General features: G+C 42.9%; 3 protein-coding genes and 3 non-coding genes across 9 annotated transcripts; 4 read left to right on the forward strand and 2 right to left on the reverse strand.

Annotated features, from left to right (window-relative positions):
- Window positions 1–7,993: 7,993 nt before the first annotated feature.
- LOC132508387 (protein ILRUN-like) lies at window positions 7,994–23,829 on the reverse strand. The gene is given in 5 exon segments (XM_060128561.1): window positions 7,994–8,357; window positions 8,359–9,138; window positions 21,707–21,937; window positions 22,177–22,323; window positions 23,651–23,829. Coding segments are annotated over 5 exon segments (1,533 nt in total). The 3' UTR covers window positions 7,994–8,161.
- Window positions 22,369–22,459, forward strand: TRNAY-GUA (transfer RNA tyrosine (anticodon GUA)). The gene is given in 2 exon segments: window positions 22,369–22,405; window positions 22,424–22,459. It is a non-coding gene; the product is annotated as a tRNA-Tyr (tRNA).
- TRNAY-GUA (transfer RNA tyrosine (anticodon GUA)) lies at window positions 22,977–23,065 on the forward strand. Its single transcript is given in 2 exon segments — window positions 22,977–23,013; window positions 23,030–23,065. It is a non-coding gene; the product is annotated as a tRNA-Tyr (tRNA).
- Window positions 23,207–23,279, forward strand: TRNAA-AGC (transfer RNA alanine (anticodon AGC)). Its single transcript has one exon. It is a non-coding gene; the product is annotated as a tRNA-Ala (tRNA).
- Window positions 23,830–32,273: 8,444 nt separating the features above from the next.
- Window positions 32,274–75,271, forward strand: TRIM55 (tripartite motif containing 55). 4 transcript variants are annotated; one of them, XM_060127930.1, is made up of 11 exons: window positions 32,274–32,588; window positions 33,084–33,256; window positions 39,862–40,027; window positions 42,005–42,100; window positions 53,248–53,481; window positions 53,832–53,854; window positions 53,958–54,082; window positions 55,319–55,527; window positions 56,842–57,129; window positions 58,465–58,552; window positions 74,235–75,271. In XM_060127930.1, exons 1-11 carry the CDS (start codon window positions 32,421–32,423, stop codon window positions 74,243–74,245), a joined length of 1,581 nt encoding a protein of 526 aa, XP_059983913.1. In that variant the 5' UTR covers window positions 32,274–32,420; the 3' UTR covers window positions 74,246–75,271. The 4 variants fall into 4 exon arrangements, with proteins under 4 accessions (XP_059983913.1, XP_059983910.1, XP_059983912.1 ...); XM_060127927.1 differs by lacking the exon at window positions 74,235–75,271 and adding an exon at window positions 60,622–60,683; XM_060127929.1 differs by lacking the exon at window positions 58,465–58,552.
- Window positions 75,272–76,662: 1,391 nt separating this feature from the next.
- On the reverse strand, window positions 76,663–77,244 carry CRH (corticotropin releasing hormone). Its single transcript, XM_060128408.1, has one exon. It carries the CDS (start codon window positions 77,242–77,244, stop codon window positions 76,663–76,665), a length of 582 nt encoding a protein of 193 aa, XP_059984391.1.
- Between the last annotated feature and the right edge of the window lie 66,935 nt (window positions 77,245–144,179).

Below are 144,179 nucleotides of genomic sequence, written 5' to 3' on the forward strand. Positions count from 1 at the left end.
GCATCTTAGCAAAGAAGCATTGAGGAAAGAAAGGACATGCTGACTGTGATCCTCAGCAATGGCTGCATGGCTCCGGTTCATGCAGGGTTAAATAAGCTGCCACTTCAGTGGCTCACTACCTAATCCTGGTCTCCAGGCTATCAGAGAAGGCGATTTCGTATAAGGTTTCATAGGTCAACCATTTATTTATCATTTTGCTGTCTTACATCAGAACATAAAAATATACATGCATTTTTATTTACCACAATACACACATTTTATTTCTTTGAGCATAAGTGACATTCTATTTCTACATTTCAAATGGTATGTAGACTAAAACACATTTGACATGGCCTGGTCTGGAAACACACTTACCTGGCAATGCACTGGCTGATCTTCTGACCTACAGAAAGGGTTCCAATTAAGGCTACCTGATCTCTGTGACAGGCACAATAATGGTCCCCCAAGATGTGCACATCCTAATTCTCAGGCCTTTCATGGCAAAACAGATTTTATGGATGTGATTATTAACGACCTTAAGATAGGGAGATTATCCTGGATTATCCAAGTGGGCCCTATCTAATCACTCTGGTCCTTACAAATGGAGAGCCTTTCCTGACTATGGAGAGAGACAGGTGACGACAGAAGAATGGTAAGAGAGATACAATTGACAATCAGAGAATGACTAGAGATATGCTTTACAGATGGAAGAGGAAAAGGGCCATAAGCCAAGGTGTGCAGGCAGCCTCCGACAGCTGGAAAACTCAAGGAAATGGATTCTCCTCTAGAGCCTCCAGAAGGAAATACAGCCTAGCAAAACATTGATTTCAGCCCACTGACACCCATGTCAAACTTCTGACCTCCAGAGCTGTACGAGTTCAACACTGAATCAGTGCTCCTCACTTGTTTCTTCCTTGTCGTTTTGACTCCATATTCTATATTCCTCTTTTGGTTCACTCCCTCATCCTGTCTCTTTAATTTTACCTTCTGCTTTGTCCCTTCCCTTCCGTTTCTCAACACTCCATCTCCTTCCCTGTCCTCCTCTCCCACTTCCACCTTTCTTACATTTGACCTTCATTTCCCTGTTTTAGTCTCCAAATCTCTCTGCTCACCATTGTCAACCCTCCGCTTTCACATTTACTGGAATTTTTAGATAAACTGAACTTTTGGCAATCTACCCCAACTGGTGTAGGGTGCAGAAGGGAGAGACAGGAAATAGCCTGGGTAACAGGATATTAGTAAAGGAATGTCTTCCCTCCTTCAACTTCAAGCACGAATAATCATAATGCTAATAGGCAAAGGGAGAGCAAAAGTATTTTTCATTCAGTTCTCTGAGTATATTGACAAATAGAAATAATTTTAGAGACCAAATTATTTGAATGAATGGCAAGTAATTTATTAGACATTAATTTTGGTTTGTCCTTAGTACTGTAGGAATCTCACTCGAAGGAATGAGTGCTCTCCTGATTTTTTTTTTTTTTTTTTTTTGCGGTACACGGGCCTCTCACCGTTGTGGCCTCTCCCGCTGCGGAGCACAGGCTCCGGACGCGCAGGCTCAGCGGCCATGGCTCATGGGCCCAGCCGCTCCGCGGCATGTGGGATCTTCCCGGACCGGGGCACGAACCCGTGTCCCCTGCATCGACAGGCGGACTCCCAACCACCGCACCACCAGGGAAGCCCTCCTGATTTATCTTTAAAAGGTCACTCCCTTGCTGCCCTAGCCTCAGAGGTTAAAAACAAAGGTAGTCAGACACATGGAAAACAACCACCTATGTATGCTTTTGTTTGGGCTGTTGGAAAGGTGCGTGCTGGGAACTCCCTGGTGGTCCAGTGGTTAGGACTCCACGCTCTTATGCCCAGGCTCAATCCCTGGTCGAGGAACTAAGACCCCACAAGCCATGCGGCACGGCCAGAAAAAAAAGAAAGAAAAAAAAGATGTGTGCTGAAATTTTAGGAAGAGACGTACCCCCATCATGAGGGGCCTCTAGACTAAAAACAGGTTGGAGAGTTCGGGGGCGCAGTTCCCAGAGTAGCCCAGACTTGTGTCCCCACAGAGGAGAGGCTCTGGTGAGACAGCACTTGGATGCCTCGGTGACAAAATTAAGTCAGGACTTTGTAGACATTAAGATTCTTGGGCCCACATCTGGCCCCTCAAAGTAACCACACAGGGTTGGACACTGAGACCTCAGGAGCAACCAGGGGACAAAGACATAAACCCTTGCAGACCCCTTATAATCTGAAGAAGGGGAAGGACTCTCAACACCCGGCTGAAGTGAAATTTCTTGCTATCCTGTTAAACTGCAGCTCTAAGCCAAAGTTTAATTTAGAACACACCATCAAGAGACTTCCCCCAGATCTTTTCCCAAATGTCATTCTTTGCAGGCTTTCTAGACCACCCTGCCTAGGGCTGTTAACACCCTCCACCTCACGCTTCCTATTTTCCTTCTCTGCTTTTTCTCCTTAGTACCTTTTTATCTTTCTCCCACACCACAGGGCCTAAGATTTTTGTCTGTTTTGTGCCCTGAATTCCTATTGCTTAAAAGAGTGCCTGACACATGGTAGACAGTTGGGGCATATTTGTTAAATGAGTAAATGTTTAACCTGTGTCATAGAATAAAGAAATTCCTACCTGCTAGAAATGCAGAAGCTGCTAGAATCCTTAGTTTTTAGGGAGGCTTAGCATATTAATAGCAAAATTAATTAATTTAATTAATAGAAAAATTAATACGTTAGCTTGGCACCCAATCAAACCTCTGGCTCAGTTTCAGAGTGATCTTTTTTTTAAATTTCATCAGCCAGCCAGCCCTTACTCCTCACTGATAAGAAGGCGAATGTCCATTTCCAGGCAACAGTCCTTCTCCAAGCAGAGAAAGACCTTTATTCAAGAAACACAAGTCCTCCTCTCCAAAACCCCTCTTCTTCCAGCCTTCAGCCCTCCTAAGCACCTAAGTAACAGTCATCTTCATATTATTCCTGAGCAGTTCTAGACCAAAAAGGGCCAGAAATTTAGATTCAGTCACGTATAACCAGTTTCTGTAAAACAAAGCCATTTCCAAATTGTAGGTGGCTCAAGCTAGCAGTGATTTCCGGAACTACATCTTAGAGTCAGCATTTAATATGTGCTTTGCACAGTGCTAAAAATGAAGAGACTAATAAATACCTGTTGATTAATTCTCACAACATATACCATTTCTGAGAAAAGTCTTGCTCCAAAAGGGGACTTAAACATGCTCAGTGCCAAAATGTGATACAATTTTCTGGAATTTTCATGCTATTCCAGGGCTGTCCCCAAGAAGCAAAACTAAATTCCCAGAATCATATCAGCAGTTACAGGACAGCGGTTAACACATTCTGCTCACAGCTGGGCTGCCAACGGAGCTTTCTCATAGCTGAAAATCTGATTATCAGCTTCTCCAACGCCTGAGAACCCCCAGGCACATCCCTGTTCCCAGGGCCAGGAAGAAGCATCTTACCTGGGAGGGTGTTTTCTTCTTACTTCTGAGTAATCTGCTCTGGTACCCAAATATCTCCACTCCTGAGATGTCCAAATTCATCTCCAGATTCATCTCCTTTCATCTACGACACCCTTTCTTTTCTGGTGAAGAATAATTGGGGGAAATTTTTTAGTACAGATATTCACTTTGGGAATGAAATTCCAAAATTTTCTCTAATTTTTTTAGAATGATCTATTTGGGCATGTATACACACTATTTACTAAACAGAATTATTATAATTGCAAAAAGCAATATTTTAAAGCTAACCTAGATTAGCTTTATGAAAGTAAAAAATGAAAGCCACCAAGCAATGAAAAGTATTGCCTATATACTGATTAACTTATTAGCATAACAATTTTCTATAAAATGCCTTCATTTCAAAAGTTTATTGTATTTAGCATGGAATTTATTTTTTTAACTCCATATATAGCATACTAGGAAATTTAATTTTCAGCTACCAAAACCTGAAAGATACATGTTATTCCGAATAAGAGGGTAAAGCTTTAATAGATTTTAAAATGATTCACTTCCCTGCTTATCTCCTGCTTTTCTTAGTTCTCTCTCTTACCTCTTCTCAGCACATCCCATCCCCCAAGCTAAAGGATTTGAAAGGTGGAGGAAAGTGTTGGGTTTTAGGATCACAGGTGCATTTGTATTTGAAAAAACATGATTCATTTTTTCATAAATTAAAAATCTGTTGCACGAACAATAATAACCAACAGTCCCCGTGCTCAGGACCTGACACTGTCCTAAGAGCCTTATATTAGCTTTATATATTTAATATTTACATATTCACTTAATGCTCACAACAACCTGTGGGACAAGTACTATCAGCATTATTATTCCCCAGTTTTCAGACAGTCTAAAACAGAAAGGTGAAGTAACTTGGCCATGATCACCCAGTTAGTGAGGGGTAGAGCAGGCTGGTCCTCAAGTCCATGATGTTAACAGCTGCACTATATTACCTCTCCACAATGATCTTATACTTCCAACTACATTTGTCCTTGAAAACGAACCTTCTACGCCTCCCTGCCCAGATCCTTCCCAGGGTTCTTTTATTTTCAAAAGAACTGTCACTCCTGTCACTCCTTTTATTATCTACCTTTCTCTTCAACTGCCCTTTGCTGCTCAAGAAGATTCCTCTAGGGAGTGGCCCTTACTTAATTCCCAGTGACTTCCTCAAGTAAATCCTCGAAGACTCAAAATCCTCAAATTCCTCAAGAGCAAATTCCTGAAGGCTTCCTCTGTGCCCTCCTCCTTCCCCTGCTACCTGCAGCACCTGCTTCCTTGGGAAGCCCGTGTGCCTTTCGTAGGGCTACCTGCCACTTCTCTTGCCTGACCAATAACTGCAACGTTAATCAAGTGAGTGAGAAGTTGGATTTTTTTTTTTCTTCAGGGTTTTTTTTAGTCTGTGTTAATCATACAAATATTCATGTATACAGTCAGGAGAAACTGCCTCATCTTTGTCGCCTCCCAGGCACCAGGAGGCCCCACCGCAAACAGCCAGCCAGCTTGCTCGCTGCCACACCACTGTCCAGAAGGAGAGGGCAGCAGCTCCAGCATTCACCCAAGGAGACAGAGAAAAGGCGAGGCAGGGTGGGGCGGGCAGTCAGCTTGCAGTGCTGGGCCCTGGCAATGCCACCACCCTTTCCCACTGGGGCTCACAGTGAATCTGGGGAGGGGTTTATCCTTATGCCCACTTCCCACCTGGGCCACCCTTGGGCCACACCAGCTGTCTTGGTGAGGTTCTCTCCTGGCTGAAAGTGCCTTTGATGGACGTTCGGTAACAGCCAGTCCTTGCTGGGGGAAGAGAAGGCTGTTTCTTGTAGAAAAATGCCCCCAATTCAACTGTCCCCATGGCAAAAAAAGAAAAGCAGGCACGCGTGCACACATGCACACCTCACTCCGTGCAAACAGACAGGTTCCTCCCAAGCCTGAGCCCCTCTGCCTCCCCTGCTGGCCTCAGGTCCTTAAGGATGCTGCCTGCCTCACCTCGCGGGTGCCAGACACTGGTGGTCCTGCCCAGAGGCAGCCTGCCACTTGGTAAGGAGTCCAAGAGGAACAGACTACTGGGGCTGAGAGGGTAGCCTCTGCTGGCCCACTAGGCAGTGGAAAAGAGGGGCTCTGAGGACTTGCTCAGAGCCCACACTAGCGAGAAGAGGCAGGACGAATGGTACTAAGGGCCGCCAGGCCCTGGGAGGACCATGGACTCCTTCCGCCCCTACTCCGCGGCTGGCGCTCACTCTGGCCTCTGCAAGGAGCGCACCGCTCCAAAGATGTGCACAGAAAGGGTTTGTTCTTGGGAGAGAAGCCAACGTGCTTGGGACAATTACCTTGCCAGGTGAGACTGCCTAAAAGCAAGGGGAGGAGCAGAATCCTTGTGGCAGGCCCAGACCCACTGACGGGGACCCGTGAAGCCACTGCTGCATAACGGCGGGCAGCCCCCCTGGAAAAAGGGGAAGGGGCACCTAGTGTGGGGGAGATGAGGAAGCCCGGAGACCAACGGGTGTAAAGCCTCCCATGATCCTGCAGGGGCAGCTGGAGATGTGATGCTTTGAGGACTATCCAGTGAGCAGAATTGTTGGGCATGTGTGGGCTCCAGGGTGGCGGTGTCCCCGGAGGTTGGCAGCAACAGTGGCACCAGTCTGGGCCCAATAGGGCCCTCAAACAAAAAGCCATCGTGAGCCCCTGGCTTGGACCTGTGGTGACCTGGGCACCTGGCAGGGACTCCCCTCTGCTCTGCTGGGAATGGGGTGCTCTGTGTGTGCACAGAAAGTAGGTTCTCCAGTGTGAGCTCTAGTCCGGCCCCAGCCCCAGCGGCACTGCCCTTTCAGCAGGCAGGCTCCACCCTCCCCCGGGGCTTCTCCAGTGGACCAATGTTTACGCCCCCTTTTATTTGGGGTGAGGTGGGGAGGCAAAGGGAGAATTTCATACAAGCTTTTCTCTCACAGTCAAGCTTGAAAAACATAACCGTCTCAGAAGTGGACGAGGAGGAACAAACAACAGGCGTTTTGGGAACTCAGACACCCAGACAGAGCCAGACAGACTCTCAGCCACACCCAGGCCACATGCCCCCTGCGGCCAATCAGTGAGCTGGACTCCCTGCTGTCTCACAGCCGGGGGGGATGGGGGTGTGGCAACAGGCAGGTGACCCAGCAATGGCACCCTAGATCCGTATGCCCGGCTACCAAACGAACCAAGACTCGAGGGAAGGACGGGGGGTGAAGAGAAGAGGGACTTTGCATACTCCTGTATCTTTGGCACACAGCTGTTCTGGCCTGGTTTGAGCTTCCTGTGGAGATATCCACATCTCAACCTGCTCGGAACGCGCGGGATGCCAGTGGGGCCACCTGTCCCAGGGAGCAGCCAGCCAACCAACCTGTGCTCTGGCTGGGCTGTGCCTTGCCCGCCACCTCCCAATAGCTAAGCATCCTGCCCAGGGAGGGGGTCCTTTCATTCCCAGCAAAATGTGGTCTCCAAGATCACGCAGTCAGTAAGTGTGGCCCTTCCCCACGGCAAATTCCCCATCTGGGGCTCCAGTTTCATACCTTAACAGCTCAGCCTCCACTAACAGGCTGCGAAAACACCACAAAGGACAACTGGAGGGAAACGCCGGGAAGGGAGTTGTGTGACAACAGAGAAGCAGGGGACACCTTCACATTCGCCGGCTGCACACTCGCTGGTGAGCTGCACCAACACCCGTGTGTGTGTGCACGCAGCACGCACATATACACAGCACAGAGGCACCGTTCCCAGAGTGGATGGGGAGCCGCTGTGTACCAAGAACCCGAAAGAGCAGTAAGCGGGATGGCGTTTCTCTCCGCCAAGAGAAACGTGGAAGGAAAGCAATTTGAATTGTCACGAGTGTGTGCAGGAGGTCACCTCTCGGCCTCACAAACTCCCCCGTCACCTGAGATCTGTCCTCCTGGCTTCCTCTGCTGGCCACACAGGGAAGTTTGGTCTTCAAGAGGTTCTGATGCTAACAAGACACAGGGTTGACAAATACAAACGTCAAAGGTGTAAATCAACAGAAGATTAAAGAGAAAAGAAGAGGAAGAGTGTGGTGACCCACAGGCGGATGCCATTAAAAACAAGTGGGGTCAGAGTCCTGTGGAATCAGGTGGCACGGCCGGCGCCCTCCTATAGCACCCACCCACAGAGCCCCCACGCAGCCCGTGCCAGCTTTGAACCTGAATTGCTTCCAGAGCAAGCGGCTCTTCTATACACAGAATGTTACCCCTTATCTAAGAAAATAAAAGTGGGGAAAGAGGGGAAAACATTAACATGTGCTCAAAACTACAAGCTGTCTGTAGGCAAAATAATTTTTGTTTAAAAGATGGCTTTTTTCCCCTCATTCTAAACATTTTTTTCCTTCCCGAGCGCCCTAATGACTTGTTAGACTGACGCCTAATAAAACCCAAAGTGGCTGCGAGGATTTCTTCTTGGTAGCCTTACCACCACTCCCACCACTCAGCATTCTCACACACACACGCACGCACGCACGCACGCGCGCGCGCGCGCTGAGTTCACTCATAACTAGTCTTTCTGATTCTTCTTCTTCTTCCAGGATGGGGGTCAGAGCCACAGGTCCCTGCGATGTGGTCTGCAATCCAGAGGAACCCCTTGCCCTCCCCTCCCAGAGTCAAGCCTTGTGTCTTTCGTTAATTTTTCTTCTTGGTGACACCCGTTTAAGACTGACTGAAGGGGTAAGGCCCGCGGAGCCCCTTACTGTAAGTCACGACTGATAAGTTGTTTGCGTGACTGCTGGGGGACAGATTTACAGAGTTCTGGGGGAGTCTAGTCTCATCTTGCTCGGTTTGGTCAGGCGCGGGAGTCCGTGTGTTTTTGCTGATCGAGTCGAACCCGGAACCCCCAGGGTCTTTTGTTTTCATCTGACTGTCGGTTCTTTTGGGGAGAGGCAAACAGGGTGAAGTTTCCTTCTACCTTGCGATGTGGCTGTGTGTGGAACTCCGTTTCAAAAGATGACAGCTGCTGTGCTACTCCTAGAAGTCCACCCGCCTCCACACTGAGAATGACCCAGATGACATCTCCATAGTAGAGTCCTGTAGCAGTGCACATCCGCCACTGTCCCTGATCCATTCCTGCTCTGCTGGGGCTGCACATCTGGACGCTGACATCTGCAATCTCCTGGGGGTTTAGCAATCTCACCAACACCATGTTCACATGTCCAAGTTGGTCTCCCCTGACATATTTAAGACAAACCCCTGGAGGCCAGGCCTCTGCCCCAGAATTTTGGATCCGCCGCGTTTTTATATATTGAGCATAAGGGGATATCGACTCCCGTTCTCCTATGGTGACATCTTCAACAAAGGACACAGACGGCACACTGATGTTTGGGCTTTCAAAGTCATAATAGGCGCCAATTGCTCCTTGTAGGTTCCAGCTGGTCATGTCCAGGAGGAAGGCGCAGCCGGCCGGGTTGAGCTGGAAGCCGAGCAACCGCTGGAACTCAGAGACGAGCACGTCCTTGTCGGCGGTGCCCAGGCAGCTGAACTTCTGCACCAGCCCAGGGTCCGGGCCCACGTCCATGCCGTCCGTGGCTGGCGCCGGACACTCGCTTCCCCGCCTCCTCACAACTGGGCCGCTACCGCGCCGCCGAGCCCGGGGACCGCGAGGGGGGCCGCTGCTAGCTGTCGCCGCGACCCTGCTCCTCCGGGTTAGGCTCCAGGCCTCTCACCGCCCGCAGGGATAAACTCACTCAGTCACGGGCTCACTCTCGCGCTGCCCGCGCCCCCCAGCGCCGACACCCCGCCGCGCCACCTCTCACTTCTCCCCTGCCTCCGCCTCAAGGTGGATTTTTTTTTTAATTTAAAAAGTGATTCTAGAGTAGTCGGTATTGGTAAACAGCTGTGACTTTTAAATTCTGATAAAGTTCCTGCCACAATTTTCTAGGATGTGTAGATAGTGTTAAGAAAACTTAATATGTTTTTTAATAACAAACAAACATATGTATGGTGCTTCCTATGTGCCAGGCCCTATTCTTAGTGTAGCGCTTAAAACAGATTGACTCATTTAATCCTCACAGCAGCCCTATGAGGTAGGTACTATCATTTCCCATTTCACAGATGGGAAAGTTGGAGACATTAACTCATGCCATTAATAACAGAAGAACCAGCATTTGGACTCAGGTAGTCTAGCTCTCCCATCTATCTGCGTAATTACTACACCACGCTGGTGCCCTAAGACATATGTGAATTCTGTAAAGTCAGAAACAATACTTATTTAATGTCAAAACAGAGTTTACCCTCAGTATATTCTAACTTGTCCCCTCCCCACTAAAAGTGAATACAAAGGTCTGTAAATCCAAGTTAATATAGCCTGTTCCATTATTCTGATTCCATAAGATTGGAATGAGAACCTTTGCTATTATATATAAAAATAAGGCATTTCAATACCACTCATACAATGAGATGTACAATCTTTTCATGACTTCAAATGTTATCTATTCATAATAAAAGTGAAATTATACTCAATTTCTCCATTGTACAAAATAAGGTACAAATTGTGAAATTTCTATTAGTAAAAATATACCGTTACTTATGTCAGACTATTAAATTAGCAATCCTTTATTATTTCTTCATAGTACAAAGGAAATACAACTTAGCAAACTTTAACTTTTTCTAAAGGAATTTTATCTGCAACCATTTAAAATAAATGTGTGTGTGTGTGTGTATACGTATATATACTGTAGCAATTTATTTTGCTTTTCTCCTACGTCAATTTTCCACTGTCAGAAGCACAGTACCCTCCACACTCTGGATCTACCTGTGCTTTATTTCTCCCTCTGGTACTCACCACTGTTGAACCTACTCTATATGTTATTTACGGTCAATTTATTGTCTGCCCCTGAAGAATGTGTGCTCCATCAGAGGAGGGATTTGTCTGTTTTGTTTACTGCTACGTCTCCAGCACTACAACAATGCCTAACACGTAGTAGAGAGTAAATAAAAGGCTGTTAAAGGAATATGAATCTCTGAAGAAAATCTCCCTGCAACAGCCTCCCCCTCCCTCCCCCACCCCCCAAATCATACCTTTGGGGAAGACACTGTGTGAACAAGATGAGAGCTCTACTTTCCCTGAGTGTGAAAGACTGCAAGGGAGTTTGCAGAGGCTTATGGAGCCCTGGGAAGTGGATGGGTCAGTCTTGCTGTCTCCCTGTAGTACAAATGGCTCCTGTTAACCTGCTTAATGGAGGTGGGGAGCTGGGGGTTAGTCTCATTAAGAGCTTTCGAGGTAGTGATTCGGCATATAATTCAGGATTTAGTGTGACTTAATAATATAGTCAATTCTCACGATCACAGATTCCACATTTGCAAATTTGCCTACCTGCTAATATTTATTTGTAACCCCAAAATCAATACTCAGGGTGCTTTCGTGGTCATTCACAGAGATATACAGAACAGCAAAACATGCCAGTTGCCCAGAGTGCCTGCTCCCAGCTGAGACCGACAAGACGACGTTCTTTTCGTTTCAGCTTTCTTACTGTAAACAAGTGCCACTTTGTTTTGCACTTTTGTGCTTTTTGTTGGTAATTTCACTATTTAAAATGTTTAAAAGCACAGTGCTGCCTAGTGTTCCTAAGTGCAAGAAATTACGATGTGCCTCATGGAAAAAATCTGTATGTTAGATAAGCTTCTTTCAGATATGAGTAACAGTGCTGCTGGGCATGAGTTCCATGTTACTGGATCAGTAGTATGCATTAAATAAGGTGTCCTTACAGAAACATGCATAAAACAAGGTCGTGTACTGATCACTTAATGATGAAAACGTTGTGAACAGAGGCTTAAGGGAACTTAACCCTGTATTTCCCCCAGAAGCAATGGTTCCGTATTCGCTAAATCACTGTTTGCGGTGACTTCTATAGAACCTAACTAGCAGGCATAACAAGAATCAACTGTAGCTCCCCTGGAGTTCTCCAGCATGGTTCCCTTTCTGACTTTGGAAACATCACCTCTGTGCTTTCTCACAAATAACCTTCCCGGACACAGTAAATATTTACAGAAAGCCATGGATGAGGAATCAGCAAACCTGAATTCATCCCTCCTCCCCCAATTTGGAGGGTCAGTCTGAGGAAATTACTTAACCTTTCTTGGTAGAGCCTTGTGATCTGCAAAAGGTCTCCTTAACTGAAAGGAAGAGCGTGAAAGCCCTCTCATGTTGATGTGTGTAAGGTATTCTTCCAAGCTGAACAACGGCTTTTTCCTTCAGATCTCAGGGCATCTTGGCAGCATTTTCATGGAGCTCCATTGTTAACAAATTTCAGGAACTTGATCTTTAGGTTCAAGAGATGAAAAGACAGTCCCCTTGAATAAACCAACACTTTCCTACTCCCAGAATCCTGGTCATCACTGAACCTTGCCTGACATCAGAAACTGTCTTTCAACCTCCCTTCTCCCAGGGAGCAGTCCAGCATCCAGTCCTTCTAACTCAAGTGTCCAATTGGCGACAAGTAGTGCCAAGCAAGGAGTCCTGGCTAGTGACTCAGGAGATCTGAACTCTCATCTGCCGTTGTTCAACTTTGTTACTGAAGGTAAGCCATTTCACATCTTTGGGCATCAGCTCCTTCATTTAAAAGCAACTGTTACAAGCCTCGTAGATAGCCTCATCCACCAGAGGGCAGACAGCAGAAGCAAGAAGAACTACAATCCTGCAGCCTGTGGAACAAAAACCACATTCACAGAAAGACAGACAAGATGAAAAGGCAGAGGGATATGTACCAGATGAAGGAACAATATAAAACCCCAGAAAAACAACTAAATGAAGTGGAGACAGGCAACCTTCCAGAAAAAGAATTCAGAATAATGATAGTGAAGATGATCCAGGACCTCGGAATAAGAATGGAGGCAAAGACCAAAAAGATGCAAGAAATGTTTAACAAAGACCTAGAAGAATTAAAGAACAAGCAATTAGAAGAATCAAAGAACAAACAAAGAGAGATGAACAATACAATAATTGAAATGAAAAATATACTAGAAGGAATCAATAGCAGAATAACTGAGGCAGAAGAACAGATAAGTGACCTGGAAGACCAAATGGTGGAATTCACTGCCACGGAACTGAATAAAGAATGAAAAGAAATGAAGACAGCCTAAGAGACCTCTGGGACAACATTAAACAAAACAACATTCACATTATAGGGGTCCCAGAAGGAGAGGAGAGAGAGAAATGACCCAAGAAAATATGTGAAGAGATTATAGTCGAAAACTTCCCTAACATGGGAAAGGAAATAGCCACCCAAGTCCAGGAAGTTCAGAGAGTCCCAGGCAGGATAAACCCAAGGAGAAACACGCCAAGACACGTAGTAATCAAACTGACAAATATTAAAGACAAAGAAAAATTATTGAAAGCAACAAGGGAAAAATGACAAATAACATACAAGGGAACTCCCATAAGATTAACAGCTGACTTCTCAGCAGAAACTCTACAAGCCAGAAGGGAGTGGGACGATATATTTAAAGTGATGAAGGGGAAGACCCTACAACCAAGATTACTCTACCTGGCAAGGATCTCATTCACATTCAACAGAGAAATCAAAAGCTTTACAGACAAGCAAGATCTAAGAGAATTCAGCACCACCAAACCAGCTCTACAACAAATGCTAAAGGAACTTCTCTAAGTGGGAAACACAAGAGAAAAAAAGGACCTACAAAAACAAACCCGTAAAAATTAAGAAAATGGTAATAGGAACTTACATATCGATAATTACCTTAAACGTGAATGGATTAAATGCTACAACCAAAAGACACAGGCTCGCTGAATGGATACAAAAACAAGACCCATATATATGCTGTCTACAAGAGACCCACTTCAGACCTAGGGACACATACAGACTGAAAGTGAGGGGATGGAAAAAGATATTCCATGCAAATGGAAATCAAAAGAAAGCTGGAGTAGCAATACTCATGTCAGGTAAAATAGACATTAAAATAATGAATGTTACAAGAAACAAGGAAGGATACTACATAATGATCAAGGGATCAATCCAAGAAGAAGAGAAAACAATTATAAATATATATGCACCAAACATAAGAGCACTTCAATACATAAAGCAACTGCTAACAGCTAGCTACAAAAGAGGAAATAAACAGTAACACAATAACAGTGAGGGAGTTTAACACCTCACTTACACCAATGGACAGATCATCCAGAGAGAAAATTAGTAAGGAAACACAAGCTTTAAATGACACAATAGACCAGATAGATTTAATTGATATTTATAGGACATTCCATCCAAAAACAGCATATTACACTTTCTTCTCAAGTGTACACGGAACATTCTCCAGGATAGATCACATCTTGGGTCACAAATCAAGCCTTGGTAAATTTAAGAAAACTGAAATCAAATCAAGCATCTTTTCTGACCACATCTTTTCTATGAGATTAGAAATCAATTATGGGGGAAAAAACGTAAAACACACAAACACATGGAGGCTAAACAATACGTTACTAAATAACGAAGAGATCACTGAAAAAATCAAAGAGGAAATCAAAAAACACCTACAGACAAACTACAATGAAAACATGACGATCCAAAACCTATGGGATGCAGGAAAAGCAGTCCTAAGAGGGAAGTTTATAGCAATACAAGCCTACCTCAAGAAACAAGAAAAATCTGAAATGGACCATCTACCTTACACCTAAAGGAACTAGAGAAAGAAGAAGAAACAAAACCCAAAGTTAGTAGAAGGAAAGAAATCATAAAGATCAGAGCAGAAATAAATGAAATAGAAACAAAGAAAACAATAGCAAAGATCAATAAAACTAAAAGCTGGTTCTTTGAGAAGATAAACAAAACTGATAAACCTTTAGCCAGACTCATCAAGAAAAAGAGGGAGAGGACTCAAATCAATAAAATGAGAAATGAAAAAGGAGAAGTTACAACAGACACTGCAGAAATACAAAGCATCCTAAGAGACTACTACAAGCAACTCTATGCCAATAAAATGGACAACCTGGAAGAAATGGACAAATTCTTAGAAAGGTATAACCTTCCAAGACTGAACCAGGAAGAAATATGAACAGACCAATCACAAGCACTGAAATTGAAACTGTGATTAAAAACCTTCCAACAAACAAACGTCGAGGACCAGATGGCTTCACAGGTGAATTCTATCAAACATTTAGAGAACAGCTAACACTCATCCTTTTCAAACTCTTCCAAAAATTGCAGAAGGAACACTCACAAACTCATTCTATGAGGCCACCATCACCCTGACACCAAAACCAAAGATACTACAAAAAATGAATATTACAGACCAATATCACTGATGAATATAGATACAAATATCCTCAACAAAATATGGCAAACAGAATTCAACAACACAGTAAAAGGATTATATACCATGATCAAGTGGGATTTATTCCAGGGATGCAAGGATTCTTCAATATATGCAAATCAATCAATGTGATACACCATTTTAACAAATTGAAGAATAAAAACCATATGATCATCTCAATAGATGCAGAAAAACCTTTTGCCAAAATTCAACACCCATTTATGATAAAAACGCTCCAGAAAGTGGGCACAGAGGGAACCTACTGCAACATAATAAAGGCCATATAGGACAAACACAATGGTGAAAAACTGAAAGCATTTCCTCTAAGATCAGGAACAAGACAAGGATGTCCACTCTCGTCACTATTATTCAACATAGTTTTGGAAGTCCTAGCCATGGCAATTAGAGAAGAAAAAGAAATAAAAGGAATACAAATTGGAAAAGAAGTAAAACTGTCACTGTTTCCAGATGACATTATACTATACATAAAGAATCCTAAAGATGCCACCAGAAAACTACTAGAGCTAATCAGTGAATCTGGTAAAGTTGCAGGATACAAAATTAATGCACAGAAATCTCTTGCATTCCTATACACTTACAACGGAAGATCAGAAGGAGAAATTTGGGAAACAAAGCCATTACCATTGCAACAAAAAGAATAAAATACCTAAGAATAAACCTACCTCAGGAGGTAAAAGACCTGTACTCAGAAAACTATAAGACAGGCTTCCCTGGTGACATAGTGGTTAAGTCCACCTGCCAATGCAGGGGACACAGGTTCGAGCCCTGGTCCGGGAGGATGCCGCGGAGCAACTAGGCCCGTGCACCACAGCTACTGAAGCCCGTGTACCTAGAGCCGTGTGCCTAGAGCCGTGCTCCGCAACAAGAAAGGCCACCATGATGAAAAGCCCGTGCACCACAGCGAAGAGTGGCCACTGCTCGCTGCAACTGGAGAGGGCCCATGCGCAGCAACAAAGACCCAACGCAGCCAAAATAAATAAATAAAATTTTTAAAAAACCTGTAAGACACTGATGAAAGAAATCAAAGATGACACAAACAGATGGAGAGATATACCATGTTCTTGGATTGGAAGCATCAATATTGTGAAAATGACTATACTACCCAAAGCAAACTAAAGATTGAATGCAATCTCTATAAAATTACCATAGCATTTTTTACAGAACTAAAACAAAAAATCTTATAATTTGTATGGAGACACAAAAGACCCCAAATAGCAAAAGCAATCTTGAGAAAGAAAAACAGAGCTGGAGGAATCAGACTCCCTGACTTCAGACTATACTACAAAGCCTCAGTAATCAAGACAATATGGTACGGGCACAAAAACAGAAATATAGATCAATGGAACAGGATAGAAAGCCCGGAGATAAACCCACACACCTATGGTCAACTAATCTATGACAAAAGAGGCAAGGATATACAATGGAGAAAAGACAGTCTCTTCAATAAGTGGTGCTGGGAAAACTGGACAGCTACATGTAAAAGAATGAAATCAGAACACTCCCTAACACCATACACAAAAATGAACTCAAAATGGATTAAAGACCTAAATGTAAGACGAGACACTATAAAACTCTTAGAGGAAAACATAAGAAGAACGCTCTTTGACATAAATCACAGCAAGATCTTTCTTGACCCATCTCCTAGAGTAATGGGAAAAAAAAATAAACAAATGGGACCTAATGAAACTTAAAAGCTTTTGTACAGCAAAGGAAACTATAAACAAGAAGAAAAGACAACCCTCAGAATGGGAGAAAATATTTGCAAATGAGTCAACAGACAAAGGATTAATCTCCAAAATATATAAACAGCTCATGCAGCTCAATATTAAAAAAACAACAACCCAATTCAAAAATGGGCAGAAGACCTAAATAGACATTTCTCCAAAGAAGACATACAGATGGCCAAGAAGCACATGAAAAGCTGCTCAACATCACTAATCATTAGAGAAATGCAAATCAAAACTACAATGAGGTATCACCTTGCACCAGTTAGAATGGGCACATAAGAAAATCTACAAACAACAAATGCTGGAGAGGGTGTGGAGAAAAGGGACCCCTCTTGCACTATTGGTGGGAATGTAAATTGATACAGCCACTATGGAGAACAGTAAGGAGGTTCCTTAAAAATCTAAAAATAGAATTATCATATGACCCAGCAATCCCACTACCGGGCATATACCCTGAGAAAACCATAATTCAAAAAGACACATGCACCCCAGTGTTCACTGCAGCACTATTTACAATAGCCAGGTCATGCAAGCAACCTAAATGCCCATTGACAGATGAATGGATAAAGAAGATGTGGTACATATATACAATGGAATATTACTCAGCCATAAGAAGGAACGAAACTGGGTCATTTGTAGAGACGTGGATGGATCTAGAGACTGTCATACAGAGTGAAGTAAGTCAGAAATAGAAAAACAAATATTGTATATTAACGCATGTATGTGGAACCTAGGAAAATGGTACAGATGAACCGGTTTGCACGGCAGAAACAGAGACACAGATGTAGAGAACAAACGTATGGACACCAAGGGGGGAAAGTGGGGCAAGTGTTGGGGGTGGTGGTGGTGGGATGAATTGGGAGAGTGGGATTGACATGTATTCACTAATATGTATAAAATAGATAACCAATAACAACTTGCTGTATAAAAAATAATAAAATAACTTCAAAAATTCAAAAAAAAGAATGCAAAAACACTCTATTGCTAATAACGAGAATGCCAAGCATTTACAAACACTACCAAATAAACAAATAAATAAATGCAACTGTTATTAAATGCTGTATTAGATGACAACTATGGGACTGTCTGCCCCACACGTGTTTGCATGTGGTCAAACAAACATGGAAACCATACCAATGGATGCAGAAAAGAAAGCAAACTTCTCTTTCCTCACCGTGCCTGTATTCGTTCGCTAGGGTTACCATAACAAAATACCACAGACTGGGTGGCTTACACAACAGTTTGTTTTCTCACCGTTGTGGAGGCAAGAGGTCCAGGATAAAGATGTTAGCAGGCTTGGTTTCTTCTGAGGCCTCTCTCCCGGGCTTGCAGGTGCGTGCCTTCTTGCCGTGTGTTCACGTGGTTGTCTGTGTGTCTGGTGTCTCTCCCTCTCCCTATATCCTCATCTTATAAGGACACTAGTCAAAGTGGATGAGGACCCACGCTAACAACCCCATTTTAATTGTCTCTTTAAAGGCCCTATCTCCAAGTATAGTCACATTCTGAAAGTTCGAGGTTCAATATAAGTGGGGGGGCATACGTTAGCCCACAACACAGGTCATCAATTTCTCAAAATCATGCCAGTTTTCAGTTTGCCGTATATTTGGACCATGAGTCTTTTATGAAGCTCTATGTACTTTTTTAGAAATTCCCAGTTTTGGTTTGCTGAGAAAATCAATATGCCTTTATCACATCCCTAAGCTCTTCCTGGTCCTTCGTCACGTTCACTATGAAAGAATCCATTTTCTTCTTCAAAGATCATCTTCCTTGAGCCCTCTGACCTCTTCTGTTTTTTCCTAATTCGTCCTGATTGCTTTCTTGGCTTGTTGCATCACTGTTAATCTGGGATTTACGTTGAGTTCCTGAGTTGGTCCCTTTCTTCTTTTTAAATCCTGGGTACTCCTCTTTCTTGGATTTTTGTTTTGATGAAGTACATCTGTGGCAGACATAGAGTATTTGCTCCTAGACTGCCGTTCCAGAAAGGACTCACTGCCCAGCTGCAAGAAGGATGGTTAACTGAGAGCCTCCTGGCGTTAACTTCTTCAGGACTCACCTCAGTTTCCTGGCCAAGGTTGTCAGCTTCTGACAAGGAGGCTGTATAAGGGCCTAGCCATTTCTGCCCCACTCAGGACTCCACTAAAGGGAAATCTGCTCTGCAGCTACAAAGGGGGCTGGCAGAGACTTTGTCAGGTCTGCGTCACTGTCTGATGGCTACCCCCACCCAATACTGTGTCTTCCCCTTTTCTGTTCACGGATGTTACCGTCCAGTAAACTTTTGTACTCTAATTCTGTGTCAGCTTCTGCTTCCTGGAGAAACCAATCATTATAAGAACCTCAAGTAATATTTTTTTTTTAAATTTGTTTCACAAAGGAATCACGGGATTTAAACTTTGAGACTTTGTGTGAATTATCTATTTGTCCTCATATGGATTGCTACTTTGATTGGTTATACAATTGTAGGTTCAAAATTATTTCCCCACAGAACTTTGAAGGCCTTGCTCTATTGTATTCTAGCATCCAGTATTTCTGATAAGAAATCTGATCATAATCTGATTCTAATTCCTTTGTAGCTAGCCTGTTTTTTTTTTTTGTTTTTTCCCCATCTATGAAAGCTTTGGGGGTTTCATCTTTATCCTCAATGCTTTAAAATTCCACTAGGCTGTGTCCAGACACAGCTGTTTTTCATTCATCCTACTTGGATGGCCCTTTCAATAACTAATGTCTTTCTTACATTCCTTTCCTTACATTGTCTCTGTTTTCCCTTTCTGGAACTCTGACTAGATAGCCATTGTGTCTTCTGGGTCTATCCGCCATGCTTTTAGGTGTATATTTTCTGCTCTCTCTATTCTGGTGTCCTGGGAGATATTTTCCATTCTATCTTCTATAACTCGAAATTTGATCTTTTGCCATAATCAGTGTTATTTTTCACCTTAGCAATCACTCTTAGTTTTCAAGAAGTCAACTTTTCTCTCCTTGCTCCTTTTAATACCACCTTGTTCTGGTGTCCCTGAGAACATCAATTAGCATTTTAAAAAGTGGTTTTGTATTATTCCTTGCATCATCTGTTTCCTCCTGGATCAGTTATTTTGTTTGTTCATCTTGGACTTTAAGTTGTTTTTGTTTCCTCTCAAATGTCTAGTAGACATATGTTCATATTCATGAATCAAGGACTACGTTGATTGGGGTTTGTAAAATGCCTGGGTCCTGGGGATAAGCAGGGTTTTTCATTTCTATGGTGCTGGCCCAAGATGCTCCAAACTGCCAACTTAATTGCCAGTGGGGTGGGGCAGCCTTTCTTTCTCTCCAGGTCTCTTATTATTAGGCTCTACTCTGCCTCTCTCCCCAGCCCTATACTCACCCCATAGGCTCTCCCCAGGCAAATCTACTCTGCTTAAGCAGTTCTCCAGGTAGCTCCAGCTGGGGCAAAGGCTGCAGCAGCTGCACATTGTTGTGGGCCTCCGACCTCTGAGCTGCTGCCTCTGTGCCTGAAGCCTCTTCGGAGCTCCATAGGGAAAATGGTTGTTTCTGCAAGCTTCTAGAACGTGTATTCTGAGCTGTGATTTTCTCCATTTTGGGCCATGTATCTATTCAATCTCACTTGCTTTCCACAATCCCAGAAATTATTTTAAAGCTCAGGTTTGCTGATTGTACCTACTTCGTTTTCCATGTGGCAGGAGACTTTTTCTTCTTGTATATCTTTATTATCTTTCACTGGCATCCTAGGAAAGAGGGATGCAATCATATGTGTCCAACCCTTCTCACCGTATGCTCACATGACTGGAAGAGAGGAGGCATCTCTCTGAGGCCTCTTTCATAAGGGCACTAATCCCATTCATGAGGGCTGTGACATCACGACTTAATCACTTCCCATAGGCTCCACCTCCTAATACCATCAGTTGGGCATTAGGTTTTCAACATATAAATTTGGGGCCAGGCGGAGGGACTAAATATTCAATCTTCGGCAAGAGACTAAGGGATAAAGGTCAGGAATTTTCAGGGTAGTGGGGATGGAGGGGTGCAGCACCATGTTTCCAACTGTGTGCACTAGAGAAGCAGAGAGAGAAGCTGAGAGGCGCTGAGGAAAACCACAAGGAGGCTTAGTTACCACTCCTCCATGGTTTCCGCGGGACACTCCTGTATCACCGTAATATATGCCACTTGCTTACATTAGCTCTGTGTGGATTTCTATCACAAGTAAGAGGGCCAGAAATCAAGAAACGTCTTGGCCCTCCTGGAACGCGTCACTCTTATCTGGCTGGCTGTTTTGGAAGAGGGTGCATCAGGAAGGGGTTACACCAAGGGGCCAGGATTCCGCCACAGTGCAGTGATGGCCACGACAGTGACCTCCGCAGATAATAAACGCCTGACTTGCCACCCTATAAAATAAGACAGTGCGAACAAAATGAAGGCCCTTTCCTCTTAGCCTAATTTACAAGGTTCTTTCCATAAACTTCGGGGGAGGGGTGCGACACATCTCCCCCGCCTCTCACAGAAATAGTATTTTTTTTAACTCTCGGAGACACTATATAACTTTAAAGAGCTACCGGCTTGTTACGTGCGAAAAATGGCAAAATGAAACAAAAATAAAGCTCACCATTTCGTTCAAATAGCCTGTGCTTGCCCCAACCTCTAAATTTTTAACTCCTTTTAACCATGTTTGTGTGGCCTTAAGGAAGCCGCTTTCCCACTTAATGACTAGCCCTTTTCCCTAACCTCGCATTTTCTCTTCCTTAACTCATCCTCACATTATATTAAAACTTTTACTTTGGGGAGCTGTTACCTTACTTGGGGAGACTTAAGAACTAATTCTAAACCCCTCTCCACAAATAAGATCAATAACTTCAAAATAAAAACTCAGTTTGCTCAAACCAACATTATGCCCTCTTGGTTGAAAGGCCCTTGAGGGCAGAACCCAAATCATTAGACGGTTTTTCTGCTCTGCTGACAACCAAGAAGGGGTTTGTTAAATGAAATGTAAAATGGGAGCGGGAGAACCTTGTAAATAACTTTGCTCCCTCTGCATTGTCGGGCATGGCTGGCGTGGTTTAGTAACTGGGTGACTGCAACGTCTTCAAATACCTTCCAAGACCTGACGAGCTGAGCCGCGGTAGACGCAGCGCCGCGACATTAACCAGCTTTGTCCTGGGAACTGCGGGCTTGACCTTGGCGCTCCCTCCCCACTTCCTACCTGGAGCCCGCGGGAACCGCCCCTCCTTTCCTCGGCTCTGCCCCGCGCCGTCCTCCTCGCCCGGCTACCGGCGTCCCGTTATTAGTGTTCGCGAACCTCTCAACATCTCGAAAGTTCGACAGGCGGCATCGGAAACCAAGCCTGGTGGCTCTCCGCCCTCGAGGTGTGGTAAACTCTCGGCATTTGTGCTTGGGAGAACCCCAAAGTAGTAAAAGTCTCTGATTTTGAAAACTAAGGGGACAAAAACGCCAAGACTGGAAGGAATCGTACCTACGGTCCTCTGATTCGTAGTCGGACGCATCACCCTGCACCACGGACCCCTCACACGAGGGGTGAGGAGACATAAAGGTTACAGAATAGGGAAACCACACCCGACAGTAACTCCCCTAACACCGAGAGTAAAGAAAAAGTGCGACAGACACGCGGAGGAGTCTTGAGTCTTGACACGAAAGTTCGGTACTCACTCCTACCGCAGCCGGGCTCCGCGAGCCACCGCCGGGTAGTCTTTCTGCGCACGCGTAAAACAACATTCGGGCACGTACTCCCTTCGCGCCCCACTCCCTCCATTACGCATGCTCAGTTTCATCTCTGGGTAAGGGTTGAGCGCGCTCTGGTTCCTAGGTATTGAATCTCAGGGGGCGGGGGCAGGGGTTCTGCACGTCCCTTCGATAGCTCAGCTGGTAGAGCGGAGGACTGTAGTTAATACCCTTAAGAGGCATCCTTAGGTCGCTGGTTCGACTCCGGCTCGAAGGAGACAAGGACGTTTTTGTCGAGCTTCCTATGATTTACGGTCCTTTCTGCATAAGGATTTCTCTGATAATACATTACTTTCCAAACAACAGGTCCAAACCCGTAGCTTCCTCGGTGTGAATCTTTTGCGAATCCCGGAAACGGGGACATGCGGTCCGAGTTCTGAGCGAGCGGGGCACTGAGTCTGCGCTCAGCGGGGAGGCTGCCGGGTCACGGCCTTCGCTTGTTTCTAAAGCGTCTTTGGCGTTTCCCGAACCCCTGAGTGCCGACACGGCTAAGCCGCGTCCCGGGCCAACGGCCGGCTCCCCGGGGCCAGGCCCCTGACCTAGTCCTCAGAGCCCATGCAAGGTCGGCGATGCGAACGCTCGGGGCGGCTGCCGTGAGGAGCTGGGAGGTCCGCAAGGAGGATCTCGTGCCCAAGGAACCTGGGAATCACGAAGGCAACGCGGTAGAAAGCACACGAAGCCTAGAAAAAGGACTAAAAGTTATGAAGATGGGTTGAGAACCTATCCCCTCACTCCCTTCGATAGCTCAGCTGGTAGAGCGGAGGACTGTAGATTGGTGTGCATAGCCATCCTTAGGTCGCTGGTTCGATTCCGGCTCGAAGGAGAGAGGCTTTTTTTTGTTGTTGTTGTTACTTTGGCCTTAACCATGAAACAGGGACAAGAATGTGGTCAAGAATATTTATCTTCGCTTCTAAACGCTCTGTTCTCTCTCTAGAGGAAGAGATAAGCAGCCGTGGCCAGCGGTGGGGGATTAGCTCAAATGGTAGAGCGCTCGCTTAGCATGCGAGAGGTAGCGGGATCGATGCCCGCATCCTCCAGTTTTTCTCCTGATCTCCAGTGGTCCTTTTTCTTTTGATTCTCATTCAACTAGAACAAGAGTTGAAAGTAGTTGGGCGAGCTTGAGGTTACCGCTATTAAAACTTCCCAGACGAGGGTACTTGAGGGGATAATTTTTCTAATTTTAAAATTTTAGACCCATTTACTTTGTGAAGTTCACGAAATTAGTTTTCTCTCCAAAAATGGAGACAGATTGCAACCACGTCTGTCGGCACTCTGAGTCTTTTGTGATTTGTGATTGATGGCTGCACTTACAGGGACCCATCTGAGTCTAAACTGCGCATAATTAAAGGGACCTGACAGAAAAACAAAAAACAGAACTTGGAAAAGGACGCTGCTACTTTAAACTTACGTTGAGCTGAGGAGGCGGGGACTATTCTGGTCCATCTCATCTGCATACAGTGGGGTGCCTGGCTCCTGGCCGATCCAAGACGGATATGATAAAGCAAGGCGGGTACCTGAGGACAGGTGAGGAAGTGGAAAAGACCCTGGACCCAGAGGCTTCTTGTTGGAGGAGGATTCTAACGCCATTTTCCTCCTGGGAAGTAACTTTGGAGAGTTCATTAGAGACCACCACAGAGAGGGAATCAACTGGAGAAAAGTTCTAGCTCGGGCTGCTCTTGAGTGTGTTCTGTTTAGTTAAAAGACGTGACAAAAGCAAACACAAATCCCACACTCATTGAAAAATTCAATTTAGCAGAACACACACAAAGTCTTTTCTGGTAATGAAGTCTCTCTATCCTAATTTTCTAGAATATAGCCATGAAAAAGCTGTTGAAACGATATTGCAGTTGTCAACACAAAATATAAACCTAGACAAAGGCAGAGATAACACCTTTTATGAGGATTACAGTTGAGAAGTGAAAATACTTTTCTCTTATTTCGTTTTAGGATTCTAGACAACCTGTATATTTTTGTTACCAATGTGTACAACCTGTTGTTTTTTATTGGCGTGTCTTTCATTTTCTAGGGCAGCTTCTATTTTAAATTCTTTTCAATAAAGTCTCTTTATTGAATGTATAATGATTCACTTAAAATACATCTTTTTTTCGTAAAAACAAATTTACAAAGTAGGAAAAAGAATCCTTTTATCAGATGATATGTCCCAATTTCTGGTTGGGATGATGGGTGTTCTAGCTGGCGGGCTGGAGGAGCTGGCAGTGAAACTATAATAACTACAAGAGCAAGAAACGGGTAATAAGTAAAGGAATTGTTAGCAACTGCACCCCAAATCCAGGTGGAGAACACATGTTTGGGACAAGTGAGCTGGGCAAGAACTCAAACAATATCTCAGGATCAGCAACTCAGGTGTGGAATGGAATTCATATAAGAAGTCTATAGATATAAGCTGAGAGGCACTGTTGCCTAATGGTTAGTCATGTGGGCTGCAAAACCTGATATAGACTTTCTTGTCTTTACCATTCCCTATCTGGGTGGCCTTGGGCAAGTTGCTTGACATCTTGGTACTTCAGTTTCCTCATCTGTAAAATAGGGATGATAATAATGGTACCTACTTTTAATGTAAAGCCCTTCTTACAGTGCCTGGCACATAGTAAACACACAATGAACATTAGCTGTTATCAGTGTATGTTATTAGCACACCATAGAGGGAAGGCCTGGAGGGAATATTCTAGAGTTTATACGAGTGTTTATATAAATATATATGAAAGTGCAGGAAAGAGGTGCTTGGATCTCCTCTGCAGGGAAAGTAGAACAATTCTAAAAATACAAAATGATGGTTAAGTGAATTATGGTATGACCATGTAATAGTATAGCCTTTGAAATTTTATTTATTAAGAACTTCTACTGACTTGGGAAATGTTAATAATTGAATATTAAGTGAATAAAGTAGGCACAGAGCAATATAAACAATAACAATATAAACAAGCATGAATTACCTGTAGGAAACACTGAAGAATGCATTAAAATGTTAATACTAGTGACCTTTGGCTAGTAGGATTACTGTGATTTCTTCTTCCTTAAAATTTAAAAATATTTTTAAGTTCTGCAATAACCATTTATTACTTTAATTGAAAATATAGATGAATTCTAAAAAATTAAAAGCTAACATTTATTCAGCACCTCTGACAAGCCAAGCACAGTTCTAGTTACTTCACATGTGTTAACTCATTTATTTCTCTCATAAAGAAAACATCAGGCCCAGATGCCTGCAGTGGTTATTTTACCAAACATTTAAGGAAGAAATCACACCAATTGTACACAAACTTCCAGAAAATTGAAGAGGAGGGAGTATTGTCTAACTTATTCCATGAAGCCCTCATTATCTTGATCCCAAAACTAAGCAAAGACATTACAAGAAAACTACAGACCAATATCCTTCATGAACATAGATGCAAAATTTTTCAACAAAATTTTAGCCAGTTAAATCCAACAATATATAAAAAGGAAAATACATCATGACCAAATGGGTCTTTTCCAAGAATTCAAGATTAGTTCAACATTCAAAATTCAAGACAATTCGTCAGTACTAAAGTACAGTACTAAAGAAAAAAAAGTACAGTACTAAAGTACAGTACTAAAGAAGAAAAACTACACGATCATTTCAGTAGATGCAGAAAAAGCATTTGACAAAATTCAACATCCAGTCCTGATTTTTCAAACTGTCAGCAAACTTGGAAGGTAGGGAGAAGGGAACTTCCCCAACCTGATAAAGGGCATCAATGAAAAACACACAGCTAACAGTAAACTTAGTAATATGAATGCTTTCCTCTTAAGATCAGGAAAGAAGCAAGGAAGACCATTCTGGGGTCTCTAGCCAGTGCAATATGGCAAGAAAAATGAAGTAAAAGACTTCCAGATTGAAAGGGAAGAAATAAAACTATCTCATTATTTAAAATACTGATTATATGTTGAAATGATAATAGTTTATACGGTTTGGGGTTAAATAAAATATATTAATAAAATTAATTTCATTGGTTTCTGTTTTTTAATGTGGCTACTAGAAATTGTAAGTCTTATATATGGCTCATATTTGTTACTCACATCTTATTTCTATTGTACAGTTAGGTCAGAGAGGTAGGTAGGGGACAAATCATGCCAGGCCTTAGGGATCACAGTGAGGATTAATGTCTTTATCCCTAGGGGTAATATGACCATTAATGGGATTTAAATAGAGTGTGACACATGAGAAGCAGATCGCAGAAGGCAAGAGTAAATTCAGAGACATCAGTTAGTAGGCTGGGGTGGAGGGGAGGTAAGACTAGATTGTGTGCATTGAGGGTGGAGCTAAGTGTCCTTGATCTTGGAGCCAAGGTAAGGAGTTCAGACATGGCCATTGGGAAGGCCTTACACTAAAGTATTTGCTACTTTTAGGGATTGTCACTGTTTATTTCTGGCATGTGAACTATGCCAAGAAATGTTCAGAGGAAAGTACAATATGTTAGTTTTCTAACATTTCCTTAGAAATATGTATGATGAAGTAAAATTTATAAACAACAGATTTGGAGAAGGATTAATTATCAAGAAGTAAAAAAGCTTTCAGCCAGAAGTTTGCAAACTATCTAATGAAAGAAATGCCACTTAGCTTCTGTTAAGTACTTTTTAAGTTAGTTAATTTCATTTTTAGTTTAGCTTTTGTAAAATGTTTCTTTTCACTAAAAAATTTAAAATCACATATTCAAGCTGCCTATTGCCAGAAAAACAGCTAAACTGAAAAGATTGACAATGTAAACCGAAGGAAAATGTTAAGCATTTTGTAGATGTCAAGAGTTCTTGGTGTAAGAAGACGGACGGATGGATGGACGGATGAATGGATCAATATTGCAGGGAAAAACTAACAACCTCATTGTCTTAGTTTAAGAGGACCTGGTCTGTGAACTATTAAGCATTGGCTTTTGTTTTGGCATGGGATTAAAGTGATTTTCAGGAGACTTAACTCGTGCTGGAGTTGACCTGAAAGTCTGAGTCCACTCATGACCTAGTGTTCCAGTCTAACTAAACCTTCTTCTCCAGCAACCCCTACTGTCTGCCTCCATAACCACACAGTCTGGTGTTTCTCTCCTTGTTTTAACGATTTTGTTAAACGCCAACTTTCTCACTTCTGGTGGGTAAAAGAAGGAAGAATTCTCCTTCCTCTACCTTAGAGAATGAGCTGAAATCAAGATCAGCCTTCCAGGTCCTCTTGTTTTCTCTTCCTCCAGGGCTGCACTCTGCCTCACTGCTTTGCTTCAAACTATATCTATTTTTTACTTCCCTTTAGCTCCACTTTCCATCTGTTTTGTTTGATGAATGGCTAGCTAGCTCCTGGAGCTAAGCCTAGATTATTTTCAAGTACCTGGATTTGCAATTATGTATGTTAAACAGACAAAAAGAACATGGGTAAATGAAATGCTGAGGACATTCTGGAATCCTTGGGAAGTATACTTATTCTGACACTGATTCTCTGGGAACTTTCTAATGCCTCCTATTCCCCAGAGTGCTCTGTCTTGTTTTGCAAGTTGGAATCTAGAGTTGATGTTGCTTTTCTAACTATTCTGGGGTTAGAGGAGTTTCATATCACCCTAACCAAAAAGTACAAAACCCACCAAAAGAGAGGAACCCAGTTCCTGCCAGAGAATCCTTCATATACATTTCAATTTTCCCCAAAGGAAAATTTTCCCCAAAGGAAAATTTTGGGGAATTTTCCCCAAAGGAAAATCCCCCCCCAAAGGCTTTTTAATATCTTATGTTCTAGGACTTGTGTCCAATATGGTGACCTCCAGCCCCATATGGTTATTTAAACATATGTTTAAATTGAATAAAATTAAAAATTCACAGACTTCCCTGGTGGTACAGTGGTTGGGAATCTGCCTGCCAATGCAGTGGACAGATTCGAGCCCCGGTCCAGGAAGACCCCACTTGCTGCAGAGCGGCTGAGCCTGTGCGCCATAACTGCTGAGCCTGCGCTCTGGAGCCCGTGAGCCGCAACTGCTGAGCTCACGTGCCACAGCTACTGAAGCCTGCGCACCTGGAGCCCATGCTCTGCAACAGGAGGGGCCACCGCAATGAGAAACCCGTGTACCGCAACGAAGAGTAGCCCCCACTCGCTGCAACCAGAGAGAGCCCACGTACAGCAATGAAGACCCAATGCTGCCATAAATAACTAAATAATGAAAAAAAATTTTCAGTTCCTGAGTTGCACTATACACATTTCAAGTACTCAATAGCTACCTGTGGCTAGAGGTTGGCCAGCACAGATGTAGAACATTCACATCATTGCAGAAAATTCTAATGGACAATGTGCTGTAGAGTATGGGGTGGGGTAGCTTAGTGGATGAGCCAAAAGGTATCATTCTGCGCAACTCCTTAACTTCCCTGAGCCACAGTTGGCTCAATGGAGATAATAATATCTACTCTAGAGAGCTATCCTAAGAAATGATTGGTACTCTGCAAATATTTATTACGTTTGTTGTGGTGGTGTAGTACTAAAGTAAGGGATTTTAGAACCTCATTTTCTCCCTCCCTGAGATTAAAAACACACTGAGATCTACATTTCGCTGGACCCTGAAGTCTGGGTTCATTTGGCCTGGTAGCTAGAGGTTGAAAAAGGTCAAGAGTCTTCTCTTTCTGTTGTCACCCCTCAGTGTCAAGTCCACCGTGGGCGTAAACTCAGGTTCTTAGGGACCCATCTTGCTTCCTTTGACTTATCTGGGCGATGTGGGAAACTTCTGGAGGAGGTGAGAGCCATGGTGGTTTTGCTTCAGCTTCTCAATGTGTCTAAACACACCCGTACCACAGTGTGGTAGGACTCAAGAATGGGGGGAAATCGGTGCTTCAAACTAGGGCAACTTCCTGTGTAATTACCCCGATTGGTTTCAACCCCCTGTGCTAGGGTGCGGGTAGGAGAGGGGAGGAAGTCATGCACCACCCCTAGAGAGTCCAGGGTACCTTCGGGAGACTAAGCTGGTTTTCGCATCTCTGTGGAGGCCCAGGTCCACTGCAGATTCCAGAGCCTTGAAGCTGACTTCAATTCTGATTCATTTCCAGAATTTCTGCCATCTCTCAGACTCTGAATGATTTGGGAGCAGACTAAAATTTTCTGGTTCCTCCCTAGGAACCAGAGTGCTACCCCCGTGTCCCACTCCCAACTCACATGCCCACCCCATAGATGGCTGGTCTCTGAGAGCGGGGGGAGCAGGAATGGAGGAAAGATGATGAAGAAGGGAAGGTGGTTCTTATCCATCAACCTGGCTCTTCTTCCTGTGGGCTTCTTGCTAGTTTCCTCTGTAGCTTCCAGGGGCAGTTCTAAGACAAAATGAAAGGCAGAGAGCAAGAAGGAGCAGAGAATAAAAGGAGAGGGTAGGGTTCAACTCTCCATCAAATAATTCAACTGGGGATTCTCAATGTTCATGCAGTTTCAGAGTGTTTTCTTCTACAAATACTGCTAAGTTAGGTTATGAAGCCCACTCACAGATAAAAGAACTGAAAGCCAACTAGGTGAGGTCACTTTCCCAGGATCACCAGGTGAAGTGGACATGGGAGCTGGACCTCCTGACTCCCTGTGCAGCCTCTCACTGCATCATCTTGGTTGCTCTGGCTCAGGCACCTGAGTCACCCCTGAGGATTCTACCCTCATAGCCACCAGAGTCCATTTCCTCCTTTCCTTCCCCACTGCCATTCGTCACCCAGGGCCAGGGCGTCATGACCTCTCACCTAGGCAACACCTCCCATCTGGTCTTTAGCCAGGTCACCTTCACACTGACCTATCCCAACCAGCACTGAGATTAATTTCACCAATGCACAGCTCTCAGGGAAACGTCCCTGTGAGACACTCTCAACGACTTCCTGTTGCCTAGTTTATTAAGTGGTAAAAACTCTTCAGCCCAGTATTCATGGGCTGCCAACGTGCCAGAAGCATGCTCTGCACTCCAGCCCAAAGCACCACACGCTCTGAGCGTTCCCGGCACTCCTGTCTGCTTCCATGCCTTCTCTTGGAAGCCCCACCTGCGCCCCACTGCCCACAGGACGACATGCCCATTGGTGTCTAGGTTCCTCAGTGGATCAGTGCAAATGCCACCCCACCCATGAAGCCCTCCTGATTCCTCCAACTCTGGAATTCTCTGTATTTTTTTTTTTTTTTTTGGCCGTGCCGCACGGAATGGGGATCTTAGTTTCCTGACCAGGGATCAAACCCGCATTCACTGGAAGCACAGAGTCTTAACCACTGGACCACAAGGGAAGTCCCTGAAGTTCTTTATCCCATTTTGTTTTGTCCTGTGGTTCTGTATATGCGTGTCTTATCTCTACTATTTATTAGACTGAGCTCCTTGAGGACAACAGCCTGTATCTTGTTCGTCTTTCAAGACACATGATAAACACTCAACAAATATTTTTTGAAAGAATGAATTCCTCTTAAAAGGATAGGCTTGGCTATAGTGTATAGTATTAGTTTAAGTGCTTTTCCTTAGGTTGCAAGGTCTTTTACAGTAGAAACTTCATCTTTCTTAGAAAACAGCTCTCTTATTTTGCTCAGACCTCCATAGCCCATGTACAATAAACACAGTTAACTGTCTAGGCTAGGTGAACTGAATTAACTCAGTAAAACAATGTCACCAATTCCCTTCTTCACTGTAGCTGCTAAACAGACATTGAAAGGAATAACAAAATTCTCCAAAGATCCCTGAAATGTTTATGAATACGTATAACTTATTATTAGTTAATAGAGCTTATTAGATTCTCAATAAACTCTCAGTGCACACAGCACTAAGGGCACACATAACCAGTCACAACGATCTACTCCTTACTGGTAATTAAGTGCACCCTGGGGCTGTGTTAACAAAATGTGTCCATTGTATGGGGTGTTTTAAATCAAGGAGAAATAAAGCTGCAAATTCATCACATAAAAAAATAGACATGTGTTTCTTATTTCATTTTTGATCTGATTTTAAATCTTCAAATAAAACACATAGATGAAACAGTTGTTTCACAAAATCCTGGCCAATATCTGAATTGAATTGATGACTCAAGAGCAGACCAAGAATTCTCAGAAATGACCGGGGAAACTGTCATTTAAAAAATCAACTTGGGAAATACAGACAAATGCAGAGGGGCGCAGATATTTCAGACCAGATAAAACCCAGGTGTGGAAGCAGGATTCCATTTTCACTTCCACTGAAAATGGCACTGATATTTGTCCCCCACTATATGGCAAAATAAAATAATGGGTCTGCCACCCCACGCGCCAGTTACTACCTCATTACTGATTGTTGGCGCAAACTAAAATTTTTAAAGATTGTCAAATTTTCTGTGTGTTTCTAGGTGTGTGTAGGGGTGGTGATGTATATGATGAAGGAGGATTAGGAAAAAGAGAGAGAAAAGAGCATACTAGAGCTTTATTACACAACTTTTTTAAAAAAAAATTGGATCAACTGGTGTTTGGAGTTTTTAAAAATTTTGTGGATACTTTTATGGTGAAAAGATTTGAAATCAGTTTTTAAGTTGAAATTTTTCCCATTTCACAACCCTCACAAAGATGAAATATTTAACACTAAGCAAGTCTTTTTAGTTGATTACCCTTGTGAAGCCAGGATAATGATATGCCAAGCAGACATGCTTCGTTTGTTTTCATCTAGGATAGTATGATCATGCTACTTTTGGTGACTTGCTTCCTAAATTCTCAAGACAGAAATGGCATTCGTTATACAGTGAGACTCTTGGACTATGTTCTCCCTGGTCCTGGAGAAGCCCATCACCAAGCCCTTGCTGATTGCTCACAGGGGGCACAGCTCAGCGACTGGGCACCAACATTTGCATTTGTTGTTGACAACTGTCAGCTTCACCTCCCTCTCCTCACAACCCCGTCTAAATGGGGTTTGTAATCCTCCTTCCCACCCACTCTCTTCACTCCCTGGGGTGGAAATGTTGGCCCCTGTTCTCTGTCACCTGTCAGAATCCATCCTCCTGTCACTGGCTTATACGGACAAGTCTGTCTGCTGTCATGTGACCCTCGGCTGCTAAAAACAGCTCCAGCCCCACTCTGAACCTGGGCCTGAAACAATGTCCTCCACGGAAAGAAACGTAAAGGACACTTGATCACACAATCTTTGGAATTATTTCCAGGAATCACTTGCAGAAACCATTCGAAGCACCCTTTCCCTGGCAGAGCACACAGGGACGGCCAGGAGATGAGCGCATCTTTGAATTGCAAGTCTTTTTCCAAAGAGCAGCAGACCATGGATAACTTGGAGAAGCAACTCCTCTGTCCCATCTGTTTAGAGATGTTCACGAAACCCGTGGTCATTCTCCCCTGCCAGCATAACCTGTGTAGGAGATGTGCCAGTGACATTTTCCAGGTAGGTCTGTTGCAATGGAGGGGGTGGAAAAGACTCCCTCTTCTCCGAATCAAGCACTTAACTTTGAGGTAATTTCTTTAGAAAGCTGTATAAGGTTGCATTTGTTAAAAAAAAAAAAAAAAGTTTTTAAAGTGATTTGCTTTGTACTTTGCTGTCAGCCTCCTTCTTACTCTCAAATCTAATTTTGTTTCAATACCAAGAATCATACTTGTTTAAAAAAAACTGCATCTGTCTCAAAATTGTAAATGAATTTACTGCCCAAGACATTAATGTTGGAGTTTCTGGCTGGAACTTTTGGTTATGGAAATGCTGGGCGGAGAAGCACCTCATGCTGAAGATGGTACATGCTTGCCGATGATGCCCTAAGGGACGGTCTCACAGCAAGCTGAAAGCAGGAGTTGATGTTGTTCCTAGTGTAACAGAGAGTGAAGGGAAGCCTCTGAAAAGCTACCTGTGGCGTTGCTCAATTCCTCTTTTCTTGCTTGGCGAGAACAGGCCTCTAACCCGTACTTGCCCACAAGAGGAGGTAGCACTGTGGCCTCGGGGGGCCGATTCCGTTGCCCATCCTGCAGACACGAAGTGGTTTTGGACAGACATGGGATCTACGGGCTTCAGAGGAACCTGCTGGTGGAAAATATCATTGACATCTACAAGCAGGAGTCCACCAGGTAGGGTTCTCCTGTGTGTCAGACACATCTGAAGCTTGTCTTCATTATTTGTTTGTTTGTTTCAGTGGGTCGCCATACTGAATGCTTGTTTACCAATCAGGGGCTAATTGTTTTATAGGAAAATGTTTTTCCAAGTCAGTCCTTCCCAATGGGAGTGAGAGTTGCTCTTGGGAGGAGAGAAGGAAGCTGGGGCCCATGCTTTTGTATCAATTTCAGAATGAAGTAACTCATTAACACTAATCCAGTCCAGATGGTGATATTGAAAGAGGCATAATGCTGCCCTACCCCCAGTCTTGTATTACATCCCTTGTAGACGGTTCTGCACTACACAGCTTCTTTATAGCTCCAGATTCTACACAGCAGAAAAACTAGAGTGCAAAACTCTACAGAAAATGAACAGAAATGGCATCTCCCCACGTCGGCCTGTTCTTAGTTCAGACAGTCTCATGTAAACATTATCTAGAGGATAATAATAAAAACAAAATCCTCTGACATAGTTAGTCATGGTAGTGACTCTGGGAAGTAGCAAAGCAAGGTAGACTCCTGGGATTTGGCAACTTAGAGTTTAGAGACAGGGGAGGAAAAAAAAGGATGGAGCTCAGGTTATGTTTCCCTATTCTCTAGGTTATTCTTCCTGAATACTGTTGGCATGCACCTGCTGATTGACACGCAGCATATACATAGTCGTTTTTTAGTTTTTTGAAAAGGGCTTCTTATTCATCGAATCACACTGGCTACAGAGTTCCTTTCCTAGAGACAACACAGGGGGAGTTCATTCCTAGAAGTGCTGGTGTCGAGGAGCCCTTTTTCAACTGTACACAAGGCAGTCAAGTCCATAGCGCTTGACAGCAATACTGAGACCATCTAGAAATGATCTCGCTGTGCTTCCTAGTAGGAGACATGGATTCACGGGACATCTGCAGGGCTCGAAGAGCCTTGTGCTCTTAGAAGGAAAGCTGTTCTATAAATCGAACATATAATTATTACAATTGCTATGGCTATTCATTTCTGCTTAAGATTCAAAACTAAATTAGATAGGGCCAGGATATAGATGGCACTGGGAAGAAGAGTTGCTGATGACATATTGCAGAGATACAGAGTGGGCCATTTCCCTCGCTTCCAAAATCTCTTGAGAAGAAGGAAAGTACCGCTGCTGTAATTAAGATCTGATCTCATTTTATTTCATTATTTTAAGATGCAAATAGATACACTGTCTCTTAAAAAAGTTAACCAGCCGATTAATAACCAACTAATTACTAAGGCTGTTTATATAACAACTGATTCAGTGCCTGCGACAGTGCCTCGCACAGAGCAGTTGCCCCGTAAGTACCAGATGTTTAAGCAACACCATAAATCTTCTTACACGTTCTATTTATTGCCATAATTTTCTGTTTTGCTACTTGCCACAGTGAGAGCTTGAATGATGTGAAATAATAACAATAATTGTTATGTAATCCCGAGAAGAGGAGATGTTAAAATCTGTAGCGTAACACTACATGACACATCCTGGCTTTAAAGTCTATGCAATGCATCCGCCACAGCTAGTGCCTAGGTGAACAGATTCAAAGCAATGAACCAATCTCTAACAATGAAGCTCACAGCTGAGTAGCCTACTGGTGTTTTTGTGATGATCAAATTCTTCTTATGCTGCTGTTTCTCGAACCTGAGACTTGCCTTTGGGACATTTTTAATTGGTAGCAAAACCACAGATTGTACAGAGAGCTCGGGCACATGTTTGGACATAAACCCAGTTGTTCCCTGAGGGCTGGCAGATTTACCAGTCCAGAATCCTAAGCCTCAGGGTATGTGAGGTGACTCTGGAATAACTTTGAAATACAGAGTGAGATGAACCCTGGCCCACATTAAGGTGGAAGCAGAAAGGGCAGGGGCTGGTCAACTCTGGCCTCCCGCAGAATGGCTAGAGATTGTAGGTCTCAGTAAAACCTGGCCTTCTTATCTAGAATTCTGCCTGGTGCTGAGCTAGCCAGAGTTTGCAGTGGGGGGGGGGGCGATGCGAGAAGGAACTAATTTCACTAATATTAATAATGAACATAACGGGACTTCCCTGGTGGTCCAGCGGCTAGGGCTCCGCGCTTCCACTGCAGGGGTCACGGGTTCAATCTCTGGTCGGGGAGCTAAGATTCCACATGTCCCACGGCCAAAAAAAGAACATAATAATTAACTTTAAAATACAGCAAGTCAAACCAATATGTGTTGAATATGCGTCAGCCACTGTTCAGGGTGTTACACACATGAATCATGTGTAAGTCTTTAATTCTCACGAGTATTTTAAATATTTTATTCAAAGTAATTCCTATGCATATGCATAATTTTAAACATTCCAATCGCACTACAAGGCCTCGAAAGAGAGCTGCATTCCCTGCCCTACTCCCTCTTTGCCCCCAAGTCTCACTCCCCAGAGTCAGCCACGTTTAATTCTTTCAGCTGTTCTTCTGCCACTTATCACCCAGTGATGTGTGTATGCTACTAGCAGGCTCCTATTCTTTGGTTTTTCAGTTTTAGACATTATCTATTGCCTTCACTGTAGACAATTAGGGCTGAGCCCCCACGCGGTTGGCTTTACCTTCTACTTTTCTTTTACTCTCCCCTGGGTTGAAGCCCTTGTTTCCTGGATCCTTTGTCGTCCTCTTTGTTGGTTTACTCTACTGTTTTTGTGGAGCACATCCTCAAGTAATCCCCTAAAGTGTGCAGAAAGTCCTCCTCTTTCCAGTTCCCCCCCCCCACCAGCCCTGCACTCCTGGGTGCCTGGCCTCTGCAGTCCCAGGGCCTTGGCAGGGGGAGCCTGTAAAGCTTGAGCAGCTTGTCCTGTGCGCCTTTACCCTGCAGGCTCCCAGCAGAACCAAGATGCATTTCAAACAGGTCACGTCCCTTCGTCCAGCTGTTCCCAGTTTCCAACATTTGGTTGCATCTCTCCTCTGCTGTTATCTTGCTCATTTTTTGTCCTTATTGATTTATACCTTTTTATTCCCTTACTCTCATTTTAGTGGGATTTCAGCAGGAAACAAATAAATAAATGCGTTCATTTTGTCATATTTAATTAGAAGACTCCTAGTCCAATTTTCAGATATGAGTAAAAGCTGAGCCTGAAAGAGTTGAAGGAATTCGCCTAAGGCCATACGGCCACCACTTGGAGAAACTGAGTTGGGATTAAACTTTGAGATCAGTTTGACTGTAAAAGTACTGCCTGAATATGGAAGCAACCTAAGTGTCCATTGAAAGATGAATGGATAAAGAAGATGTGGCACATATATACAATGGAATATTGCTCAGCCATAAAAAGAAACAAAATTGAGTTATTTGGAGTGAGGTGGATGGACCTAGAGTCTGTCATACAGAGTGAAGTAAGTCAGAAAGAGAAAAACAAATACCGTATGCTAACACATATATATGGAATCTAAAAAAAAAAAAAAGGCTCTGAAGAACCTAGGGGCAGGACAGGAATAAAGATGCAGACGTAGAGAATGGACTTGAGGACACGGGGAGGGGGAAGGGTAAGCTGGGACGAAGTGAGAGAGTGGCACTGATATATATACACTACCAAATGTAAAATAGATAGCTAGTGGGAAGCAGCCGCATAGCACAGGGAGATCAGCTCAGTGCTTTGTGACCACCTAGAGGGGGGGGATAGGGAGGGTGGGAGGGAGGGAGACACAAGAGGGAGGGGATATGGGGATATGTGTATACGTATAGCTGATTCACTTTGTTATACAGCAGCAACTAACACAACAATGTAAAGCAATGAGACTCCAATAAAGATGTTTAAAAAAACCCAAAGTACTGCCTGAAATGCATCATCAGCACCAGATGCCCATCCTTCAGGAAACTTGAAGATGGTCCCCGAAACCCCAGAGAGCAGAGGGAACAGGCTACAGACTCCCTGAGACTAGCCTGCACGGAACGCCTGGGGGCCACAGCCAGCATTTGGTACTGAGACCCGAACCACAACTGAGAGCTCGGACACCCTCACCTCATGAAGTTGCCTTTGCGTCTTTATTCTACATGCCACATTTGTCCCAAGTGTGTTATGTGGTGTAAGGTGTCTGAAGGTTTTCATTCTACACCCATTTGTAAGTGGGGGATGCCTCTCGGCCTGTGTTGCCACCTGAACAACAACAACCTAATAAGGAATATTGCAGGCAGTCCTTGGTCTGTATTGCATCATGAAAAAGTAATCACAATCAAGAACTAAATGAAGAGCCCATGGCTGTTTCCACATTTTTCAGTATTGCATCCCCTGCAAATATCTGAGCTCTACAATATCGTCCCTGGTCAGAGCTGCTAACATCAGAGCAGCACGTGGGATGCAGGCTAACCTCGGGAAATGCCTGGGGGAGAGGGGCTGCAGTAGCATCAGCTGTGCCATCTCCCAGTTAATGTGCTCTGGACACTTACTTGACATGTATTACGAGGTGGAGGTACAGGGGAGGGAAGGTTTTAGAGGTAGAGAAGCCTTTGAATCACCACTCCTAGTCTCTAGATAACCGCTGGAGGCCTTTGTCATTTATAAGTGGAGTCTTCAGGATGTTGTCTGGTCTTTTCCTTTGCCACTCAGGAGAGCCAAGTGACTAAGCTTTCCCCATAGTTCACACGCCTTCTCCAGATGAGCGATTTTATGTTAGAGCACAGGGAACACTGTCCATGAATCTGGCAAATTCCCTTTTACTTCTCATTCATTCAACAAATATGTACTGAGCACCTACTCTGTGCAAGGCACTGTTCTTGGCACTGGGAACCCAGCAAAAAAGGAGACAGACCATGGCCCCTGCCCTCATAGAGCTCACATTCCAGTGGAGGAAATAGACCATAATATATATAATGGAATATTATTCAGCCATACAAAAGAATGAAATATTGCCATTTGCAGCAACATGGATGGACCTAGAGAATATTATACTTAGTGAAGTAAGTCAGACAGAGAAAGACAAATATTATATGATATCACTTATATGTGGAATCTAAAATATAATACAAATGAATCTATATACAAAACGTAAAAAGACTCACAACAGACATAGAAAAATTTATGGTTACTAAAGGGGAAAGGGAAGGGGGAGAGGGATAAACTAGGAGTATGGGATTAAACAAACTACTATATTAAAAAAATAGATAAGCTACAAGGATTTCCTGCATAGAGCAGGGAATTATATTCAATATCTTGTAAAAACCTATAATGGAAAATAATCTGGAAATATATATATGTATAACTGAATCACTTTGCTGTACACCTGAAACTAACACAATATTGTAAATCAACTATACTTCAATAAAATAAAAATTCAGTTCCAAATCTGAGATGCTTCTAAATAATCATATGTTTGGGAAAATGAGGAAAGATTTTGGATTTGTATTTAAATTTTCCAAACAATTCTGAAAACTATTAACAGCCTCAGTCTTTGAATAGAACATATCAAAATTCCAGATTTCGTATAAGTAGGCTAAAACCACCCTTCCCCCCATGATCTCCAGAGGGAGCCTATAGCATCACAAGGTGACATAATTTTGATCTTGACGTATTCTAACACCTAAACCACGATGATGGTTAGGGAAATATACCAGGCCCTACCACGTGACGTGAACCTGGGCTCTCCAGGTGATTTCGCAGCTAAGAGGTTATCCTCAGGCAACAATAATTTGTCACTACCTCTCTCATGCTTCTTCATCGCTTAGCCATGGTGGTACCCCTGAAGTGCAAATCTCAAACCCAATGCTCCATTATGACCTGGGCAGCTTTGAGAAGTTTTGGTTGGTTTGGTTTGGGAAAACTGAAACTTGCGGATTATCTGTGAGATTTGGACTTCCGGGGTACCACCATGTCCCAGAACAACATTTTGCACTTTTCTTATTGCCTAAAGTATTCAGTGTAATTGCTTACACTCACTGAACACATACTACCCACTCTTAACCACTGCTGAGTCCGCAGGAAGTCACGTACATTTAATTTTCTGGGCTAATGGCAGGAGGAGACCCAAACAAATCCAAAAAGCACTTACACACAACTACTTCCAACCAGCGCCGAGATGGATAATCAGAGATTTGGGCTCCCCCAGCCCACCTCCACGCTCACTCCTTTTGCCGGGGCCAGAGGCTGCAGCGGTGGGGCAAATGGGCCTCCCCAAAGCTGGTGCAAACTTGACATTTTGTTTATCGGCAACCTGCCCCTCTTTACCCGTAATTGTAAAGTCTCTCTTGAGAGACTTGTGAGCATGTAGAGATGGTGCTGAAGCAGCTCCTAAGGAAAGAATCCGGCGCTCGGCTTTCAGGAATTGCACTAGCCCGTTTTTAAACCTTGAAATCGGCCAATGGGGGGAATATTCATACCAGAGAAATTGGCAAATGCTACAGGTCACAGTCTCCATGTCCTTACCCCCAGCCTGGTTGGAAATTTGTCAGGACACTGCTGATAAACCCGTAGAGAATTTGGAGGGCTCTGAGCGCGTGAAAGGGGCTCTGGAAGTCTGCTGGGGTAGGGTTGCTGGGGGTACAGGGTCTTGCCGGGTAGGATGCAATGCTGATCACCCCGTTGGGCCACCCGGCTCAGCTCTGCCGCAACCGGAGCTAACACTTATCCACGTATCTCCTCCCAGACCAGAAAAGAAGTCCGACCAGCCCCTGTGTGAGGAGCACGAAGATGAGCGCATCAACATCTACTGTCTGAACTGCGAAGTGCCCACCTGCTCTCTGTGCAAGGTCTTCGGGGCGCACAAGGACTGCCAGGTGGCTCCCCTCACTCACGTGTTCCAGAGGCAGAAGGTAACAGAGGCCTTTCCGCCCCTCCTCCGAAGCCCCTTCCAAGTGCCTGCGTCACTGACTCGCTGCCCCCCAAGGAGAGATGCCCAATGCACAGGGCCACAGGGCCCTGAGGCTGGGAGGGCACGGAGCATAGAGCCGGAAGGGATGCTGCGCACCCTCCACGTGCTTAATGCCCTGCAGGCTGGTGGGAAAGGTGGGGGAGGGAAGAGATGCAGACAGTCAGGAAGGGGTCCGGAGGGGAACGGTCGCTGTGTCTGCGCCCGTTGGAGGTTGTTGAAGATGTGCATTGTTATGGGACTCGGTCCGAGCTCAAGCTGCTCAAACGTTATTTGAGGTTCAGACTATAGGTAATAAAAGGATAACTTTTTACTCCACTCAGAACATTTTCCTTCATTCACCAACCAAAGATTCCTTTGGCCTTCCTCAAGGCCTTTTCTCGCGCACTCCTAGTTGGTAGAATTACAATGAATGACATTGCGTTACACGTTCCCTTGGCCTGGCCCTCCAGCCTGGGTTAAACTGGCCTCCTAGCCTTTCAACCTAGGCCAGCACTGACGGCACCATCCATGCCCTCACCCCAGGGCCTCAGACCCCTCATTCTGACCAAATACAGGGTGTCCCAGCTTATCACTCACCTGCCAATCCGGTTTCACCCACAGGCAAGTAGAAGCTTATCCATTTGATGTACATAAACTGTGGGGTTGTGTGCTCAGAGAGCTGCAACCAAGTCTTGGCATCTAGAATTTGAGAAGCTCCACATCTCAGCTTCTTTCTGTAAGAAGCAGAGGTTCCACATTTGGTCAGTGTTTTACACCAAATACAGTACAGAGTTGGAATTAAATTTGGAAACCAAACTTTGGGCAACACCAGTCGCAACCAGTGAGTACTAATTGCTAAAGAAGCAGGATTTAGCAAGATATCCATAACATTTATTTATTTTTCAATCCACTTAAGACTTATCCCCCGTTTCCCTTTTACCTGCCCCCCCCCCAAGTCATACGTGTTAGAACTGAATGGTACCTGTGTCACACCATTCCCCTCAGAGCCCTGAGGCCCATGCGGGATGGACAGAGGCAGGCTGGCAGAGCTTCCATCCCGCTCCGGTTTGGCCAAAGCAAACTTTTTACCTATTGGGATTATTTATTAGCTTCCATTTGAAGAAAGGGTTCTGCAGCTTTAAAATGTTTTACAACCACTCTTCTGGTCCAGTCTTCTCACTTTATATGTGAGACCAGGAAGGTCCAAATTGATTACATGTTTTGCCCAACATCATAGAGAAGTTGAAGGCCGAGTTGGACCAAGCACGTAGGTTTCCTGAGTCCCATTCATTCAGTGTTTCTTGTGCTCCAGAGGCCAGCCTCGCAAGGGGGTAAGTAAGAACAACGGAATCGCTTCGGGGTCCAAAGAGTCCTGAGAGGAATTTCAAGTTGAAATTTTTTTCCTGGAAACAGTTGAACGTTACAGTTTTAAGTTTGTAATGACTTAGTCTAGAATATGAGTATTTGTTTGCATCTAGCATGTAGAGGATGCGTAATAGGTATACGTTGAATAAATGAATATTTCTCTAGTAAAACTGATCCTGAGCTGCACTAGACAAATAATTCATTTTGGGCCCCTGATGTCACATTTTGGTCTTCATTCAATAAACAATGCTTAGAATTCTTTACCCTGAATGTGCTATTCTCTATGGCCTATAATTCGGTGTTCTTAATGTTTTTAGCAGGGTCACAGTCTCTGTTAAGAATTTGATGAAAACTATGAAACTTCTTCCCAGACAAATGCATTTATACACACATCCATTCAGAATTTTATTTACAAGATCAGGAGGTTCTCAGGCCTCCCAGCCTCACTGTTCCTCCTTTGGGGGTTCCATGGACCCTAAATTAAGAACCCATGAGGACACTACTAAGATGAACTCACAGTCAGTGCTGACTAGAAAGCCCCTAAAATCTTGCACCCCTCTTTTCTCTCCATTAGTCTGAGCTCAGCGACGGCATTGCTGTCCTTGTGGGAAGCAATGATCGGGTCCAGGGAGTGATCAGCCAGCTGGAGGACACCTGCAAAACGATCGAGGTGAGTCAGGTGGCCTCAAGGGAGTGTAAACCGTGCCTGAACGCCTGGGGTTTTGTGGCTTCCTCAACGCCACCCTAGAAATCCCCATTCCAACATTTCAGTCTTTCCATATAGGATGACCTCCGTCCTGATGTGTCTCTAAAATATTTACCTCCTGGCACAGAAAAGAGAAGTGACCACATGAGGCAACAAGGCAGATCTTACCACATTTATCAAGGTGGTCGTTACAGGTGTTCTTTCTCGGGCAACCCGTTTTGAAAGATTAGCTACAAGAAAAATCAGTTTCCAGTAGTGACAATGAGTGTTTTCCACCATCATAGCACAGTTTCTTTGTGGAAATCTAAACGGTCTTAAGAAATGCTAGTTGGTGCTTTAGAAAGTCATGTGCAGATTCGAGCTGCATATCTAAGCTCTAACAGTGGAGTTGCTGCCTGCCTGCAGGGAGAGAGGGGGTCAGTATCTGGGAGCTCACTGAGGCCAGAGTCCCAGCTCCTTCATCTCCGCTGGCCCTCTGTCTGGCCCAGTGCCCAGCACATAATAAACACTCAATTAAAAACTTGATGAACAAATGGCTCACACTTAGGTTTGGCATGTCAGAAATATTGGGAATCCACTTTTTCTCAAGATCAAATATAAACTGTATAAATGCTGAAGCCAAAGGGGTTTTGCCACGTGGCAGATGTCTTTCCAAGAATTGAAGGTCCACAGGTTAGTTCAGCCCTGCTGCATGGGGGCAGGTGCAAGCCACCTGGGTTTGAGTCCAGGTCTTTGGCTGTTTAACCTGGAGCAGTTTATTACTACTCCCTGCTCTAAGCTTTGGGGTTGTGCTTTAGTTGGACCTCAGAAGCCTGTACTGCTCAGTTAATGGCATGTTGTCTTTATTGCTGTGGACACGGCCCCTCTTGTTATCTATTTATGTCCTTTTATCCCCATTTCCCACTCCTTTTCTCTGTAAATAACTACTCTAACATGTTTAGTGTTCCATTTACCTGTATTCCTACAAAACGTGTGTTGTTTTATATGCATGTCTTTTAATTTTATAGATGGTATTTTGTTGTTCTTCTCATTCTGCTTCTTACTTTTTTTAAACTAAACGTTATGTTTTAAGATCCATTCACAAGTACATTCATTCCTTCAGTTTTCTCCTGGAAAAACAGGGCAAAGTACCCGTTTTATAGAGTTAACCGTGAGAAGTTAAGTAAGCATAAACACAGTGCTTAGCCTAGCGCCTGGCATATGGTGAGTGCCTGATAAATGCTCTAATCTTACCATTTTATCGCTTGAAAGGCAAATTCTATCAAAAGCCAAAGGCCAGTTCCTAGATGATGACTTCAAGATGTTGGCCAAAATCATCTCCTTTTAGATTCACACATCATTAAAGTCAGTCTCCTCCCTTCCCCATACTCACATTCCTGAAAAGATTCATGATGGATCTGGAATCCATTTATAGAAGGACAGTTTTCTCTTGAAGAGATCGAAGAGATTCTGAAATGGACAATATAAACTTTTTTTCTTTTTACGTATTCACAGTAAAGGCCAAATACAACTTAATCATTAGGCCATGAATCAGCACTCAGTGTGGTACCACACTGAGTCTCGAGTGTATAAATAGGAATGTGTTGCTTGTGGACAAGTGAGGTCATCTCTATGCTGGTCTCTGCTCGCACCTTCATCAGAGTCCTCTGTCAGGGGAACAGGCTTTCTGTCGCAAAGGGCTCTGCTCCATTTAGGCAGCACCGGAGGACACAGAGGGCGAGGAGAGACTTGACAACAGGTTTTCTTCCTGGAGGCCTGTCAGGGGCACAGTGGGAAGCAGCTGTTTGTTCTTTCATTGAGAACAAGACAAGAAGGAACAGGTTTGAAGTTAAGCCCGCAGAAGGGATTAACTGTAGATATCAGAAAGAACTTCCTGAGAGTGAAGGTCAGGATTACAACCCCTATTGTTACTGATAAAAACATTGGTCCAATGTACACACTTTTACGAGTATTTTCACAGTTCCCCAGAGGAAGCTGTGTAATTTTCCCCCAGGAGGCTTCAAGATGAGTCAGCAAATTGTCAGGAGGAGTCCATCCCCTTTACGCATTTCATTCACCCCTGGGATTTTAACTTAAGGAAATAAGATGAAGATGTGGTATATAAACAGGACAGAATGTCTGTATTCATAGGGGGAAAACATGCCAAAAACCAAAAGTGTAAGAGCAGGGAATAGTGGGATGACAGGTGATTTTCAAGGCCTTCCTTATATATGCCTGTATTTCACATTTTTCTAAAGGAAGCCTGAGATTTGTAAAATAACCAATAAAAGAAAGGATACATGAATGAATAGGGCTCAGATAAGCACAGTTCTTTCAGATCAGTTTAAGTGGCTCACCTGGAAACATAGGGATTGGCTCAGAGCCCCCCCCCCCAGGTCTCTGATTTTATGATTCCTACTTGATGCAAACACCCTCCATTTGAAGAGGCCCTGAGGACAGAGACACAGCTATAAATGGCCCCATCGTGCACCTGGAATCGCTTATGTGGCCTCCCTCAGAGCCAGGGTCCTATCAGCAGGCCAAGCACCAGGGCAGGGCAGTGAAGCGCACTGAGGTCTACCTTGCCAAGCAGGTGAATTCTGTACCAGGGGTCAGGGTCACAGAGCTCCTGTGTCTCCTGTCCTGCCTGGGGTGGTTGTTTCCCTTTGTGGCTCTGCTCATCACCTGCCTGGAAACATTTTCCGAGAAGCCATCGGCGGCTCCCAGCCAGGGGGTGGGGAGCTGTTTTTGAAGAATTCTCTTTTCTGATTGGTGAAGAGCTCCATAGGGACAGGAAATGGAGCAGCCCCTGGGGTGGGCACTATCCTTCCCTAATTACATGGCCTCCCACTCGGGGCCCTGACACCTGCCCTTGCAAATGTCTAATTTTGTCCCTAATCATGTAATGTCTTGCAGGGCTGGCCTGGGCAGGCAGCCGGCCCGGGATCAGCCCTGGAGAGCCGCTGAGCTTGGGATAAATCACGCTGGGGACTCCTTGTGATCCTTTAAACACAATGTGTGCAGTTGATGTGAGTTTGCATTGATGATGAGAGTGGCTTTGAGACGGATCGCAGTCACAAAAGGGAATTTGAACTGAGCTGGGGAGGAGTGGCATTCCCGCTTTGCTGTGGGCCGATGGGGGATGGAGGAACCTGCAGTCTTCTTAGCCCTCCTGACCGAGGTGGCTCAGCCTGAAACGTTCTCAGAGTTTGTGATTGGAGGGCCTTCTGGGCTGTTCCAGACGAGCCCAGCAAGATCTAAAGCTACACTTGCCTCTCCAGGCCTGGAGCTGTTCTGGGATGGGTTGGGACAGAGTAGGGGGACTGCTGGTCGGGGGTGGAGAATTGCACTGCCTCGGGAGCTCTCTGCTTCCAGAAAAACGTGCTTGACTTTCATTCCTCATCCCTAGAAAACGTAACCTCCCTCTTGTAGTCTTTCCAAATGGCGCTTATCCTAGGTCACTGGAAACCCAAGAGAGAAGGCTAATCACACTAGCCGTCCCGAGGCAGATCGGCCTAGAAATAATGTTGTTCTGCGTGTACGTCCGTCTAGGGGAAACAGCTGAAGCTGAATCATAACTATTTGATCTTGAGCATTTCCAGTATTTGAAAAACGGCACCTTTAATAAAACCCTCCAATGATTTTGCAATGACAACAAATCCATTATATTTCCAAATCAATGATTTTAACCAAACAGCTTTGAGACATTGTCCATGCAGTTACAAATATGAAGTATGACTAGAGTAAGAATCATTCTAAAAAGCATGCCAGAATTATGACATATGCTTCAGAGTTTGAATTTCGGCTCTGCCACTTAATGATATGACCTTGGTCAAGTTACTTCCTCTCCCCGTCCCTCAACTCCCTCAGTGGTACAGGGGGGTTAATAAACCTTCACAGTGCTGCGGTGATGACTAAGAGGCACATGCTGGGGGCTCTGTAAGTGTCACCTTGTGTTGCTGTCACTCTCAGCTTGGAAAGAGTACACGTAATCTAATGATGCTAATAATTGTTTGAACCACTGGAGCATCTGGAGCATCTTTTAAATGGTGTCGGAATAAGACCTCAAGGTCTTGGTCAATTATGATGGCCGGGTGAAGCAACTTCCTGCAGTGGGAAAGATCGAAAATGAGTAGAAGCAGATATTAGCTCTATTCTTTGAGGCTTTGTGATAACTCGAGATACTGGCAACAAAGGGAGGCTGAGCCCCTTCCAGGAAACATGCTGATTATCCAACAGCAGACGGGAGTGAATGAAACAGCTGCTCGGCTTGCCTTGGTCTGGTCTCATGCTTTCGCTGCACCATGGGGCTCAAGTCAGCGCAGGCTCACCTGACCCTCAGCCTTCAGAGGATTTCTCAAGGATATTCTAAATGATCTGGACTAGTCCAGAGAACCCCTAATACCAAGAAACCCAGGAATAAGAATTGAAATGCCATAAGTTATAACACAGTTATTCTTCTAACACGAAGTGGGTGGTAATGCAACTTGGTGGAAAAGAGCATAAGTTTGGGAGTCCTGAGACCCATGGCCATTGAATAGAGTTCTTCCACTAAGCCCTGCGCAGAGACACTGAGTGGATGGGGGAGGGGCTGAACTCTAGTCTATGTGCCTTGAGGGATGATATTTTTCTAATTTGTCTGCCCCTTTTCTAGGGCAGCCTGTCAGAGACCTGGGTTCTCACCCTAGTCTGCGCTCATGGGGCTTCTGTCATGTGCTCGTGATTGGAATTGGGCTTTACCAATGAAGGGCTGGACTTGAATTCCTCAGGAGAATCTTCCTACCTTAATATAGTTCTTTCTTTAATATTATTAATCTACTGTCTGATTTTGGGGGGGGGAGAGGGGTGTTGAGGGGAAAGGGAAGGAAACCCTGTTTGGTTTAATGAAGGGAATTTTGAAGTACCATATGTCAAATGAAGCTGAGTGGGCCCTTCCAGACCCAGAGCTGCTGTTTTGAACAAGGGTGTCTCAAAAGTTGAGGAATGTGGTGTAGATATGAATGGGCCGAGTAGAGCCACAGTTGCTCACTGACAAGTGATGGGACTCAGAGCTTATCTTCAGCTCTATTTTGGTCACAGAGCTATGCTCCTTACATGGTAAGAGCAGTGGTCACAATTGTCTTAGGTTTCCTGTGGTGGCCTTGGCACATTCCAAACCTGGGACTGACATTGCTGGGCTAGGATGTGTAATTCACATCTCAGTGCTGTGATGACCATTCTGAAACTTGCCATGGGTGGAAAAAGGCATTTTACATATATAAAGAGGCACTTTATAGTCTAAAGGCTCCAAATAACTCCACATTTACCTGAAGTTGTAGAGCCTTGAAACTGGAGAGTGGGAAGGGACCTTAGCAATCATCCAATCCCATCCCTTCTTGTACACATTAAAAAAAAAACTGTCCTGAGTTAAATGTCTTCCCTGAAGTTGCCTAGCTATTTTTTGCTGTTTTCTTTTGAGTGTTGAAAGAAGAAGAGGTTTGGAGTATCCACTTAAATACCTATATCTTGGGAAAAGAACAAAGTAGGAACTTGTGAGTGAGGGCTGACTATTCCTAAATACAATTCATATATCATTCATTCATCCAATCGTTCAAACATATATGCAGAATATGCCATATTCTGCACATGTAATGCTGGGAAATAGATAAAGATGAGATAAACAGAAAATGTTCCTTCCCTTAAGAAGGTTTTATTCCAGTAGAGGAGTTAGACAATAAGGCAAACAAATAACAAGATTGTTTTCAAAGAGTAATAAGTGCCTGGGGAAAGGGTGAACCACTGAAAATCTAATGATAAAACCTCATAACGGTGCTTTGCTTGGCAGGCTATCTACTCTTTAGTATATGATCATCTATTGCTGATTTTTTTCCATGAAAACTTCTCTTTGCAGTCATGTATCTTATTTTTTCTTATTGCCACTAAAATATAAGGATGGCTAAAAATTAGAATCTGTCAATTTTAACATTTCTATAAAGGCAACATCTAAACAATGTTTTTAAGGTAAATATTGAAGGTTATCTACTCACTTCTAAGGAAACAACCAAATGACTACTCAATGTTTTTCTTTTCATCCAGATATTATGGCATTGGTTAGAAACAAATATTCTACCTGTCATCATTTTACCATTTCAATGTGGGCAAACTAGTCTTCCTTTTATAAAATCACCCCTTTTTGGTATATTGCCTCCATACTGGGTTCTCCCTAGAGATGGGATGGATTTTATTTCCATTAAAGTATTACAGACAAGTTTAATTTGTTCTTCTACATAAATAAATATAAACATAACTGTCTTGGCAGCCCCAGGAGGAAGGTCATGTTGCAGTCAGAGGCTCTGCATCACAGTATAGTTGGAGGCCAACACGACTGCATTTATGATGGAAGTTACTTCAATTGCTAAACACACTCATGCAGAAACACGTGTGCACATACACACACACACACATCCAACACCACGTCCCACATAGAGGGGACATAGGAACTACAGGCATCAAAAGGAATAAAATGGACAATGTTTGAAAAAATAAACTTGAAAGTTCAGAATGTATAGATGTTGATTCAATTAGTATACAGAGAAATGGGGGGAGGTACACAGCCTGGAACTGGGCTTAAAGATACATGCCTTTTTACTCAAATAAATGAAAGGTATGATAAAAGCAAGGAGAAATCTTTGAGGTGAGGAAGTTTTTGTGCAGAAGAGATAAACATGGTTGCTATCATGCTTTTGCAGGCAACAATCATCCTTTAAAGTGTACTCTCTGAAGAGGTTTTGATGATGCAGAGGTCCACGTTTTTGCCATTCCATTTTTATGTTGCTAGAAAGACTCTGTTAAAAGCATTTCAGGTCCACACTTACAAAGGCACAGTAGGTACTGATATCAGAGTAATCAGTCACTGTCAGTAGCAAGTTGGCCTCTGAGAGTGTGTTTTTTTGTTTTTGTTTTTTTCTTATAGCATATACACCTGTTCCCTAATTACCTCAGAGGACAAGTTGATAAACTGAGCTGTTTGAAATTCACTGACTTTCACCGCAATTCTGAAGGTCTCCTAGCCTAGAAAGATTGAAGGGTGACCGTGTTAGTATCTTGTGTATTGCTTCTACCTCAAAGAGTATGCGTGAAAAATAGAAGAATTTCAATTTCATGGAGTATTTCTATTTTTTCATTCTAATCTGACATTAGGTTAACCTGAACATCTTAAGTGAATTTCTAAAAGTTTGAAAGTACCAAAGTACCAATTTCATAATTCCAGAAAAGGAGCATGCATTTTTCCTCTTTTAGAAACAGAGTTGTCCAACTCTTACATATTTTGCATAGAATTATATTAAAGGCAAGTTCAGCAAGAGAAAAAACACAAGTGTTTTTTTCTGTTAGAAATTAGAAAATACGATCATTTTTCTACCATCCCCCTGAACACTGGGAAAGTATGGCCAGCTCTGAGATCTTATAATGCCTGATACACAGTAAGCACTTAGTGAATTTTGCTGAAAGAATTATAATGAATATATTTCTGAAACAATTTGAGGATTCTTGCCTTTAAAAGCCTACTTTCAGCATGGTAGATTTGTTAAAAGGTATATATTCAGTACATAAGCAGGTCACACATTTTTTTTTTCCAAGTTACTTTAGAGTATATCACAACTGTGTGGTGGGAGTGGCAACGACCCAGGAGTTCAGAGACCTTGGCTGTATACCAGGCACCAACAGTAAATGGCTTGAGAAAGTGACTTAACGCTGCCGAGTTTCAGTCTCCACACAGGTGAAATGGTTAGTTTGGAGGTTACTTCTGGTAGTCCGTGCAGCTTGAAAATTCTACAGTTGAATGGCTCAAATTAAGGAAAATTGAATCTAAATTTAACAAACACTGACATAGTACCTACTATGTGCCAGGTAATATTATAAGTGCTTTACACACCATGTAGTCATGTAATAATAATTAAGCATATACTACGCATGGGGTAGTATTTCCTACACTGTAAAGTATAAGCAAATGACAGTTGCTATTAAAAGGACAGTAATTTTATTAAACTTCAATATAGTACAAATCATTAAAAAAGAGTAGAAATAAAATAATACTTGGAATTCAAAATAATATAAGAATAAAGTAGTTTTCCTGTTTAAACCACTAAGTAAATTTTAGATGGCTGAAATAAGTGATCTAATTTTTATTTGACTTAAGAGAATACACTAGCTGTGACACTTGACTTCACATCGCTCTCACTGCAAATCATTGGCTTTCATAGGCTTGAATGGTCACACATATTAAATCATATAGAAGAAAACTTTTATGAAACAAAGATATTCTACCAATAATACATCTTAATATAGTATTCATTATAAATGTTTCAAGTGCACAATTTGTTTTAGAAAAATAAGCTAGAAACCAGTGTATGATCACAGAAAACAGCAGAGTTTCTGGACATCAAAGGCATATTTGAGAAATGCGGTGGGCACATGGTTGCCTGTAAGCTTAGAACAGTAAGTACTACAATGGAAGAAGTTTTGATTGGGAAGATACTAACAGGCTACAGTTCCTAGGCCTCATAATGGTCCAAATCTCAAGCTAAATGGCTAAAAAATGGATGGAAATTTGGCAAGTCCAGCAATTTCCATGTCTGGACATGCTGCGTGGGCCCTTGTCCTATTACTTTGACAACTGCCGAGACCACAAGCATTTTCATCACCTCCCTGTACTTCCTCTGCTCTTACTCATCCTTTATGGCCAAACTCGGGCACCACTTCCTCTAAGAAGTGTTTTCTGAGGCAACCCCTCCCTGCTCCCCTCAAATGGTCCCCGCCCACACAGAGGGTTGATTAAGGCCCCACCTCTATGCTTCTATAAAACCTGGTATGAATCTCTAACATAGTTTGATTTTTCAGGCTACTAGGTCGTATTACTATTACTACTGGCCCATAGTCTTTCCCATTAAGTAAACTGTGAGCTCCTTGAGAACAAGAACTATGTTTAATTCATTGTTGGATCACCAGAGCCCTGGATAGTGGTTGACACAAATGTCCCACTTAAGAACTGTTTGTTAAATGAATGAAAGGATGGGTGGATGACAGCAATAGCTATTATTCACTAATAAAATAATTTGAACCATTGGCTCTCCTTTGTGCATTATAATTATAATTGGTTGGAAACTGTGATGAGAATTGACTGCGTCCAAAGGAGGCAATAGGGTGAGGGATGTATTTCTTGCACATTTGAGGAGTATCTTCATAATCAACAATTTGGTTTGGGTCATCCTCCCCTGCTTACTCTGAGAATAGTAGATAAATTGTGGGAAGATAAAACATCATTAAAAAAAATCTATTCAATGGAGATTTACTGACCATCTACTATCCAAAGTGGTATGTGTCCTAGGCAGACCCAGATTCTATCCTCAAGGAGACCATAGTTTAGATATTTAAGAAAGGAAGAAAGTGACACATGACATCAAAGACACCAATGTTTACTAAAATGAAAAAACATGTAATAAGGGTCATACAAAGGTCAGAGATGTCAGGGCTTCCCTGGAGGCGCAGTGGTTGAGAGTCCACCTGCCGATGCAGGGAACGCGGGTTCATGCCCCGATCCGGGAAGATCCCGCATGCCGCGGAGCGGCTGGGCCCGTGAGCCATGGCCGCTGGGCCTGCGCGTCCGGAGCCTGTGCTCCGCAATGGGAGAGGCCACAGCAGTGAGAGGCCCGCGTACCACAAAAAACAAACAAACAAACAAACAAACAAACAGGTCGGAGATGTCAGAGATAAATGGCTGCATTCACAAGAAGCCCCTACCAGGCAGGAGACCTAGGTTGGATCATTATGGCTCAAAACCTGCTCTAAGTTGTAAAGGTCTTGGACCCAGAGATGGTCGGGTCCAAGGAAACTGGCCTACACACACACACACACCAAGCTTACTGGAACTTGGAAAACCAAAAGGCCAATGACAAGGCCAACTGGAAAGTTAATTAGGGCTTAAACATGGATTCAGAGTAAAGGGAGCTGGATGGAATGGGAGATGCTTCAGCCACACAATGCAAGTGCAGAAGCCTGACCTCACATGCAAACCTTCTCTCCAGGAATCAAAGACTAGGTCCAGTATTCCCCTCTCTTGGACAGTACTGGATACATAGAGGACCTGGTGGCTACAGGTATATGCCATACATAGTAACCATTATAGGATTTCAGAGGATTAAAAGATGACATTCAGTCATCGAGATTCTTTATGGAAGAAGCGGTATGTCAACAGTGTCTTTTAAGATTGCTTAGAGTTTGCAACTGTGAATTGGGGAAGAACATTCTAAACGGAGGGGAGAGCACGAGCAAAGAAAGCGAGTGGTTCATTTTTTGCCGGACACAGGATATGTGATGGAGGATAGTAGAATATTATGAAGGAAAGGTGGAAACAGGTCATGGACAGGCTTGAAAGCTAGTTATGAAGTTAAATGTGATTCTTTGAGCAGTGGGGAGTCATAGTAAAGAAGAAGCACTGTACGCCAGGAAAACGAATTTGGCTACAGTGTGTGAGCTGACTTGAAGGAGGGAACCCCAGATACAGAGGCCATTGGGAAGCTCCAGAATCGACATCCTTCAGCTCCAGGACTGAAACTAGGACAACAGCAATGTAGATGGAGCAGAGAGAGTCTGAAGGGTACTAATCAGGAAGTACCACGGTTTTTTCCAAATACATACATATACTCATTCCAAAGAAAATATATAATTTAAAACCAAATCTGTCCTAATTTCTGTGAAATTCTCCACTTATAAAGAACAGAAGACTGAAAAATCATCAGGGAATTCCCTGGTGGTTCAGTGATTAGGACTCGGCGCTTTCACTGCCGTGGCCCGGGTTCAATCCCTGGTTGGGGAACTAAGATCCCACAAACCATGTGATGCAGCCCAAAAAACAAAAAATCATCCATCTATTTAGCCAATTTGATTGATTTGGGATGGTCTAAGTATCAAATATGATAAAAATGGGATTTTCAACACATCAACACAGTGGGTATGTATACCTAAGGGACAGGCTAAGGGAAAAGAAAAAAATATCCTATGCAAGTAAATTTTCTTTTCTCCTGAAATGTCCAGGTGATTTCTCCAGATAGACACTCTTTTGAACACTTTCTAACATTAGCTAACCCAACTAACAGGAATGCTGCAGAAAACAGAAACAGGAACTTTGTGAGAAGTTTGATTACCTGTATGGCATCTTGGAGGAGAGGAAGAACGAAATGACCCAAGTCATCACCCGAACCCAAGAGGAGAAGCTGGAACATGTCCGTGCTCTCATCAAAAAGTACTCTGACCATTTGGAGAACGTGTCAAAGTTGGTTGAGTCAGGAATACAGTTCATGGATGAGCCGGAAATGGCAGTGTTTCTGCAGGTAAGTACCCCTTTGGCCCCTGAGGAAACAAACCAAGACGGTGGGGAGATGATCCTGAAAAGCTGTCATCACATTTTCGCTATTTTCTGTACATCTCATTTTGATCTATCTTCTCAACCAAAATATATGTGCTTATATCTCCATCTGTTTAAACTATTTCATAAGCATATATTTAAGGGACCATGGCATTGCTTAAATATGAAAGGGTTCTGGTATAAAACAGCAGTTCTTTACAGCACTTAGAAACTAAGCTATGAGATGTTCAGAGTCAGCAAAGGAAAGAATTAAATCTCAACACCGTCTTTGATGAAATGAATTTAAGTAGGCTTGTCTTTCGTTTGCTTCCACAGAATGCCAAAACCCTGTTACAAAAGTAAGTAGTTTTCATTTCATGAAAAAAAGTATACTTTTCATTTTTACCCAAGGCTATCAAACTTTACACAGTGACAGAAAGTGGCAACTTGTCTTTGTTGCAGAATTTCTGAAGCATCGAAGGCATTTCAGATGGAGAAAATAGAACATGGTTATGAGAACATGAACCACTTTGCAGTCAACCTCAGTAGAGAAGAAAAAGTAATACGCGAAATTGATTTTTACAGAGGTTTGTTATTCTTGTGACCATTTGGCCAAAACTGCAGGTGTGTGAAAGCGTCAGATGTGTTCAGTGGGAGGAAAGGGGGATGCAGGATCATCTCCTCAATGGATGTCGACAACTTTACAAGGATCATAATCCAGTGTGAAGCTCGATTTCATGACAGAATCATATAGTTTGTTGACGGTGTTTATTTAGCTTTGCATATCACAGTGCTTATTATAATTCTGGTATTAGGTATTTAACTCTGGGTTGTCAAATATTTAATAATCGATGGTGATGGTAATATCTCAACTTCAACCCTGCACAAGGTGCGAGCCATAATGATAATAATGTGAAGTGTCATCAGGTGCAAGGTTAAGGATGAGATATAAATAAAACATAGTAGACACTTGGATTAGACATTGTAGCACTTTCAGTTAAACTCTAGAGGGCAAGGAAAGCAATGGGTCATAGAGTAAGTCACACCTGGAAATAAAACTGAGGCTATGTGATCAGATGCACTCGATGAGTTCTAAACACATCCCTATCATTTGGCCTAGAAATGCCACGCTTGGAAATTGATCCTGATGAAAGAGTTGAAAAGAGGAGCCCATTTAGATGATGAGATTCCTTGGCTCGACCACTATAATGCCATAAACTTGTATCAGTGCCCACAGATAGAACTTTAGAAGCAAATCTTCAGGATGAATCTTTTAAAAAAAATCCTTAATATCGTCTCTCATTAATATCGCCTGAGGAAATACTAAGATCAGTTGGTTAAGAAAAGAGTCGTGGCGTTAACTGTGGCAAAAGTCAGCATTCACTGAACAAAGAATGTGATAAATTAAACAGGGCCGGTGTTTTCTGACATAGGGAAGAGAGTTGTGTTTCCATTTAATTTGACAGAGATAAATAAGTGACGGTCCCAGCCCTCCGGGAGTTTGCGAATGTGACAGAGCATGATAAAAATGGGGACAGCCTCCGGGGTCAGGTGGATGGTGCACGGTGGTGAGGACAGGGCTCTGTACTGGCGAGGGGAACAAGGAGGATGGTGATGACTGGAACCTTTCTCACATTTATCCACATTTAATTAGAAGCGCGAGCCCCCGCCCCCGTCCGTGGCGTACTCGGGCTACAGTTAAGTGTCTGATGGACAGGATTTCCCCAGCCCTGACCTTAATCTGAGCTAAAAATAGCGGTCAGTAGTGTTTTTCGTGGCCGCAGTGGTAATCATAACGATATGAAAATGCATTGCCTTACCAGAAGATGAAGAAGAAGAAGGAGAAGAAGGGGAGGGAGAGGGAGAAGAGGTAGTAGAAGTGGAAGAGGCGGAAAATGTTCGAACAGAGTCATCAGGAGGAGATGAAACCCCAGAGAAAGGTCTGGAGTCCCGTCCGCCCACCTCAGAGCTCCAGGCTGCCCCAGAGCCTCCCCCAGCCCTGCCACCCGCTGCGGATGCCCCGGTGACACAGGTAACTGTTCCTGAGCTCCTTCTTACAGGCCACGCATGCGTGCTTCCTTGCTGAACAGCCTGAACAATTTATTCTACCGCAAGGAAAGGAAACTCTATGCCAGACACTAGTATGTGGAAGACAAAAGATTTCAGGGCAGTCGCAGTGTCAGGGAGAAAGTCCTCTAGGTGATTCAGCAGGTTCTCTGGTTGGCAAGACTTAGTTTCACATGATTTTCTCACCAATGACACCCTCAAATCTGAGACACTCTTTGGAAATTGTGTGTGTGTGTGTAACATGGTAGTTCACAGAGAGCTGATATCATGAGGATTGAGTACAGATGTAGGATATAGGTTGAGAAATAAAAATGGTTATACTTTCGGAACTTTGAATTTTCCGTAGGTAATAAAGGAACTAAACAGAGAACCCGTGCTAGTGTATGTCCCTGTTGCTTACCCTGAAACAGAACTATAGCTTTTGTTCCATGAGCAAATAGATGAAGCTTAGTTTTCTGTGTATTTGTCATTTGATGAGATTATGTGTTGACAGAATTGTTTTTAAAAATTTCTTAGGAAATTAGCTCATCCCAGATACTGTACTTGATTGACTGACGTTATGATTCTAAGATGTCACTGTTTGGTGTTCAAGCCTCTGTACTGACTGCATGACACCTTTAGCAGACAGATCCCAACCTGTTGAGTTTGTAGACAATGAAGATGCATTAAAAAGAAAAACAAGTCCTGGTTTCAAAGTGGATCGGAATTATCTATAGCAATAAAACCTCAGAGAGGGAACTCAGAGATGGAATTATATCCTATGCTCTCTGTCTCCATAGGAAACTGGGCTAAAATACTATTTATAGTTCCTAGAATCTTGAAATTCTGGGTATACCAATTGCACTGAAATCGAAAGTGGTATGGTAACTAAATGAGAGTTGGGTTTGATCAATTTTTGGTTTTAGAAAAGAGGTTTTGGGGGCCCACATATAACATAAAAATAAATGAATGCCTGTCAATAATTTGCCCTTTCTCCCATATCTGATATTCTATCAGCAACCTTTGTTTTAGGCTTCTGCTCTCTGCCTGCCCAGGCCACCATCTATATTGAAAGACAAGCCCAGAAAAGAAGAGGGGGCACGTGCAGATGCCGAGACAGAGGGCCGCTAGCTGCATTCTTGCCTTTAGTGCTTGCGGAGGGTGGGGTGAGCTGAAACCTGCACTAGATCGGGCACTGCACAGAGACCCATGAGTTTTCAAACCGCAAGGGAACTAAAATCAACTGCCTTCTTCTTCTTCTTCTTTTTTTTTTACTTTTGAATGTATCTGTCCTATGAAGGGGGAGGTTGTACCCACTGGCTCTCAGCAGACCACAGAGTCTGAAACTCCAGTCCCTGCAGCAACGGACACTGCGGATCCCTTGTTTTACCCTAGTTGGTATAAAGGCCAAACGCGGAAAACCACCACAAACGCACCTTCCACCCCAGGGAGCGAAGGTCTGGGGCACGTAGGGCCTTCAGGTTCTGAGGATCCGAATGTGCGGAAGGCAGAAGGGGCAGAAGCCGCAGCCAGTGAGAGGGCAGCAGTGAGTGGTAAGGAAACTAGCTCACCTGCGGCTACTTCTCAGGTTAGTGTCGATGCTCTGGTGTCTGAATGCTCCCCCCCGTGCCGCCCCGGGGTCCAGCCGGGATGACAGCAAGAAGGAAGGGCTTCCAAAGGGGCAGAGGGAACCCAGGGACTTGGGAAAAACAGAAACAACTCATCCCCCGCCCCCCCCCACCGCGTGTTGGCTTGTTTCTCTAAGCTTTACATGAAACACAAGAAACACAAATTTGACTTCACTCTGCTCATGCGTGGCGACCTCACACCTGGCTTCCCAGGGGAGGGATGCAAGCGAGCCCGGCCCTTAGGCCTGCAGGTGAAAGTGGCTCGTCTGCAGTGACTGGCTGGTGTCCCTAGCTCCCCTCTGCAAAGGCCACTTGACCTTGCTCGGCCTTTTCTGCATCCTCCTTGAGCTTCCAAAGACTAATCACCTGCTTTTGTGTCGTTCCCAACAACCCCCAAGGAACACGTTTCAATCGAGTTCTGTGTCCATTCTGGAAAAAATAACCTGATTCACGGGTTCTGGGAGTGTACCAGTGACAGCTGGGCAGTTGGTCTTGGCTTAATTAAACTGGGGCTTCCTAAGCATGTGCTCCTGGGAGAAGAAAAGCACAGGTTTTCTTCCTTTGGAATTTTTTAAAGGGTCATTAAATACCTCTTGTTTTCTTTTTATAATGCAAGTTTGAAGTCCACGTCTTCTCCCTAACGCTGGGTTAGATGTTTGCATGGCTCAAAGATTCCATAGAAGAAATCTTGCACAGTTTCTTCACACAGAAGAATGTTCATGGTTACTCCACACCCATGAGTATTCTTACGTGACGTGTGCGTGTGAGTGTTGCCCAGACACGGGGCTGGCAGAGAAATATGCTCGCGTTCTGTGCTCCTGGGTCATCAGGTGATTACGAACAACAAATAGCATTTTTTTCAGAAATCATAAAATTAGTCTCTTGACTATCTGCTCAAGTGAACCTCGATTTCCATGAGGTAACAATTGGAAATGATTTTTGGAAAATTCACAGATGAACATGCTTTTGTGCCATGTATTCATTTTCACAGATGAAAAATGACAAAACTAAACGTTTGGTGTAAGGAAACCTTTTGTGGTTGTTTTTAGGTTTAAAAAAATGGAATAGAAACTTTTCTAGAAAATTGATGGGAACTTTATTTCTAGAAAGTTTATGGGATTCCTTACATATTTAGTGGAAGTTGAGTCAGGAGGAGCTGTTTTCTGAAAACAGTAATACGATAATAACCCGAAACAGGAGAACGCCCCAAATGAAAATGAAAAATCTATCTAAATGATGTTGAAAAATATTATTTGTGATAATATCAGTGAAGCTGTCTTCTTGTTCTCTCGCAGGAGTTAGCAATCTGCCTAGCACTCTTGGCTTTTCTTGTACTTCACTACATCTGGCGTCAGATTCAGTGCTTGATTTTTACTCTAATGGGTAGGAAATATTTTCTTTTCCCTTGACTAACATCTCGCGTAGCTCTTCCATACGTGTTCCTCTTCCGTAGGCCCAGGGATGGATTTCTCCCCGACTCTGAGGCTCAGCCACCTAGAAAGAACCAAGTTCTTAGACAGCACTCATGGCCCTGAGGCACCTCCCTGAGGAGAGTCACTCCATCATCTAATCCTGCATGGAGGGGGATCCCGACTCAGAACAGAGACTCCGTGGGCAATTATTCAGTAATCCAGTGGGAGGGGACCCTCCAGAATAGCCATTAGGGGAGGCCAGTTTCAAAAGATGTCCGTAACGCTGTGAGGACTCACTGCTCTCCAGGTAGATCGAGGACCAGCAAAGGCCTGATTCAGGAATACGCAGGGTTTCCATCGATTATGTAGCAGCATTTCCTCTGCCTCACCAGACAGGTGCCCAGGAGGTGGCCAGGTAACTGCATTGATGGGCAGGTGGGCCAGGCAACTTCTAGTTCTTTCTGAACCCTCAGACTCTACAGTGTCTCTCCTGGGAGAGGGGAGCCCTGAGAGAAGGGTGCCACGGGGACAGCAACATCAGGGACATTTCAGCCAGGTGAGATCGGAGTGCATAAGGAGCCAGAGGCCAACGTTCATCTACTGGCCGTAAAGAATCAGAACCAAAGAAGAGTCATAAAGCCAGCAAACAGCACATTATTTCTGATACACGTTCTCATGGTCAAGGCTTTTCTTGATTTTACTGTTAGAAGGTTTGCTTAGGGACTGACATCCTTCTCCTTTCGCAGCCTTTTGAAAATTATCAGCTTTAATGAATCGTAGTTAAAGATTCAAACCCCATGTGCTTTTGAGTAAATGACCTTGCTGGACCCGAGACCCAGCTCCCCGTGCCTGTAGCTCAGACGTGATTCGGGGTGACTAGTGCTGAAACGACTCAGCTATTTCTGGCTTGCTGACTTTTCCCTGGTTGACATTGACTCCTCTGGAAGCTCCAATCATAGCTCCTTTCTGCCTCATTAGCTGTCTGCTCAGCAATGGCAGTAGGCTCTCCATGGGTCCCTGTCATGTCTATAACTGTGTGTGAGTAGGACCCGCCCCAGTGTCTAATAGTCAGCCAGAAACCTGTGTACCCTAGAATGTTCTGAGTGTCCTTATCGTACGCTCAGATGCGTAACTCCTCCTCCTGTCGTTATTTGTGGTGAAAAGCAGGGGAGGAAGTATTGGCCATGGACTCAGTGGGGCAAATGGGGAGAGAGCAAACTCCATGCATCATTGGAATATCCTAAATAACTGGATCTGAATAATTGTCTGAAGAGTTCAGTTGACATTCTGAGAATTCAGGTTTGGGGCTTTGTCGCCACATATCTGTGTAATGCTTCTCTGAGGCTGCAGGGGGAGAGTCACGCTTCTTGTCTGCCATCCACTGAGCCCATGTCATGGATGCTGTGTCATTCACATGCCTGTCATGAGGCTGAGGCAGGTGGGGCGGGGTGGATAGGGTGAACTGACCTTCTTATTTCAAAGAACCTTGCTTGTGTCATTCCTGGTGTTTGAGAAAGGGCCTTTCACGTAGCGAAGGAAACCTATTCATGATGCAGGACCACTCTTTGATCCCTGCCTGAAAGAGGGTATGGACAGATGGACAGAGATCAAATTCCCCACCTCTGTGAAGGTTTCGCAGGTTTGATTCACCTTCACTACCTCAGAACCCAGCTCACTAGATTAATATTTGTCCAACGCAGTGTTAGCTTGTTAGAACTTCACACTTCATCATTAGTCTTTCTCTGAACATGTAGGATGTGACACAAAAGTTCTTGATTCACTGGTAGCCTTACCTCTCTTAACCATATGGTCCCCTGTCAGGAAACAAGGTTGCCTTAGAATTTCAGAAGCATCTAAGGATCTGGCGGATCTGTAAACTCACTTCAGCCCCATCAGTGGAACTGCACACCTTTTAAGAAGGCAAATGTTTCCAGGTGCTATCCTCATGGCCAGCCTGCCCTTGCTTTTGCTGCCTGTGATTTCTGATGCTGTGTTAACTCTACTTTATCACATACCTTCTCTCTTCACCTAATTACGTAGGCAGATTATGTGTCAGAAATTGGCCATGGCAAAAAAACAGACGTTGACTCTGCACTGGTAGTGAACTGGGATCCTGCTTTTTGTTTGATAAGAGGTACATGTTGCCTTCCCCACCTTCATTCTCAAAGAAAAACTAATTTCTCAACAAGGTTTGGATTCAGCCCTATATCGCACTGTGCAAAGCCCATATACATGAACTGTTTTTGGTTGTTGTTTTTTTTTGGCCGCACTGCAAGGTGTGTGAGATCTTAGTTCCCCCAGTCAGGAGACTAGGAATCGAACCCGTGCCCCCTGCAGTGGAAGTGTGGAGTCTTAACCACTGGACCACCAGGGAAATCCCATGAACTGGTCTTTAACTGCAAAATGGCCCTCTAAGTTCCCACCCTTCTAGACCAGGGCTGCTGTATGCTCAGTCAATGCAAAGAGAGTTTGATCTACTTCATGTATTAATTTTAAAATTTATTATTTTTTAAAATTGCACCACGCCCTAGTCAACCTCAGATGACAGGGCAATAATAAGATGGGAAGCACACTGTGATGAGGTCGGCTACCCTTGGAAAGCAGTCTCTGTGAGCCCCATCTCCTGGGTGATTTCCTTGTCCAACCTGCTTCCTCTGCTGCCCTTCTCTTCCTACCTACTTACATGCAAATCACACCCAAGTGTTAACACAGGGACCACGCCCACCCTCATGGATAACTGGGTATTTTGTTGGGCATATGTGTGGCCATTAGATTTTTCCAGAAGTGGGAGCAGCAACAACTGAAAGCCCCTCCGTGTTCCCCTTCCTCCCTTCCCAGTGAGGCTTAGTGGCTTTGGTTGGAGGAATTTATTCAAACCATTTGATGAGAGCTGTACAGGGAACAGGGGTTTCCAGAGAAATGTCTCCCTATTTGGTAGATTAACTTGGCAGCTGCCTCAAGGTCGGAGGACCCCAGCCCCACTTCCACCACACACACACACACACACACACACACACACATACATCCCTGCAGAAAGCCAGTTGCTTTGGAGATGGGGTTGTTGACATTAAAATCTCTGCCACGTCTACCTCTGTAAAGAACCACAGCTTATCTAGTTCACCAGAGCACGAAGCTGTAGTTGTCAGAGACCCTAAAAGCCTTCACCATATCGTAGCTATTTGTAGTTGCAAGGATAGAATATCCACCTTCCACATTCCATTCTTCAGGTCTGAAAATAGACAAACAAGTTGGATAGAAACTCTGCTAAGGCTTGGGGCTCAGGAAAGATCAATGAAATCAAGAGACAGGACTTAGGTTCCTGTCCTGTTCCTTCTGCATCTGACTCTGGACATTTAATTTCTTTGAGCCTTAGTTTTCTCATGAGGAAAAGGAAGCAACTACTCGATGAAAGGATTCATCTATGTACACAACATTAGAGAGTGAAAAATCTAGTACTAAGAATTTTACAAATTGTTTCAGGATGTTTTCATTGGGAGGGTTATGGACTTAGGCCTGACACAAATCATTCTGGGCGACAATAATAATAATAGATTTTCAGTGAAATAGATAGCCCACTGCATTTCTCAAAATGTATTTCTTGCCTTGAAGCTCTTACATAAACCCCTAATTCCCAAACTGTTTCCAAATCTCCTCCTAGGCACCCACTTAGCTGAATGTTTACACAGCCGTGATCACCCCTTGAGATGCCATAAACTCCACAAAGTCCATGTCTAAGTCCACCTAAAGGTACTTAGGCCTCATTGCCCAGTAGAGCAAAGACTTAGAATGTACACAGTAAAGGCAGTCACGGAATAGTAGATGAATGAAGAGATGACAGATGATGTGAATTTTTAAATGTACCTATTCTAAGTGTACGGGTCAACAAGTTTTGACAAGTACGTAGCATCGTGTAGCCACTATCACAGTAAAGCTGTAGAGTATTTCTGTCACTCCAAGAAGTTCCCTCACGTGCCTCTGTGGTTGATCTCCTTCCTGCATCCCAGCTGCTGTTTTGCTTGTCATTATAGTTTTGCCAGTTCTAGGAGATTGTATAAGTGAAACATCCAATACATAGACTCCTGTGACTGGCGTTCTTCACTCTGCATAACGCTCTTGAGTCATCCGTGCGGTTGCATGTATCAGTGGCTCATTTCTTTTTATTCCTGAGCAGTATTTCATTGTATGGAGACGTTCCAGATTGCTTTCCGTTTGATTTCTGGTTGGATTCCATTGTGGAGAGAGAATATTTGTTATATGATTCCAATCCTTTCAAATGTATTAAGATCTGTTGTATGGCCCCAAGTATGAGCTAACTTGGTGAACGTTCCACGTGCAGTTGAAAACCTTGTATTTTCTGTTGTTGTTGGGTGGAGCGTTCTATAAGTGTCCACCGGGTCGGAGAGTGTGGTTCAGCTCCACTCTATCCTCACCAATTTCCTGCTTACTTCTTTGACCAGTTGCTGAGAGGGGAATTTTGAGATCTATGACTCTCATTGTGGATTTGCCTCTTCATCCTTGCAGTTCTATCAGCTTTGCCTCATGTATTTTGAAACTCTGTTTAGGTGCCTATATTAGCATTGTTATATTTTCTTGAAGAATTTATCCCAAGATAAGTGTTAAAAAAAAATAGCTCTTTTTGTGTCTGCCTGCTTGAATGGATACAGAGAGGTCCTCGCTCTCATAGATCAATACCGTTTTTTAAGGCTGGGTAGAAAAGTTAGAGGGCCGATGGGGAGAGCCTGGAGGAGGAAGATGCTGACGCTCCTTAAGACGTTCCAAACGGCTGGCCACGGAAGACCTCACGGCCTAAATCCAACACACCGGCCTCCCCTTCCTTTCACAGCCACGCACAGGGCCAAGCAGAGCAAGGGCCGCGATGGCTGAGGTGCCTGATGCTTTTAAGTGACAAGGCTGAACTTTGCAGTCTGATGATTCGTTTTCACCAGTCTGTGGGGCCCTATTTTTAGTTTAGATGTAAATTGCCTTATGAGCTAATATGTCTGTGCGTTTTAATGGCATGCCTCTGCCCCGTTCACTCCTTGTCCTGGCTACACCACTTTCCACGGAACTGCAGAGGCCACCCTGTCGTGGGCCAGGGACTTCCAACCCTGGGCTTGTCCTCTTGGCTGAGAAGGTCCAAGGTTCCCAACCCAGGTGTTGACAAGAAGGTACAGATGGTCCTTCCTCCTGTCTTGAGTGTTCCCAGATGCTTCCTATCGAATACATCATGAGCTCAGAGACAGAACATCAGGGACAATGTGGGTTACCCACACCTTTGGGCTCTTCACTCTAAAATAGCAAAAGGGATATGTGGAGTCCAGTGCGGGAAGTACCTCCAAGGAAAACCAGCCCATGGCCATCTTAGTTCCCAACCCAGGTTCTATAAATGTTGTCCTGTGAGGTTATAAAGGTGTTCCCACGGGAAAATAGAAAACATTTCTTAGAAGAAAGAAGGAAAGAAGGAAGGAAGGCAGGAAGGAGGAAAGAAAGACACATGGCTCTAGCCAAGATTCTTAAAGCCCAGAGTTTATTTCCTAGAGTCTCAGAAACCAATACATGTGACCCCAGACCCGCGATCTTAGCAAATTTCTCATGAATCCAAGATTCAGTCCCCTTGAAAATATTAATATTTTCTTAAACTGGGATGAACAATAGCCAACGTTCCAAGGAAAAGCAGGTGTGTGGAGCTCTGGGTCCCCACGAGCTGTCACACACAAAAAGATAAAATAATTTTCATGCAAATAACCTTTGAGACCAAATCATTCACTCCGAGCTGAAGGGCAAATATCAACTCCAGCTGCCACTAGGGACTGAGAGGCGAGAGATGCCTGAGGCCATAGGTCCAGAAAGCTTCTTTTCTGAGCAACATTAATTTCACAAGGTATCACAGAACGTTTTAAAAAATAAAGCAGGAGACCAAGAATATGATTTCCCATGAGTGTGACTATAGGTCCTGTGTTCTTTGAAATGATCTATTTAATTTTCCAAAACAAACTGAAATGAATGAAAATTTAACTATGTTCTCTAAATTGAATTGAGGGATTCAGGGTGTCAAATTATTTTCAAATAGAAACCCCTACTGAGAGCAGTTGCTTGTGTTTTACAAATTAGGAGATTCAAGCTTATGAATCGAATCACTGATAAGCCAGGAACCCTGACTATGCTGGAATTTCACTTGGTAAAAATAGAGAGACAACCAATCAGCACTCAGGACTAGCCTACATTTACGGCATAACATTGTCCAGTACTTAATAGTCCCGGAAATTATAAGAAGTTCTGATAATGAAATGCAGGCATTTTTACATAGAAAAAATTTTGGAGTAAGGTTTTTATTTAAAGAAGTCAGTTTTGGGCTTCCTTGGTGGCGCAGTGGTTGAGAGTCCGCCTGCCGATGCAGGGGACACAGGTTCGTGCCCCGGTCTGGGAAGATCCCACATGCCGCGGAGCGGCTGGGCCCGTGAGCCATGGCCGCTGAGCCTGTGCGTCCGGAGCCTGTGCTCCGCAATGGGAGAGGCCACAGCAATGAGAGGCCCGCGTACCGCAAAAAAAAAAGTCAGTTTTAATGAGACTATTATATGAATATTATTAATGCTTTTTCATTTGTATCCTGCAACTGCGATTTTCTCTTTCTGGGTTGTTTTTTTTGTTTTTTTTTCCTGCTGGGAAAGTGACATCCTAATAACTGTCAATTTGGGGACTTTTCTAGAAGGGCCAAAAAAAAAAAATTCTATACTGAAACTGTAGGCTATATTTCTCAGGATCAAATAGCTTCCTTAGTAAAAGTCACTTTAATAGGAAGCTAAACTGGATGTATCTGTTTTAAAGAAATGTAATGTAAATTGTCTGTGAGCAGCGTAATGAATTCATTTCCCCTGGCAACCTGCGCCTACAGCTCTACGATTCCTGAAAACAGTAACGCAGGCACTGGGGAGAGCTCTCTGGGGGAGCTGTTATGACATAGCTAGTTGGGTTTTGCTTCCCGTAGTTTTTAAATGTTTATTATTCTGATTCTAAGACTCTTGTTAGTGTTGTACATCCTGTGGATTTTTTCTGTCTTTATTTATGTATCTCAGTGATTTCCAGGCCTTTTCCCCACTACAACCAACAAAGCAAAGAAGGAATCCACCACTGTGAGAAACCAGTGCCACGTGGTAATGACTGTAACTAACGGGCAAGGACTTTGACAGATTCTCTCATTCAAACCTCACAACAACCCTGCACAGTAAGAATTGTTAAACCTCCTCATTTTTTAGTGGAGGATTATAGGGAATGAGTGACCTGCTCCAAATCATGGAGCAGCTGGGAGCTTGGTGCCGGTGACCCCTTGTCCACCACCACGGAGTGTGTGCGTGCAGCAGAATGGAGGCCGTGCCCACATCTAGGATAAGTGGGTGAATCCCCACTTTACCTGGGTTGATGGGATTGAGGCAAAAATAGTGTGACCAAGGGTTCTCTGCATTGACTCACCACTCATGACACGTGGGCATAGAGAAGTCGGTTCTTGGCCTCCACGGCCTGCAGTGATGTGCGCATACCTTGCAAATGAGTGCACCAGTCCTTCAGCTGCACCCCAGGCTGCTGACCCACTGCCTCCCTGTCTCTGACGTCCTGGGGTGATGTCAGCCTGCGCCCTGAGTCTCGCATGCTCAGCAGCACTCGCTGCCTCTTTTCTCCTTGGGTTTATGGTCTCAGCATAACCCACAGCGTTACTCTGAGCCAATTGCTCAACCATCCCATGCTTTCTTGTCCATGAATTGGGCACAGCAATACCATCAGCCTCCCACGGCTCTTGAAAACCTGTTTGCCTGTTTCCCCCCACACAAGGCAAAGAAGTTCCGTTTGTGAGGAATTAATGATCTAATTAGCATCCTCTGTAATTCTGTTCTCCTTTCAGAAAGGCTGAGAACACACACACTCTGTGCTGGACACACAATGTCAGGTCCATGCCTGAGAAGAGGGCTGCCTGTAGGTTTATTTTTTTATTTTTTTATTTTTTTGCGGTACGCGGGCCTCTCACTGCTGTGGCCTCTCCTGTTGCGGAGCACAGGCTCCAGACGCGCAGGCTCAGCGGCCATGGCTCACGGGCCCAGCCGCTCCGCGGCATGTGGGATCTTCCCGGACCGGGGCACGAACCCGTGTCCCCTGCATCGGCAGGCGGACTTTCAACCACTGCGCCACCAGGGAAGCCCTACCTGTAGGTTTTTGCAGAACTGTGATATCAGCATTTTCACTTCTCCTTCCTGCTCCCCACCGACCCCATCAATTCCTAGACACCATGTTTGAAACAGACCAAAGAGAGCACACCACACATCTTCCTCCAGGTTAAGAAAAAGTGAGTGAGTTTAATTTCTTCTCGTTTCATAGTCCTGGTTTCTGATCTTCCCTAACTTAGCAAGAGGGAGACAGCTAATGGCAACGAAGCCCCGAGACCAACTCCCTTCATCCATCCCTTCCATCCCTCAGTGTGCAGAACTGTAAATTTTCCCAAGGGCAAAAAATGCTCTTTAGTGAATGTTTTCCTTCCAGGGCTCATTTGGTGGGGCGAGGGGTACCTCTTTTCTCCTTCCTCTGGCGTCTGCGGAGAGCGTGCTGTATTGTCACAGCTCTGTGCTGCCTTCCTAACATACCTTGACTTCTCTGCCACTGAGCAGAGATGACTGCATTCCTGTGAAAGGATTGCCCATGATGGACCTACCCAACCGAGTTTCCAGGGCTTAGACCCTTGGCTGTGAGTCACAGACCATGCCCCAGTCACTTCTCAGGCATTGATGACTGGCCCAGGGTCTTGGCTGTACTCTCTTTTCCAGTCTGGAATCCATAATGCTTAAGCTCTCCAAGGGCCTGCGGTTCAGGAAGGCTAAGCAGGCAGCAGGCCAATGCTTGGGTTGAATCTTTCTGAATAAATGTTCTACCCTTGACCTCGGCGTTCCTCCTTACACCTGTTTCCAGCATCTGGCTCTGATTCGCTGACCTAGCCCAGCAGGTGCGGGACAGACGTTGGTGGTCGCCCACTCAGTGGCCTCAAGTCTAGCCTTACCCTTTTCACCCACATTCCTTTAAGGCAAATGGCTTTCACTGTGGAGGCTCAAGGCTTCTTTTGGATTGACCTAGAAAGACTGGCATTTAACATGCATGGTAACCAGATCCTTCCGTCAGGTTGAATTTGTCATTGGCATTCACGGCGGCAGAGAGGAGTGGGGGGGGGGGCCAGGTGTGGGGCTGGACACAGTTTCCTCACTGCCCCCAGCACCTCCTTGCGTGCTGGGCATGTGGCTGACACGTCCACAACAGCCCGGCCCTCGGGGTGAGGCAGGGCCATTTCTAGGTAAAATGGTATCTGGCAGGGGTGGACCTGGAGCCATCAGCGCCCATTAATGTCTCAGTTGCAGTTCAGTTTATCCAATCAGTTACTATCACTTGGATACGCCTGAGGGAATGGAACGCAGGACAGTTACATTGTAATGGATCAGAATCGTGGGTGGTGTACACAGATGCTCATTTGGGGAAGGACTGAGGCTAGCACCTTACAGAGGCCCTGGGAAGCTTAGAGGCCGTCTGAGGGCACTGGTTACTCATCAAAATGACCTGGCACAGCTCACTCTTTTATTTTAGGCTAGCAAAAAATAATTCCTCTTATAAATGTGGCTACCCTGTCTTATGCCAGAGTGAATATCAGGAAAGCGTCTGTTTCGTTTTGTTCAGTCAGTGAATCAAGTGGGCCGGGCCGCATTTAGGTAAAGGGGGCTACTGGTGTTGCCCCCAAGCCCAAACAAGAGCATTTCCTCCAAAACGGCACCCAGTTATATCCCCTGCGCTAAGTGTCCAGGGACACATTTGGCCTCAGTGAAACGCCGAAGGCAGTTTCACGCTTTGATTGTCAAGAATATTGCCACAAGAAGCATGTTGGCTTTTTAAAAATATTCATCCCATTTAGCATAAAAATCAAGCCAAAGACTCCATTGAGTATTATCTTCTCTTTTCTTTGACACCTTCCTACTAAAAACTAACCTTCTGTTAAGAGCAACAAGCTTGTGTGCCTTTAGAGACGAAGGTACGATTAATGAAAAAGCAGGTGAGGTGAAAGAAAAAATGTTGATAGAAGCACAAATATAATACATGATATTGTTTGCTTTCCTCTTAACTTACTTTGAGCATAGCAACTGTACAAGTGCAGTGGCAAATGACCACTGAAAACAGCCTTGCAGCAGGGGAGGCAAAAGGGAGTGGTGAGCACTGTGAAAAACTGTGGGAGAGTGCATCCCAGCCCAAAGTGACCATGCTGCTCAGCCCTTCCTGTAGGTTCTGGGTTGCTAAATTTCTGCTTTGCCAAGAGGACCTGCTAATCCAGATTTTAATGGGAAATCTCCTAATTAAAAATATTGTTTTTAAAATTGTGGTTAAAAACACATAACATAAAAATGACCATCTTAACCACCATTTTTAAGTGTTCAGTTCAGTAGCACTGAGTAAATCCCCACTATTATGCAACCAATCTCCAGAACTTTTTCATCTTGCAAAATGGAAACTCTATACCCATTAAGCAATACCTTCCCATTGCCCCCGCCCCCTAACCCCTGGCAACCACCATTCTACTTTCTGTTTCTATGAATTTGACGGCTTTAGATATCTCATGTAAGTGGGATTGTACTGAATTTGTCTTTTAGTGTCTGGCTTATTTCACTTAGCATAATGTCCTCAAGGTTCATCCATGTTGTAGCATGTGTCAGAATTTCCTTCCTTTTTCGGATGGAGTAATATCCCATTATATGTATACGCCACATTTTGTTTATCTATTTACCCGTTGATGGATACCTGGGTTGCTTTCACCTATTGTGACTAGCGCCACTGGAAAACATGGTTGTACAGATATCTGTGTGAGTTCCTGTTTTCAATTCTTACTGAATTGCAGAATCATACGGTAATTCTATGTTTAGTTTTTTGAGGAATCGCTATGCTATTTTACACTGGTTTACATTCCCACCAACAGTGCACAAGAGTTTCTATTTCTTCACACCCTTGCTCCTAATTTTTTAATGTTTGCAACTCATTCAAGCCTTTTTCAAAATACCATGCACAGTTCAGGCCAAGCAAACACTGGCCAGAACCTGGAACTGTCCTATACACAGAGAAAGACATCCACAAGCCTCTGGCAGAATTCATCCTACTTCATCCCCATCAGCAAGAAATGGTTCTCGATGACATAACAAGGATGATGCTTACACACATCACTCAGCCCTAAGCAGGAGCAACTCCCACCACCTGCTCTTCAGGGCAGGGAAAGGATAGCCTAGCATCAGAATCTGACACTATTTTTTTTTTCCTTTCAAACAGCATTTGATAGTAACAGGAAATAACTCAAAGGAAAATAAAAGATTTTGTGTTTCTGAGTGAGTCTGGTTCACGGATACCCAGGATTTCTGGTCAAGTTCATGTGAGAAAAATGGTCTTTCCTTTAAGCAAAGGTATATCATTCCCTTCAGCTAGTCTCCTGTGGATCTTGACTGAACTGGGTCTCCCAGTTGAGATGGAAAATTCTGCCTCTCTGTTCCATTTCCTGGTTTTACTTTATGACTAAAACTCACATTTCTCAACGCATCTGAAGCCCCATGCTGATAGAGCAGTGTTAAATGATGGTTGTAAGTTTGTTCATTTGTTACCTGAGGAAAGTGTGTAAAGTTTAGAAATAATATCGGACTAACAATCCTTTCTTCCCCTTGGCACACATCTCAGAATAGACTGGAATGCAGGGCAAACTCAAAAGCAGGTAGAGGAGATCAGTGCTTATTATTCTCTGTCCTTTGTTCAGCTTCAATGAGACATCATTATTCCCAAGAAACAGCACTTCCTGTGATGAAGGAGAGCCAGCATTTGGAAAACTATTTAAAGGAATACATATATACAGTTCTCTTGGGGAAGGCTGTAGGGAAAATGTCTGCTTATGATTGAATGGGCTGTGCTTATAGAAAGATTTCTAAATTTTTAACTCATTCCTCCTTTATGAGAGAGCCATATATAAAGTTGGGCCACGTGGAGGCACACTGGACTGGGTGATGAGTAACCATGATTACAGCATGCCAAAGGAACTAAAACTTATACATGATGGAAAGATGAGCATCACAAATACTATTGTCTTTCTTTACTGGGGCGTCTTGGCTGTTGTATATCGTTCCTCACAAACAGTCCCCAGGTGTTTCTGTGTGGCAGAGGAGCCTCTTTGCTAATATGAGAAGAAAAGGAAGGAAGGAAGGGAGGGAAGGAAGGGAGGGAGGGAGGAAGGAGGGAAGGGAGGGAAGGAGGGAAGGAGGGAGGGAGGGAGGGAGGGAGGAAGGAAGGAAAGGAAGGAAGGAAGGAAGGAAGGGAGGGAAGAAGGGAGGGAGGGAGGGAGGGAGGAAGGAAGGAAAGGAAGGAAGGAAGGAAGGAAGGGAGGGAAGAAGGGAGGGAGGGAGGGAGGAGGGAAGGAAGGAAGGAAGGAAGGGAGGGAGGAAGGAAGGGAGGGAGGGAGGGAGGGAGGAAGGAAGGAAAGGAAGGAAGGAAGGAAGGAAGGAAGGAAGGGAGGGAAGAAGGGAGGGAGGGAGGGAGGGAGGAAGGAAGGAAAGGAAGGAAGGAAGGAAGGAAGGGAGGGAAGAAGGGAGGGAGGGAGGGAGGAGGGAAGGAAGGAAGGAAGGAAGGGAGGGAGGAAGGAAGGGAGGGAGGGAGGGAGGGAGGAAGGAAGGAAAGGAAGGAAGGAAGGAAGGAAGGGAGGGAAGAAGGGAGGGAGGGAGGGAGGGAGGAAGGAAGGAAAGGAAGGAAGGAAGGAAGGAAGGAAGGGAGGGGAGAAGGGAGGGAGGGAGGGAGGAGGGAAGGAAGGAAGGAAGGAAGGGAGGGAGGAAGGAAGGGAGGGAGGGAGGGAGGGAGGAAGGAAGGAAGGGAGGGAAGGAGGGAGGGAGGAAGGAGGGAGGGAGGAAGGAGGGAAGGAGGGAAGGAGGGAGGAGGTAGGGAGGGAGGGAGGGAGGAGGGAGGGAGGGAGGGAGGAACGAAGGAAGGGAGGAAAAGGAAAGGAGGGAGGGAGGAAACGGACATTTATGAAGCAGTTAATATAAGTGAGTCGTGTGCAAAGTGCTTTAGGTGCATTACTTTATTTATTCAGCCCTACAACAAACTTGTGAGATAGGGTGTCACCTCTATTTCACAAAAGAGAAAACTAAGGCTCAGAGACGTTAAGTGACTTGCCCGAGTCATACAGCTAATAAGTTGTTAAACTGGAATTCAAAACCAGGCTAAGCCTCTCTGCATAAAACTTCCTTGCTGAGATGGTTCACGGCGGAGTGGTCCTCAAGCTCACATAAATAAAACCAGGGAGACGGTATAATCACCTATAGATACTCAGGATAATCTCCGCTCTTAGCCCCCTGCTCTGGAAGCAGCCTTTCTTCTCTGAAAGACAGCATTGGTCCATATTGTTTGGAATCTAATAACTGACTGAAAACATGAGTGTGTAAAAGTAGCGAACCCAAACTATTTAATACCAAGTTTTGAAGGCTGTAGGGTATTAACAGCTAAAACATTGAAAATGGAAGATAGATTTTAATTTCGAGTATAAAAAAAAAGCACTAAAATATATACAGATTCCAAAAGCAGCCGCAAATGGCTTGCAAGCCACCAGCAGTGTCACAAAGATTCCGTCCCTCTGCAGAAAATACCTCACCCAACTCTAGTTTCACCCTTCAGATATTTCAGAACAACTGTCATGGAAGTTTCCTCTAGATTAGAAATTGCCTTCAAGGAAAAGAGGCTACAAAATGCAGCCTGATGGTCTGTTCATCTAGGCAGAATTCACTCTTCACTCACACAGAATGGCCAGAGAAAAGTACTTTACACATTAATGATATGCCTAGATCACTTGGGGTTTTTCAGGATTCGCGAGAGTAAGGTGACTATGACGGGGAAGAGGAGAGTTCAGCACGAGTGCATAGGCACCGGCTTCTGTCAGGACGATGTTTATTCCATGTCAACTTCAAGGACATTGAGGTGGCTAACCCATTACCAACAGAATCTAGTAACAGCCTTTTAAAAAAAGCCCAATCGGGCTTCCCTGGTGGCACAGTGGTTGAGAATCTGCCTGCTAATGCAGGGGACACAGTTTCGAGCCCTGGTCCGGGAAGACCCCCACATGCTGCGGAGCAACTGGGCCCGTGAGCCACAATTACTGAGCCTGCGCGTTAGGAGCCTGTGCTCCGCAACAAGAGAGGCCGCGACAGTGAGAGGCCCGCGCACCGCGATGAAGAGGGGCCCCCGCTCGCCGCAACTAGAGAAAGCCCTCGCACAGAAACGAAGACCCAACACAGCAAAAATAAATAAGTAAATAAACTCCTACCCCCAACATCTTCTTTAAAAAAAAAAAAGCCCTATCACACTTGATGTCTCAACTATTCCTTTATAGAAATCTACCTGCTTTAGTTTTTTTTTTTTTTTTTTTTAACCTGCTTTAGTTTTCTTCTACTGTGGCTAATATGATTCCATGGGCCTTCTTAACTTTCTATCAGGGCATGACATGGCAGGGGGAAGGATAATCCTAAAGCCATAAGGACTTGGGAAAATTTTAGTGAACTTGAAACATCAGCACCCAGTATATGCTTAGGGTAAAATCTGGTAAAATGCAGGACAAGTACTCTTTTTTCTCTTGAAAATAGTTTGAGTGGCAACAAAACAACATACTTGCTGAAGTTCTGCTTTGCCTGTGCCAGGTATTGTCCATTCATACAGCAGCTTCATAACATCACCCAGGGCTTCTGGGTTGAATGCATGTGCCTACCTCATTGCTTTGGTATCAGTGGCATTCTAATCCCATGGGATAACTTTACCAGTGAAGTCATCAGAATATTAGTCTGTGTTTGGTAGTTCTCTGAGGAAGAACTGTTTGTCATGGTACCTTCAATGTAAGCAGTCTGCATTTTTACATCAAGTTGCATTTCAGCAAGACTTCTTTATGATTGTCCCTCATTCCACTGAGTGATTATTTTTTAAACTCAAGGCATCATAAATAAATTTCACTTATGAGATTAGATAGATCAATGACTTCAAAATCATAACTTGTATCTGTCTGGTATCTATGAAAGATAGATATCTATTTAGGAATGTCTATGTAATTAGATTTTATTGCCTGGAGAAAAAAGTCCTTTTATTCATGATTTGCTCAAAACTAAGCCTGCAGTTTTGCAAAAATTACATATATATATATATATATATATATTGTTCACATGCTGGTAGAAATTCTTACTTTAGCAGTGGAGAGATTATGTCATGTGATGTAGTGAAGTCATTTAAATCAGGATTTTATTTATTTTGCAGATTTTTCTAAACCCAAATTCCTACTAGTTTTAATGTTATTTTCATCTCAGTAGATCATGTACAAGTGGACTTTAAAAAAAAGTAGAATAGCCTGTACTGTTTCCCAAGGGGCATGCATTACTGTTGCCCCTTTTTAGATCATGAGTGTGAATTCCTTTCATGGCTCTTGGTCATGGCCAAGATAACCTGAGCTTGCTTTCCACTCCTAACAATAATTATGTCCTATATAATTATTATTATCCTTTCTCCTCAATAGAAAAGTGACTGGATCAACTCAAAAAGGACTGGCCTCTTTTTCCTCTGATGCAGATTTTCTTCTGTTGCAGACTGGATTTGAGGACACTCCCCTCCAGGGACAGGCCGCAGCTTCAGGGAGTGGGAATGGAGCTGATTCTCAACCAGCTCGCCATGTCTTCTCCTTTTCCTGGTTGAACTCCCTGAATGAATGATGTTCATTCCAACTGCTGCACCTCTGTCTGCCTGGCTGAGATTCACACAGGCAGCAGGGAACCTAGATAAAACTAACAGTATGCAGGTGATGAAAGGGACCTCTGAACGGGATTTCTACCAAAAATATCCTTTAATTCCAGATGACTTAGCTAACACATTGAGGGAAAACAATGCTTTGAGAAAACAGCTGCAGAAAGCATTGGGAAAAAAGGAACTTGATCTTACGCAAATCTTTTATTGTGTGGGAAACATTATGAAGGGTTTGTAGGTGTGATATGTGTGTGTGTGTGTTTCAGTAACAAGTGGCAGATGTTGAAAAATGTGGGCACTACTCTCTCATCTCTAATAGGCACTGTCTTTTGTCGTGAAATCATAGTAGCTCTTATTCTCTTTCCTCTTTAACAGTGCAGGTGGTCAGTGAAATTCAGTGTTAATTCAGAAGTGACTGATTTATCAATATATGGACAAAAGGTAAATCATTGACCAAAGATATGAGATGCTTCACAAAGCTTTCCTCTTTTCCACGACAGATGTCGCTGAATGGATATCCAGAAATGTTCTTTGACTCTGGTGGTACTTTCATAGTCCAGAAGGCTAAAAGCCAAGGACACTTCTTGTGACACTTTTCTAATCTTAGTTTTAGATATCAGGCACTTTAACTAAAGAAGACTTTTCAACAGGAACTGTCTATTTTCTTATGTATCCACTGAGGCACCAATCTGCTGAACCGTAGAATAACTACATGTATTTAAATATATATATACACACACACAATACACATTATACATATACAAATATATATATATATGTATTTAAATCATGCTTTATTTGTTCCACCATAATTTTGCCTCCTTCGAAACATAAGTTTAACTTTACTCTGTATGAACTCTTAAATAAATGCTGTTTTTAACAACTTAGTCTTACAATGATTTATTATGTTTCATATCATCTCATTAATCCACTAATCAAGTGAATTTAAAGGGTCTCAAGGGAAGAAGCATTCACATCCATCCAAATTAATTTTGAAGTATTAAACATTCGACTGAATTTTTAAAGTTATAACTAAACTACCAAAGGCGGGTGCATTGTAAAACTAATTAGGTGTGCTGTTTGATTTTAGAAGTGCATAGAGATAGTCCGTATTCCTAAGAATTAAAGTGATTAGGGTTGGCATAGACATACATGAGGTATTTGTGAACTTATTAAAGTCAAAATGTGCTTTATAAAAAAAATGTTCCCAAGGGCCATTTTACAGCAACTACATTTAGTTCTTTTAAGTGGAGGGGCTATTAAGTTTCTCCTACTAGAAGACAGCAGTGGAAAATAGCTTAGAAAAAAAGATAATTAATGGTACCAAAGTAATCGTTTGATAAAGTAAGCCTTTCTCGTGGGAAAACAATGCAGCATTTTGGCCCCTAATTGGAGGAAAGCCCCACCACAGCCCTTGTCCTCTTTCCTTTTCCTCCTTCCCCACGGTCCCCAATTATTTCACATCTTACAGGTAATCAAGGTTAGATGTTATTTCCATTATGAATCAATCTTCCATCTATAGAATTACCAAGCCTTAGAACTGGAAACAACTTTCCAAATTATTTAACTTAACCTCAGAGGAGTAATCTGAGGTGCAGAGATGAGTCCAAGGTGGTTGCAGTGTAAGCCACTGACATAGGTTCGTGTTTTTAGTAGAAAATAAAATGCAAGGAGTTTTGTTTTCTCTTGTGCTGAAGTCAATTTGGAGGAAGTAAGGAGCTCAGGGTATACTCCCCTGTGAGCACTGAAGAGGAAAAATAAAGTCATGATTACCTTTGCAGCTTTTATTAGAAATATAAATATTCAACATTCTCTTACACAACCAAATTGACCAAGGATTGGAAAGCTGTTTTATTACTGAAACGTTTACAAGGAAAAGCTGGTTCAAAGAGCTTACAGATTTTGTCTCACCCACCCAAGAGAATGACATTCTTTTTGGCTCAAACCACAACAAAATCAATTGGGTGACTTCTGTCTGCTTCTTCAAAACATTTCCTCCTGGGTCTATACTCTCTTTAAAACACTGTTAAAGACACCTGGAAATAGAAACTATGAGTACACAGTACAAATTACAGGATGTTGCTGTTACTGCACGTGAATACACTTTGTGCATGCTAAGGAGTATGGGCGCTCTTGCTGTACATCCTCTACGTCTCAAGCTATATAAAAATAAACAAATGGTATCAGAGCAACGCTGTGGTACAGAATACTGCATTATTTTTTATTTTTACTTTTTGTGTTAAATGCAGAACCTTTCTGGCCAAACGCACCGTTTCATTTCCCAATAATCTCCATCAGTTTCCTGTTGCTGTGAGCTTGCTGCGCTAACTGCTCAGCCCTGGCCATTTCCAAGACTTCTCGGAGGAGGTGGAAGGTGAGATCCAGGGAGATGGGAGGTTCCTCGGCTCGCCTCTCCCTCTCCGGTGCCTCCTGGCGGCCGCCGAGGGCGTTTTCGGCGCCGCGTTCCACCGGACTCGCAGGGCTGTCGAGCGGGCGCCGGGGCAGCAGCAGCTGCTGCAGCAACGCGCGGAAAAAGTTGGCGGCCACCTCGTCCGGCGAAAGGCGGCTGCCGCTGCTGCCGGCAGGAGGCGAGGAGGCGGCCGAGAGCGGAGCAGCGGGGCTCTTATTGAGGCTACCCAGGCGGAGGAAGTACTCCTCCCCCATGCGGAGCAGGCCGGGCCGAGCCTGCGGCTGCTGAGACTGCGGCGAAGGCTGGAAGAAATCCAGGGGCTGGGGGTGCTGCGAGGCCTGCCGGGCCCCCGGGACGGGCCCCCGGCTAAGGAGGGCCCTGCATGGCGGGCAGGGCAGGAGAGCCACCAGCAGGACGCCCGCGGACACGAGCAGCGGCAGCCGCATGTTAGGGGCGCTAGGTGCGGCACCCAGGTGGGCAGAGGGCGGAACGAGAGAGAGAAAGAGAGAAAGCAAGAGTTGATCAGAGTTGCGCTCAACTGGGAGGTGCACTCGGGGGATGGGGGGCTTCCTACAGGACGACACCCACAGACCTGGCTCGGGGGCTCGGGCGGGCGCTGTCCGCGGTGCTGAAGCGCGCTAACTCGGACTTCCAGAGTTGGAGGCAGGCCGAGACGGGGAGCAGGAAAAGGGACGCCTGCGGGGCTCGGCGCCAAAGCTCACCCCCTCGTCAGGCCGGACTGACTCTTCTTACGAGACTCACGAAGGGACGGTCCCTGAGTGCCCTTTGTAACGGTCCCCCAAACCAATCCCCCGAGCCCTAGAGAAGACCTACAAATGTAAGATCTCACCTGTTCTACACATCTCCCCCCACCCCCCACCCCACCCTTTCCGGATGTTTCAGCGTTTTCCTCCGAACTGAGAACTGCTGCCTCCTCCTCGTCGTTTTCCATCCCTGCCCTTGCATCCTTCTCTCGGCGGTTGGGATGGATGGGGGGCTCATTTACGCAGCCAGCGAGGGATAACTGCCAGTTCGGGTAACGATGAGCAGCCGTCTAAGTTCGCTTTAGCCACATCCCAGCTACTATCGGAATCCTGAGGCACAGTCGGTAAACACACACACGCGCGCACACACACACACGCACACACACACACACACACACACACAAGCACGCCTAGGGACAGCTGGCTGCGCGGCGCACACCGTGGCAGCTCAGGCAGTGCAAAGTTGGAGGCGCGTTTCCGTCTAGGCGCTCCCTACCTTCTGAGGCGCTTCTGCAGGTGAGCGGAGCGCTGCGCCGCTCTGCAGAGGAACGGCTCCGGGGCTTTCTCAGGGGTTTTCTTCCCTTCTCCTTTCTTTCCCCACTCTCTTCTTCTTTCCCTCTTCTCTTTCTCTTCAGTCTCTCAGCGGACTTGGGCTCCGAGTTTCTCCACACCAGAGCCCGGAGTGGGATTTTATAGCGTCGACCCTCTTCAGAAACCACGCAGCATTTGCCTAATAAGCTGACGCTCTCTTGACAGCTCGATTGCGTGCTGCCTCTGCTCCTGCATAAATCACAGGGCCCTGCCGGGGAACGAGGGGCAGAATTTTTGCTCTCTCAACACTGAATCTCACATCCAATTATATCAACAGATATTTATCGCCTCCTTGGTGACGTCAATGAGCCCTAAAATGGAAGGGCTTCTTATGACTTGTCCATTGACAAAAATTCTTGAATGAGATTTCCCAAGTGTGAAAACATACTGACCTCTTACTAGGAAAGGCCAAACTGAAGGTCAGGAAAGAGACAGTGACTGAGAGGGGAGAGGAAGGGAAAGAGTGAAGGAAGGGAGGTCTATCAACACACGGTCTTGTGGGAAAAGCAGTAACCAGTTATGGGGGGGCTCTGGATCCTCCCCTCCCCTCTCCCACCTAACTTCTCTGACCAGCTGTGTCAGGCAACACCTCAGTATTGGAAAATATCCCTTTGCTAAAGTGTCCCATTACCTTTCTGCCCGGATAAGAATGAAGAACAAGGAGATGGGAGTGCAGAGACGTCCAGCTTTTAAGCCTCTAACTGCTTTTTCCTCCCAAGAACAGATGAAGGAATTACGAGTCTGCAGAGGCAAGACCAATAAGTCTCTTGAAACACTGCCCAAGTTTTTAAAATGATGCAAGAGCTACTCCCATGATGAAGAGGCACAAACCAGGTTCAGTCAGGAAAGATTTTAAGTTCTCCCAGAAACTCACTGTTCCTCCTTTGTCTCTTCTCTCAGAATCTGAAATTAATTTTGGACTTTTCTGTCTCCAAATTAGAGAAAGTACCAGTGAGAGGTGAGTGAGTTAAACGATCTTTATCTAGTTTACTCAATGCAAGCCCAATGACAGGAGCATTCCTTCTAACTTCCTATTCTGTAATGGGAAAGGCTTAAACTGCTTGATTACAGGGCTGAATTTGTCAGTTACATGTTTTCACTGATGATAAAGATAACCTAATTCATTTTAGTTCCAAATACTATTAATATCCATGATACTATCCACATCAGGAGCACCCAGGTTGTTGTTTTAATTATTTCTTTTTCCAAATTCAAATGTGCTGCATGGGAGACTAGTAAATAAATAAATGTTCTCTGGCAGTACCACAGAATGGAATGCCTATAAAACCACACTCAAATTTCAAAATAAATCGATACTATCATATAGGTGGGAGGCAGTTACCTCTAATTCTGCAATTCAAAATTCAATTCCAAACTCTGGTGTCTATGATTCAATTCAGCTTCTATATAACCATCAGAGCTGTTTATCAGAAATTTCCTTTTCCTCATTCCTGGTTACCTCTGCTACTTCCTTTGTAGCTACTTCCTTTGTAGCTAGCATGACAAATGATGCAATGCTTATTTCAACTCCTATTTTTGGGTCTATAATAATCCACAACTGCTCTTAGAAGCAAAAGGAAGGTAGAAAGAGAAATTCTGGCAGTTTCCAGAGAAGTCAGCCCATAGTTGGATCATTGCACTATGGAATGTAGTTTTGACATAAGAGAACAGAGAAAGAAATGTGTCTTCTGGGGAAGATGTGAGTTGTCAATAGAAGATCATAATTATGAAATTGGTTGAGATTTTAGAGGAAAACTGTGTTTTATGTTAGTAAGAAAAGAAACCTCTTCTGTCCCCATTGGCATATCTCAGCTTGGATACCAACCTGGAGGTGAAAGTAGATTTGAAAGGGGAAGTTGAGGTTCATGGATACAGAAGAACTAGGAAAGGGATAAGACCATGGGTTTAGCTGGGGAGACGCGGGAGGTTCCTCCAGAGAAGATACAACTTATTCTAGGCTTTGACTAACCCCAAACCTTTTCAGATCTCTCTCCTCTTGGGCCATATGGAGGATGTTGTTTTAGTATGGCTCCCTCATCACTGCTGAATCCTTGCTGTGAGATTTTCCTAGAGTAGGCAGTTGGTTGGGCAAAGTGGCTCTGACTAGGGGTGAAGAACGAAAGGCCTAGATCTCAGCAGAGGAGGAACTGTGCAGAGTAGCCCCTACTCGCCACAATTTAGCCAAAAGTTAGATCTCATCAAATCACTTAGCATTCACATTAGAAATGACTGGAAGAGATCATTTAGTTTTAATGAGAACCAGAGAGGTTAAGGGACTGACCTGAAGTCTCTCAGCTAGTTAGTGATAAAAGTCAGAATTAGAATCCAGTTCTTTTGACTACCAGCTGTAGTATTTCCATAATATAACAATACCCTTTGAACCGCCTTTTCCAGCAGAGAGACACAGAAACAAATTGAAGTGAGAAGATGAACTTAGGTAAAGCAACATGTTCACACACCCATCCTGAGTTACCTTTTCTCCGACTTTTGTGTATTGATAAGTCTCCTAAGGCACAAGATCACAGAGGTTCTCTGTGCATGCTGATGCCCTAGCACCTGATCTCTGCACACACTGCAATTCACCTGTCAGCTGAATCTCATCATTATAACATGAGATTTTTAAAGGCATTGCCAACTTAAGTTGCATTAATTTGATTTTCCACCTTAGTTTACTTTGGAAAAAAAGAGATCTTTTGATAAAGTATATATCTGGTTCTCAAAATAATGATACAAATGTGTGATTGAAGAAATAACATATTGCAACAGGACTTATAGGTACAGCAAACTAAATACCCAAGTCTGTAAAAATTACCACTGACAGGTTCAATCTTACATGTAGGAATAACTTCTTGAAAGGATTCACTGGAGAACCAATTTAAATGCTTTTAGAACCTAAAAACACAATCCAAGAAATACGGGCACAAAACAAGGATTACTTCATGCTTTCAACCGCATTTTTCAATAAGAACATAATACAGGGTATAGTTAAATTTAAAAAGATGGCACAGAAGTCCAATGAATAAAGAAATATTAGAAATAATAGGTACCTGCTGGGCATATTCCTGCCATCTGCATCTCCCTGACTTTTGAGGAGATCCCAGCATATGCTTCTACTAGCAAAGTTCATGGCAAATGAAGATGTAAGCCAGGTTTGCTAACTGAAACATTTGTTGAAATGAATCTACCATCTCCAATGACAGCCTTTAACAGCACTGAGGGTGGATAGGTGGTTTGGCAATCGTTTGTAACTTCCATAGGTAGGGCTACGGAGAGGGCCTCAAACAGCACAAATATCTAACTGCTTCACTAGTAACAGTAACTTTTATTAATCTCTTCTGATTATCAAAGCCATTCATCCTCCTTACAGAAAACTTAGAAAAATTGGAAAAGTATAAAGAGGAATACAAAATTCCTCACATTCCAGAATATAATATCCATTAATATTTTGTTGTTTCCCTTGAGAATTTTTCCTGAGCTCATGTATTTTATGTAATTGGGATCAGACTGTGTTCCTAATTGTGAATTTCTGCCTAACAACTCCTCTGCCTCCCCCTCCTCTTAACTTAAAAGTAATTGCTCGGAGGAATCTTTCCCAGATTCCTAGATCAGGTTTGGGACCTATGCTCTATGTTCTCCTAACATCATGAATGTCCTCCATCATAAAGCTCACATTTTTACATCCTTACTGGTACAATATGTATCTTCCTTGCTGGACTGTCAACTGTATGGCAGAGACTTGATTTTCTTTATAAACTGCCATTTTTTTACTCCAGCCCCTAGCACAGTGCTGAAACATGGTAGATGCCCAATAAACCTTTTGAAAGGATGAACTGTAGACAATGAATGGAGTATTTTTAAAAATCTACAAACCTACCATATAGAAATTACTAGATAACATTTTATAACTAAAAATTTATAATCTACTTTTTTCCACTTAAAATAATATCTCAAACATTTTCCTATATCTAAATGACATCTGTTTGATTGACTGCATGGCATTCCGTCAAAATGTACCACTTTCTGTTCATTCTTCATTGTTGATCACTATCCTAATGATCTGCTTTTTAATTTTTCTTCTACATCTTACCCTTGCACCTTTAAGTAATACATTCAAAGAATCATTTCCTGATCCTTCCTATATAAACAATATCTCTTAACTCTCTGGATTGTAAAATGCAAATGTTAGTATCCTTTCAGCTTTTCACACACCCTCCTGCACCTTGATATCCCAGGATCTCTCAACTGTACTTTTAAATTGTCAGTGTTAATACTTACATAGCTATAGTTAAAGCACTCTGTGTGTGGACTATAGATTGATCTAAAAGTTAAAAATCAATATAGTTTGTAATTATTGACTATGTAAAAAGTGTTCACTGCAGAACAAAGTCATAGACTCTGATATATTTCCTTTCTTGTTTTTGTTTTTCTACAATTACCAATTACTTTTATATTCCCAGTTTGGTTCTTCCCAGAATTACTGTCTTACTTTTCTTCCCAATTTCTTTCAGATTTCAATTACGACAGCAATCTATCAAGCCCTTCCCGTTTTTTTTGTTTTTTTGTTTTTTTTGTGGTACACAGGCCTCTCTCACTGTTGTGGCCTCTCCCGTTGCAGAGCACAGGCTCCGGACACACAGGCTCAGTGGCCATGGCTCATGGGTCCAGCCACTCCGTGGCATGTGGGATCCTCTCGGACCGGGGCACGAACCCGTGTCCCCTGCATCGGCAGGCGGACTCTCAACCACTGTGCCACCAGGGAAGCCCCCCTTCCCCTATTTTTAAGACCCCTCTACTTGAGTACTCTAACCTGCTGCTTTCAGACTGGTCTGGTGCACAGCTCGCTTCCTGGGACTTCTCTTTTCTGTTTATTGATTGAATTCACTATCCAGAGTCGTATGATTTATTCCTTCTTGATTTCTGCATTGATTTTGCTAGAGCACAACCACAGATAACTTTCTAAGAAAAGATGTATGGCAGGTAAATTTTCTGAGTTCTTGAATTGCTTTTTTTTTTTTTTGCAGAAAAATGTTTATAGCTGCTTTATTCTTCATGGCCTCAAATTGGAAACACTTCCAATTGGTGGTATCATACAATGGAATATTCCTCAGCAATAAAAAATAGTGCGAGTTCTTGAATTTCTGAAAAGGTTTTTATTTAACCAAGATAATTGAGTGATACTTCAGCAAGGGTATGCAATTCCAGGTTTAACATAATCTTCCTCCAGAACTTTGAAAGTATTGTTCCCTTGTGTTTTACCATTGAGGGTTGCTGATAAAAAAATTCAATGTCATTCTGATTCTCATTTCTTTTCTTTTTTTTAAAACAAGAACAGAATTTATTGGCTTATATAGCTGGGACGTTCCGGAATGTATCTAGCTACGGACATGGCTGGATCAAGCTACTAATGTTATTTAGTTAGGATTGTCTTTTCCCATCTCTCCACTTCTCTCCTCATCCTTCTTTTATTATTATTACCATTATTATTATCATTATTATTGTTTCAGGTGTACAACATAACTCAATATCTATATACGTTATAAGTGACCACCCCCAAAAGTCTAGTTACCACCCCTCACCGTACAGTTGACTTCCTTTACTCCTTTTGCCCACCCGCAAGCCCACTTCCACTCTGATAGCCACCAATCTGTTCTCTATATCTGTGAGTTCTGTTTTATTTTGTTTGTTCGTTTATTCACATTCCACATGAGTGAAATTATATGGTATTTGTCTTTTTCCGTCTCGCTTATTTCACTTAGCATAATACCTTCAAAGACCATCCACATTGTCACAAATGGCAAGATTTCATTCTTCGTTATGGCTGAGTAGTATTTGGGGTGTGTGTGTGTGTATGTGTGTGTGTGTGTGTGTGTGTGTGTGTGTGTGTACACCACATCTTCTTTATCCATTTATCCATCAGTACATACATAGATTGTTTCCATATCTTGGCTATTGTAAATAATGTTACAATAAACATAGAAGTGCATATATCTTTTTTAAATTAGCGTTTTTGTTTTCTTTGTGTAAATACCTAGAAGTATAGTACCTGAATCATATGGTAGTCCTATTCTTAATTTTTTGAGAAATCTTCATATTGCTTTCCATAGTGGCTGAACCAATTTACAATCTCACCAACCATGTATGAGGGTTCCCTTTTCTCCACATCCTTTCCACCACTTGTTATTTCTTGACTTTTTGATAATAGCCATTTTAACAGGTATGAGGTGATATCTCATTACGGTCTTGATTTGTATTTCTCTACTAATTAGTGATGTTGAGCATCTTTTCATGTACCTGTTGGCCATCTGTAATGGATTCTTTGGAAAAATGTCTATTCAGATTTTCTGCCCATTTTAAAATTGGGTTGTTATTTTGTTGTTGAGTTGTATGAGTTCTTTATATATTTTGGATATTAACCCATTATCAGATATATTACTTGCAAATATCTTCTCCCATTCAATAGATGGCCTCTTTGTTTGGATGATGGTTTACATTGCTGTACAGAAGCTTTTTAGTTTGATGTAGTCCCATTTGTTTATTTTTGCTCTTGTTTCCCTTGCCTTTGGAGTTAGATCCACAAAAACACTGCTAAGACCAGCATCTCAGTAAGATTACTGTCTAAATTTTCTGCTAGGAATTCTATGGTTTCAGGTCTTACATTCAAGTCTTTAATCCATTTTGAGTTAATTTTTGTGTATGGTTTAAGATAGTGGTCTAGTTTCATTCCTTTGCTTGTGGCTGTCCAGTTTTCCCAACACCATTTATTGAAGAGATCCTCCTTTCTCCATTGTAAGTTTTTGGCACCTTTGTCATAAATTAATTGTCCATATATGTGTGGGTTTGTTTCTGGGCTCTCTATTATGTTCCGTTGATGTATGAGTCTGTTTTTGTGCCAGTACCATACTGTTTGGATTACTGTAGCTTTGCAACTATAGTTTGAAATCAGGGAGAATGATACTTCTGCTTTGTTCTTCTCTCTCAAGATTGTTTCAGCTAGTCAGAATCTTCCATGATTCCATATAAATTTTAGAATCACTTGTAAAATATGTCATTGGAAATTTGAAAGGGGTTGTATTAAATATGTAGATTGCTTTGGGTACTATGGGCATTTTAATAATTCTTCCAATCCACAAGCACGGAATATCTTTCCATCTATTTGTGTCTTCCTCAATTTCTTTCATCAGTGTCTTATAGTTTTCAAGGTACAGGTATTTCACCTCCTTGCTTAAATGTATTCTAATGTATTTTATTCTTTTTGATGGAATTGTCATGGGATCGTTTTCTTAATTTCTTTTTCTGATAGTGTGTTAGTAGTATATAGAGACACCACAGAATTCTACATATTGATTTTGAATCCTGCAACTTCATTTATTAGTTTTAACAGGTTTTTTTTGGGGGGGTGGGGTCTTTAGAGTTTTCTATATATAGTTACATGTCATCTGCAAAAAGTGACAGTGTTACTTCTTCCTTTCCAATTTGGATGCCTTTTATTTCTTTTTCTTGTCTAGTTGCTGTAACTAGGACTTTCAATACTATGTTGAATAAATGTGGCAAGTGTGGGCATCCTTGTCTTTTTCCTGATCTTAGAGGAAAAGCTTTCAGCTTTCACTCTTGAGTGTAATGTTAGCTCTGGGTTTGTCACACACAGCCTTTATTGTGTTCAGGTACATTCCCTCTTTACCCACTTCGTTGAAAGTTTTTATCATATATAAATTTTGAATTTTATCAATGGTTTTTCTGCATCTTTTGAGAGGATTATATGACTTTTATTTTTCAATTCACTGATGTGCTGTATCACATTGATTGATTTGTGAATGTTCAAACATCCTTGCATCCCAGGAATAAATCCCACTTTATCCTGGTGTATGATCCTTTTAATGCATTGTTGAATTTGTTTTGATAATATTTTGTTGAGGATGTTTGTATCTATGCTCATCAGGGATACTGGCCTCTACTTTTCTTTTCTTTTTTTTAGTGTCCTTGTCTGGTTTTGGTATCAGGGTGATGCTGCCCTCATAAAATGAGTTTGGAATGCTGGTCTCATAAAATGTGTTTGGAAGCATTCCTTCCTCTTCAATTTTTTCAGAAGTTTGAGATGGAGAGGTATTTCATCTTCTTTGAATGTTTTGTAGAATTCACCAGTGAAGTGTCTGGTTCTGGACTTTTGCTTGTTAGGAGTTTTTTTGATTACTGATCTAGTCTTCTTACTAGTAATTGATCTATTCAGGTTTTCCATTTCTTTATGATTCAGTCTAGGTAGATTGTATATTTTTAGGAATTTGTCCACTTCTGGGTTGTCCAATTTTTTCATGTATAATTGTAGTATTCTCTTATGATCCTTTGTGTTTCTGTGGTGTCAGTCATAATTACTCCTCCTTCACTTATGATTTTATTTATTTGAGCCTTCTTTTTTTCTTGGTTAGTCTAGCTAAAGGATTATTGATTTTGTTTATTATCTCAAAGAACCAGCTCTTAGTTTCATTGATCTTTTCTGTTGTCTTTTTAGTCTCTATTTCATTTACTTCCATTCTGATCTTTATCATTTCCTTCTTTCCTTCTACTAACTTTAGGCTTTGTAGCTCTCCTTTTTCTAGTCTATCCTGGAGAATATTTTTTTCCTTTCAGCACTTTATATATGTCATGTCACTCCCTTCTGGCCTGTAAACTTTCTGCTGAAAAATCTGCTGATAGCCTTATGGGGTTTTGTATGTAATAAGTTGTTTTTCTCTTACTGCTTTTAAGATTCTCTCTTTATCTTTAACTTTTACCACCTTAATTATAATGTGTCTTGGTGTGGCTCTCATTGAGTTCATCTTATTTGGAATTCTCTGGGCTTTCTGGACCTGGATGTCTGATTCCTTCCCCAGATGAGGAAAGTTTTCAGCCATTATTTATTCAAAACTTTTCTGGCCTTTTCTCTCTCTCTTCTCCTTCAGGGATCCCTATAATGCGACTGTGATTTCACTTGATGTTGTCCTAGAGGCCCTTAAGGTATATTCACTTAAAAATTTTTAAAAAAAATTTTGCTGCTCTGAGTGGTTTCCATTGCTTGGTCTTCCAGCTCACTGCTTCATATTTCTACTTCATCCAGTCTTCTCTTGAACCCTCTCAAGTGTATTTTTCAGTTCACTTATAACTTCTGTTTGGTACTTTCTTATATTTTCTATCTCTTTATTGAAGTTCTCATTGTGTTCATCCATTCTTCTCCTGAGGTGAGCAGTTTTATGACCATGACTTTGAACTCTTTATGTGGTAGGTTGCTTATATCCACCTCATTAAGGTCATTTTCTAGGGATTTATCTTGTTGTTTGGCTTGGAATATATACCCCTGTCTCATTTTGCCTCACTCTTTCTGTTTGTGTATATGTATTAGGTGAAACAGCTACCTATCCCAGCCTTGAAGGAGTGGTCTTGTCTAGGAGATGATCAGTGGGGCCCAGAATCACAAAATCTCCTGGAGGCCAGGTGCTTCAAGGAGTGTCCCTTGTGTGGGCTGCACTTGCCCACCAGCTGTGGTGGGGCTGCAGTAGCTGTGCAGAGAAGGCAGGGCACAGTGTGCTCATCCAGCTTGGTTGTGGTACAGCTGCTGCCCTCACAATCCCGACTCTTACATCATCTCTATGATAATTTCCTACATTTTCTCTGTGTTTTTTCTTTCTGGGACTTCTATTATGAGATGTTCCTCCTCCATTGCCCTTCTGTGTTTATTATTTTCCTCTCCTTTTTAGGACAATTTGTTTTGTCTTCTATGTTCTGGAAGGGCTCTTAAATATCCTCTAGCTCTTCAATTAGTTTTATTTTATAACCATATATTCAACTTACAGGCTTTTAGGTTTTTTCTCCCCATCCTTTATTCATAGTTCCTATATTTGCTTTGTGGTATAATATTTTCTTTAATTTCTTTAAGAATATTAACTATAGACAACTAACTGCTGAACAATCATTGACAGGAAGACACTGGAACTCACCAAAAAAGATACCCCACATCCAAAGACAAAGGAGAAGCCACAGTGAGACACTAGGAGGGGTACAATCACAATAAAATCAAATCCCATAACTGCTGGGTGGGTGACTCACAAACTGGAGAACACTTATACCACAGAAGTCCACCCACTAGAGTAAAGGTTTTAAGCCCCACGTCAGGCTTCCCAACCTGGGGGTCCCGTAACAGGAGGAGGAACTCCTAGAGAATCAGACTTTGAAGGCTGGTGGGATTTGACTGCAGGACTTCGACAGGACTGGGGGAAATGGAGACTCCACTCTTGGAGGGCACACAAAAAGCAGTGTGCGTACTGGACCCAGGGGAAGGAGTGGTGACCTCATAGGAGACTGAACCAGACCTACCTGCTGGTGTTGGAGAGTCTCCTGCAGAGGCGGGGGGTGGCTATGGCTCACCATGGGGACAAGGACACTGGCAGGAGAAGTTCTGGGAAGTACTCCTTGGCATGAGCCCTCCCAGAGTCCACCATTAGCCCCACCAAAGAGCCTAGGTAGGCTCCAGTGTTGGGTCGCCTCAGGTCAAACAACCAACAAGGAGGGAACTCAGCCCCACCCATCAGCAGACAAGTGGATTAAAGTTTTACTGAGCTTTGCCCACCACAGCAACACCCAGCTTGACCCACCACCAGTCCCTTCCATCAGGAAACTTGCACAAGCCTCTTAGCCTCATCCACCAGAGGGCAGACAGCAGAAGCAAGAAGAACTACAATCCTGCAGCCTGTGGAACAAAAACCACATTCACAGAAAGACAGACAAGATGAAAAGGCAGAGGGATATGTACCAGATGAAGGAACAAGATAAAACCCCAGAAAAAAAAACTCAATGAAGTGGAGATAGACAACCTTCCAGAAAAAGAATTCAGAATAATGATAGTGAAGATGATCCAGGACCTCAGAAAAAGAATGGAGGCAAAGATCGAGAAGATGCAAGAAATGTTTAACATAGACCTAGAAGAATTAAAGAACAAACACCTAGAAGAATTAAAGAACAAGCAAACAGAGATGAACAATACAATAATTGAAATGAAAACTACACTAGAAGGAATCAATAGCAGAATAACTGAGGCAGAAGAACGGATAAGTGACCTGGAAGACACAATGGTGGAATTCACTACTGCAGAACAGAATAAAGAAAAAAGAATGAAAAGAAATGAAGACAGCCTAAGGGACCTCTGGGACAATATTAAACACAAGAACATTAGCATTATAGGGGTCCCAGAAGGAGAAGAGAGAGAGAGAGGACCCAAGAAAATATTTGAAGAGATTATAATTGAAAACTTCCCTAACATGGGAAAGGAAAGAGCCACCCAAGTCCAGGAAGCACAGAGAGTCCCAGGCAGGATAAACCCAAGGAGAAACATGCTGAGACACATAGGAATCAAACTGACAAAAATTAAAGACAAAGAAAAATTATTGAAAGCAACAAGGGAAAAACAACAAATAACATATAAGGGAACTCCCATAAGGTTAACAGCTGATTTCTCAGCAAAAATTCTACAAGCCAGAAGGCAGTGGCATGACATATTTAAAGTGATGAGAGGGAAGACCTTACAACCAAGATTACTCTACCTGGCAAGGATCTCATTCAGATTTGATGGAGAAATCAAAAGCTTTACAAACAAACAAAAGCTAAGAGAATTCAGCACCACCAAACCAGCTCTACAACAAATGCTAAAGGAACTTCTCTAAGTGGGAAACACAAGAGAAGAAAAGGACCTACAAAAACAAGCCCAAAACAATTAAGAAAATGGTAATAGGAACAGACATATCTATAATTACCTTAAACATGAATGGATTAAATGCTACAACCAAAAGACACAGGCTCGCTGAATGGATACAAAAACAAGACCCATATATATGCTGTCTACAAGAGACCCACTTCAGACCTAGGGACACATACAGACAGAAAGTGAGGGGATGGAAAAAGATATTCCATGCAAATGGAAATCAAAAGAAAGCTGGAGTAGCAAAACTCGTATCAGATAAAATAGACTTAAAAATAAAGAATGTTACAAGAGACAAGGAAGGACACTACATAATGATCAATCCAAGAAGAAGATATAACAATTATAAATATATATGCACCCAACATAGGAGCACCTCAATACATAAGGCAACTGCTAACAGCTATAAAAGAGGAAATTGACAGTAACACAGTAATAGTAGGGGACTTTAACAACTCACTTACACCAATGGACAGATCATCCAAACAGAAAATTAATAAGGAAATACAAGCTTTAAATGACACAGTAGACCAGATAGATTTAATTGATATTTATAGGACATCCAAAAACAGCATATTACACTTTCTTCTCTAGTGTGCATGGAACATTCTCCAGGAAAGATCACATCTTGGGTCACAAATCAAGCCTTGGTAAATTTAAGAAAACTGAAATCATATCAAGCATCTTTTCTGACCGCTATGCTATGAGATTAGAAATCAATTACAGGGAAAAAAATGTAAAAAACACAAACACATGGAGGCTAAACAATACGTTACTAAATAACCAAGAGATCACTGCAGAAATCAAAGAGGAAATAAAAAAATACCTAGAGACAAATGATAACGAAAACACAACAATCCAAAACGTATGGGATGCAGCAAAAACAGTTCTAAGAGGGAAGTTTATAGCTATACAAGCCTACCACAAGAAACAAGAAAAATCTCAAATAAATAATCTAACTTTACACCTAAAGGAACTAGAGAAAGAAGAACAAACAAAACCCAAAGTTAGCAGAAGGAAAGAAATCATAAAGATCAGAGCAGAAATAAATGAAATAGAAACAAAGAAAACAATAGCAAAGATCAATAAAACTAAAAGCTGGTTCTTTGAGAAGATAAACAAAATTGATAAACCATTAGGCAGACTCATCAAGAAAAAGAGGGAGAGGACTCAAATCAATAAAATTAGAAATGAAAAAGGAGAAGTTACAACAGACACTGCAGAAATACAAAGCATCCTAAGAGACTACTACAAGCAACTCTATGCCAATAAAATGGACAACCTGGAAGAAACGGACCAATTCTTAGAAAGGCATAACCTTCCAAGACTGAACCAGGAAGAAATAGAAAATATGAACAGACCAATCACAAGCACTGAAATTGAAACTGTGATTAAAAATCTTCCAACAAACAGGGCTTCCCTGGTGGCACAGTGGTTGAGAGTCTGCCTGCCGATGCAGGGGACACAGGTTTGTGCCCTGGTCCGGGAAGATCCCACGTGCCGCAGAGCAGCTGGGCCCGTGAGCCATGGCCGCTGAGCCTGCGTGTCCAGAGCCTGTGCTCCGCAACGGGAGAGGCCACAACAGTGAGAGGCCCGCATATCGCAAAAAAAAAAAAAATCTTCCAACAAACAAAAGTCCAGGACCAGATGGCTTCACAGGTGAATTCTATCAAACATTTAGAGAGAGCTAACACCCATCCTTTTCAAACTCTTCCAAAAAATTGCAGAGGAAGGAACACTCCCAAACTCATTCTATGATGGCCACCATCACCCTGATACCAAAACCAGACAAAGATACTAAAAAGGAAAATTACAGACCAATATCACTGATGAATATAGATGCAGAAATCCTCAACAAAATACTAGCAAACAGAATCCAATAACACATTAAAAGGATCATACACCATGATCAACTGGATTTTATCCCAGGGATGCAAGGATTCTTCAATATACGAAAATCAATCAATGTGATACACCATATTAACAAATTGAAGAATAAAAACCATATGATCATCTCAATAGATGCAGAAAAAGCTTTTGACAAAATTCAACACCGATTTATGATAAAAACTCTCCAGAAAGTGGGCATAGAGGGAACCTACCTCAACCTAATGAAGGCCATATAGGACAAACCCACAGCAAACATCATTCTCAATGGTGAAAAACTGAAAGCAATTCCTCTAAGATCAGGAACAAGACAAGGATGTCCACTCTCACACTATTATTCAACATAGTTTTGGAAGTCTTAGCCGTGGCAATCAGAGAAGAAAAAGAAATAAAAGGAATACAAATTGGAAAAGAAGTAAAACTGTCACTGCTTGCAGATGACATGATACTATACATAGAGCCTCCTAAAGATACCACCAGAAAACTACTAGAGCTCATCAATGAATTTGGTAAAGTAGCAGGATACAAAATTAATGCACAGAAATCTCTTGCATTCCTATACACTAATGATGAAAAATCTGAAAGAGAATTGAAGGAAACACTCCCATTTATCATTGCAACAAAAAGAATAAAATAGTGAGGAATAAACCTACCTAGGGAGACAAAAGGCCAGTATGCAGAAAACTATAAGACACTGATGAAAGAAATTAAAGATGATACCAACAGCTGGAAAGATATACCATGTTCTTGGATAGGAAGAATGAATACTGTAAAAATGACTATACTACCCAAAGCTTCTACAGATTCAATGCAATCCCTATCAAATTACCATAGCATTTTTTTACAGAACTAGAACAAAAAATCTTAAAATTTGTAAGGAGACACCAAAGACCCCGAATAGCCAAAGCAGTCTTGAGGGAAAAAAACGGAGCTGGAGGAATCAGACTCCCTGACTTCAGACTATACTACAAAGCTACAGGAATCAAGACAATATGGTATGGGCACAAAAACAGAAACATAGGTCAATGGAACAAGATAGAAAGCCCAGAGATAAACCCACACACCTATGGTCAACTAATCTATGACAAAAGAGGTAAAGATATACAATGGAGAAAAGACAGTCTCTTCAATAAGTGGTGCTGGGAAAACTGGACAGCTACATGTAAAAGAATGAAATTAGAACACTCCCTAACACCATACACAAAAATAAACTCAAAATGGATTAGAGACCTAAATATAAGACCAGACACTATAAAACTCTTAGAGGAAAACATGGGAAGAACACTCTTTGACATAAATCACAGCAAGATATTTTTTGATCCACCTCCTAGAGTAATGGAAATAAAAACAAAAATAAACAAATGGGACCTAATGAAACTTAAAAGCTTTTGCACAGCAAAGGAAACCATAAACAAGACGAAAAGACAACCCTCAAAATGTGAGAAAATATTTGCAAACGAATCAATGCACAAAGGATTAATCTCCAAAATATATAAACAGCTCACGCAGCTCAATATTTAAAAAAGCAAACAACCCAATTCAAAAATGGGCAGAAGACCTAAATAGACATTTCTCCAAAGAAGACATACAGATGGCCAAGAAGCACATGAACAGCTGCTCAACATCACTAATTATTAGAGAAATGCAAATCAAAACTACAATGAGGTATCATCTCACACCAGTTAGAATGGGCATCATCAGAAAATCTACAAACTGCAAATGCTGGAGAGGGTGTGGAGAAAAGGGTACCCTCTTGCACTGTTGGTGGAAATGTAAATTGATGCAGCCACTATGGAGAACAGTAAGGAGGTTCCTTAAAAAACTCAAAATAGACTACCATATGACCCAGCAATCCCACTACTGGGCATATACCCTGAGAAAACCATAATTCAAAAAGAGACATGCACCCCAATGTTCACTGCGGCTCTATTTACAATAGCCAGTTCATGGAAGCAACCTCAATGCCCATCGACAGACAAATAGTTAAAGAACATGTGGTACATATATACAATGGAATATTACTCAGCCATAAGAAGGAACGAAACTGGGTCATTTGTAGAGATGTGGATGGATCTAGAGACTGTCATACAGAGTGAAGTAAGTCAGGAAGAGAAAAACAAATAACTTATATTAACCCATATATGTGTAACCTAGAGAAATGGTACAGATGAACCAGTTTGCAGAGCAGAAATAGAGACACACATGTAGATAACAAACGTATGGACCCAAGAGGGGAAAGCAGCAGGGGGGTTGGGGGGTGGGGGGGTGGTGGTGGGATGAATTGGGACATTGGGATTGACATGTATACACTAATATGTATTAAATAGATAACTAATAAGAACCTGCTGTATAAAAAAGTTAATTAAATAAAATTCAAAAATAAACAGAGGATCATTTCCCTCTAAAAAAGAAAAAAAATATATATATATATATTAACTAGAAATTTTCTAAGCTTTCTTTCCCCAAATTATCTATTACATCCATGGTCATTTAAAAACATTTATCTTGGTTTCTCTAGTTTATGTTGGAGACTCTCCTTAAATCTCTTAAGGTAACCCTATGTAAAAAGAGCTGCACTTTCATATTGAAGAATTAGGCAATACAAAGCTGACTGGGAACTCTTTGTAAAGGACAAGGACCTTGTCACCAAGCAGCCTTCCTTTTAGGGTGATCCGATAGTGAAACAGTCATTACTTTGGAGATACCCATAACATGTCACATTACAGAGAACTTTTCTCTGATGCTGTTCAGTTTCAGATAAGGAAAATATATGTATTAGCGTGTTAGAGCTACCATACCAAAATGTCACAGACTGGGTGGTTTAAACAACAAAAATTTATACTGTCACACCACTGGAGGCTAGAAGTCCAAGATTAAGGTTGATTTCTTCTGAGGCCTTTCTCCTTGGTTTTCAAAGGACTGTCTTCTCACTGTGCCTTCACATGGTCTTTCCTCTGTGCATGTGTGTGTCCTCTTCTTTCTAAAGACACCAGTCATATTAGATTAGGGCCACCCATCTGACCTCATTTTACCTTAATTACCTCCTTAAGGGCCCTGTCTCTAAATACAATCACATTCTGAGGTAGTGGAGGTTAAAACTCTCACATATGAATGTTGGGGTGACACAATTCAGCCAATAACAATATATTTTGCAAATGTTTGGTTTTTATTTGCTTTTCGCCTACCAGGTAGACATGTGAATGGTCAACATTCTCCCATGGGATGAGAAAGGCTGGTAGAGGGGTTGACTCTTCCATATGCCAACCTTCAAGCATCCTCCCTGTTTCTGACCCCTTTTTCTCATTCCTGCCTTTGGTGATACTTGGAGTTTCTAGCCTCTGAGCCTCTCCTGGGCTCTTCAGGTGGCTCTTTCCTCAGCTGCCTGCCTCTTTGTGTGTCTTTTGCAATGGCCTCCGTCCCTTTCTCCTCAGTAACCACTGCATGTCGTCTGCTCTCCCTTCTCAGCTGACCCTTTACAGCTGCTTCCTCTGCCTTCCTTCCTCAGACACCACTTCATCTTTTCTGCTCTCCTTATTTCAGGAGTTTATTAATCCCTTTCACCTGCTTAAAGTCCTTACCCTGTTCTCTTCATCATTTGGGGTTTATGCTACCATTTAAATGGGGTCTCAGAGGGAGGGGAGGTAAACATAAATGCATTTTGGAAAGACCTCTCTGAATACAGCGGGGAGAGTAAACTGGAAGGATGAGACGGTGGACAAATAAGTTATGGTCTTTGGGTCATTACCACTGGTCCTCTATAGAATGAGCCTCACATGCCAGTGATGGCGGGAGCTGTACAGGCAATGGCAGGGTCTCCTGTGGATTGCTCCAGGAGCCCAGGGCACTAACTGTGGACAACCACACTCCTGTTCAGGGATTGGTGATGACAAGGCTTCCTTTTAGTTCCCCATCAGTCAATACTTCGTTCAGCAGCCAGAAACCATCATTGGGTGCCCCACCTCCTTTCCTCAGAAAATGGCAAGGACTTTGTTACCTGTCCCTTTATTTTTCCAGAAGTTGGGCAGTAACTGACCCTGGGGAGATGACTCAGAGCATTGGAAAGGGGTCAGGTTTCTGCTTCTCTAACAAGCTCTTGTCTTGATAGACATGACTGACCTTTCTATTTACATCATAATACATCAAATTTTCTGTTTTAGGCTCCAGATAATGGATGGAGGGCAGTGAGAGGATGTGTGTGAACTTTCTGTCATGAAGGGCAATTTGCAGGAACTAATCATCTTACAATAGTTTGTCATAAGGAAGAAATCCATCGACCAAGCATCCTAATTAGGTATTTATATTCATGAACATTTCTTGACTCTAAGGAAAGTTTTCCCAAAGAGCCCTCCTAGGAATGGTATCAGTGTTACAAAGGGAGAAAAATGAGGGGATGTTTAAAGAAAAGGTAAACACATTATTTTACTGCAGAATTTTCTAGTGTTTTAAAAATTTTATTCTGCAGTGTAGATCCCCAAGATTTTAGCATCTCCCAGACTTATGTGACCATAGAGCATGTTTGTTGTGGGACAAGTTGGGAGATGCAATAAGCCAAGGCATTTTATGAGGAGTTCAGCTACACTTTCTTTGCCATCCATATTGAAGTCCATGATTAAAGCTAGAGTAATTTTTTACTACTTGTGGGAGAAAAATTTCGACGGACACGTTTCACCCTTGAAGAGAGGGTTTCTGGGTATGGATATATGTCTATTTCCAGTGTTTCTGAGGATCACCTGCCTGGAGAAGGGTCACCTTACAGCAAGGAGCTGCTGAGCCCTCCCTTGCTACTCATGAAACTGTTTGCACACTTCCTGGGGAAGGAGTTGGTCTCTACAGTAATTTAGCCCAGGGAAATCTGTGGGCCTGCCTTGGAAAGGAGGACCTTCTTTGGGTGTGAAAAGGCAGAAGTTTCCTAGACAAAGCTGATTGCAGTTGGTGATGTCGAGTTTTTCAGAAAGAAAATTTGATTATTCAAGAGGCCGTAGGTAATGAGAGTTGCAGGGATGGACAGAGACAGATAGCCAACATTCAGGAGCCGTGGATTTCAAAGATGTTGTTTCTGGTTGTGGTTTCAGACCTTTTGTGAACCTTGCTGCGGGCTCTTTTCATCTCCCGAGGCTTCTGTCATCCATCTGTGGAAAATGTGATGTTAGCTTCCATTATGAGATCCTCAGTTAATTTTTCATGTGTGTGTGTGCTTATTTATCTGTCTCCCAGCTTGCTGTGAGCTTATTTCCCACTTCTTTGTAGTGTGTAACTCCTAATACACTGCTTACACGTGGTGTTTGCTGTTTGTTGGAGATTGACTATGTGTGTCCTACTTAAGAGAAAGGCTACATCAGTTCAAGGTGGTCTCATAACTCTAAGTCAATGAACCCTTGAAAGGATGGTTATATGAAACCTATGTGTGGGAAAGAAAGGATCTGATTTGCCACATTCACTGCTCTCTTTTGCATAAAATTTGGAAGTGATCTGAACAACAGTGTTCTCAGGATAATGGAAAAGATTTAACAGCCTCAAGCTGCAGTGAAGTTTAATGTTCCTATTCATATAAAGTTAAATATAGATACATATTTGAGCTTCACTTCATTTTCCAACTTATTTTCTTTGTACTTAATTCTTAATAGCTGTAAAGTTCTGCATTGTGCTTATGTACCTTTATCTTCCCAGCAGCAACAATAATTGCAATGAAGGAACTTTTTTTAATTTTCAAAGAGAAATAAAATTATATAATCCGATAGGTTTTTCTTTTTTTTAAATACATTTATTTTTTAAATTTATTTTTGGCCGCATTGGCTCTTCGTTGCTGTGCGCGGCCTTTTCTAGTTGCGGCGAGCGGGGGCTACTCTTCATTGCGGTGCGCGGGCTTCTCATTGCGGTGGCTGCTCTTGTTGCGGAGCATGGGCTCCAGTCGCGTGGGCTTCAGTAGTTGTGGCACGTGGGCTCAGTAGTTGTGGCTCGCGGGCTCTAGAGTGCAGGCTCAGTAGTTGTGGTGCACGGGCTTAGTTGCTCCATGGCATGTGGGATCTTCCCGGACCAGGGCTTGAACCTGTGTCCCCTGCACTGGCAGGTGGATTCATAACCACTGCACCACTAGGGAAGCCCCTAGATTTCTTATATAAAAAGTTATGCAGATTTTTAAGGCAGAACACCATATCTGATTCCTTTTTATAAAAGAATTTGTTCTAATATCTTTACATGAAGAGTTCACTAAGAAAGCAGCACTGCAAACAGAATAAAGAATGTTACCTGGCTCTCCCTTCCTGAGGGGATACACCAGATTTCTGAGTATGGCAGCTGTCCAATTACCTCAATACAGTTTTTACTCTATTACTTCCTAGCTGGGTGACCTTGGACCTTTATTTAAATTTCCTAAACTTATTTCCTTATCTGTCAGCTCATTCTAAAATGCCAGTTTCTCTATTTGGTCCTTTTAGAGTTGTGGGATGAAATGAGATAGAATATAAAAAGCATTCAAAAAACATTGGTCATTGTTGTTGTTGGGCTAATGATCGGCTGCTGTTTCAGCTGAAGACAGTATTTCCATCCAATCTCAGCTCCTCAGAGCCTAGGATTGTGTCCAGTACTTATTAGGCTTGATACATGTTTATTACTGACATAAAATAAGTATAACCACTAAGTTTTTCTTCTTCTAATACCAGAGGCTTTTCACCATCCAGCTGATCTAAAGAAAATTTTTTTTAATCATTAGACTTCATCCCCTAAGAGCAGTTTTAGGTTTATAGCAAAATTGAGCAGAAAGTACAAGGAATTCTCTTACACCCTTTCTCCCTCAACCCTCCTCACCTTAGATTTCCTCTGTTATTATTTTTACTATTAACATCTTTTACTGGTGTGGTACATTTGTTAACAACTGATGAACCAATATTGATACACTGTTATTAACTGAAGTCCATAGTTTACATTAGGGTTCACTCTGTGGTGTACATTCTGTGAGTTTTGACAAGTGCACAATGTCATGTATCCACTGTGACTGTATCACAAAGAATCGTTTCACTGTCCTAAAAATCCCCTGGGCTCCAGCTATTCACCTTTTCTTCCCTCCCTCCTCCCAACCCCTGGCAACCACTGATCTTTTTACTGTTCCTATAGTTTTGCCTTTTCCAGAATGACACAAGGCTGGAATTATACAATTTGTAGCGTTTTCAGACAGGCTTCTTTCACTTAGTAATATGCATTTCAGGTTCCTCCTTGCCTTTTCAAACAAAGGTACATTTTTACTTAGGAATAGCGCCATTTGACTTGAGAAATATCTGTTACTACTATTTACTACTTAATAAATGTCTGTTCACTTAAGGATTATTTCTGTGTTGAAACTAATAATTTCAACCTGATCATTTATTGGTTTAACTGAAAATAGGTGCACTCAAAGGGGAATTTTGCATCTTGAGGGGTTAAAGACAACAATTAACATTGATGATTAAGATAAAAACACAAGAATATATACTTCTCTTTTCCATTCCGAGATCACTAAGTCCCTCACTTCCCGGTGGGAGTCTCCACCCCCCCAGGTTACTATGGGCCTGTCAGTCTCCAAACAGACCTGGATAACAACTCACATCAAGCTGACTGAGAATTCATTTTTGTCTCCACACCCTAATTGCTCCTGGGGAGCCTTACTATTGTTCCATTCTTAGTCTCTGCTATAAGATCAGGCAATAGAAAATAATCATACATAATACCTTTTAAAATCCCTTTTATTCATCTTCTCTCTCTCCCTGACCAATCCCTGGAGGACTGCCCCCTTTTCCCACCCAGAGGGAGGAGATGGGATCAGCACAGGTACAGCTGCCTCCGTGCCTTCCCAGAGGCCAGCCATGGACTAGCCTCTTCCAGACTTCATCTTGATAATTCCATCCTGTTCTACCAGATACTATAAGATATAGTTTCTTTTGAAGCCCTTCAGCTTCCTTTTACCTTTCCTTAATGTTTACACCTTTCAAGCACAAATGATATGTCTCTCCACTGGTCTAAATTTAGAAAATGCATAAATATATTTATTTGGATCCTTCAGTGCTTTCTGAAAAGCCATCTCCCTGCACACTTGAACTTTTCATAGGGCTTTTTTTTTTGTGGAGGAGATGCGGAAAGAGTAGGCTCTTCACCAAACCCCCTGAAGCTGGGTCATCTGGATTTCTCCCAAAGAGCTATTGTTTCCCCCCTGTCCCACTTCTGCGTCTAATCATGGGGGTGGATCCTGATCTTATAACATGGTGTCACAGGGACCTCCATCCCTAATAACGGTCTCCCTTGTTTACACTTCTTCTAGAGGCATTACCTTCCTTATCTCTAATCCTCACTGGAGCCCTAAGAGGAAGTAGATATTATATGCACATTCTATAGATGAAGAAGCGGAGGCTCAGAATGGGCAGGAAACTTGGCTGATGTCTTCCAGCTGATATGTGGAGGGGCCCTGGGATCCCCAAAGAGCTCCCCCTCTCTCTCCCATTCCTCTATCTCCCTCAGGCCTCCCAGGAGCTCTGGGGAGGGGTGGGGCATTGACGAGCGATTTTGAAGGAATAGGCACCCTATTTATGCCATGTCCCGCGATGTCTCCTTCCTCAGCACTAGCATCAGGTGTGACTGTGAGGAATACCACGCTGTTAAGGCACGTGTCACCCACGAGAACACTAACTAAAATGCCTGGGTTCGGTGGGAACAGCCCTGGAAACTTACCCGGGCATTATCCACAGTCATTCTGCTGTTTGCTCTTGGTTTTTCCTCCTTAATTTTAATTCTCACACCTCTTCTGTATAAACCATGCTGAACATCCCATTCTGTCCATCCTTTGCTGCCATTCCCAGAGCAATTTGGACAATCTACAAACGAGCGTGCTTACCCAGGTCCTCAAAATAGTTTCCAACCTCCCCGTATCTCTGGTCCTTGAAAACATATGCATGGTTTCTCATTCTATAATGGATGTTATAAGTTGATGTTTATGCTTCACACCAATTTCTAAATTAATATTTGCTATATGGAGTCCCGCTAATATGTACCTTTCCTGAAATTTCAAATCAGCTTTTTGAAATGGGAGAAAGGCAGAAAGCAACTTGCAAATTCTATGCATAATGAAGTGAGGAACAAGCTCACATAATGAAGACAAACAATTATACAACATTTGCATGATTCTTTTTTCTTACACCATGAGACAAGACACAGGGAGCTGATGAGCCGCTGCCTTTGCTGTGAGTCTTGCTTCTTACTTCCCCACCATTTGGTAGAATTCTCAGAGCCAAGAGCAGGTCACAGTGTTTTGTCAAAGTTTTCTTATATTATCCTAGGGGCCATCAGGCAGTTAAGGCCACCCTGCCAACTTCAGCCTGACACAGATAACTTCTGTTTCTGTGACTACCCTGGGGCTGCGTCCCTCAGCTGATACACTTGTGTCCCGAGTGAGGCCCCCATTCAGGTTCTAACCACTGAACTCAACTGGCCAGAGACTACTGAAAACATTTCTTTACTAGTCCCCAAAGTATTTCCTAAGCATCTACTATGTCCCACCCCCGGGGCTGGTGCTGGAGATAAAAATGAACAATTAAAACCCCCGGCTGCCCTTGCAGTATCCACTGCCAGCCGAGGAGGACATGTTAGCAACAACGACACGTATGGTGAATGCTCTGTGCATACAGAGAAGGGAGTCCACTCTGATGGGGGGGCGAGAGGGTTTGTGAAGAGCTCCCCAGAGGGGGCAATACCTGAGATGTGACTGGAAGGGAGAACAGGAACGGTCAACAAGCAGAGGAAGGGTGGTCACTCCAGACAGGGCGGTCTCAGGTGGAAAGAAGCAAAGCTGGAAGGATGTTTCCAGTATTCCAGGAACGACAGGTGGTAGGTGGTTTCCTGTACTGAGTGAAGATGTGCAGAGAGGAAAGCGCTCGAGGATAAGGCTAGGGAGGTGGATAAGGGCCAGCTCCTGAAGTACTCTGAACATGAGATGTGATCCTGGGCTGATGGAGAGTCAGTGAGGCTTTAACAGGGAGATGACAAGGGAAGATTTGTGTTTTAGAAAAAACACTCAGGCTAGTTGGACTTGATGGATAGCATGTAAAATGATGATGATAATAAACACTTTGGGTGCCTGCCGTGGGCAAGGCCCAACGCTGGAGAGAAGACACCAGTGAGAGACATTTAAACCAATTCAGGCAAGCTGGGACCAGTCCAAGGTGCTTGACAGGCTGCCAAACAGCATGGTTAAGAGCCTGCCTTCTCGAATTCAAATCCCAGCTCTGTGACTTACTAGTTGTGTCACTGGGTAGGTCATATAACCTTTTGTGCCTCAGTTTCTTCATTTGTGAAATGAGGCTACTAATAGGACTCGCCTCATAGAGTTACTGTTGTGAGGATTAAATAAGTTGTATGCAAAGTCCTCAGTATGGCTCTGGAACAGTAAGTGCTAAGTGTTCGCTCTCATTGTCTGAACTATGGCAGGGGCTGGAGATGGAAGCCATGGCCTCAAGAAATGCTAAATGTGAGAAAAGGCAGGATGCGGGGCAGAGGGGGAAGTCCAAACCAATCTCATCATCTTGCCTTGGGCGATGGGGCAGACGGTGAACATAGCAGGAGAGTCTGGGATGAGAAGATGACAAGATTGATTTGGGAAATACTGAGATTGAAGAGCCAGGGAATATTCAGGTAGGAATATGCACGTGGGAGTATGAGCCTGCAGGAAAGGCTGGGCAGAGCTGGAGAACTGGAATCCTCAGCAAGAGGTAGAAGCTATGGCTCGGAATGGCCCAGGTGGGGCAGGAGGAGACAAGCAGAGGGAGCTGAGGAAGGCCAGGATAAGGGGTGGCTGGAGATCTCGGGGGAGACTGAGAAGGGCCAGTTCAGAGCAAGAAGAGAATCAAGAAAAAATGGTATCGTGAGGCCAGGGGCTGGGAGGGGGGAAGGAGCGCTCTTGAAGGAGAGGTAGTCAGAAAAGCAGAATGCTACACAAAAGTGCCACGATATAAAGGTTGAGAGCAAACCATTGGATTTGACAACCTGGAAGCTTCTGGTGACTGTATCCATCAGGGTCTAGTCAGCAGAAGAGAAACCACACTAGTTATTTCAACAGAGAAAATTTAATATAAAGAACTGGGTAAACAGGGGTTAGAGAGCTGAAAAAGCAAACGGGAACACTGAGAAAGCATAGACTTTAACTACGGACGCAATGGCCTCCCCTAGAGCCAGGGAACCAAGGGCAGAGGTGGGAGTCACGGGGATCCAACCCCTGGGAGGAGAGACCCCGCCCCTGGAGCTGGGTGCTGCCACCTCTGCAGCTCCGAGAGGGGCCTCAGGGGGCTGGGACTCAGGGAAGGGGGTCCCACTCAGCTGGAGCTGATGCCTTAGAAACCTGGAGGATAGACCCAGCAGAGCAGGAGCTGGGACCTCTGAGGAGGGGGTCGCAAGGTGGCACTGGGGGTACTGGTAGAAGCAGGAAACTGGAACCAACGACCGCATCTAGCATGCGGGGCTGTTGCTGGGGAGATGCTGACAAACAACAAGCAGACGGGAACGAGCAAGCCCTTCTGGTCCCCCCCCCGCCACGTGCCGGTCTCACTCTAGTGTCCCCTCTCAGCAAGACCCAGTGGAAACCAGACGAAGAGGGAGAGTTTGCAGACTCCTGCCCTAGGATCCCAAAGCAGCGTCTAGAAAGGTGGTTTGAGGCTAAGCAACGAGCTTTATAATCTGCCCAGTAACCCTCCCAAGTATAATTCAATGTTTTAAAGGAAAGCCATCTAGCAATGGGTTGAGAAGCCAAAGTCAAGACGGTGTATCGGGACCATTTTTCCAAAACATTTTGCTGTAAAAGAGAAAAAAAAGAATGAAGTGGTAGGAAGAGGTACATGCAATGTTCAGGACGGGTGTTTAATTATTTATTAAGAAGGACTATGTATAAAATAGACAACTGAGGGGAACATACTGTGTAGCACAGGGAACTCTACCTAATGCACTATGGTAACCTAAATGGGAGGGACGTCCAAAAGGGAGGGGAGATCTGTATGTGTATGGCTGATTCATTTTGCTGTGCAGTGGAGGCTAACACAACATTGTAAAGCCACCACACTCCAATAAAAATTAATTAAAAAACAAATAAAAATTAAAAGAAAAAAAAAGAAGGACTTAGACCCTAAAGCAAGTTTCAACCTGAGCTTGCAGAGAGGTGAGAGCCCTGGGCTGGTGAGTGAAAGCATCTGGAGGAGATGAGAAGGGGGGAACTCGGCACAGAGTGAGGGGACTGGCTGAGACAGAAGCAAGAGAACGTCGATTTCTCTGAGAGGTGAAGAAAGATGTTTCACCAAAACCAACCCAACAAAAACACACCCTTTGTAAGTGATGTGCTGGGTCTACTATGAAGTGATCCCAACAGAAAGCACCCCTCATCTCTTAGTGGAGGGAATCTTCCGGGTCTCCACACGGATCTTCACGCAGGCCTTCTCTGAAGCCCCTATCTAAACTTTTCACCCGTTCTCCCCACCTACTTGAAATCGCCCTTTCTACTTGTCCTCCTGAGGACTCACATTCCGTCTATCTTACTTAATTATTGGATGTATTGTTGTCTCTCCACAAGAGCAGGAGTGTTTGTTTTGTTCACTGTTGTAACTCAGAGTTAAAACAATGCTTGGAACAAAACAGGCACTTGATAAATATGCGTTGAATACACGAATGAATGAAATCCCCATGCAAGCACTACTGAAACAGAGAACAGAACATTCAAATCAATCAGCTAGGATTCGGCCACTGCCTGCTGGGCCTTACGGGGGATATTGAAAAAGAATATGGAGGAATCCGTTCTATCATAGAATTTATATCATTTGAAGAACTGACAAATTAGCCCACGTGGTAGCAGAAGGATGACAGAACTCTGCCCGCCTTCTTCCCAGGCTGTACTTTCCCCTGCAGATTGGTCTCCAGTCATCTGTCCCTTTCTTGGATCCCTGGAGACTCACAGTCCACAGCATCCTGTCTGTTCTGCAGCCCAGGATTCACTGCCTTCAGCTGGTCAAGGTCGAGTTCTCAGCCCCTCCTGGGAGTGGGATTAGAGGGTCTGGGCCCAGCGGTACAGCTGTTGCACACCTGACACACGTATGTGTTTTGAAAGCCTCATAAGAGCTGACTTTGATGGGCAGTAGGAGCCCTCCAGGCAGCAGGCTGCCAGTACTGTCAGCCCCACCGGGGTGATGGGGGATTGGGGTCAAATCATCATCTGTCAGGGTGTTAGAAGAGACCTCAGACTGCTTTATGGATGCAAAGGATGAAAATCCGCAACACTGAAGGAGCGTGTGTTGTCCTTAGACAAAGCACTGTGTGTACCTTGGACTATTCCCATAAAATTCAGTTTCTTCCTTTTTGAGCAAACCCAAATTTAGTGCACCCAATGCATGTGCACACATACACATGCCACATGGAAATGCACAGACATCACACACACCCACAACACACACATGGGTAAGGCACTTGAGTCACACACACACACACACACACACACACACACATTGTGAAGCTTGTCCTCAGCTAGAGAGTTTGGGGAAACAACTAAAAGAATAAATGAATGGAAGAATGAATGAATGACACTAATGTTTTATCTGTAATCATTCAATAGAAGATGCAGCTAGCAGCCATCTACTCTCAACCCTCCCAGTTGTAAATGGAGTTGTTTACTGATACCGGAGTTCAATTTCTTTTTAAGAAAATTTTGGGGTAACGTGTTCCTCCCAAAAGCTTTTGCTGTTACTAGAGTTTATTATTTTAAAAAATCCAATAATTTGTTGAGGACTTTCTCCTTTAAAGAGAGATCTCTCTGAAGAGAATGGCAGTGTGTTTACTAATAAGTTATGCTGAAACAGCAGAGTTGGGTTAGTGGAAACTGCACTGGACAGGGAGCTAATTGAACTGGATTTCAATCCTGTCTTTTTACTATTATTAGATGCAGCTGTGTGATAATTACTTCTTCCCTCAGAGTCTTGGTTTTCTCATTTATAATCTGGGAGAGGTGGAGAGTCTTTACTTAAATACAGTGCATCGTCCATCCATACTCATCTACTTTCTGTCCTAAGATCTCCTAAAATATTAAAGAAGGAAAAAGGTTAAACTCTTTAACCATGAGAACCCACTGTGGATGCAGGACATAAACAAATTTCCAGAAGATGGAAAATATAGGTTGGGCTGGTGACTAATCAAAGGAGGTAGAGGAAGCCACAGGATATAGTAACAAAGAAAGAAATACAGCCATCTGCATATTAAACCTTGGAGAGACCTGGGACTCTGGAACATCAGTTGTAATAAAGGATTGGAGAAATTCACAGCTTGCCTCTCAACTCGTGGGGTGTTTTGCCCTAACCCCCAGGGGACGTTTCTCAATGTTTAAGACTTTTTTGGTTGTCAGGACTGGCACCACCTCGTGGGTAGATGCTGATAAACATCCTTCGATGCACAGGACGGGCCTCGCACAAAGAATGACGCAGCCCCAAATGTCAAAGTGCCAAAGTTAAGAAATTCTGCTCTAGACCCAAGAGTTAATCTCACACTTTCAAACACTGTCCTTATTGGCAGACTGACAGATATCCATCTGTGGATTGAATTGTGTCCTCCCAAAACTTATATGCTGAAGTGCTAATCCCCAGTCCATCAGCATGTGATTATATTTGGAGACAGGATCCTAAAAGAGTTAATTAACTTAAAATGAGACCATTAGGGTGGGCCCTAATCCAATAGGACTGTTGCCCTTATAAGAAGAAAATGAGACACCAGGGAGACGCATACACACACACACACACACACACACACACACACACACACACAACACCATGAGAGAATACGATGAGAAGCTGACCATATGCCAGCCAAGGAGAGAGGCACGGGAGAAACCAAACCTGCCGACACCTTGATCTTGAATTTCCAGCCTCCAGAACTATAAGAAAATAAGCTTCTGTTGCTGTTTAAGCCACACAGTCTGTGGTATTTTGTTATGGAAGCCCTAGAAAACTAATAAACCCACTATACAAGTAATGAGAGGATTCTTTTCCAAAGAAATGGAATGCCCATACAGAAAAGACCTCCAACCTGCCAATTACGGGTCCCTAGGATTGTTGCCTACTTCCTCATATCACATTAAAGGGAACTGCCAGCCTGTAAGCACTGCCAACTTCCCCTTCAACTGCCCCTCCCCAACTGCCCACAGCTCAAGATCAGCTTATTATCTGGTTCTTTCATATGATGGAACAGCCAAAGAGCACTGGACTTTGAGGAAACTCTACAACACAAAAGACAGAGACAAAGATACGCAAGCAGAATACGTAACTCTGAAAGGAGCAGACATGATTTAGAGACAATTTAACCTTTAAAAATTCTCTGATTAATATTACTAGAAAGTAAAAAAGTCATTGCATCAACAAAATACAAATAGCTAACAAAGAAGAACTATTATAAAATAAAAATGTGACTGAAATTCAAATAGATTGTATGTAAAGTCTAATACATGATCAGGTAGTAGAACAAAGAGATGTAAAAAAGTAAAAGGAAAGATATATAGAGTATCAATCCAAGAGGCCCCACACCTAATCTACAGAGTGACACAAAGAAAAAACAAAGAAGAAATCAAAGAAATATGACAGAGGATTTTCCAAGGGTCAAAGGACATGAGTATACAAATTAAGATATCAATCAAGTGCCCAAGGCAAGGAGTTTTACCTAAGTCACATACAAGCATGTACACGCGCACGCATACACATCTAGACCCAGCGTTAAAAAAGCTCAGTACATCAGTAATAAAGAGAAGATACTAAGATGCTTCAGCAGGAAAGAGAGAAATTTAAAAGATACCCGTAAAAGAGAACTCCAACCAGCATCAGACCTCTCGTCATCAGCTACGATGGATCTGAGACGACAGTAGAACAAAGCCTTTTAAATTCCTGTGTTAAAATGATTGTCAACCTTGAATTTCATACTCAACCCAGTAATGAAGGATGAAGGTGGCTTTACAAATGCATAAACTGAGAAACACTACATTTCACTCTTGCAAGCAATACTGCCCTGAGACTCCTGGCCTTTGGGGGTACCTTCCTTGAAGTTCTAAGTCTCCTCCTGGGCCTGGGACTTAGCAGTGCTGGGTAGGGCAAACCAAGCTCAGACCTGATTCTGCATGGGAGCTGGTCTCCAGAGCATCTTCTTTGAAACTTCCTATGGCCTCCTCCAGTGCCTGAGACCTTCCAGGGCCAGCATAACCTCCTGGTGGGGCACCCACACTTGGACCAGGATCCCTGTGTGCCCCAGTCCCCCTTGTTCCCCCACCACCCCTGGTGCTCTCATACCATCTGCCCTGCACACGAGTTTGTCTAGATTCCCCAAGGAGTTCTGGGACTCATGCCATGGGGTTTCTTGAGGTTCTGGGCTGACCTTGGTTCCAGGAGGGCATCCTGGCAAGTGGACTAATCCTGCTGCCTGGTGTCATGTTTCTTTCACAGAACCACATGAGATTGGGCTGCCAGAGTGGCACTGGTGATGATTTTAAGTGACTCTCAAACATCAAACACAGGACAAGTTGAAGATTCAATATTGAGGACCCTTGGCCTGAGCTGCATGTCTCAGCTCTTGCCTGGCTTTGTTTTGTGGTGCTGCCTCTGAATTTAGCACCCAAGGGCAACCCAGGGTGACATCAGGCATCCTTTATTCTGTGTGACCCCAATGATGTTCTCCCCTGCCTCCACTGACGTGAGGACGCCATACTTTGCCAGGTCAGCTGAAGCCATCCTGATGAGGGACAGACATGCCCATACCAGTGAGGCCACTCTTCTCATTTCTCCTACAGTCCTCTCCTCTGGTGGCAGAGAATGGAAGGCAGGGTGTAGTTAACATTAAAATAATCACACTCTAGGAATGTAGTGATTACTGCATACAGAATTCAAAAGAAGACAGAGTTGGAAGATGTATTGTTCTATATTTATGTTATAACATTCCAAGTGGAATGGAAAATTCAACAAAACCAGAAAACAAATTACTGTTCACATTTGCCTGCATACTCTGGATAAGACTTGCACTCGTGATCATCATCAATGAAATACAGCAACAACCTTTGAGGGAGACATTGGAAGCCAATATTCATGAGTGGCATGATGGATGATACAGCATCATAAGTAGCGATATAACCAGCATTCAATAAATGGCATTACATTAATGCATAAATATAGCTCTATATTGTTTTAATACAAATAGGTTCTCAAGATCTTGGCATTGTGAATAATAACAGTCTTGAGAACAGTATGGAGGTTCCCTAAAAAACTAAAATTAGAACTACCATATGACCCAGCAATCCCACTACTGGGCATATACCCTGAGAAAACCATAATTCAAAAAGAGTCATGTACCACAATGTTCATTGCAACACTATTTACAATAGCCAGGACATGGCAGCAACCTAGGTGTCCATCAACAGATGAATGGATAAAGAAGATGTGGCACATATATAAAATGGAGTATTACTCAGCCATAAAAAGAAATGAAATTGAGTTATTTGTAGTGAGGTGGATGGACCTAGAGTCTGTCATACAGAGTGAAGTAAGTCAGAAAGAGAAAAACAAACACCGTATACTAACACATATACATGGAATCTAAAAAAAAAACCAAAAAAAAAAAAAAGGTTCCTGGTCAGGGAACTAAGATCCTGCATGCCGCGTGGCGCAGAAAGATATTATCTTCTAGTGAGTGGGATCTGAGGTGCCATGGGGGTAGGAAACTTGTTTTTCATTATAAATATTTTATTGCAAAACTATAGGCAGGCATTTCTTTGATAATAAATACAAAATAAAGTATAATGACTGAACAAGATTATTTCTAAGCTTCTTTTTATATCTAAAATCCAAGGGAATAAGCTCCCAAAGCTTAGTCTACTCAGAAGGAGCCCTGAGGAGTTTTCCCTTCAGAAAGGCTGACTCTCTGATCAGGAGCCAGTCCATGCCACCGGGAATCTCACAAACATTATTTTGATAAATGTCAGATTTTCACTCCTGACCTTATTTTATCTGCTTGACAGCTCTAGGAAGCAATTATTAAAATCATCTGCATTTTGGACATGAGATTCAATGAGATGAAATTAATTGTCCTGAATGACATGAGCTTTAAATTGGTAGAAAGCTACTGGACGTAGGGCCTCATCACTCCACGTTCTTTTCTTTCCCACCATATTATGCCTCTCACTGTGCAGAAAGAGAAGAGTAAGAAAACTTCTCTGCCCAAGAGCCAATCCTCCAGTGAGCTGTTTATACATAAATGCACAGCCCTGTGATTACAGGTCAGCTCCTCTGGGAATCTGAAGGAGGAAGCTGCAAATTATAGCCTCCTTCTTTATTTGGGCTCGTGAACATAGGTGATCTGTGAGCACACTTCACCAAGGCTCATCAAAGGACCTGGAAACCCCTACCCTAAGTGATTGGCACCAACACAATATATAGCATCCAAAGGGCACCAGCTATGATCCTTTGGACTTCCAACTGCAGCATTTTTCCTGATGTTTGACCCATGCTCACTCTTGACATTTTTTTGCAAGTCCCAAGTCATGGTGAGATACTCCTGCATTTCTTTCCGATACTGCAGTGAAGAGACTGCTTCCAGGATAAGTGTCAGGAGTGGGGAACTCCAGGAAGATTCTGGCTGGGACGCTACTCATGCTTGCCACAGAGAACCTCCCAACACCCGTCCCCCAGGGAGCGCTGGGCCACTCAATTTACCTGCATCAGACTCTTTCTCAGTGCCACAAGGCTGCAGAACTTCTAAAGAGGGTACATTTCATGTTAATATCACAACAGAGTCCTTGACCCACGGAAACACCACGGGAAACCGGAGAGAGCAGATGCAAGTTTCCCCTGAGAATATGACTTAATCCAAGTGGCTCTGCCAAACCGCAAACTGCAGCTTCATAGCACGTTTGTAAACTCATTACGGTCCCTGTGGTTCTCACCTGACCCCTCCTCCTTTCTTTTCTAGCTGTGCTCCTTTCCCCTCCCCCAACACTGGCTGCCCAGAGACAGGCTCCACAGGGCTCCCTCCATTTGGGCCAAAACAACGTTGCCTCTCCAGAGCCCCTCCTCCTCCAACCCTTTCGCTCCGAGCCACACTTAGGAGATGGGCCAATTAACCTGATAACAATGACACGGGATGCTACGTATTGATGCACTTTCCGTCCCAATAGCATGTTTGCATTCTCCAGGAGGCCTTCAGTGCCTAAGTCTAAGTGCTTGACAGATGGAGAACATGTGGCAAGGATACTAATGTGCTTGTCACTTTGAAGCAAATAACTCAGAACTCCTCAAATCACTCCAAAGCAGCGACCCCTGATGTCGTCCATGCATGATGCCAGAGCTGTCCTGGGTCTCACTATGAATGACATCAGCCACTTAAAAGTCCTGCTGTCCATGGTGCTTTACTGTAGCAATATTAGAATGTTTTTCTCTTGGCCCCTACATATTTCTTGGCATTACCTTTTAATATTATTTCAGTTTTGTACTCAGGTCTCCTTGGTCATAGTAAGACCTGATTTACAAAAATTACATGATTCAGTAAAATAAGCTCAGAGTGTGGATAGTGATCACCTCCTCACTCCAAAGAAATGAGTGTGAAAATTTCCCTTGATATTTTTAGTTCATTTTTCAAAACATTCAAAAAAAGACATAAAGGGAATACATTCAAAGCTCAAATTCAAGACTTAAGAAAAACAAGAAACAAGAAGGTAGTGAGATAAGTATGAGGTAAAGAACAACTGACATGATAAGTCTTAAAGAATTGTTTGTCACATTAGACTCGTATATTCCAAATGAAACAGGAACAACATGTTTTAAATAAACACATAGGCTCTCTCTTTTAGTGGCTGGGATATGTAAACTTAGCCTAAATTTCTTGAATGGATATGCAATAAACTATTTATAACATTTTCTCTGTCCTAATTACGACTAATCCTAAACAATTGGAGAGTCAGATGGCCGGGTATTTAAAGAAGCAAACATCCCAGATAAACAGTGGGTAATTTCTACTGAAATCCAGAGCCCTGAGCCCTTGTAGATACATGGTTATGGGGCAACTCAGGAATAGCTGCACATGGAAACTGCAAAAGGAATCCTCCCGAATCCTGAGCCTCGACGTAAGGAAAAATGAAGGTGCCTTAGATGTGGGTGGCAAGGTCATCTGGTGGGGCCCAAGAGGGCTCTTCAGGCACCTAATAACTTCAAAAGCAACTTTCAGTTTTCTATGTATCTCATGAAATTCTACCATGTGGATCCTTCTCTTGAAAATTTGGAAAATAAAAACATGTAAAAGAATGAAATTAGAGGGGGGTGGTGGTGTGATGAATTGGGAGATTGGGATTGACATACATACACTAATATATATAAAATGGATAACTAATAAGAACCTGCTGTATAAAAAAATAAGTAAAATAAAATTCAAAGATTCAAAAAAAAAGGCTCTTGGTGCTGCAACCAGGAGTCAGTGCTGTGCCTCTGAGGTGGGAGAGCCAACTTCAGGACACTGGTCCACAAGAGACCTCCTAGCTCCACATAATATCAAATGGCAAAAATCTCCCAGAGATCTCCATCTCAACACCAGCACCCAGCTTCACTCAACGACCGGCAAGTTACAGTGCTGAACATCCTATGCCAAACAACTAGCAAGACAGGAACACAACCCCACCCATTAGCAGAGAGGCTGCTTAAAATCATAATAAGTCCACAGACACCCCAAAACACACCACCAGACGTGGACCTGCCCACCAGAAAGACAAGATCCAGCCTCATCCACCAGAACACAGGCACTAGTCCCCTCCACCAGGAAGACTACACAACCCACTGAACCAACCTTAGCCACTGGGGACAGACACCAAAAACAACAGGAACTATGAACCTGCAGCCTGCAAAAAGGAGACACCAAACACAGTAAGATAAGAAAATGAGAAGACAGAAAAACACACAGCAGATGAAGGAGCAAGATAAAATCCCACCAGACCTAACAAATGAAGAGAAAATAGGCAGTCTACCTGAAAAGAATTCAGAATAATGATAGTAAAGATGATCCAAAATCTTGGAAATAGAATAGACAAAATGCAAGAAACATTTAACAAGAACCTAGAAGATCAAAAGATGAAACAAACAATGATGAACAACACAATAAATGAAATGAAAAATACTCTAGATGGGATCAATAGCAGAATAACGGAGGCAGAAGAACAGATAAGTCACCTGGCAGATAAAATAGTGGAAATAACTACTGCAGAGCAGAATAAAGAAAAAAGAATGCAAAGAACTGAGGACAGTCTCAGAGACCTCTGGGACAACCTTAAACGCACCAACATTCGAATTATAGGGTTCCAGAAGAAGAAGAGAAAAAGAAAGGGACTGAGAAAATATTTGAAGAGATTATAGTTGAAAACTTCCCTAATATGGGAAAGGAAATAGTTAATCAAGTCCAGGAAGCACAGAGAGTCCCATACAGGATAAATCCAAGGAGAAATACGCCAAGACACATATTAATCAAACTGTCAAAAATTAAATATAAAGAAAACATATCAAAAAAAAATGAAATTAGAACACTCCCTAACACCTCACACAAAAATAAACTCAAAATGTATTAAAGACCTAAATGTAAGACTGGACAGTATAAAACTCTTAGAGGAAAACATAGGAAGAACACTCTCTGACATAAATCACAGCAAGATCTTTTTTGACCCACCTCCTAGAGTAACGAAAATAAAATCAAAAATAAACAAATGGGACCTAATGAAACTTAAAAGCTTTTGCACAGCAAAGTAAACAAAAAATGAGATAAAAAGACAACTCTCAGAATGGGAGAAAATATTTGCAAACGAAGCAACTGACAAGGGATTAATCTCCAAAATATATAAACAGCTCATACAGCTCAATATCAAAAAAACAAACAACCCAATCAAAAACTGTAAAGCAACTATACCCCAAATAAAAAAAAAAAACCTGCATCCACTGCTGGTTATTTTATGATGCCAACATCATGAAAATCTCTCAACCCCCCTCCAAAATAAATGTTTTATAAAGCAAGGCTGGGTCTGCCCCCAAAGCCTATCATTTCACTAACACTTAAAAATATTTTCTCAACATTCTCGAGCAGTGCTCAAAACCGGCCTGATATATATAGAGCCTCCTTTGTGGAATAACAAGATTATTTTTACCATTTTCCAATTCTCAAAAATCTGACCTGTCACCAGAGAACTTCTAAAAATATCAAGATGATAATGACATCCTTCGTCACTTCCCTCCTAGCTTATGGCTGCATTACTAGAGTTGGATTTTTATTTATTTTCTGAGGGTCCTCTCTGATCACAGCATGCATCACTTCACTGCTTTCAAGATGTGGGACACAATAGCTATCTTGGGAAGGTGGCTGACTTTTTTTTTTCCACCTTTACAGGCAAGGTTTTTTGCAAAACATTCAGTTCAATTCACTTTCTGCCTATCTCTTAAATCACATGTTTGAGTTGGAAGTATATTGGAAAGGATCCTAGAAAACAAATGCTGACTGAGGAGAAGCATTTTGTTCTTTCACCACAGCCAATTCAATTCCGCAGCAGCATTACCGAGTGCCTACTATGTGCCAGGAATATAAAGATGGATAAAACAGTCTTTGCCCTCAAATAGCTCACAGCTTTCCAGGATAGACAGTCCCACTAACAAACAACAATTGTAAGCTGTGGTAGAGCTAGAAATCTCATTGCTATTTGTATAAACATACAAGAAGGAGAACACCTATAAGGGAGCAGCAAACACTGTTGAGGGAAATCAGAAAGGAAACGTAATGGGAAACCAAATGATGCTTTAGAGAGAGATCAATCCCAGCAATCTCTCTTTGATTAGAGATGTGTCTCAATCTTGATATATCTGGGGTTGAAGGAAAAAAAAAAAAAACGGCTCTTGAGAGTTGTCAGCAGCATCTGCTTTTTGGGTAGAATTTAGAATATATTCTTGTGGGCAGGTCCTCCTCCATTTGTTCTTGGCAGTTCATTTTGGTGAGTCTTTAGTCATGCTTAGAGAGAAGTACCTACTCGTTGGTCTTGCAGAAGCCCTGAACAGAAGGAGGGCTCCAACCACAGATGCTTCACACGGAGGATGTTCATTACTCTAACAATGACAAACTCTCTACTCAGATTGGGCAAAGATGCATCCATTTTAGTGTCAACTATGATATTGTTTATTATGTTACCAACAGAGTTTCCTTCACTTTGACTGTAGGAAGAGAAGATCAAGGAGACTTCCAAGCATGGAGAAGAGTAGGTCTTGTTTCAGTGGCAGGCAGCTAGGGCCAAAGGAGCGAGAGAACCAGTGGGGGACTGTCTACCATGTTCAAAGGGACAGGACAACAGAATCAACAAGAGACATATATGGTATCTTGTTTTAGGTTCTTCTTTTCTCTGTAGTAATACTCGCTGAACATCATTACCTCATGTTGTTGTGTTAGTAAGCGTTGGCGAATGAAGAGAAGGTTCTGTATCCATGCTTTGGGGTAAAGTGAACTTAAGGCTGTAGCAAGTTCAGAAAAATTCTTAGGAGATGGCCAGAGGTGATCACGGAGAAGCTGGGAGGGAGGTGAGACTCGGGTAGCCGCCTGGCTGAGTGGCAAGGGGGAGACCCGGGGTCCCAGTTCTCCTTCTGCAAACTTTCAATCAAGCCTCCTGCTTTCAGCTCTTCTCAATATCCCTGCCTTCAGTGGTTCCAGGAGTTTCCTGTTCTAAGCCTTTCCAAGGTTCCATTTCAAAATTAGTTTTTCCCTCATTCCTTCTTGTTGGCTTTTCCCCTCCACAGACACGAAGCTTTCAGCTGTCCCTAATCCACTAAGCATGTTACTGCCCTTCTATTTGCTTTTCAGTTGCCAAAACTTTTTCTCTCTCATCACCTCTCCCCTTCTCTTGTTCTTATATATAGGTTCATGCATTTTTAATTCCTTTACTATGAGGTTTTACACAGGAGTGGAGATGAGTGCAAGTGTTCAATCTGTGGGTTTCTTTCTTAGCTATATTTTATTTATCTATTCATTAATATTCCACCTAGTTGAAAATAACATGACACCAGATCTTGCTTAGAATTAGCATGCAACCCCCTTAAAAGGCCTTATAAAATCAAGACCCTCAGGCTTGGAATGAATTATGAAGGTCAACGTATCTAAGCTCTTGTCAGATGTTTAATCCAGGAAACTCCTTTGCTTGCCTGATAGAAATTTAATTTATTGAGTGAAAAAGCAGAAAGCTATGTTGTTTTGCTTATCATCATGCATCATATTTAATAACGATGGCTGCCACTTACAGTGTACTTCCCATGTGCCCCACTTGTGCTAAGGGGCATTTACGCCCCGCAATGACCCTATGAGGGAGAAATTATTATACTCAACTGTGCTCCACACACACACCACTTTGCAGAGAAGGAAACTGAGATTTAGTTCCGGTTTCGCTCATTTCTCAATTGCTTGTAGCTTGTACATGACAGGCATAGCCTAGTTCTGAACCAGCTTTTTCAGATTCCAGAGCTTATCCTCTCAGCTGTGATGGCTCCCAGATCTAGGACTGTATGGCTCTTAAGGAACTTGTTTCTGCAGGGTGGCTTGTGTGTGCTCTCTGCTTTTTTCCCACTGGCAGGTTTTGCTGTTGATGTTGTTGTGCTTGTTTACTGTTGCCTGCATTTCGGTCCTTAGGGTCATGACCCTCAGTGGTCCAGGCGGACTTCGATCTGCTACCTAGATGGCTTCTCTTTTAAACTGATATGAAGCCAGTAAACAATAAAAAATCATTTTTAAATGGACCAAACAATGAAGGTAAACCTGTTATCAAAAAGATGCGTGATCTATTTCTAGGTAAACTATCAGTGGCACTGCATTTATCATCCATTATATCAAGTCACTATGGTTTACATGTTGAGTATAGTTACATTAGAATGTTGACCGAACCAAAGATTTCGACTTTGGTGGGTTCTTTTTGGTAAAATAACCACACATTTTTTCCTGTCAACAATTTCAGTGGTTGAGGGCACACTATTAGAATGGGCAGATAGAGTAGAAACTACCCAGAACCCAAATCAGAAGCCCCAGGGTTGAGGTGCAGCTCTGTGTCTCTGTGTATTTTGAACAGTTCACCTAACTTACGTGAACCACAATTTCAGGGTCTGTCAGCAAGAGAACCTAACACACAACAGTATTTAGAGTGCAGCTGAGCCAATGTATGTGCAAGTGCTTGACACAGAAGTAGGGGCTTAATAAACGCTTATTCATCAGCCTGTTTCAGCAAGTGTGGTAGGAATACTTATTGAATATGAATGGGAGATAGACACTGGGAATATGTATAAGCAAAGAGAAGAGACTGGATGTCTGAAATCTCACATCTTTCTAAAGCATCCCCAGGATGCCCAGCGCTGGCGCCTCTAGTTCTGACAGCTGCACCAGTCATGGAGATCGGCTCAGAAGCTCGGAACTGTCAGCTCATTTAACTGTGCCATGATCTGCACTGTGTTGCCTATGACTTCCTTCTCCTCCACCACTCTTGCTGCAAACCTTGCCTGGCAAAACGCTGAGCAGAAGGTAGCAGAATTTCCTCTGGGACTTACTATGAATGCCTTCTGAGGATAAATACTGCCATGGAGAGGGCGATTTATCTGGGTGAACACGACAGTCTCCTAATGTCCAAAGTGTGCTAGACATAAATTTAAACCCCAGGAGAAAGCCTCTGAAAGCTCCGCCTCTGCAGTAGGTCTTCCAACATCAGAAGGACTTAAGGGAAGCATTTTTACTCCCTTGGGTATTTCGGAATCATGGTACAGTTTTGGGGTGAAACTGGGGGTCCCACAAAGAATTGAATGCCTGGGCTTAAATCACAATAGCTCCCATCAACAGATCTCCCTAATACCCCACTAGGGACCCTTAAGCCAGGAAGGCTCAGCACACAACCCCAGAGCTATTACAGATTGGAGCAGGCTCCTTAGAGATCCTTGGTGTTCAGTCTCAGTCCCCCAAAGGAGGCTGAAAATGACTCAACATTCATACATTTGTGAAGAAAGGAAGGCATGGGGCAAAAGAGATTTGATTCATCTTTTTTCTTGATTGTCTCCCAGATGGCCCTTATTCTAGAGACGTGTACCTCTCAGGCAAGAAGCCATTTTGACTTTGAAAGATTTCTATAGGAAGTGAGTCTTCAGAGTGGTACAGTGAATAGGGTCCTTAGTAAGCTGGGAGCTGCAGGATTGAATTGCAGTCCCAGCTCTGTCACTGACAGAATACTTCAGACAAGTTGCTTAATTTCTCTGGGCCTAGGATTCTTTGTTTTTAATTTAAAAATTTTTGTTTTGGAATTCCCTGGAGGTCCAGTGGTTAGGACTCCATGCTTCCACTGCAGGGGCACAAGTTCGATCCCTGGTCAGGGAACTAAGATCTCACATGCCACGCAGTACGGCCTTAAAAAAAAAAAAGTTTTACTTTTTAAAAATGAGAACATGGGACTGGGTTATCTCTCTGGACCCTTCTAACTCTAAATATCTGATACATCTATTACCCTGACAGGAATGAACTGAGCTAACAGAATCATATGACTCAAGGGAACAGCCCATAGCTAATATTACAGTCAAATACTTTTTGTTTCTCTGCTGAGTGTTTGACAGAACTATGAGTTATAGGCTGGGGTTTCTGGATCCTGCCTGGGCTTCTCATAAAAGAAAAAGAAAGGATGAGAGCTGTGGCCTTTAAACTGTTGAAAAGACATAGTTCTCATAAGCTAAGTAACTTTGACACTATGCACCACAGCCTGACAATTAAATTTCTCTCTTGCTCTCTGAATTTCAACCAGTGCTACATTGAGAGTTAAACTATTCTGATGTGAAGACATCTCTTTTCTCTCATCAGAGACTCACAAGCTGTCCGCATCAGTTTCCTTAGTAACCAACCTGCTTGCTCAGACAGTGTCTCACGGTTTATACCCAGTGAAAATGCTGCTCCCCAACAGCAGAAGAGCAAACACAGCTGAGGAATAGTAGAGCTGGGATGGCTTGCAGAAGGCCCCAGCAGCTGAAATTAAACGTGCTGCTCACCTCATCAAGACCAGGGAAGAGGAGTACCTCTTAAACCAAAGGGAAACTTTCCTGATTGGTGATGTGCACATGGTGCCCTGGAGAGAATTTTCCAAGGCTGCAGCATGGAACTGCCCAGCTCAAGCCCTGGCCCATGACTGCTTTCCCCCTTCATTAGGCAACTCTCTCTCTCTTTTTTTTTTTTTTTTGCGGTACGTGGGCCTCTCACCGTTGTGGCCTCTCCCGTTGCGGAGCACAGGCTCCGGACGCACAGGCCCTGCGGCCATGGCTCACGGGCCCAGCTGCTCAGCGGCATGTGGGATCTTCCCGGACCAGGGCACGAACCCGTGTCCCCTGCATCGGCAGGCAGACTCTCAACCACTGCACTACCAGGGAAGCCCAGGCAACCCTCTTTTTAATCAGCACAAGTGACAAAGAGTCTTCTCCAAGGGAGCAACCGCCAACTTGACAAAATAACCAAAGAACCCCGTTCCTTCCCTGTCCCTGCATGGGAAACACACCGTGTACCAAAAGCATCCTAAATGTACGACTAGTATGCAGGGCGAGAGAGTCTGGAAGCCTGGTCTGCATCCCCAAAAGACTCTAAAGCCCTTGAGCAAATGAGCCTCATGGAAACCAACTGAGGGTGGTTTGTCACAGAAGACCAAGAACTCCAGACAGGTGGCCGTTAGTCCCAGTAGAGGAAGCAAAGCAAGAAAGACACCCAAAGGAGAGAGTTTTCACAGAATTCCATATGAATATCCTGGAGACATAGGACATGGGTAATCAAGTGAAGGATAGAAGGTGGAATGAAAACTGGAATCCTGCAAGATCCTGGTCAGAGAGAGCCCTGGATCTGAAGGGCAAGGAAGTGAATGCGGACTCCAGCAAAGCCCGTATTTCGTCTGGGCATTTTTGTCATCCTCCTTAGTCCCTCTCCTCCCCAGCTGATGCAGCCAATGGTTCTCCTGTTCTGTGGTCTTTGGTCCCTTCAAAGGAACGAGTAAGCAATTTTCTGCCTCCAATGGACCTTATATTGCTTGATTGTCCCTTTACACAAGGACCAGAGTTAAACAACCTTTCTGGAGATTTAAGCAGCAGTACCTGTTTTACTGAAATGAAAATGAAAATATATTGCTGAATTAAAACGTCATCAGAAAGGTCAAGAAAGTCAGCATTTGAAATATGACCACTGTAAGTCTCAGTGTGAGTTCTTGTGTGTTACCTAATAATACTCTGATAATACTCACTCTTCTCTAATAATACTCAAACCACATACAAAAATAAAACTCAAAATGGGTTAAAGACCTAAATGCAAGACCTGAAACCATCAAAGTCCTAGAAGAGAATATAGGCAGAACACTCTATGACAAAAATTGTAACAATATTTTTTTGGATCTGTCTCCCAAGGCAAAAGAAATTAAAGCAAAAATAAACAAATGGGACCTAATTAAACTTAAAAGCTTTTGCACAGCAAAGGAAACCATCAACAAAAATAAAAAGGCAACCTAAGGAATAGGAGAAAATGTTTGCAAATGATGCAACTGACAAGGGGTTAATATCTAAAATATTTAAACAGCTCATACAACTCAATTTTTAAAAAAACCTAATCAAAAAAATGGGCAGAAGGGCTTCCCTGGTGGTGCAGTGGTTGAGAGTCTGCCTGCCGATGCAGGGGACGCGGGTTCGTGCCCCGGTCTGGGAGGATCCCACATGCCGTGGAGCGGCTGTGCCTGTGAGCCATGGCCGCTGAGCCTGCGCGTCCGGAGCCTGTTGCTCCGCAACAGGAGAGGCCACAACGGTGAGACATTTTCTCAAAGAAGACACATATATGGCTAACAGGCATATGAAAAGATGCAAATCAAAACAACAGTGAGGTATTACCTCACCCCTGTCAGAATGGCTATCATCAAAAAGTCTACAAATAACAAATATTGGCAGGGATGTGGAGAAAAGGGAACACTTGCACACTGTTGATGGCAAAGTAAATTGGTGCAGCCACTATGGAAAACAGTATGAGAAGTTCCTTAAAAAACTAACAACAGAACTACCATACGATCTAGCAATTCCACTCCTGGGTATACATATCCAGAAAAAAAACAAAAATGCTAATCAGAAAAGATACATCCAACCCCAATGCTCATAGCAGCAGTATTTACCACAGCCCAGATAGGGAAGCAACCCAAGTGTCCATCAACAGACAAAGGGATAAAGAAGATGTATATATATGTACACACACAATGGAATATTACTCAGCCATAAAAAGAATGAAATATGGCCATCTGCAGCAATATGGATGGGCCTAGAGAATATTATGCTGAGTGAAATAAATCAGACAGAGAAAGACAAATATCGTGTGATATCACTTATATGTAGAATCTAGAAAAATAAAATGAATGTATATAGCAAAAGAGAGACGCACGGATACAGAAAACAAACTAGTGTTTACCAGTGGGGAGAGGGAAGTGGGCAGGGGCAAGATAGGGGTATGGGATTAAGAGATATAAACTACTATGTATAACATAAATAAGGATATGCTATAAGCAATAAGGATATGTTATACAGCACAGGGAAATATAGCCATTATCTTGTAATAACTTTTAATGGAGAATAATCTGTAAAAATACTGAACCACTATGCTGTTCACCTGAAACTAATATTGTAAATCAACTATACTTCAATAAAAAATACTGTATTGTACACTTAAAAATTTATCGAGGGTAGATCTTACGTTACATGTTCTTCCCACAATAAAATTTTTAGAAACACTCCTCATTCTTCTGTCATAGCTTGGTAATTATTTAAGTGTAAGCACTTCATTTTTAATTTTTTACTGCAACAAAACATACATCCAAAAAAGTGCACTTATCGGAAGCATAAACCCTCACAAACCGAATGCACGATGCAACCAGCCCCCAGATCTCAAGAAATAGAAATCACTGTCAGAAGCCCTTTGCCTCATCCCTCCCATCACTCTTCTCCCAAGAGTAACTATTATCTGGCCTTACGACAGCACAGGTTAGTTTTGCTGGGTTAGTACTCTATACAACTGAGATCATACGGTATGTTCTTTTTTATATCCGTATTATTTCCCTCACCACTGTTTGGGAGATTCCTCCATACTGCTGGGTGTAGCTGCAGATTATTCTCATCACTAGAGAGTACCCACTGTGAATACACCACACCGGATCCATGCTGCGGCCAATGGGCATTTTGCTGGCTTCCAGTAGGCGGCTATTTCCAATAGCGCTTCTCTGAACATCTTGATACATGTTGGTGGGAAACATAGGTAGCAGGTCATAGTTTTTAGTCATTTCTTGCCCCACAGCAGGTGGTCATGTATTTTTACATCTTTCCAGGCCCCATTCGAGAAAGCTCAATAAGAAAGTATATGCTGAGTGTACTTAAGAATCTACTAGAAAAAAATAGCATGATTTGACATTCACATCGTCTCTCCACAACAGTTTGCCAGTTCGTTCTCTCTAAAATCAAGCCTCAACAACGCAGCTTATGCCACGGCCTTGATTCTTCCTGCTGTGGCATCTTGGCGTTCACTCCTGCCTCCTGACAACAGCTCGTAATCACCTCAGTCATGTCATCTATTTTCAGGTCATATAAATATTTTTTTTCAAAAAATCCTTTATCCCGGGATAGTTTTTTCTTCTTTAAAATTCTTTGGTGATTTTTACGCATACATGTGGGATCTAGAAAAATGGTACAGATGAACTGATTTGCACAGCAGAAAGAGAGACAGACGTAAAAAACAGATGTATGGACACCAAGGGGGGGAAAGGGGGGTGGGATGAATTGGGAGATGGGGACTGACATATATACACTACTATATGTAAACTAGATAACTCATGAGAACCTGCTGTAGAGCACAGGGAACTCTACTCAATGTTCTGTGGTGACCTAAATGGGAAGGAAATCCAAAAAAAAGAGGGGATATACATATACATAGAGCTGATTCACTTCACTGTACAGTAGAAATGAACACAACATTGTAAAGCAACTCTACCCCAATTAAAAAAATTCTTTGGTGATTTTTAAATTAATAGATATAGATCTACTAGTTCCGCCTAGTATCCCGTCTTCAAGACAACACTGAAAATGTTTTATGGGGGCGTGGGGGAGAAGAGCCTTTCTTTTTCCTCAGAGGAGACCCCGTGCTCTGTATTTTCATATGGAAGTCAAAAAAGCAAATGCAGAAAAACTATCCCCAGACTGTGTGTGTGGTGGGATGGGGGCAAAACATGGCCCCAGGTTCTTTGCCATGTTACCATCAAGAGGCAGAGTCTGGGTGGATCGAGACCGGTTTGACAATTGAGCAGAGCAGAAGTGACACTGTGTGACTTCAGGGCTGGGTTGTGAGTGGCCATGCGGTTCCCAGCTGGTGCTCTTGGAATGCCCACTTTCAGAATCTAGCCACCATGCTGTGAGACACCCAGGCCAAGTGGAGAGGCCACGTAGTAGGTGCTTTAGTCAACAAGTGCCAGTGAGCCCAGCCTTTGAGTCATCCCAGCTTCTATGGGGCTGAATCATGTCTCCCCTAAAGATATGTTGGAGCCTAACCCCTAGTACCCCAGAATGTGACCTTATTTGGAAAAAGAGTCATTGCAGATGTAATTAGTTAACATGAAGTCATATTGGAGTAGGATGGGCCCTTAACATCTCCTTATCAGAGATGAGAGCACCATGCAAAGACACAGACACTCAAGGAAGACAGCCATGGGCAGACAGAGGCAGGGATTGAGTTATGCTGCCACAAGCCAACGGCTACCAGAAGCTGGGAGATACAAAGAAGGATTCTACCCCGGAGGCTTTAGAGGGAGGATGGCCTTACCGACACCTTGATTTTAGACTTCTAGACTCCAGAACTGTGAAAGAATACATTTCTGTTGTTTTAAACCACCCCATTTGTAGTACTTTGTTACAGCAACCCTCGGAAACTAACACACCAGCTCAGACACCAAACATGTGAGTGACAAAGCCTTTGGTGATGCCAGCCCCCAGCCAATCGAGTCTTCCCAGCTGGGGCCCCGGGGTTGTAGAATAGACAAGCCATCCCACTGTACTCTGAATTCCTGCCCCATAGAATATGTGACCATAATTAAGTGGTTGCTATTTTATGCTACTAAATTTGGAGTATTTTGTCACAGACTAATAGTAAGTGGAACAGGAGTCATCAGAGTTTGACACGGCAGCCCGAGGCCTCGGTCTACGCTACATAAAGGACAGACCAGTCATTTCTGCTCTGCAAGTGTGCTGAGCACCGGTGTCCGTCAACAGAGAAGATGAACTCAATCAGTGGTCCTGCGGGAAGCACGGGTATTGAACCAGAAGTAACAGGTACTGTGAGCCAGACAATGCCGTAACATTTCACATGGCCTGTCTCATGTAATCTTTCCAACAGTCCAGTGAAGTAGGTCCTAATATTAGGGTCATGTTAATAAATGAGGGCACAGAGGCGACCTGCCCTGGGTCACATAGTTAGTTCATGGTAAAGCACAGGCTTCACACTTCGGGAGATGGTACCAAGAATCAAGTTTACTACAGTCATTGGGAAAAATGGGGGTGATGCAATTAGCTCCCAGTGCAGGACAGTGGCCCGAGTGTTCATCTGCTTACTTAATGGACATTTCTTGGGTTCTGCAATGTGTCACTGTGTCGATTAGGGAAAGCACGGTCTAATGGAAGATGCAGACATGTAAGTAGATATCTTTTCTTTTTAGTTCAGTCCAAAGTTGAATTATTTCAAAAGAAACTGTTGTAATTGGGGAAAAAAGAGAAAATAAAGCAAACAAGAAAAAGGGAACAATGGGCTTTCCTTGCTGGCAGAAGCAGAGAGAACACTGAAGTCAAAGGAAGTTAAAAGTTCTGAACTAGAAAACAGAAATTTGGGGTAAATCAGCTTGGGAATGTGAGATTAAGCTGTGACCTGGTTCTACAAATTTATGCTATGCACCATATACTCTCAGTGGCCCAAGGCATGTGATTAGATCAGATCCAGCACAGTTGGGACAGAAAGAGTCATGAGCCCAACCTCATGAGTCCACTTTGGGATTGTATTTCCCCCTCAATCCAAATGAACCCTTTGAGGTTCCAAAGGAATGGGGAAAGGAGGGAAAGGCCGAAATCATATGTTCAGGGGGAGAAGGCCTTCTGCACCCGTGCTGCTCAGAGCAGTCTGGCCACCATGCTCCCTCATAGTGGTCACCTGGGCAGATGGGCAGAGAAACGAAGTCCAGACTCAGGAAGGATAACCGTCATGGGTGGCCCTGACTGCCATCCAACCACTCGAAGGGTGAGGGATGCTGCCCTATTTTGCAAACCTGGCAGAAACAGGTCAATGAAGCCCCTGGAACCTGAGCTCAGTCTCATGGATTTTTGTCCCCTCAGCCCAGCCACGACTGTTTCAACCCTTTCTTCAAGTGGAATGTTCCTTCAACAACCTAAAATAGTTTCAAAAAATGTTTCACAGAAAAAAGGTCAAGGTTACACGGTGCTGGCTCACCCATTTTGTGAGGCTAAGATGATAACTTTGATTTTTATTTCTGATATATTTTATTACTGCTTTAAAGGGAGAGAGTGAAAGGCACTTGGGGATGTTTGGTCACGGAGGAGTGGCCTGGCACAAGTCTAGGATTCCCGCAGACCCTCCATCACATCTTCCCTTCTTCCCAGTAGTTGTCTGGGAGGAATGGGGAAACTGGAACCCCTAAAAGCCAAAACTAAAAGCCAAAACTTTCCTTGCTTCTGCTCACCAGATGCAACTCATTACCTACTGGCCGCAGAGCGAGGGAGTCATTATTTCTAACAGAACACTTAGTGTCTGCTTTTGAGGACCTTTTATTATCTTGATTATCTTTATTGTGTCCAACTGATGTGAAGCCAGGGCCATAACCAGAGCATACTTGGAAATGGTTTTAGAATTTTCCTAGTTCCCACTAGATATGCTCTAAAGCGCTTACTGATTTTTGCCCTTTCTCCATATGAACTAATCAAATGAGATGGAGGACAGTTGACAGAAGGTCCACTGGGAGGAAGACCTCTTTGACTCTCTTGTCACAGGCGACAGTGAGTGAGGATATGATAGATGAGGGATATTTCTCGCATCGAGTTAACTTTGGTGTGAGAGGCAGTATGGCTAGAGTCTTCAGGTCCAGACCTTGCGGGTTTGAATCTGCGATCTGCAGTTTAGCAGCTGTGCAATTTAGAACAGTTACTTAATCTCTCTGGGTCCCTTTTCCTCATCTGTAAAATGGAGATAATAATAGCATCTACCTCCTTAAGGGGTTGTAACCAATAAATGAGTTAATACAGGAAAGGCCCTTTAATAACCGTGTCATAATGGGTTTGCTATTATTGTATTCATGTAGAAAAGGGAACAAAAGAGTGGAATAAAGTGAGGCAATTGAGACCCTGAAAGAGAGAAAGCTAGAGCCAGATCCTGGGTCCTCCTTCAGAAACCACCTTAACCGTCAGCGTCTGTGGTGGTTCTCCCATCCATGTGGGAAGCACATTCAGCAACAAGCAAGAGCCCTTAATACTTGTTCTCAAATCACCGTAAACCATGGGAAGTCACAGAAAACCAAGGGAAGAACCCTTGCTTTCATACCTGTATAGGTGCTGTACATTTTGTCGGCAAGATGCCCAAGAGATACACTTTGTAGGGCCAATTAATCAAGGATTATTAGAGACTGATAAGGTTGAGTGGATTTACCTACCCATCAAATTGCTTGATGTAGAAAAGTAGAGTGAGTGGAGAATGGATAAGAAGAGGTGAACCGTAAGGGTTACATCTTTCTAATCCTATACCAGTGGGCCCTAAATCCATAAATAGGTGTTCTTCCATGGTGATGTCTTAGACTTCCGCCTTCAGGAGTCCATATCCCTTAAAGGCTATAACCGCCCTCCTAGCGCAATGCCTGACACGCAGCACTCCTATTTTTAAGAAAAGAATGACTGCATGGATACATGGATGATATACTAGATAGATTAGATAGATAGATAGATGTAAACTTCTTCAGATACCTAATCCATTTGAAAGATAAGATAACCATTTAGTTTTTCACAAGTCCCCAAGATCTTAATTACGGAAATTTCTAGATTTCACCCAAATCAGTTTTCTCTAGACATAGGCTTCTTGTGCATATCATTATACCACAAATTGTCTTTTCAATTTCCACTAAAATTTTATCTCTCACTTGATGAGCAATTTTTGTACTAGCTGAGACACCAGCTGAAACTGTTTCACAAAGTACTTTTTTCTTCTTTTTGTAGAGAATATATGGTGAATTGCTTATATTCATAGAACCGGGTCACTGCTGAATTTCACATTCCACTGCCTGATTTACCCCAAACTTCTGTTTTCTAGTTAGGAACTATAACTGTCTTCAACCTCAACTTTCTCTTTACTTCTATCAGCAACACTGGGTTACCCTTATTTTCAAATCTTTTTTTAAAAAAAAAACACACAGAAAAATCTAATTCTTTTATTACATGAACACACCATAAGATGTGGCGGTCTGGGTAGGCGGCTAGGTGAACTCACTACCTAAGGGTCTTGACCTCACATATCAGTCTGGAAAAGTGACACATCATAGAACCTGCTCCCAACTTGAGTCCTCATGATGTAATATCTCAACTTGCAGGCCACCTCCACTCACACTTGTATGACTGTCCTCATTATAAACAAGACAACTCAGTAACAACAAATCTCAAATGTACAACCATCTGAAGACTGTGGCATCAATATCATCAATATTTCAAAGCACTTTCTATAAAGTCAGACAGTGACATCTCTGGGGGTTTTTGTTCTCCAACATTTATTCAATGGTTTGGGAGAGGCCCTCCCTTTTTTCAGGTAGTATAATATAGTGTCTATTGGAGACAACACCATTTACTTTAAGACTGAGAAATGAAGGAAGGTTTTTGGTAAGGAGTGATGTCAAACAGTGTCTGCTATGAGGTAGTGTGTGCAACTCATACACATACATCCTTGCTTTGTGGGCTGATCTTTCAGTTCCTATTCCAAGGACGTTCAAAAACCAATCTCTTGGATTTCTGGACTTGATTTTGAGACTTGAGCAGATGGAGTACTACTTGCTTTTCTGGAATTACTTTGCTTGGGTTACACCCTGGCAAACATTCCAGGTGTTACTGTCTATTAGTTTTGAACCTATCAGAATGTTAAGATATATTATCTCTAAAGATACTTCCTTTGCTGCCTGGAAATAGACTGAGCTTAAATTTCAAGTCTGCTATTAAAACTGCAAATCCTTCCACTAGGAAATCTTCAAATTGTCCTTGCACAATAGAAGAGTGTTCTTTTCTCTTCCCAGTTGGCCCTTGCTCTATTTTCATCTTCACCTCAGCCCAGTCCATGCCTCATTAAAATCATTTCATTGTGGACTGGTGAATGAAATGAAAGTAATGACATGTAAAAGAACCTCTTTTCTAATAACCCCAGCTTCATAAAAGACAAAATCTGCTTATCGATAACAATGCCTGAGTTGGAGCAGTGCTTTAGCTTTGCAAAGCCTTTGGTTCCACAGATATTCTCTCCATGGAGCTCTCTGGGGTTGGCAATTATCACAGTGAAGTGCTTGTAATTATCTGCTCAGGCCCCTGGACTGTTGAGAGACAACCCTGGGGTCTCCATTCAGGGCATTAGAAGTAACTAGGCTTCTAATTACCACATTATGCAGTTTGAAATTAATTGAAATTTTGGATTTTATTCAATTAAGAAAATACATCTGGAGCCCACTTAGAGACACAGTACCCACTCACGCAGCTAATGGCTCTGACCCAGTGGTAGCTAAATGGCAATGTTACTTAACCACATATACCCACCTGTTAATGGTGGTCAGTTTGCCCAAATCAATTGGGCAGCAATATGAATCAATTATTAAGAGGCTGGTAAAAGTCCTTTCTTTTTATGACATAACAGTTGAGGGTTTATAGCATCCTTTGAGATTACAGCAATTTTCCCAAGTGGTATGAATATCAGAATGCCCTGAGGACATGTTAAAAGTTGCTACTTCAGATCTTCCAAATTAGATTTTCCAAGGGAGGCATGTGCCCAGGAAAGTATAAGAAGCACATTTCATTACAATCTTTATCTAAAAAAAACATTGCAAATACACAATTCAATTTTATTTCAAATATTTATGAAGTAAATAGTGTGTCCTTCCTGCTAGGTTATCTGAGAGATAAAAAGATAAATAAGATAATAAATACATTATAAACTTTTTTTTCCCTATGTACCTGGTGCTTTGCATATTCACCTCTAAATCTTCATGACAAATGTATGAGGTAAACTGTAGATTCCCATTTTCTAGATAAGGAAAATGGGGCTTAGAAAAACTAAGTCACTTGCTCATACAGCTAGTAGATAATGGAATCCCAGTCATCCTGGCCCCTCATATCATGCCACATCTACCACCTCCACTGCCTTACATTTCTCCTCAAGCAAGGTAAGTTATGTGCCCAGAGCAGAATACAAGGCAAAATACTGTCTGTGCCCAGTGAGGGTAGAGACGCAAGTTCTAACGGCATTAAGCAAAGAATGTGCTAGTGTGATTTGGACCAAGTCAGAAAGACTTCAAGGAGGAAGCAGGAAGATGGGTGAGATTAGGTAGGTGGGAAGAAGAAGAGAGCGCAGGATGCCTGGCAGCCACATGAGGAAGGGGGAGCAGCTCCTGTTGTCTCGTGGAAATGAGACCTCTGCACAGCACCTCCCAGCACAGGGGGAGTGCTAGCTCGTACTAGGGAAACTTGGAGGGTTCAGGGAAGTCTTCAGAGACATTCGTCCAGATGTCTCCCTGCCATGTTTCAGGGTCCCAGGTTTTCTCAACCAAGGCCCTGACCCTAGCCTGACAGACCTGCCTCAGCTGATCATTCGAACTCTCTGAGCTCTGCAATTCTCTCTAAAGACACGGCTCGGCTGGGTCTCTTTTTAAGCTTTGAGAGAGAGCCTCTGGCTCCCACAGTCAGCCTTTAACTGCTTGTCAAAGGCCCTCAGTTTCTCACAGAGTGGTACCCCTCTCATTCTCAGCACGGCATTGGGACAACTAAATAGTAACCTGTTGACTCCCCTGCCTTTGTAGACAACTCCCTCAAGTGCGAAATCATTGCTCCCACAAGGGGGTTCCCCTCACTGGGGCTTTTCCCACATCACCCCTGCTGAAGTTTAGCACCTGGGCCTCCACCCTGTGCCGGGGATCACCCATGCCCTAAATATCACGCAGGATGGTGTCCTCTTTGCCTTCCAGGCTGTGAGTAAGCCCGTCTCACAACCCCATCTTACCCCCATCTTTCTCAGACCATCCCCAGCACCACTTGTGTTAGTCTGGGTCCTCCAAGGGCTGGACATGCAGGAGATTTGTGGAGGGAAATGCCTGTGAAGGTAAACGGGAGAAGCAGAAGACAGGAAGGGCCTTCAGACCACAATGCAGGTTTGCTACCTGTGAATGAGAGGGGAAGGGAGGGGATTGGGTAGGAAGAGCCTGGGACTGCAGCACAGCTCCTAAAAAGTTCAGCCGGGCTGACTGAGGAGCGCTGGAGTCAAAGTCACTGGTTGGAGGAAACCTGCCGTCTCTCAGGAACAGACCTGCATTACTAACCTCACTGTGATCAGACCACGTGTCGTGGCCCGGTGCAAACATGGCGGAGGGGGCTAGCAGCTGGGGCTGCCAGTCCACACCACTCCCTCCAGCAGAACTGAACGGTGCATTTTCACGAGCACACAGTAACACACTAAGGACCAAGCTAGTCTGGCCAAGATGTTAACGACCGATAATGGCTTGAGGCATTAGTCACTCTAGATAACATTCACATTTTGATAGCTCTATATGAGGGAATGACAATAAAAGAGTAATTTTAAGATAGCAACAGGACCAATGGAAAAATAATTTGGTGCAATTGAGTCTTCCTTTGCTCTCCTCAAATCATACTACATAGGAAGCTTTTCTGTATGGTACATATGCCCTGATAGCCTCAAAAATGAAATAATACCATTTTAGAACTCAAAGGAAGATGATTCAGTCTGGGAGTAGGAAATGAAATGCTCAAAATAAAGCCCATTTCCGCCTCCCTATCTTGGGTTGAGAGGTGAATAGTATTACAATTGAATGAAGCAATTTTTTCCACCTGCATTTTTAATAACCAGGGAAAGACAGTGGTGATGCTAAACTACCCGGACTCTTAAAATTGGAAGGGACCCTATAAATCATGTTCGTTGTACGTCAACCTCCTGTGTAGCAGCAAACCTCTGTGCAAGGTTCTCATTCCAAATTCCCAAGAGATTCATTGTCCTTGTCTTGCACACCTCCAGTGACAAGGAACTCACTGCTTCCTGAGGTAGTTCATTTTGTTTTTAAAAAGTGATTGAGGGCTTCCCTGGTGGCGCAGTGGTTGAGAGTCCACCTGCCGATGCAGGGGACACGGGTTCGTGCCCTGGTCTGGGAAGATCCCACATGCCGTGGAGCGGCTGGGCCCGTGAGCCATGGCCACTGAGCCTGCACGTCCGGAGCCTGTGCTCCGCAATGGGAGAGGCCACAGCAGTGAGAGGCCCGCGTACCGGAAAAAAAAAAAAAAAGTGATTGAGTCAGAACTCTTTGCCATATGTGGCCACGGATTTTTACATATTATCTCATTGACTCCTTATTATCACCAGGGAGGCTTTTTTCCCCCCATTTTAAAAATGGGGAGCCTGAGACAGAGTGACTAAGTGATTTACCTGATGTCACACAGCTGGAATTCAACTCCAAGCCTGGTTCCCTTCCTCAGTCTCCCCACCAATGCCTTAGATTGTGTTGGAATCTGTCTCTAGTTTTAACTTTTACTGATTCTAGTCAACACAGAACGAGCCGAATATTATCATACACATGAGGCTCCTTCAAATACCTGAGTCAGGCTCCACATTATTCTGGATGGCTTTTTAATCTCCAGGTTAAACACCCCATTTCTTCCACCATCCCTCAACTGCATCCTCTCCAGATGTCCCCAGACATGCTCACACAGATTCACTCAGGTTCCTAACATCCCCTTTAATGTGACGCCCACTAAACTGAGCAGTCTAGGCATGTTATGACGTGTGCAGTGTGGCAGGAAACCATCACCTCCCTTTCCCCGACACACTATACTTCTGTTGTTGAAAGCACAGCTCATGCTATTGACTCAGTAGACTTATAAGCAGATAAAGCCTCTAGGCTTTTTCATACAGGCAGCTATTAAACCGTATCTCCCCCGTTCTGTATTGGCATGAGTTTTTTGGATTTTATTCATTCTGCTTCACTTTAAGCATATTAAAAATCAGCCTATTGTTCTAGCCTGTTAAAATTCTTAACCCCCATGGTGGCATTTGAAATCGTGTCATAGTCTATAAAGCAGTGGCTGAGAGAGAGCATCTGAGTATTAACGAACACTGTAGAGACCAGACTGTGCCATCACCACCCGTTACGGGACCTATTAAGACCTCGTTTCCTTCTTCCGCTTCTACTCTCCTCGCCATCATAGTGCTTCCCTCTCCCTTCTGACTCACGGCACAGCCCCTGGGCCAGAAGCATCAGCGCCAACCTAGTCTTACAGAATCAGAACCTGCACTTTAAAAGATTCCAAGTGATTTCCCGTGCACATCAATGTTTAGCTGCTCCAGTCTAATGTACCCTGAGCAGGTGACTTCCCTCAGCTTCCTCGTCTATCAAACGAGGGAGAAGGATAAGAAGCTAGAGTCTCACAGCTCCTAAGTCCTCTAGTCCTCTGCTTCCTCTTACTTCCTCAGGTGCCTTGACCTGTCCCCAGAACTGTCATGCAGTTCCACCGTGAAGACAAGGGGAAATTGATGACCGATTTAAAGATATGTCTCATCCCTTTCAATATTAATAGCTGTAAATGAGAATCTTTAGCTCAGGAGAGGAAAGGCACTGTTTCTGCAGCCTTGTCATTTGATCTATGTCCTAATTGAATACCAGACTTTTAGCTGAGTTCCAGAAATACGGCACTAGCACAGAGACCCATGCTGTGAAAGGGCTCTGAGAGTGTCTTGTGTGCCTGGGAATAGGGGAGGTCGAAAATGCACCTTTCCATGGGGGAAAAAAGTACAGGCTCCTTTTGAATCAGTTGATCAAAGTTCAAGTTCAGGCCAGTGTGCTCACCTGTAAATTAAGGGTAGTAAGGGCACCCATGCCATGGGTCACCACGAGGTGTACCTGAGATTATTTCTGCGACATGCTTAGCCCAGAAGAACTTGATAAATACTCAGTACTGTTTTAATTGTTATTCTTCCATCTGTAAAACAGGGATACTTTTACTTATACCACAGAGTTGGTGTAAATATTAAATAATGTGTACAAATATACTTTGTAAATGGTTGTAAATTACCCAACATTTGCTATTTTCTGACTTTTAGTGACCATCCATAACATAGAGAGCAATTACTGAGCAAAGCTGTATAGGTATCTGTCCCCTAAAAACCTGAAAGTCAAACTGAGGGTAAAAAGGAGAAGAGAAATAAGCCAAAGAGAGGCAGGGCTCCAACCGAATTTGTCACCCGTAATGTCACCACAAATCAAATCAATATTTCATTTGAGCGTATTAGTCAGGATTCTAGAGAGAAACAGAACCAATAATAGATAAAGAGAGAGAGAGAAGATGGGTGTGGAGAGAGGGGGAGAGGGAGGGAGGGAGGGGGGAGAGAGAGAAAGAGAGAGAGAGAGAGAGGATGAATGAAAATGAGTGAGAAAGATGAAGAAAGATTTATTTTAAGGAATTGGTTCATGCAGTTGTGGAGGCTGGTAAGTCCCATATCTGCAGTGGAGGAAGGTAAGTCCAAATCTGCAGGGTAGGCTCGTAGACTAGAGACCCAAGGTTGATATTGCAGCTTGAGTCCAACCTCAGTCTGGTGGCAGAATTTCCCCATCCTTTGGGGACCTCAGTCTTTTTCTCAACTGACTAGATGAGGCCTCCCCACATTATAGAAGTAACTGCTTTATTCAGAGTCTGCTGATCTGAACGTTAATCTCGTCAAAAAAGTACTTTCACAGCAATAGCCTGATTGGTGTTTGACCAAGTATCTGGGTACTGTGGCCTAGCCAAGTTGATACATAAAATTAACCGTCATACTATGTTATAGGTAAACACTTGCTCAATACAGTTTTTATTATATCTTTGCATTCTCACCCCATATGCCTCTTATTTTACCAGAAAAACCAGTAGATTGCTTTAATTTGCCTGTCCATTGAAACTACAGTGAGGCACTGATAGGTCCCTTTTATTTATTTTTAACAAGGAAGAAGGCCTCCAACTTAATGTGAATAATAATAATAGCTAATTTTGTCACATGAGTGCCATGTACCAGGTAGTATACTAGGCACTTTGCACACGTTCTCTACAATAACAGCAATCCTGCAAGCTTGCACATATTCACTACTTCACTGATGAGAACACTGAGGTTTCTAACAGTTGTAATACTTCACCCAATACCATAAGTGAGTTGCAATGGAACCAGCATTTGAATCAAGTTCTATCTTAATCCAAAGTCTTTACTCATTCCATGAGTACTGCTAAAGGCAAAGACATCTTAGTACAGTGACTTTTTTTTTAATGATAGAAATTTTAAAAAACTGGAACAAATGGTTCTGCTAACTTTTCTTCCCTCTCACTCTTTATTCTAATAGTATTAATATCATTTTAGGTAACAGAGAGAACAGACATTTGCCATTCTCTGTATGTGATGATTTATTCTAATAATATATTTCCCTCCATTCAAACTAATTTGCCTTCACCAATTAGTTACTGTAGGTCTATCAAGAGAAAGTTATTGCATTAGTAGATGATCAAACCCATGGTCAGTTGCAAAGGTACCTTCTTGTCCTTAGTGGTCACTTAATGGAACCAATCTTCAAGAGGTCAACGGAGCCCCTCAGCGCTCTGCTGTGCCCAAAGAGAGTCATTCTAGGAGAACTGGGGTTCTCCTATGGGTTGTCCTATGAGGACTTTAACAAACACTTTATAGTCTAGACAGAGAAGTGAACTGCCAAGGAAACTCACTAAACTCATAAAGAGAAGTTGACACAACTATAATGGATTGATGAAAAGAAAAAGGATTTTTTTTTTTAAGATACTTGCTTTTGGTTAATTACATAATGATCTTATAACTATTGCTACTGCCCCCTAGTAAATGTTGTTGTATAAAAGCTGTTAACATAGATCTTATTATGTCTTCAGCATGGAGCCCAAAACAGACATGTTCTGTCACTTTCGGTAAGATCCTCATATCCCTTTAAATCTCAAGATACTCATCCCACAAAATTAAGAGAACTAAATGAGATAACACATGTGAAAAGTGGCTTGAAACAGTAACTCAAACAATTCTAAGATTAAAAGTTTATTTAAATGTCTAAAAACTGGCTTGAGAGCCCTTGAGCAGTCTAATCTTTATCTGAACAGTTGACTAACCAAGCATTGAGAACACCCAGTAAATGGTAGTGCTGGATTCCAACACAGTCATCAACACCACATCCATGCTTTGAACAGTTCCCCTATCTCATGTATATCCAACTTCCTTAAAACAGTACATGAAACCCCTAAGTTCATGGTGCAGAGCAGAAAGATGTATTACAAAGAGCAAGCGTGTCTGTGACAGCTCGCAGAAAATTGATAAAGGCTTCCCATATTTGTCCACAGTTCTAAAAATTTACATGATATGACACTAAGTTGTGAAGCTGAAAGAAACTTTTCTGAACTATCAGTAATAACAATAACATGTTACAACCAACTGCTATGAAAAGAAGACTGAGTTGTCTTTCCATTCTCGCTATAGAAAATATTGCAAAATTGTTGTCATAGGAGAGATGGTAAAGAATTTACAGCCAAAAATGTAGGGGAAAACTTCTATGGCAATGTGTCAGGCATTTAATTTTGTGAAATTTGTTCTCATCAGCTCTTATAAAATCTGTAGTTTGCTGTGATTTCTTGGTATAACTAATTCTGTACCTAATTTTCTATTTTTAATTTTGCATTCTTTTTCTTAATGAGAAATATCAAAATTATATAAGCTTTACACCCTTCAAAACTGAGTTCTACCCTGACTGTAAATTCTCAAGCTGGAGAGAATGTGATGAAAGTAGTGATTTGGGGAGGCAAACAAGGAATTCATGTTTAAATCCTATCCAAGTTTTGATTTCATAGTAATTATTCTTTTTTATAAGAATATAAATTTATCTTACTTTGGGAAATACAAAATAATCTTTATACAAGAACTGTCATAAAATGGGAGTGTTTATCACACTGTAACTTCAATAAAATAGTCACTAAATATTAATTGGGGAAATGCTTATAATAAATGCTATGGCACATTCTAGCTCCTCCTTTTTTATAAATAATAAAGAGAACATATATTTTATTTGAGCTAATACAATTGCATTATTAAGTGAAAGATAATAGAACATAAAAATTAGCAAAATGAAAACTGAAAGCCTGATAATATAGCACCCAAGTCAATGACAGTTAACAAGATTTGTTGAACTAAACAAAATTACCATGATGTGAATTATACACCTGTGATATTATGATTTATAAAAGAAATATATATATTTGGCCTTCATCCTTATTCCTGACACAGAGTTCTTTTTTTTTTTTAAGATTTATTTATTATATTATTTATTTTATTTTTGGCTGCTTTAGGGCTTAGTTATGGCACGTGGGATCTTCCCTGAGGCACGTGGGATCTTTTGCTCTGGCATGCGGGCTCTTCGTTGTGGTGCGCAGGCTTCTCTCTAGCCGTGTTGTGTGGGTTTTCTGTTCTCTAGTTGTGGCGCACAGACTCCAGGGTGCATGGGCTCTGCAGTTGTGACGCACGGGTGCCAGAGCACGTGGGCTCTGGAGCTTGCGGCACACGGGCTCTAGTTGAGGGGCACGAGCTCAGTAGTTGTGGCGGGCGGGCTTAGTTGCCCCGTGGCATGTGGGATCTTAGTTCCCTGACCAGGCATCGAACCCCCGCCCCCTGCCTTGTAAGGTGGATCCTTTACCATTGGACCACCAGGGAAGTCCCCTGACGCAAAGTTCCTAAACCCTTGTAAATTCCTAAGTGATAAGAGCACTAGGGGCATCTTTTGTCCTACTATTTGGGCTTTGACCCCAGTTCCTGACACAGAGCTCCTGAAAACCTTGTAATTTCCTGTGCAATAGGAGTATCTTTTGTTCTAATGAGGTGACTCTGAGTGAGCTCCTGGATGAGGGCTGGTCACTGAAAGTCTAAGCCGTGATTAGAAACTAGAAAATTTCAGCCCTACTCCCCATTCTCCAGATAGGGAAAAGGGTCTGGAAATAGAGTTAATAATTGATCATGCCTATGGGAAGAAGCCTCCATAAAAATCCCAATAGTGTGGGGTTCGAAGAGCTTCCAGGTCAGTGAACACATTCACATACTAGGAAGGTGATGCATCCCAACTCCACAGGGACAGAAGTGCCTGTGCTCAGGATCCTCCCAGACCTCGCCCTACATAGCTTTTCATCTGGCTGTTCATCTGTATCCTTTATCATATCCTTTAATAAACTGGTTCTTTTCTAACACAATCCCATAATTTAAAAAAGGAAGAAAAAAAGGAGGGAGGGAAGGATGAAAGGATGGACAGAAGGATGGAAGGAAGGAAGGAAGGAAGGAAAAGAAAATCATCATTCTTTCATCAGCTCTTTAATGTAAGGACTCATTATAAAAGAAAGTAGAGAAAAATAAAAATATATAGTATATATATAAAAACACCATATATATATGTGTGTGTGTGTATATATATATATATATATATATATATATATATATTTAAAAAATACATATAATTTTTAGCACAATGCTCCGGGTGTTTAGACCGAACTAATTTTTTAAAGAATTAAAAAGTTACTCTCTCAAAGAATATGCAATTTAGGTAGAGGTGAAAAGACAAAAATCACAAATTATTATAATGACAAGGTGGAATGGCAAGATAGAGACAGGGTTATTAAGCAATGACACTATTGTGATCTATTTATATCTGTTATATTTTTGTATTTTATTTTTAATTTGTATTTAACTATTAGTACATCAATCTTACAGGCAGATTGTAATAAATGTAATAAATAATATATAATATATATTATAATATATAATATATATAAAATATATATTATAATATATAATATATATACAATATATATATTATATAATATATAATATATATAATAATATATATAATATATAATAATATATAATAATAATAAATAATAAATAAAATGTAATAAATAATTAAATTTTGCATAAGTAACCAAATTTGTCTGCCATGAGTGTGGCAGACATTTTTATTTAAAATAATGTAGAGTTTAGTTTAGTTCTTTATCTTATCAGAATTGCTGCATGGTCAATGAATGCTATAAGGAAACACAGGATGCAAATCACACAATTGTTCTAGCTGCGAAAAAATCTGGTTAATTTGACTTTCCTAAGCTCTTTCTCTCAGGGCTATTCTTTAAATATGGGAAAAGAAAGGACTTAATATAAAATTTCCATAAGAAAAGACCAGGCTCTTCTCCAGAGGAAGTAAAGGGAGAGTTTAAACTAGAAAAGGAAGTCACTGCATCAGAAATCTTTAAGAAAATATGTTCTCAATTCTTCAAGGTATAGATACAAAAGTAAAAAGACATCATTTGATAAGAAAAAGTATTCTCATGCAAAATTGCCTGAAAAATTCACCCAGAACTCTCCTCAGATCATTACTACTACCTTGGTAGTGAATACCAGAGGGAAAAAAAAAAAAGAAACTGTAGGTTCATCAGTGAAGAGTTCTACCTTTATAAGCTACTTAGAATCCAAATACAATGTGTATCCTAATTCTGGAGGACATTCTTCAGTGGAGTTCATTTTAAAGTAAACATAAATATCACGTGACATCCCATAACAATGAAAAATAAAGCAAACTGAATTTTGGATAAATACCTGTTATTTCAGTGAGACAGCAAATTTGGGCCCTTCCCCTCGTTCCCACCTATAAGAAACCTACACTCCTTTTCTACACAAAATCCTTTCTTCCAAGAAATTCAGGAATTTGCAGTGCAGGCACCAATGTAAAGAAAAGAGAGGTAGACATGAAAGGAAATATCCCCACGGGTGGAGGCGGGCATGCACACATGGGGATCATCAGAAAGGGAAGGAACACAGTTCCAACACAAACCGAAAGGTGGAAACATTTTTGCCTGTTAAACACTGACTTCCATTTCTTCATATATTCATCAAAGGGCATTTGAGGGGCATTAAGCACAGTTCTGGGAACGCAAAGATGAGAAAGGCACAGTCTCTCAAGAACACAGTCTCGTGGGAGAGACAGAGATAAGTAATTACAAGGCAATATGATTACTGCTGTAAAGCAGGGACATGTGAAGAACTATGAGGGGGACATAGAGAAAGGGAGACTCTAGCTATGTTTTGGGAGGTCAGGGAAGGTTCCATAAATGTCTGAGCTCAGTTTTGCAGTATTAGTAGAAATTCCAGAATTCCTATTATGTCTGAAGTAGGACTATTAGTGAGGTCTTCATAAAGACAGCCAAATACAAGTTGGGAAGAACAGAGCCAACACTGAATTACTCTCTGGATTCCTAAATAGTTAGATATTCACGCCAAATACAAAAGAAAGCACAAATATTAGACACCTAGGCCTCCTCTCAGAAAGACATATCCAGAAGCCCCAGCAGTCTTGGAGCTTGAAAGCCTGTGCTTAGAGGCAGGAAGCAAGAAGGAGCAAATTCAGCTACCATTTGACAGTTCACCCCTGCTATTAATAACATCACTGAGGCTAGCTTTAGTCAAATCCCTGTCTCACCGGCCTGGCCTGTTATTGTGGACTCAGTATCAAGTCACCGATTGAGCTTAATGTTTCCATATGAAATAGGGAGTCATCTATTTCATGGCAGTTAATATCCAGTTGTATTGATTTGAGGAAACATTTGGTATTTACTTCACATGATGCTTGTTAAATCAAAATCAATGTAAATTAATTAACTTGAAAGTGTTATCTAATTTCCTCATCGGTATTAATGCTGGTTTCCAGTAGCAAATGTTTTGGAGTGAAAAACACTCATCTATGTATTTTTCCTAAGTTTTCCCCCACTGTATTCAGTTTTAATTTGTGTGACAAGTTTCACCTCACAAAGTGCTTCCTCCTATTTGATTCTTTCCAAACACACATTGAGGTCTGTTTATATATTAATTTCTACTAGAATCACAGACGTCTCCTCCTTCATCTCTCCTCCCCAAAGGACCAAAAAGGCCTCTTGAGTGGCTATAAATGTCTCATTATAAACACTTAATTAAAAACTGTGTCTCAGTTAGAGTCAATCTGGTCTGCACTCTCATGCCAAAAAGCCAAGTCTTTCAAGCTGTGCATTTTTACTATTAACCTTCCAGGGTAGCTTTAGAATCTCAATCAATTCTTTAAAAAATGCAAATGTCCTTTTCCCTTTGGCTTAGCAGTAGCCACTGGGAAATACATATGTATAATTCCTTCCTGGCTACGCATGTGCTGTCACAATTACCCAAGAAGATATTCCAGAGCATGCTCAGCTTCCGACCTGCCATCAGAGGCCGTTCAACTTTCAGCCTCGCCTTGGTCCAGCCAGGTGGGTAGTGAAGGGGCCTCTGCAGATATGCCTGTTTGCAGGATTCATCTTAATCTGTTCTCACAGCTCTACCTCCGCGTCTGCTGTGTGGGCTCCTCGTCCACAGGGCCCCCGCCTCCCACCTACTCTCCACTGTCCCCCTAGCGTGCTCTGGGGCCCTTCCCGGCCTGCCCCAGACAGCCCTCTAGCTTCATCATCTGCGCTCCCCTTAACACCCAACCCCAGTAACTGTCCTACGCTCTAATCATGGCAGCACGAGTGGTTCCCACACACACCACAGGGTTGCGTGCCCCTTGCCTTTGCACACAGTCCCTCTGCCTGCAGTGTCCTCGTATCCCTGGGGATCTCCCACCTAGTCTTCCAAACTCAGTTCAAAAGCCATTCCCCCTGTGAAGTCATCTCTCACTGCTCTTTCCCACCCCCGGCAGAGTTGAGAATTCTCTCCGCTACTCCCAAAAGCATCGTGGGCCCTTCTCTATCCTAATATTTATCCACAGTATTTAATTAGGAGTTTCATGACTGTCTCGCCACTAGGCTGTGAGCTCCTTAAAAGTGGGGATTTTTTTTTTTTCCTTCTTATATTCCCAGCTGCTAGAACCATGCCTGGCATCTGGCAAAAGCAATCAAGAAGTCTCCGTGGAATGAACAGAAGGTGATGTATGTAAATGCGAGAAGTGTGGATTTTCCAGCTCACCCATGTCCCTGGAAGCATGGGAATCCCACACTTACCGAGGTGATGACCTCTGCTCAGAGGGGGCCTAAATCTCCGACCAAGAAAAGAAACGTGCAAATGACACCGTCATGTGCAGCTGCCCTCTCCTCAGCTGTGGTCTCCGTGCATAATGGGACACAGGCACGGATCATGGGAGCATATAGTCCATGAAAGGGTCCAGAATATGCCACTGCGGCATAAAAATTATCTTGAGCTGAAGGCGTTTGTGTTCCTGGAATCCTTAATCTGCCTAAAAGCAGAGCCTTCCGAAAGAACTCTGAACTCAACAGTCATAAATCCCCTCTCCGAGGCAACCAAGAAAGACTGTTATCACCACATCCAAACAGATATCATTAAAAAAAAAACCCCAATCCAAAACAGAACCCTATCATATCTCTTGTCTATTCTCCTAAGGGTCCATTCATCTTTCCAAAAAGTCATTAGTGGTTTTTGTTTGTTTGTTTTAGGTCATTTGTTTTCTTAAGTGCCCCTTGCTCTGCCCTTCCCTATTAAGTCATTTATTTTTCTGTAAGTGCCCTTCTCCCTCTTACCTTCTCTGATTAAGACGGTAAATAAAGCCCCAAGTTCTAACCAGCCCCTTGAGTTACATTTTTCTGTGAACTCCCACATCTATACGTGAATAAAAATCTGTCTTTTCTCTCGCTCATCTGTCTTTTGTCAGTTTAATTCACAGTCCTGAAAACATTGAACCTAAGAGGGTAGAGGAAAAGTTTTTCCTCACCTACACACACACACACATCTGTATTTGTGTGCATCTCTATTTATGTGACTATGTACACATAATCACATGGACCATTGCACATGTTTGCAGAGCAAGGGGAGGAAAAATTCTCCTATTAGCTTTGTGATGTTCAGGTGGCTGGACCTCGGGGTGAGGGGATTTTATACTAAAAACACTAAAAAAACAAATACGGAAAAGTAACAGAACAACAAATGACTGAACAGGGAAAAAAACATCCTGAACTTTGCAAGAGCCCCTGGTTCTCTGTGGTCATTGCATTGTCAGAGCTCAGATAAACCAAACGTATGGAAAATCTCCATGTCTTATTCCCATTTCCAGCTTCCTCCCAAATAAGCCTTGTCAGCCTTCAGGTAAAGATGCTAGCGAGCAAGAATAATGTGAAAGAAAGTGAAACCAAAGGGAGAAAGAGAATCAAAAGAACAAAATCTTCCCACAACTGGACCTTTCCTTGAGTGAAAATGCCTGGACGCCTGTTTTCCCCTCCTAAGTCTCAAGTACGATGATCTAGACCAGTTGTTTCAAAGCAAGCTCTCCGCAGTCTGGGGAGGTAGCCTCCCAGAGGCATCGAGATGAGAGGTGATACCCACCCCCGACCTTCAACCAGAAAGTACCCAGCTTTGTTCTATTTCAAAGTTGGGCTCGTATAGAAGATTCTGTTTAAAGGAAGAGTTCTATAGCTAAAAAAAAAAAATTAAAACAAACAACAACTCCAGTCCAGAAAATGAGGCCATTGCTCTGATGAAACTCCATCCGGCTTTTATAAAAATAACAATGGCCTAAGACTGGCCTAGCAGGCTGGGAGGTAACCTGGAGCTCCCGTTCAGTGTAGTGTAGGAGGAGGAACCCCATAACAGAGACGAGAGACCAAGATCCAAGCTGCGCCCTGCTGCGTGTGACTGTCTGTCTCCCCTGCAAGACTCCCAGGCTCCATGAAGGCAGTGACCCTGTCTGTCCTGTGCATCATGGAATCCTCAGGGCCTAGCACAGTGTCGGGGAGACAGCAGCTATTTGATGACCACTTGTAGAACAAACAGATGAACACCCTCCTGTGCTTGTCTTGGGAGCTCTGGATTCTCACCTTGCTAAGGAAATTCTATAAGCTTCAGTGTCTTCACTGGTAAAACAAGCATAACGACAATACCTACCCCAGAGAACTGTTTTAAAGGTTAAGTCAGATAACTCATGTGAAATGTATAAGCACAATGCCTAACACAAAAAGGTGTCAATAAGTGTTACCTATTATTTTTACAATTAATATTACTGTAGTTCTCTTGAAGTACTGTTTTTAATCTCTTAAAGGCAAGTAGATGGGCACTGGCATCCTAGGCAAATTCCTTGCCTTCTCTGAATCTATATTTCCTTACCTTAAAATAAGAGTAATAATGAGTAATAATGCCTTCCTTCCAGGGATATGGTGGGTATAAATAAGACAGCATAGATATTCACATAGTGGGCTTTCAATAAATATTTGCCGATTGTCCAATCGACATGCTCATCTTGGTGGTGACAGTGCTAACGGCTTTATTCACAGAGTACATTCTAACAGTTTCCATAGATCGTTTAGTCCTCACAAGGAAAGCATTATTGGCCCCATTTTATGATGCAGAAACCAAACCAAGGTTCAGAAAGGTTAAGAAACTTGCTTGACATCACACAGCATTAGCTAGCAGAGCAGTGGGATTAAAACTGAGATGCATCTCACCCCAAAGCACAGGATCTTTTCTCTGCTTCAGTCCTGCCCCTTCTGGAAGGCTGGCCCCATGAACACCTGCCCGCCTGCCTGTCTGCATCATCCCTGGGGATGTTTGGGGACCTGCCACACCTCTGCCCCTCATGAATCTGTCAGCCGTGGAGACTGACATTAGCCCCAATGGCACAGGGGCAGGGCTGTCCTTTATGTGGCTTGTGAGAGAAGCAAAATTGTCATCCACCCACAAGCAAGTGTAAAGATATTACAGTCTACATTTTGAACTGGCCTCATTTCTACTCCGTTTTGTCTCCACTCTGGTTTTGCCTCTTTCTTTCTTAATTCTTTCTAATCTATATCTTACGTATATCTGTTAGAGATCTTAAAGCATCTTAAAGCATACCATCAATAAACCAGCAAGCCTACTTCTCAGGGGTTTGCTTGAATGTCCCAGGAAAATCAAGAAAACACCGAGAAGAAAGCTCCCTTCCCTCCCTTTCCCAATAGAAGCGCTGTAGCACCTGCCAGAAGCCCTGCATCCCAGCCCGACCCATGCGGAGGGC

Source organism: Lagenorhynchus albirostris, chromosome 17, assembly GCF_949774975.1.
Source record: "Lagenorhynchus albirostris chromosome 17, mLagAlb1.1, whole genome shotgun sequence".
NCBI lineage: Eukaryota > Metazoa > Chordata > Mammalia > Artiodactyla > Delphinidae > Lagenorhynchus > Lagenorhynchus albirostris.

Bases quoted from the DNA above. Each gene is read 5' to 3' on its own strand.
- CRH (XM_060128408.1), bottom strand. From the start codon at position 77,244: ATGCGGCTGCCGCTGCTCGTGTCCGCGGGCGTCCTGCTGGTGGCTCTC.
- TRIM55 (XM_060127927.1), top strand. From the start codon at position 32,421: ATGAGCGCATCTTTGAATTGCAAGTCTTTTTCCAAAGAGCAGCAGACC. The intron at 54,083-55,318 runs GTTTGTTATTCT...TTGCCTTACCAG, and splicing joins CGAAATTGATTTTTACAGAG to AAGATGAAGAAGAAGAAGGA. The intron at 55,528-56,841 runs GTAACTGTTCCT...TGTCCTATGAAG, and splicing joins CGGATGCCCCGGTGACACAG to GGGGAGGTTGTACCCACTGG.